The sequence below is a fragment of the Oncorhynchus clarkii genome, chromosome 21, assembly GCF_045791955.1.
Source record: "Oncorhynchus clarkii lewisi isolate Uvic-CL-2024 chromosome 21, UVic_Ocla_1.0, whole genome shotgun sequence".
Lineage (NCBI taxonomy): Eukaryota > Metazoa > Chordata > Actinopteri > Salmoniformes > Salmonidae > Oncorhynchus > Oncorhynchus clarkii.
The window spans coordinates 19,062,037-19,176,596 of record NC_092167.1 but is presented as its reverse complement, the minus strand read 5'-3'; the positions used below and the strand labels follow the sequence as shown (position 1 = coordinate 19,176,596).

Here is a 114,560-nt window from a genome sequence, read left to right as displayed (position 1 = left end):
TGTTATAGTAGAGGCCCCTAGACATTATCCTGGCTTCACTTATCCATCATGCAATTATACTGATTTGGCTCTATTTTTCATTTAGATCACACAACTTCTTAGTGTAGTTTCGTTAGGCACTAAATTGGTACTTCGTCTTTGTGAGTAAAAGTTTTGCCTTCTGAATGTGCACGTTTCACTTTCATCACTGGCTAGTCAGTAGCCATTTCATATCACCGTTCAGAGAGTATGTTCAACAATCTGTTTTTCCCCCCTCCCGCTGCGCCTGTGTGAGTAGTGGGCGGCGCGCATACCCAATCCCCCTCTCCATACCCAGCCAGTGTTGTACGTGAGAGAGTGGAGCCACTCCGTTGACTCCAAGCAGAGAGCGAAAGACAGGGAGGGAAGAGAGGCAGGAGGACCGGAGCGCCGACATCGTCGGTATGAATCAAGTGTAGCATCTTAGAATTTCAGATTGTTTTGCAACAATATTTTTTTTCGTTTAAAATTCCGTTTTGGCGCTGAATCGGAGACTATGGAACTGACTGTATCCAGGGTGCTGATTCCCATTGCGCAGCTCCTGGTTTCCTGCCAGATAGGTAAGGAAGAAGAATATTAATAGATTTTGAAAAGTTTCATGATTTATGTGTGATACGCATTATCACTGAGTGTGCACAGTGCATGTTTGTAACAGGCTACTTACTGTAGGCTCTATATTTGATGTTATAGTGTATTCACTCAACGATGCCATATTTGACACTGGCAAACAAATAAAGACAGGGAACATGGTGAACTTAAAATGTGCATCCCAAATGCAACTCCACCTGACACGTCTCAGGACTGTATATTTGGAGAAATTACACTGTTGATTTGTCATGAAGAGACTTTTAACCTTTGGAGAACTTCTTCGTTTTAATGGGAGCATTTCGCTTGATATGTCAAGCGCACTCATGTGTAGGCTGTTAACAGCATTTGGGCATGCCATTGAGAGCGCCTTTAACTGGTGAAGCCATTGAAACATGGCGTGAACACTGACAGTGGGGTTGGTTTCGTGGATGGATCTGCCATCTGCATTTTCCGTTTCTTCTAATCCCTTGGCTCAGTCTTTATCTGCGATCTAAAAGAAGCATCTAAGAGATGGACAGTTTTGTTGGCCGGTTTTATGGGAATTGGGAATTATGGGGAAAATTCTTTGGAGGGAAATGAAGGAGGGAGCACATCTCTAAGCCATCTGTTCCTCAGTATGCCAGGCCACCCTACAAGAGTAGGCTACCCCCCCCCCCCCCCCCCCCCCCCCCCCCCCCCCCCCCCCCCACACACTTACACACATACACACACACTGCATACGACACTCACACTGTCTCACAAATATGCACGTCCATCTGCATTCAAGACTATCACCAATTTGACTGTTTGGATACAATCAACACATTCACACCATGCCATATGATATATATATATATATACTGTAGACCACATTAAGGTAATTCGCCTAGATATGAACAGTGCAGAACAGTACATTAGGTACTCATTGTAAAGTCACTTCAGCTGTGGTGTGCCAGTGCCTCAGCTGGCAGAGCTGAGTGCAAGAGCACGGTCAGGGTCAAGTTTTGTGCATGGTTTGTGGGCATGGCTAGGGTTAGGGTCAAGTTTTCAGGGTTCAGTTTTCAATTCAGTCGGTTCAGAAAGTGGGACAATCCTCATAGGAAACAATGGATGATTGACTGAATTGAAAACGGAACTGACCCCAACCCTGATCAGGAGAGCCTGGGGAGAGTTCATAAGCATGAGCGTGGTAATGACATAATACTCATTGATCAGAGCCAGCAGCCCTATAGGGCAGGCTCTTTTTATTTCTCTCATGGACAGGGTTGGTGTACGTGAGAGGCTCTGAGAGCACACAGAGTATGTTAGTTACACCATCAGTGGGGCATCAGAATGGCTCTCATCCTGACACTGCTGTTGATCGGTGGATCATTGTGGATAATGTTGCCCTGTTATGTATATAAATGAGATGGCTGTAACACCCTCGATGGGCAGGGCAAGAGTGTCGTTCCACCTCAAATAAGCAGAAGCGTTTCGACACCCGCCATGTCAGATTGTTCTGAAATTGTTTATGCAGTTAGAAATAAATAAGATTCGAATTCCTGCACATTATTTTGTTGAAATATGGCTCAACGACTGATCACACGGCTACAGACCCAGGAACGGAAACGACTGCGAGTAGGAACACAGCACGAGACAAACATAACAGCAGCAGGACACACACTTCAGGTGTGCAGCTGTGGTTGGGAGAGAGTAACATCAGCAAAGGGGGTTAAGGATCCATCAAGGGAGGAAAAAGGTGCTTGGGAGAGCAGAGACAGGGACCTCGCATTGACCAGTACTTCTTGCGAAGCAGCCAGTCAAATCAGTCGAATGAAGCACAGCGACAGGACGCAAACCAAAGTTCGCAGAGCATCAGCACCCCTGTAACGGAGGAGGATAACACAAGCACAGAAATGCCAGTGGATGAACTCACCCAACCACAGAGACCTCTAAAAAGAGGAAAAGATCAAAGGGCACAGACCGAGTGTGAAGTGGCCCAAAAGCTGTTGAAAAGAGAGAGCGGGAAACAATCGACAACAACCTGACAAAAATCTTGGAACGACAGGTAGGAACAGCAGAGAAAAAGGTTGAAAGGATGGGAGACATTATCTACCACTACGGAGAAGAGCGCTTTGGAGTAAACGAAAGGAGAAGTGGCACGACACCACCCGCGCCAGCCAAATCTAGGAGGCAGCAGGAGATCGAGATACTTGTCAGAGAGAGAAGGCAGCTGAGAAAGCAGTGGAAGAAGGCCTCTGATGCAGAGAGTGAAGGTCTCATGCTACTCCGAGCAGACATCGAATGTCGGCTGGCAACCTTGCGAAGAGCGGAAAACTTAAGGAAACTTCGTAGGAAGAAGGAACACTCAAGAACAGGGTTCTATAAAAAAAAACTTTAAGTTTGTCAAAGACCTCTTCACAAAGGAAAGGTGCGGAATCCTAAAAACTCCAAAGCCCGAACTGGAAGAACACCTGGAAAAGGTCCACCAGGACACGAAAAGGCATGAGCAGATAATCATCCCACATGACATCCCACCTTTTCAACCACCAGAATTCAATCTGGACACTGACCCTCCAAAATGGAAGGAAGTAGAGAACGTTGTCCGACGAGCAAGAGCGGCCTCGGCTCCTGAGCCTAATGGAGTACCATACAAGCTCTACAATAAAACACCCCGGATGTTCTACACTTTCTTTGGAGGCTCATGAGGATAGTGTGGCAGAAGGACATAATACCAAAGGCATGGCGAAGGGCTGGTGGTGTGCTAATCCCGAAAGAGAAGGATGCGACAGACATCAGTCAATTCCGACCAATCTCCCTTCTCAACGTCGGGAAGAAGATCTTTTTCAGTATAATAGCACAGAGGCTGTCCACTTACCTGGAAAGGAACAAGTACAAGGATGAGTCCCAAAATTGACATCTTAACCCATTCTAAGAAATAAACCTCCCATGCCACTGTCAACATCACAGCAAATCTCATGTGAGTTCATACCATCTATTGGCACAATGGACAGTTTTTAACATCTCGTCCCGTGTTTTATGATTCTTATTCTCTGAGAAATTAAGCTAATTGATTACATCCAAATTTGCCCATTTAAATGTATAGGATTCATATAATATTCAAAGAAATATAGTACCTAACATCTGATTTGGACCAAACTTTTTTCTAACAATGAGTTAGACATGAGGAATCCAAGAAATTGTCTAAAGTCACCCACAGACCACACACTCCAACAACAAATATATAGTATCAGTTCTCTATGTCTGACAAGTACCATGAAGCTGCGGCTCTGAGTATTGCTTCCCGGCTCTGAGTAATGTATTCCCAGTTAATTTGATTATGTTTTTTCCCTCCCTGTTTAGAGAAACTATTAATGGATGTTGTTAGGTTTTACATCCCATCCTACATCCTGGTATTACTAAGTTCTGACCACTAGGTGGTGCTGTTCCTGCTTTTAGGTGATATTTGTTAAAGAATGACTGAATCCCCCTCAATGTTAAAGGGATAGTTCACCCAAATTACAAAATTACATATTGGTTTCCTTACCCTGTAAGCGGTCTATGGACAAGGTATGACAGCAATCCATGCTTTGGTTTTGTTGTCCACTGTTTCAAATGCTGAATTTGTAGCATTTGTGGCACAAATCCAATGCAAGTCAATGGTATCTATATTAGCAGATATGAAGCCTGAAAATGCATTGACTAACATTGACTTGCATTGGATTTGTGCCATAAATTCTAAAAAGTTAGCATTTGAAACATCACCATCTAATGGTCACAACCTGTTAGTGCCAGGATGTATTGTTGGATGGGACATAAACCTAACAACTTCAATTACTAATTTCTCTGAACAGGGAAAAAAAACATCAACAAATTCATTGACAATACATTACATAGTATGAAGAAACAGTACTCAGAACCGCAGCTCCATACTACTAGTCAGACATAGAGAATGGATACTGTATACATGTTGTTGGGGGTGTGATTGGCGTGGGATGTGGGGGGTCCGTGGGTGGCTTTTGAGAATTTCTTTGAATTTCTCATGTCTAACTCATTGTTTGAAAGAAGTTTGGTCCAAATCGGATGTTAGGTAGTAAATGTATTGAATATTGAATTTAATTTATTTGAATTTGGGTGAAATCATAATAGCTTAATTTCTCAGAGATCAAATAATATTTCAACAAAATAGTGTCGAAGAAATGCTCATTTTATCTGTTTCTAACTACAGAAACGATATCAGATTGATGTGACATGGTGGCTTGCTGAATGAATGGGAAGAATTGATCTTCCACACTGTTCTCTCCATGGGTGTGATTGGGATGTATGAAGTAACAGCATGCGATGGTGTACTCTTCGAAAAAAACGGTGCTATCTAGAACCTACAAGGTTTCTCTGGCTGTCCCCATAGGATAACCCTTTGAAGAACCCATTTTGGTTCCAGGTAGAACCCTTTTGGTTCCAAGTAGAAATCTTTTGGGTTCCATGTAGAACCCTTTCCACAGATGGTCCTGCATGGAACCTACAAGGGTTCTACCTGGAAACAAAAATGGTTATCCTATAGGACTGGGAATTGCCAGGGACCTCACGATACGATCGTATCACGATATATCACAATTCTATATGAATTGCGACTTGATACTGTGATTTCTATTGTGATTCAACATTCCAAACATATTGCTCACTGTATGTCTGCTACAGAGGAAAGACATAGAGCCATAATAAAAACGAGTTTTGATCAGTCGTGGATATAAAAGAGCTGAAAACATGTTGGCTCACCATTTAAAAAGAAGATTGAGGCCAAGCTATAGGAGGAGAAATACACACGTTTTGGCGCTGGCACAGCCGACTAGCGATAACTAATGTTAACTACCTAGCAACAAGTAAATCAATGTCATAGAATCATTATAATTGTCACGACTTCCACCGAAGTCGGTTCTTCTCCTTGTTTGGGCGGCGTTTGGCGGTCGTCGTCACCGGTCTTCTAGTCATCGTCGATCCACTTTTCATTTTCCATTTGTTTTGTCTTGTTTTCCTACACACCTGGTTCTCATTTCCCTCATTAAGTGTTGTGTATTTAACCCTCTGTTCCCCCCATGTCTTTGTGTGGAATTGTTTGTTGTAAGTGCTTGTGCACATTTGTTACTGGTGCGCCACGGGTTTTGTACCCATGTTGGTTTATTCTTTATGCCGTTGGTTTTGTATTAAACTGCTCCGGCTATTACCTGGTTCTGCTCTCCTGCGTCTGACTTCACTGCCACCAGTTACGCACCCCATTACAATAATATAGTCAACAATGATGTCACGATACTCTACTGTAGACATTTCCCCCTCCCTATCCCTATTCTCCCATGGGAACAGCTGAAGAACCATTTTGGAACCCTTTTTTTAAAAGTGTGGGTTGAGTTCTTTGCTGGTCAGTCAGACCTACGGAGTTGAATAGAATAGAATAGAATACAATCAAGTATCTCTTGGAACACATCTAACAGATGGTTGATGCTCTCTTTAACGAGCTGTAGCAGCAGCAGCCTGTGTGAGACCGTAACAGTTGTGGATGTGGTGAGGGTGGGTGAGCCTGGGTGAGCCTGCTGAGTACTGTTATGGGATCCAGCATCATTAATTAGGGTAGTTTACTCTGCTCTAAACCCACGGTGTATAGTTAATTGGCATTTGGCAGCATGTCCACTGCAGTTTCCTTTGAACCTCGGACAGAATGTACATGGAATAAAGCAAACAAAGCCCTAGACCAGAGCACTAGATAATGAAACATAATGAAAAGCCAGAAGGACTATTAAAAATAGAATAGGAGTCTTCTACTGAATAGACACCTGCTAGTGTTGCGGACACAAATGTGTCTGGGTCAAACCAGTAACCAATTCAACTGCAACCTGGGTGAGGCTCAATTACATTCAATCACGCCTGTAAATAATTACTGCTTATAAAACCTTTATTAACTGTGTATTATGATACTATTCATAACATGAGAAATTTGCCTGAATAAAGAAATCTCTTTGGAACTGTGAATTAAGAAGATCACACACACCTAATGCTATAGAACCAAAAGGGCTTCTTCCAATGAATGGTTCCATTTAGAACCCAGAACCCTTTCAAAACTCTTTCTTTCCCCCTAGCTCTGTAAATCATTTTCCTTATCAAGCAACATCACCTAAAGAGGCCTGTGATACAAGCAGATGATGCGTAACAGAGAAGCTATACATTAGCCATCAGGTTTGACCGGTTTACCACTGGGTGCTTATGACGTCCTGTGATCTACCATATCTGGTCATTAGTCCCATGTGTAGTTATGTCATCCTAATGCTACTTACGTAATGAGGAGAGAGAGAGCCCCCCTCTCCCTCTGTGCTGCGTACATAATGAGGAGAGAGAGAGAGACCCCCTCTACCTCTGTGCTGCGTACATAATGAGGAGAGAGAGAGCCCCCTCTCCCTCTGTGCTGCGTACATAATGAGGGGAGAGCCCCCCTCTCCCTTTGTGCTACGTACATAATGAGGAGAGCGCGAGCCCCCCTATCCCTCTGGACGATCAACCGATCGATGTCTCTAACGTTTGTGAAAAGACATCCACATGACCTCGCTCCATCTCTCTCTGTCAAATTAGATTTGTTGGCCCTTTCGGGGCCATTGCTTTTAAATGTTAAATGAGTTTAGACGAGAGTCAAATGTCAAAGAATCACTGATATGGTTTGTCTCCTCTTCGTATTGTAATGTCTGCCGTTTGGATTAGAGGAGAGAGACAGATGAATGTCGGCCTAATCTGCTGTACAGCTATCTGTCTAGCCCCAGAGACGGGAGTGTGTGTGTGTGGGTGGGTGTTCATGGGAACAAACATAGGGGCAGGATCTCACTTCTCGTACCATGTTTCTGTAAGTAGGCCTTTCTTCTGCGACAGAATCCATTGAGGACGTTGCATCCCCAAGTGTTCGTGCTGAGTCTCTCTTGTCTCTCTTCATGTTCACTCTCTCTTCTGATTTTTTTCCACATGATTATTCACCAGACTATAAATCTAACAGATGATGTCAATATCGCTACGCTCACTCACCCGGAAGACAGAAATCTGTAACAGTAGCCATGGTAACATGTAATATGGTAAACTACTAGAACAAAATGATCTGGGGGGAACTGCTTGCTCCCCAGACAGCGTGAATATGTTCAGTCGAATGTATGGGTGGAAATAAGAGTTAGCTACGCAGTACGCCCGAGGCACACATGTCTCAAGTTAAGATCCAACTCTGTAATAAGAACAGACGAGTTAGAGGTGATTTGGAACATGTGATGTGTCCACATCATTGACATCTCATCTGTCTCCCCTCCATGTCTCACTCAAGCACGGACGCATGGACGCACACACAGACACGTCACTGTCGAGGGCCAGTGTGTGTGTGGTGCTCCATAGTGCTCCATGTGGAAGATGAGATTAGAACTGTAGAACCGGACGGACCTTTACGCTGCAGCTCTGTCCCTCTGTGCTGCCAGCACAACAACGTCTTCATGGGAGTACGAATCTCTTGTTAAAAATATTTTTTCGAAAGCCATCATATGTGTCTCTCTTTGGGTGTCTAAAAAACACATATATAATTGGCTTTGTGGCTTATCTTACCACAAAGAGAAGTTACACTCAGATTTGGAGATAACTTTATATGATAATAATTGATCATATAAGCACTCATTTTGATTACGACTTCTTTTGATGTATCTCTGAAAGCAATATTATTGAATTATTCATGCCTATGCTTTATTTAAACCCTTTATTTGGTCTATTTTCAGTAAATGCATTTTATCAGCATGACATTCCTAGTCAACTGTAATGTAATTTATTCATAAGCATATTTAGCCTATACCACTAATCCACTTACTTTCTCTCTGAGCCATGTAGTCACAGTTATTAGAGCTAGCTCCATCCCAGTCGTGACTTTGATTGCGGCATATTGTCTACTTGGTCTTACTGCGAGTTGAAGTTCCCTTGTAATACGATGCCATATGGTTCTCAGTATACCCTGCAATATCCCAAGAGATATCAATAATGGAAACAATGAATTCATCATGTCTACAGCACCATGCCAGTGCCAGTCCATGGATTACTACCTTATTGTTCACCCGTACCCATAATGTTAACATGCACAGGAAAATCAATGGTGTACATTTAACTCTGAAAGTGTCAAATGTATACTATTATCAGTGAACATAGTCCCACTGTACTGGTGTAACAAGTGAACAAGTCCCACTGTACTGGAGTTAAAATAACACTTTTGAAAGTGTTAAAGATTTAGCTATGTTGCAGTGTTCCCCATTTAACTCTTAAAATGTCCAAAGGAACTCGAATGTGGCGTTTGCAGAACTCAGCTGTGGAGTAATATGCATCACCTACAGTGTAAAACATAATACTTGATTTAGAGTGAACTGGGCTCACTCTGCTTAGTGATGACGCTGTTACACTTCCTCAGTGTAAGAAATGAACACCTGTAGTGTTACAGTACATCATTTTGGGTCTTGTTTTAACACTGTATAGTGTAAAGCCTCATTTGCATATTTCCCAGGGTGCCTTTTCTTTTTGAGTAAATTGTACACCCATGGCTGTATTTGTTAGTGACAGAGGCATGGTGGTTGAATTATTTCCCGGTTTCAATTGGAATCCTGACATAGTTAGGATATCCAACAGTTGGAATGTTTATTCACCCACAACCTGCATTCAGAATGACAGTAAAGATTAAGAAACATAATAAACAAAACACTACATAAACCATTTAAACCGGTACAACCATTTCAGTAATGCGTGCAATAAATCTAACTAACTGATTGGATTAGTTTAGAAAAATGTATCGCGTAAAATTAATGAATCAATCAATGTACATGGAAAACACAAATATTAAAAACAATCCCCAAAAATATACCTGCAGTATAGCATGCATGGAGATATAGTAATGATGGGTGTGGTTTTAATGGACTGTTTTACTCCCCACAGTGTAAAACAATAACTCTCGTTATTAACACCAACACTTGGGTTTATTTTACACCACTGAGTGCTAATTTCACCCTTACAGAGTGAATGCAACTCCTGAATCAACAATAGAAAAGTTACACTGAAAAATCTACCCTGGACAATTTGCTGTGTGGCATCATCCCAGACAGGGCACTGGCTAGCTAAAGAGAGCTACAGTGGACGGTCCACAGGTCCACTCTTTCTTAGAACATCCTGAATCACCCTCATCCGCAGTGTAAATGTTTAGAAAGCAGTGGCAGCGGAGAGGGCGAGGGAGGAAGAGGAGGGCAGTGACACTAAAAGGCCAGAGAGAAAGAGATGCTCTGTTTTCTCTTCTCTCCCTCTTGACTTCAGGAAGTTGGTTTGGAGTTATAGCGTCAGCCTGACAAGAGCAAGGCTTGTCTGTGGCTGGGCAGTTTGTCACAAAGGACAGTGTTGTTTAAAGGAGAGAGACTTAAGAAGAGGAGACTTAATAAGAGGCAGTGGGAGATGGTGGGTCTTGGGGAATGAGATGACTGAGGCTGGGGGGGGGGGGAACCCAGGGAAAGCCGGTGGGAGAGGGGCTGCAGACTGCAGTGAAAGATGGAGGGGAACCTCAAGTGAGAGGTGGTTGGGGGGAGGGGGGGGGGGGGCGGGCAGTGAAAGATGGGGGAGTGTGTGTCCATGGCGATGGGAGAGGCAGCAGAGGATGTCAGTGTGGAAATCAGGGTGGCCAGACGCCACAGTACATTCTGCGGTTGTCAAGGAGTCCAGTGCTGATGCTCTCTGCATGCTGATGGAACTGATGGAAAACCTGTGATGCATCTCAATACTGTATGCCACTTCCTCTCCTTGTCTCCTTTACTTCAGGAAGCCACATTAGACTATTGAGATGCTTATATAACTCAGTGCTGTGATGCTGAGCAGATGAACACGGTGCATTTCACTGCACTCAGAGTGGGAGAACCGTCTGGTTCTAACATACACACACACGCAGGCAAACACACACGAACACACACACCATCCCCACTAACTAATATGGACAAAATCCTACATACCCAAGTAACAAATAAAGTGGGACTGAGCATTTATGTCATCATCAACCACACAACCCCAGTGGGGCTGACTGCAGTAAGTGCAGTCACTGTACCTGGCTCTAAAATGCTGTTTTTTGGTTATTAAGCTCTCTGTTCCTCTGTTTTCTCCAGCTCTCTGTGTTCTCTCCCCTCCCCGGGGGTGTCTCTCTCTGTGACTGATTTATTTATGAGTTCTTCTTCCACTATTTCAGACGGGAGGAGCTCGGAGGAAGGAGCTGAAACTTTGTGTTTATTATTTTAGGCCATCCCTCACCAGGGAACTCCCTGGCTAGCGGCTCACATTAATAACAGGCTTTTTCATGGGTTGTTTGTTCACAAATGCTGTGTTTCATGGAGAGTTTTGTGGAGGAGATAAGTAAAACCCTCTCCATCGGCAGTAAACTTAATCTCATTAAGCAGCATTTGGAGAAAAGCTACCCTGACAAAGCCTTCAGAGTGCAGGACCATAGGAGAGATTGATGGGCTCTTTTATGATTGACACTCATTCATGTCGGTGGATGCAGCAGAATCGGGGGAGGAGTAGTCGCAGAGGCACAGAATCTGTCACAGAAATGGAATGATACGGACAAACTCCCATGATGCATGAGCAGACCTTCCACAGGCCTATCACTGAGAACAGGACAGCTCTGTCCAGTGTCTTAAACCATTTTAGCGCCTATGACTCTGGTTTAAAACCCAGTTGTTCTCAACAGAAGGTGAAGTTAAACCTCTTAGCAAATGATCCTGTTTTAAATCAACACGAGAGTGTTACATTTAACACGGGTCCAGTGTCTATACGGGTCCACACTTATCAGTGTTAAATGAACTCACTGCTTAGTGTAAAGCCTTGGTTTTGGTTGAGACATGGTTGTTGCATTCATCCATGTTCAGTCCTGTGGCCTCAGCAAATATGTTATCATTCAATTCTTTAACACACTGCAACACATACTTATTTTTGAAGGGCCATGTTTCACCTTAATACAGTGGCCCGAAACTCATGGTTTACAGGCCACATCAGGCCTGCAAATCACATTATGCTGGCTTGTAAAGGGATGTGCAATTCCTTTTGGAATCAAGCCAGAGTGGGAATAACCAACATTTTACATTTTTATTCACCCACAACCTGCATTAAGAATGACTGCTGGGTTGGGAAGACTAAGATATGAGACTACATAAATCATCTAAACTGGAACAACCATTTCAGTAACGTGTGCAATAAGTCCGCTTATCAGATTGGATTCGTTTAGAAACATTTATGTTATTTATATTTGAGTAGCATAAGATTAATTAATCAATCAATTTACATGCAAAAACAGAGATAATGAAACAAACAATTCAAAATAAAATCTACCTGAATACAGCATGCTGGGAAATATGATATTAATGAGCGTGGTTTTGGTTTAACACATGGTTATTTGCACCAACACTGGGGGTCTTTTACACTAATGAGTGTTAATTTAACAATTACATAGTTAATTTAACACCTGAATCAACACTAGATAATGTTACACTGAAAAATCAACACTAGGTAAGATTTGCAGATTTTCTGTGCAGCAGCAGTGAACGAATACATTTCCCTCTTTCTGGACAGTTGTTCTAACCTCCAGCTGTTCCCCTATATTACCACCTACAGAAGTAGACCCTGAGGCTTCTAGGCTTCTAGGCCTCACGTTCCCACGGTTACCACATGTCACATGTCTGACCTCACTGCAATAGCTGGGCCATGACACATTCCCATAGGCCCTCTCTAAAACCGACACACATCATCATGCTATGGATGCATGTTGTTATACTGTACATACCGCTAAGTCCCCTTAGAACAATGCGGCATTTGACAGTGCTCAGAAGCTATATCCCCTGTTTAATTTGGGCCTAACCCTCTTTAATCTTCCAGTGGAAGACCTGCAAGTTAAACCTGCAAGGAGAGAACACATGCTACTAAATCACTAATTCACAAATGGCTTTCAGTCACAGCAGCTGTCATATGATGATGTCATGGGGTGTGGCAGGGAGGTATGTATGTCTTGCTCTATGTTCAACAGGTGCTCCCTAGAATGTTCTCAGTGTGTATTGATCACAGGAAAGAATAATGATGATCATTGGCATTTGGCATCGTGGATGCATTTCTGCTCTGCTAAAGCAGAACCCCCCCACTGCACAGACTCAGAGCTGGTGCCAGTTGTTCTGTCTCAGTGCCTCTTGTGTGGCGTGAGTAGCATATCATATCCTGTCCCCTCACAGACGGAGGATGTGTTCTATGATCCAGATACGTGATTTAACGACGCAGCAAACGGACCACAACCGTGGCCGTACGGTGAGTCCCTAGGGATAGTGAAGTGAACCAGATGCTCTGGGCGGCTGAGCGGCTCAGTGCTCGGCCAGAGTAAAGTGAGTCCTTCCTGTCTTTTAGTTTCAGTCTGAACCAGCTTTCATCTCTCTCAGGGGTCCACTAATCGGCTATTCATTAGCATGCCAGTAAGACTCTCCTCCGCTACAACAACACATTGTACAGTACAGTCACACACACACACACACACACACCCACGCACACACACACCCACGCACGCACACACACACCCACGCACGCGCACGCACGCACACACACACACGCACGTGCGCACACACACACACACACACACACACACTATCCATCCATCCATGGTTACAGTACAGTCACACACCCACGCACGCACACACGCATGCACACACGCGCACACACGCACACACACACACACACACACACACACACACACACACACACACACACCATCCATCCATGGTTATACACTGTTCTTACTCATTAGTAGAAGGCCAGGTCGGGGCCTCCCATGTTCTATCTAGAGTCTAGACCAGAGGGTTCAGGTTTGGCCTTTCTGTAATGACTGGCTCTATTGTAACAGATGCGCTTTTAGTTCCTGGCCATGGCAGGCAGGCGCCCACTCAGTCAATCTGATCTGGGGTTAAAAGAAGTGGTCAACACTCCGCGGCTAACTAATTCACTTTATGACAGTTAGGAGACCATATTAGCATGTAACCAAAGAAATAGTAACATTTGAGTGGGACTGTAACGTAGATTTAGGAGCGCCGTCATTAGAGCTGATAATGACAGAGATAAGATGGCGAAAAGGGCCAAATGAAAGGAAGAGGGAAGGAAGGAGAGAGAAGGGAGTGAGAGAGAGAGCCAAAGAGGTTTCAGGCCAGCTTGAGTTTGACGCGTTCGTGGTTGATATAGTCATATATCAGCCCCGTCGTTAGTGCTGAGGACTAAAAGAAGGAGAGAAAAGGAGAGAAAGAGGGAGGAAAGGAAGGAGGGAGAGAGAGAGCCGAGAGGTTGTAGCTAGCGTTGATAATGGGCTCATTAACATCACACTGTGAGGGATTTTAATCTAGTTTGCCTCTGGCTTCTCTCTGTGACACTGACTGAAGCAGGGCCAGGACACTGGGGCTCAGATGGATCTGTCACACGGGAGGGGGGGCTGTGTGTGTGTGGGTGTGGGTGTGTGTGTGTGTGTGTGTGTGTGTGTGTGTGTGTGTGTGTGTGTAGTGCAGCTCTTTCCTTTTCCAAGGCTGTTTCCCTCTAGAAGTAATAGCATACAGTTAGTATTGTGGCAGAAAACAGAGGTCAGTGGTACGTGGTAAAGACCTACAGTGGCATGCGAAAGTATTCACCCCCTTGGCATTTTTCCTATTTTGTTGCCTTACAACCTGGAATTAAAATAGATTTTTTTTTTTTGGGGGGGGGGTTGTATCATTTAATTTACACAACATGCCTACCACTTTGAAGATTTTATTTTAATTTTAATTTTTATAAAAACAATTTATTGAGAAACAAACAAGAAATTTGACCCAAAAAATTGAAAACTTGAGCATGCATAACTATTCACCCCCCCAAAGTCAATACTTTGTAGAGGCACCTTTTGCAGCAATTACAACTGCAAGTCTCTTGGGGTATGTCTCTATAAGCTTGGCACATCTAGCCACTGGGATTTTTGTCCATTCTTCAAGCCAACACTGCTCCAGCTCCTTCAAGTCGTCCTAGTCTCAAATCTCTGGAAGACTGAAACAGGTTTTCCTCAAGAATGTCCCTGTATTTAGCGCCATCCATCATTCCTTCAATTCTGACCAGTTTCCCAGTCCCTGCCGATGAAAAACATCCCCACAGCATGATGCTGCAACCACCATGCTTCACTGTGGGGATGGTGTTCTTGGGGTGATGAGAGGTGTTGGGTTTGTGCCAGACATAGCGTTTTCCTTGATGGCCAAAAAGCTTATTTAGTCTAGTCTAATTTTTGACTAATCTGACCAGAGTACCTTCTTCCATATGTTTGGGCAGTCTCCCACATGCCTTTTTGCGAACACCAAACGTGTTAGCTTGTTTTTTTCTGGCCACTCTTCCATAAAGCCCAGCTCTGTGGAGTGTATGGATTAAAGTGGTCCTATGGACAGATACTCCAATCTCCACTGTGGAGTTTGCAGCTCCTTCAGGGTTATCTTTGGTCTCTTTGTTGGCTCTCTGATTAATGCCCTCATTGCCTGGTCCGTGAGTTTTGGTGGGCAGCCCTCTCTTGGCAGGTTTGTTGTGGTGCCATATTCTTTCCATTTTTTAACAATGGATTTAATGATGCTTCGTGGGATGTTCAAAGTTTCAGATATTTTTTTATAACCCAACCCTGATCTGTACTTCTCCACAACTTTGTCCCTGACCTGTTTGGAGAGCTCCTTGGTCTTCATAGTGCTGCTTGCTTGGTGGTGCCCCTTGCTTAGTGGTGTTGCAGACTCTGGGGCCTTTCAGAACAAAGATCATGTGACAGATCATGTGACACTTAGATTGCACACTGGTGGACTTTATTTAACTAATTATGTGACTTCTGAAGGTAATTGGTTGCACCAGATCGTATTTAGGGGCTTCATAGCAAAGGGGGTGAATACATATGCATGCACCACTCTTCCGTTTAGTATTTTTTTGAATTTTTTGAAACAAGTAATTTTTTTGAATTTCACTTCACCAATTTGGACTATTTTGTGTATGTCCATTACATGAAATCCAATTAAAAATCTATTTAAATTACAGGTTATAAAGCAACAAAATAGGAAAAACGCCAAGCGAGGTGAATAATTTTGCAAGGCACTGTATCCTAGATCCTGTATACTATAGAATGGAGAGTATGTATTCATATCAATGACTGTTTCTTCAGTGGTGACAATGGGCACTCTCCCTTCATCCCCCGTCTTACTTTTTTACAGTATGGTAAAAACAATAGGATTATATGGAGCATTAGACCCACCATGTGACCACAACATAGGATAGAATCAGAGTTGGTCATCATGACCCTTAACCTCTGACTTAACATAACAACAGCACAAGTGGGTTAGTAACTAAGCGGTATCTCGGTAGATACAAGGCAATGTGAGTTAGGAGATTTCGAAGAAGTAAGCAAGCAAACAAATTCATTGATTTTCAACTGTTGGGAATACTTAGTATTTTTCTCGCTACAGATTTTGGATCATTTTTTTCACATTAACCAGTGGGCATCAATAAGCCTTAACCCTTAAAACAAGTGACCAGCAGTGAACAGTAACAGCAGCCCATGCAGTCAGAAACAGCAGGTGTCCTGTAAAGTAGAGGATGCCATCTGACACTGATTCCAGCTAATACTCTGGAGCTCCTTCTCTGAGTGACACACACACACGTGCACGTGCACGCGCACACACGCACACGCACACACATACACACACACACACACACACACACACACACACACACACACACACACACACACACACACACACACCAGGCTGCCAGCTATCTGTTTCCTTTCCTACATGGCACAGAGAGAGCTATTATCCTCGGACATTACCAGGTCAGAAAGAGCGTGTCCACTGGGTAACTTAGCTATTTGAAATGAAGAGGTTTGAGTGGCGGTAAGAGGAGGGCATAGGAAGAAGATTGTAGCACTAGTGTAAATGTCAGCAGTAGGTAAAGTATAGTGCTCTTAAAGTGTACTTTGATACGGATCATTAGGCTTCCATCCTGTTAAGATCTGTGGGATTAAATCCACTAGTGCTTAGTATCCTTCATTCGATCTACACAGCGACACTCTGATAGTGTAAAACAACCCAAATGCCTCTGTGTGTGTGTGTGTGTGTGTGTGAGAGAGAGAGAGAGATATGGAGAGAGATAATGTAATGAGAGTGAACGAGGGAGAAAGATGGAGGGGAAAGAGAAAGAGATATACAAAGAGGAGGAGGCAGAAATCCATTAGAGCAGTAGATGTGTGTATACTCTGTGCCATAGCAGGCACATTCACACATAAAGGCACACACACACACATACAGATTGAGCAGCCATTTTCTCTAGACCATTCATCTCTCTAAACACTGTTGTCTCTTTCGAATAATTACTTTGGACCTTTTGAACTCTACTGATGTCTCATCTCCTCCACAGTGTGTGTGTGTGTGTGTGTGTGTGTGTGTGTGTGTGTGTGTGTGTGTGCGTGCGTGCGTGTGCACAAGCGCGCGAGTGTGTGTGTGTGTTGTTCCCACACATCACCATATAGCCATTACCTTCTACTGTCTCTGTAGCAGATAGCTCGCTTCATCACTGTGTGCAATGGCGAGAACAACACAATCTCTCTGGGTGAGTCAATAAAGATGACCAGTCCTTCATCACGTTCCCGTTAGCCAAGCTGTTTACAGATAACTCTGAACTGCTGGATGAGAGAGGGATGAACGAGGGCTGAGAGGGGCTGGAACAGGCAGCACTGTGATGTGCATAGAAAGTGGGTGGAAAGTGACGCCAGCCAAAGGCTTGTGAACAGAGAAAGAGGGAGAAGGAGAGAGAGAAGTCCCCTCTATCTTGTGGCTCACCACTTTTATCGCCTTCCTCGCCCCTCTCTCCTGTGTCTCACCCCCTCTGTCTCCTGTGTCTCACCCCTCTCCATAGTACCCTTCTCTCTCCTGCCCTTGAGAAGAGAAGCAGCATTGAGAGCAACTCAACAAATGGCAGCTCAGTCATATCCCTATAGATAAACTAAGTGGCCGTGATGTGGCATCTGACACGAGAGAAATAGTATGTCATCATATGCAAGGTCATGCAGCAGGTGCTGGGGTCTCACATGACAGAGTGAGGCGTATCCTAACTCTCAATTTTCCCTTTCCTCTCTCTCTCTCTCTCTCTTCCTCTCTCTCTCTCTCTCTCTGTCTCTCTGTCTCTCTCCCCCTCTTTCTTATAGTGGCCTTGACAGAGGCGTACTTCAAGGCCCAGAGGAAATTCACAGACGACATCGACTGGTCCTACACAGGTTGGTAAAGTTGCATTAACAGTATGCATGCCGTGGGGTATTCAGGGTTGGAATTACAGGAGGGACTAAGGGGCTGAAATACCATTGTGAGCGTCGGTCACCCCCAAGAGACTTCGGTCACCCCCAAGAGACTTCAGTCACCCCCAAGAGACTTCGGTCACCCCCCAGAGACTTCGGGCACCCCCAAGAGACTTCGGTCACCCCCAAGAGACTTCGGTCACCCCCCAAGAGACTTCGGGCACCCCCAAGAGACTTCGGTCACCCCCCAAGAGACTTCGGTCACCCCCAAGAGACTTCGGTCACCCCCAAGAGACTTCGGGCACCCCCAAGAGACTTCGGGCACCCCCAAGAGACTTCGGGCACCCCCAAGAGACTTCGGTCACCCCCAAGAGACTTCGGGCACCCCCAAGAGACTTCGGGCACCCCCAAGAGACTTTGGGCACCCTCAAGAGTCAATGTATAATTCAAACCCTGCAGATATTTAGCTCTACTCTGCCTCTCAGTGACAGATCACAACATATGGTTTCAATAGTACCATACGCTACCTCAGCCCTGACTGGTGCACTAATGTTAAGCCTGCTCAACACGACCAGCACTGATGGTCTTTTCTCCACATCCTGACAGACATAGGGGATTAAGCTCAGTTATCCGAAGCCCTTACATGGAGTAATTGCTCCGTTAGTGAGATAGACCTGACTTGACTGGTCTCGCTTGGTCAAATCTAACTGTGTTCTGGTTTTAGGGAAATTGAGCGAGGGCGTTTAAATTGAGTTAAGGGCCATATATATATGATTTCCATCCTTCGTCCCAAATTGCTTGACTTAATTTCATTACACTCTCTCTGTCAATTTGCATTCGAATAAGAAACATTTCTGCTTGTTTGGTAATAAGCATTATACTTTGTATTTTCCACTCTGCTGCTCTGAAAGTTTAGGGCCCGTCACAACAAGCTGAGTCCCAGAGAGATGAGAGAGAGACTGCAGGGCTCAAGTGTGTGTTGTGTGTGTGTGTGTGTGCATGTGTGTTTGCATGTGTGTGCCTTTTTTGTGCTTGTGTGTATGTGCATGCATTGTGTGTGTGTGTGTGTGTGTGTGTGTGTGTGGAGCAGACTTGTTTACCAGCCCGTGCTATAATAGTAGTGAGTGTGCTGTAAGTATGGGTTACTGAGCCGTGAGAAAGAGAATTAACATGTGAAAGCGCACACCTCATTGTGAGGCACAGCGCGACGTATGGAGAAAGAGAAACGGGGAAAGACGGCAGAGAGAGAAAAGAGAGAGAAAGAATAGAGAAAAAAAGACCTATGGAGAGAGAGAACGTGAAGAGGAAGTGAGCGAGGAAAAAGGGAGATGAACCTTCTCTGACGTTAACATATGGTAGCTAGCTTTGAAGCTTTAATGCTGGTAGCCTTTACGGAATATGCAATCCTATTGGAACGTGCAGCAGCATTTGCTCAGAATGTTTTGGCTCAAGGTTACCTTTGAGATCCATTTGTATGATTTACACTAGACTGAACGTGAATTAGATTGTCAGGTTGGAGCACGAAATCTTCCCCTGAGTTGGAGCGCGAAATGTAATTTCTCTGTAAATATTTTACCGTCAAACACACAGTGTGAGATAAAGGATTTATCTTATCCTCTGTCTGTCTGTCGTCGTGCAGGCAGACTATCCCAATCACATAGATGATAACCTGATATTCTGTGCATACAGTTTATGTATTCATATTTGAGCATATGGCTTAGGACACAGATTTCGTGATATTTTTCAGACTTTGTATCCTTGCGTGCCCTGCTACTGTTTGTGTTTCCAAAGTTGATACAGTAAAAATCCACCGTACTCACCCCCCGTTAACCCCTCTCCCCCTCTCCCCGGGGGGTCCCTGTGATCCTCATGTCGCCCCCCACCACCCCCCGCGCGATTTCCCCCGCCTCCATCTGCCAGTGTGTGTGTGTAATCTCTATCCTCTGATAACCCCAGGCCCCAGTGTAGGCCACGCGAGACAGTGTCCCCAGCCACCACACCAGCCCATTTCCTGCATGTGTAAACCCTCTGATCTCCTTCTCATGGCTACAGGGCCTGTGTGTCCCTACACTACCCTCGCTCTCTGTCTGCTTATTTCTCCTTCTGCTGGGCTCTAACACAAGGGACAGAATAAATGATCCAGCTCTCTTCCCCATCAACATGTAACGGAGGTGGCTTGCGCGATGACTAACCTCGCCTGAGACCTGGAGACTTGTGTTAGCTCCCCCAAGCGAATGCTCAGCGGGCTAACACAGGACGGATCCAGTCTTACACAAACACACTGGCCGGCAGAATGCACATTCAGTACAGACTGCAGCCTCTACAGCAGCTTCTAACAGCTCTAATGGGCTGTTAACCACCACCTCATTGACTTACTCCAGCTCTGCTTACTTAGTCATACGGGCAGTCGTTAGTTAGTGTTGTTTCTGCTCCAGTTGTCTCCAGCCGTCTTCTCCACCCTCCTCTCCTAGAGCTGCTGAGTTTGGGGATGAGGTAAGGGTTGAGTTCCCCACCCACTCCCCTCTCCCTCTCTGGAGCTTGGGTTCGGGTTAGGCCCTGGGGTAATAGTGTAGTAGCTGGGGCTTAGGTACTAATGCAGCAGGACTCAGAGACCCAGGAAGAGATTTAGTCATGCTGGATGGTGATGTGTTTCAGGGCATCATTACACTGACTGGGGACCTCTAGTAGAGTTGACAGATGGACGAGTGGAGGAACAGTACCCCCTCCCCTCACACACAGAAACACACACACCCACACACAAACACACACACACACATACACAAAAGTATGGTGTGTTTGTTTAGCCAAATCCCAACATACATAATACATTCATTCACTTGCTTGAATCCACTCTCCTTGCTGCCCATGTCTTCTCACATTAAAGTGCAACAGCTAGAGTGAAGAATGTCATGCTGTATTCTACAAAATACAAGAAGTGGGCCTGATCCATCAGACAACCAATAACAGATGTTGTTTGTGGGATGTTGGAGGATGAATAACATGTACTTTTATCCTTATTATATGTCTTTCATCCTACAAAGCTCTTTGCAAAACAGAAAACAGAGAGAGTTGCCTGATAGTGATATGTTAAGTGATGATCTGTTATTCAAGTTGCATGTGTCTATAAAATGTCAGTGCTGCTCCACTGAGCCCTATTATAAGGGGATTATCCTTTTTGTGTGTGTGTGTGTGTGTGTGTGTGTGTGTGTGTGTGTGTGTGTGCGCATGTGTGCGCATGTGTGCGTGTGTGTGCGCGTGTGTGCGTGTGTGTGCGCATGTGTGTGTGTGTGTGCGCATGTGTGCGTGCGTGTGCGCGAGAGTCAGAAGTTGGCAGTCTTAGTCCCTTAAACCTTTTCAGAGAGACAGAACGCCACGTTTCTCCTCCTCTTCTATAAAGACTGACTCGCTAAAAGATCAGTCACTACATGTGTGTCAGACCTATGTCAGACAGACCATTAAACCATACTGTATGTGTGGTCACGTCCCAAATGACACCCCACTCCACCATATAGTCCACTACTTTTGACCCGAGCCACATAGTGTACTGGGATGTCAATCGTCTCTCATTTGAGGCTCGGTTTAAAAGTAGTGCAACGTAATGGGGAATTAGGGACATTTGAGACAGATCCTTTGTGTATGTTCCTGGAAAGACTGTCGGAAGCATGTTGCTCCTGGCACATAATTCTCTTCCAAACCTCTGCAGCTACTTGTTGCCATGGTAGCATCTTGTGAGCGTAGCAGTGTTGTGTCATGGCATTTATACCAGATGAGGCCCTCAGAACCACCTGTCACTTTCCTGCCAACATAGGAGAAGCACACACACACGCACACACACACACACACACACGCACACACACACACACACACACACACACACATGTTCAGGCACACAAGTCACACATGCAGGCATGCACAAACACACACACCAAATAAAGAGTCAACCTACGCACACACACACTCACACGCGCATGCACACTTGCACACCAAATTGACAGGCACACTCCTTGCTGTCACACAGACCATTGAAGTGGCACAGCCAGAAGCTACTCTCGTCTGTCACCAACGCAGTAAACTGTCGTTCAACTCACGATAGCAATACGGCTGAATTCAGAGGGGAAATGATTTGACCCCATAAATGGCTGTGAATGTCGGTCATGTAAACTCTTATCTTTAGCACCTGACCTCCTCCTTTGATGACTCTGTATTCATTCTACTGGGTTATTAGCCAGTAGAGTTATTATGAGGGAGGGAGGGAGAGAGAGAGAGAAGAGAGAAGGCTGCTGGGAAGACACTATCTCTCTCTCTCTCTCTCTCACACACTCGTTCACACACACTCGTTCACACACACAGCGAGATATTTATTATGAGGGGGAGGGGGGGATACAGTAGTTATTATGACACTGGGGAGAGGAAGAGGTGATAATCAAGTCTTCCCTCCTCTCCTCTCAGTGTGCAGCCTCAGCCTGGCCGTTCTCATGCTAATGTCTCTGAGCTCAGACAACAACAACAACAACCGACTCATTACTCTTTTCCAGCAACATGCTCCCCCCACTCTGCTCAGGGTCAACAGGCATCTCAAAGACTCAGCAGGGAATGTCAGAATACTCACAGTACAGTATACTGTGGATGTATGCTAGCATACCCTACATATGGGCCATTTGGTTTGCTGTATGGATGTACTTACTGTAAGCGCTGTAATGTATATGTATGTACTGTATGTACAGTTGTAGGATCTTAATTTGAGACAGTTTGCCACAGCAGGAAACGGTATGGTTTTGTACACCAGCTTCAATCTGCAGAAAGGACAATATATTTGGTTATGGAAAATATATTTCTCAGTGTTTTAGATTCTCTACACTATGCTAGCTTATTTTGTCACATAAACTATTCGAGTTTTAGCAACCAGGAAAACGGCAGAGCGACTTCTGCATAGTGCAACTTTAAACCTCAAATACACGACAAGTTTAAAAGTTCTCCCTCAACACGGTGATCAAATTAAGATACTAAATCTGTATGCCACCTGCCCAGTCATTTGTGACCAACTGTCAGGCCATCTGCTCTGTTAACTCCTCATCGGCTGGACTAGAGGGGGATGCAGTAGAGCTGATTCTGTATGTGCTGTGTGTAAACGCAGCTGGGGTTAAAGTTCACTTGAGAATTATGACGATTGGTCATTGCAGGACTTGTCGTCACAATGGATATTGAGGGATTATTTAAATGGCACATTTGATTGTTTTGCAGCAGGAAACAAATACTAAACGTGTTTATAGTCAACTGTAACTGACCTCTATAAAGTGTTTCCTCTCAAGCCGTTCTCCCTGCAGGGCTGTGTGGGAGTTGTTCAGCTACAATGACCTGTTTGCCATCTCATTCCCATCTTCGGTATTTGTGATCCATTGTAAAGATTCATCCTCTCTCTATGTTTGTCCTTCTCAGGCCAGTTGAACCAGAAGATCTGGGGTAAGAGGTACCCGGCATGCAACAATGCCCGTCAGTCACCCATTGACATCGACGAGACGTTCACCCAGGTCCGGGTGGAGTACCAGGGCCTGCAGCTGGAGGGCTGGGAGAAGAACACCCCAGAGACCACCACCATCAACAACGACGGCAACACAGGTACTGTACGGCATGAGCTGTTAAATATCCAACCCATGGTAGTAGAGTTCGGGTTGGCATTGTAGTGTGAGAAGGGTAATATTCATGGGTCGTGTTCAGTAGGCACAAAACGCCACATGGTTATTAAGTAGTAGTAGTAAGAACAGATTGTTTCCAGTGTCATATTAATCTTCATATACAGAGATAGTTATGAAAATATAACTCAATGTGAGCGATGGGTTTAGTGAGAGACAGAGACAGATAGGTGGAGAGAGCAAGAGACAGAGAGAGGTGAGAATAATTGGTCTGTCTTCCAGAGGAAATGAAATGACTCTTGGATATCATCTCTCCAGTATGTCTCCCTGTGGCTGTGTTATGAAAATGCTGCCTGTTGGGTAGTATTAATCTCTCTGTTCCAATACGCTGACAGAAAAGCAATTCACCAATAAAACCATCTCTTTGAAGCGTCCATTATGAGTCCATTGTGTGAGGATAGGGATCAGGCCAGGGAGACGGAGGAGGGCTGTTTTGTGTAGATGTGTAGATGTGTAGATGTGTAGATGTGTAGATGTGTTTCATATGGAAAAGGGTATTGTGGCTTCAGAAGACATTCTGGTTATATTTTAATTGTGACATTTAACTGTGCTGAACACGTTCTGTGTTTGTCATTTGAAACTAGACTGTGGCATGTACAAACGGCAAGGACCATTGTGTATGCTGTCATAGACCCGGTTATTAAAGTATGTGTTTTCCAAGCTCATCGCTGGTGGGTGGGAAGCCTCGGGAAGCCCAGGCTTCTCACGTAGCCGAGTGAACTAGACAGGCTCTGGAAGGCTGCCCACGCAAAGACTAGTGGGTGGGTAATGTGGTTGTGTGTGTGTGTGTGTGTGTTCCAGTGGTGCTAGGCCTGGACGGGGAGTACTATGTGAGTGGCGGTGGTCTGAGCACCAGGTTCAGGTTGGGGAGGATGACGTTCCACTGGGGCCGCTGCAACGCCTCCTCAGACGGATCAGAGCACAGCCTCAACGGACTCAAGTTCCCCCTGGAGGTGGCACATCGTCCAATCAATGAGTCAATCGGAGCAAATGACACCACACCACGCCCCTGCAGTGCACAGTATGACTACGCGCCACGATGAATAACGATCTCTACTCCCCCTCTCTCTGTCTCTCTTTGTCTTTCTCTCTCTCTCTCTCTCTCTCTCTTTCTCTGATCCAGATGCAGATCTTGTGTTATGAGTCAGGCCTGTACCAGTCTATAGACGATGCGGTGAGGGATGGAGGGAGGATCGCAGCGCTGGCTGTCCTGTTTGAGGTGGAGCTCTGAACCAATGTCCACACTGCATGCCACTTAGCGTGAATCAATGCATCCTAGATCGTACGCGAGCATGTTAGTATGTCAGCTCACTGTGATTTCTGCTCCACAGACCAGCCTAGATAACAATGACAACTACAACACCATCTTGGAAGGGGTCAACAGCGTCAACAGGTTCGGTATGCAGCTGCTCATTGTTCTACTCTATTTATTTGACTCTAAATTTGCGTTCTATTATTTATATTTCTATATTCGGCGGGTTCAGGAGTCCCAGTGACCTACTGAAAAGCAGGTGTGTCGATCACTCTCACCTATCACTCTCTGCCGTTCAGGTAAGACTGGGAAGGTTGAGCCCTTCTCTCTGCTGGCCCTGCTCCCTAACTCCACTGATAAATACTACACGTACAACGGTTCCCTCACCTTCCCGCCCTGCTCTGAGACGGTGGAGTGGATCGTCTTCAAACACACCGTGCCCATCTCTGAGACACAGGTGAGTGTCACACACACACATAAGCGTGGGGGTACACACACACACGTGATGATGTTATACGGTGAGGCAGTGTCATGATGAGGTCATACAGTGAGACAGCTTCCCAAGTGTGAGGAACAGAGAAGAGCAGGAGAACAGGAGTGTGCGTGTGGCCGGCAAAGCGAGGTGTGACGTGGGCATATGTACTCAGTGGGCACAGAGACACTCAAAGACACCACGAAAATAGAGCAGCACTCTCCCTGATTTCTGCCATGACAATTCTTTAAACACTCCATCATCAGACCTTACACACAAACACTCTCACACACACACACACACACACACACACACACACACACACACACACACACACACACACACACACACACACACAATATCAATATTTCACTACAGCAGCAGCAGTAGCAGTAGGAGCAGGAAGACACTGCAGAGACAACAACTCTCCCTCCACAGGGGAGGACCTTCCCATTTCCCCTCCACTTCCTGCTCTTTAAATCTCAGTTTGAACCGACCTGGAGCAGGACTGCTCTAGTTAACTCACACAGGGTCTCTGCCTGCCTCATCTATTCTCCATCATCCACTTTAGAGCAGAAAGTGTTTTTTCAACATTTAGGAAGGGAGAAGAAGTAGGGTAGTGGCCGAAACAAGCCGATGACCCTTAACCATTGAAGGTTAAAGGGCTACTTTGGTGAAGCACACGAAATATAAATGAATGCACATCTCTCACATCTCTCTCTCTCTCTCTCTCTCTCGCTCTCTCTCGCTCTCTCTCTCTCTTTCTCTCTCTCTCTCAATTTCCCTCTGTCTCTCCCGCTCTCTCTCCCTCTCAGCTGGAGGTGTTCTGTGAGGTGATGACCATGCAGCAGGCAGGCTATGTGATGCTGATGGACTACCTGCAGAACAACTTCAGGGAGCAGCAGCAGCAGTTCTTGGGCCAGGTCTTCTCCTCCTACACTGGAACAGAGGAGGTCCTCACTCCCAGTATGTGTCCGTAACTCTTCAACCTGAACCCTGACCTCTGACCCCTGACCCTCACACTCTTTCTACACAGGCACAGTTGAGGTCCTCACCCCCAGTTTGTACCTGTAGGCTATACCCTGAACCTAACCTCTAACCCTAGACCCCTAATCCTTACCTTCACCTTACAATGGCAAAGATGATCCTCACTCCTAGTACGTACCCTTAACTTATAACCCCTGACCTCTAAACCCTTACTATTAGCCCCTAACTCTAACTCTGGCCTTCACCTTTGTCATTTATGTTGTCATTTATAGTATGTACCTGTTCTACTTTAATGCCTGACCCCTGACCCTTATCTACCCGCTGACCCCAACACCTGACCCCTAGCCTTCCGCACCCACCCTACCTACCACATGCTGACCTTGCCCCTGGCTTCTCTCTTCTCCCATACTAGACCTCTGTAAAACCATAGCATGATTCCCACTCACACTGAGCTGTACTGTAACACTAACAGGCCAGACTGTGAAGTAGGAACTAGCGTCAAAAGCCCTTGTAACCAGCCACATGGGGAAGATCTCAAATGCAGACTCCTCGCGTCCTCTTTCCTCTCTACTCGTCTCCTTCTCAAAACCGATTGGATGGGAAAGCTAGAGGTCCCGCCCCTCGGACCTTCTCCTCCAATGGATTTTGAGGAGGCCAGGACGCGAGGAGTATGCAATTGAGATTCCCCTATATTTTCAGCATTGATGTTTTAGAGCCTACTCCCAAGGTCTTACGAGTGCAGCTCATCAAAAGAACTCTTCTCTCTCTCTCTCTCTGCCTTTTAAAAATACCCCAAATAAGCTCTCTGGGTTGCTAGGAAACCTGACTTTGTAATTCCCCCTCTTTCAGTGTAGCAATTTATTTGACATGTTCTCTTTTTTGAAATTGAAATATGTCTGTTCAGAAATGCAAAAAGCATAGATATCTATTCCCTTTATATATCTATACCCAAAATGTCTCCCTTTACCTCTTCCTTTCCCTCTTCCAGTGTTGCTCTAAGAGAGACATTGTTGTCTACCAACATGTTTTCCTTAGGAAAACTCAATCCCAATTTCTCATTGTCTCCCCAGTGTTGAAAATGGACATATTCCCTATCTGACCATGTTGATAACCAGACACAAACATATGTTATCATCAGAGATTATATTTGAATCTAACGTAATCTAACCTCATTCTTCTGTCTTCTCCAGTGTGCAGCTCGGAGCCTCAGAACATGCAGGCGGATGCCCAGAACGAAACTACCATCATGGTGATGTGGGAGCGCCCCCGTGTGGTGTATGACACCACCATCGACTGGTACTCTGTCACCTACCAGCGGCTGCAGGACCAGAACCAGCCCAAACACGAGTACCGCACCGACGGAGACCAGGACGTGGTAATACACCTGTCTACTTATCCATCTACTGTGGCATACCAGTCAGTGCTGGAAGTGACTACTTGCCTGTGGATCGTCTCTATCTCCCTCACTCTCTCTTTCTCTCTCTCTCTCTCTCGCTCCCTCTCTCTCTCTCTCTCTCCCTCTCTCTCTCTCTCTCTCTCTCGCGCTCTCTCCCTTTCTCTCTCGCTCTCCCACTTTCTCTCCATCTCTCGTACGTTCTCTCTCTCTCGTGATTGTTTTGTGTTGTTCCTGGAGGCTGTTGCCATAGTGATAACCAAAAGATACCTGTAAACCATCTGGCCAGAGGTTTACAATATACAATATAAATACGGCTGTGATTGTTTTTGTTGTGTGTGTGTGTGTGTGCGATGGTTTGTGTTCATCAGACCTAATGTGCCTTCTCACACAAATCGATAGCATTGCATGTAAGTCAGAAATCAACCTCATAATTGTTAAATAGGGTGAAAAAAGACAAGCAACTGACCGTCACTACTGTAATTGGCTGAGTGTGATTGGCTGATGTATTGATGAGTTGACCAACATATTATTTGATCAATCACCCTCTCTCAGGGGGCCATCATCCCCGGCCTCCTGTCCAACAGCAGCTATGTGGTCCAGGTGGTAGCTGTCTGCACCAATGGCCTGACGGGACGCTGGAGTGACCAGATTATAGTGGACATGCCCCAGGAGGACCCGGGTGAGACCAGCTATAGTCTCGGGCACCCACAAGCAAACATTTGAATGTTAAGGCTGTCACGAGAGACCAGATTCTAAAAGGGATTTTTAGTCCAGGAAAAGGTTGAATCTGTGTCCAGCGTGAGCCTATGCCACTCAGATTCATAGGAGAGAATAAAGAACTTAGGTTAACGGACTTTAAAGTTGAAAGTAAGTATGAAAGTTATCAAAATAGTTGTACTCATCGTGACAGTCTAATATATATATACCCACCCATTCTCTTTTCTCCAGAAATTGAGTCTGATCCAGACAACACAGAACCTGAGGATATATTGGAACCTGAGGATATATTGGAACCAGTAGACCAGGTCCCAGTAGACCAGAACCCAGTAGAAGAGAGCAGCACCAGAGAGGGTCGCCAGCAGATTTTCCCTGACCAGCCCTCCACCACTGCTGCCTCCCAGGTGAGCTCTGTGCCGGTACCACCAGGCACCAGAGATGACCAGAACCGGATCGACCAGGACCCTGTGAACCAGTCCAGAGTGGACAAACCCAAGAAGGACCAGACCAGGAAGGACAAGAAGAAGCAGCGTATCCCTCCGCACCGCCCCTTCACCAGCGCCTCCTCCAACGGCAAGAGCGCCATGTGGGTCACCATGGTGACCGACCAGCCGGGGTTCCTGATTCCCGTCTCCCGGACGAACAGCCCGCCGCCTGTCCGCCGGCCAATCACAGAGGAGGCCTCAGTGTCGCGGTCGCCTCAGCAGAAGCGGAACCAAAACCGTGGTTCCGCTGCCCAGAAACCTGACGTTTCCGGTATCGGCCTGCTACCCCCAGAGAGCGACATGTACACCCCTCCGGCGGGGGGCATGGTGGTCACTGATGTTTACTACGAGGACGTTGTCAACACCACTGCCTTAGAAACCGCGACTACGCCATCTAAAACAACACTGAAAAAACCCCTGGATGATAGAGTTCTCAGTCCTGTTACTGCCAGACCTAAAGTCACAATGAAAGGACATGGCGGGGGCTTTGTTTTGACGTCCAGGCTCTCTGATAACAGAGTTAGCGCAGTGACAAGGGCCACCCCTATTCAACAGACCCCGGTTTCTGTAACCTCAACCCCCTCTGTGCCCTGGATCAGATCCAGGACTTCAAGTCCCAGAAACTCCCTCTCCACGGCCTACGGCTCCTCCACTACCTCAGGCCTCGTTAAGGTCTTACAGCACACCACCCATCCCATAGTCACCGGTAAGAAACACCTGTGTGCCTTGCAGCCCTGCATGTGTGCTGTAAATGTCTGTGTGTGTACATATAAAAATATATTACACATGACCTTTATGCCTTTGCCTCTCCTCCTGTTGCCAAAACTTGGTACTGTATAGTGCACTCTTACATTGTTTGGTTGTGTGGTGGTTGTTTGAGGGTAGAATGATGGTTGTATGATGGTTGTTTGATGGTTTTATGAGGGCTGTTTGATGGTTGTATGATGGTTGTATGAAGGTTGTGTTTTGGTTGTGTGGCGTTTGTATGATGGTTGTGTGATGGTTGTTTGATGGTTGTGTGACCTGTACCTCTCTGCTTGGTCCATCTGCCTCTCTCCGCCTGCTGCGCTGTTGATAAGGGTGATATTGCTGCTTAGACCTGCGATGGTGATAATGATGGTGGTGAAAGGACTCGCGCTCTACTGGCTGGTGGTGGTTACGCTGGTGATGTGCTGCAACAGTCCAGCTCTTTGTGTCTGTCGACAGCGATCTACCCTTTTCAACTTCTCTCTCATCCTTTGGTTGCCCAGCGGTTCATACTGGGACACACTGGTACTTCAGAGATCCATGTCTCCTACCGGTACCCAGCGGTGGTGGGTATTCCTCTGCCAGTCTATCTTCTTTCCCTTGAATCATAAAGATTCACATCTTATGTCTCCTTCTGGGACTCTTTACCTGCCTTGCTGTGTGTGAGCTGGCTGCTCCTCCCTGACTCCAGTCTGCCCTCTGGTGGCTGCTTTGTATAACCGCTCAGACTCTGTGGTTGTTATGCTCCTCTCTGGTCGTCTGATTTAGTGTTGTTAAGTATTCTGTTTAGTGCTTATTTTTCACACTCAGTCTGACCAGACAGGCCTCTCTGTTCCAGTCAATACCAGCTTTCAGAGGGGGACTTGGGTTCAGCGGCCCACAGAACCTCTCAACTTTCCAGACCCATACCCCTCTGTCACCCACTCTGAGGAGGATTCTCTCACACCCTCCCAAGGGGGCTACACCCCCTTGCACCATTCTCTCAGCCATTCAGAAGAGACAGCAGCCCTCGGCCCGTCTGTCACCCCCTCCGAAAAAGACACCACCCTCTCCCCCTCTGTCTACCCCTCTGAAGAGGAGCCCAGGTCGGACAGACAGACGGTGACCTCTCCGGTTGGACAGACAGACATCAGTGGCTCAGGCTCTGGCCTCTATGGGGACGGGGTCAACCTAGGTCAGAACTGGCTGAGAGGGGCGACACTTTCCCCTGGGACAGACCTACGTTCACTCACACCGGCCTCTGCCATGGACCCAACAGAGGGAGAGACACAGGGAGAGAGCAGTGGTGACTTAGGGGGTCTTTCCTCCAGCTTCTACTTTGAGAGGGATACTGGTAGTGGTGTGTCCGAGGTGGACAGAGCAGGGGCCAATCCCCAGGGGTCTGTGGTGCTGGGGGAGGCTAGTGGGTCTGGAGATGGAGTGGTCCAAGTGGAGCCTGGTAACTCTGGTATAGAGCTGCATATCCCTTGTATAGATCTACGTGTCCCTGTTCTCCCTGACAGCAGGGCTGTGGAGGAGCTGAGGAAAGGTAACGTACACTCAGGAATCTCCAATCATGGTGGCGGGTTAGGTGATGTTATTCAGAGAGTGACATGAGATTGTCTTGTGTAGCAGAGGAAATATGATTATGGCATTTGTACTCATTGAGGTGGTAACAGATTTCCTACTGATTTAAATGAATAAAGGATGTTTGCGTGTGCATACGGGTCTGTAAATAATAACCAATTATTCCCCCTCCCCCCCCCCAGAGATCAATAACAGCAGCCATGAATCAAGGGTAGAAATGGTGGGAAGTGTTTCTGAAAGGGAGAGGAGGACAGTGGTCCCTCTGGCTGTGGTATCCACCCTCACCATTATCTGTCTACTGGTCCTGGTGGGCATCCTCATCTACTGGAGGTAGGATTAGCACACTGCACTGTTAGCCGTTTTGTAATTTATCAGTGACTTACTGTATAAACTGAATACAGTAGATACAGTACACCATACATTCCACAATAAAATACCGTACATTTGTTTTTCCAGCACACTGTAAGACCTTTCTATCATTTCAAGGGCACAGTATTTTACGGTATTAATTGTGGTGAAATATTGTGTGAGCAGAAGGAATCTCTGGGCTCATAGAGTTGATCAGGCTGTTGATTGTGGCCTGTGGAATGTTGTCCGACTCCTTCTCCATTGGCTGTGCAAAGTTATTGGATATTGGCGGAAACTGGAACACGCTGTCGTACATGTCGATCCGGAGCATCCCAAACATGCTCAATGGGGTGAAATATTTTCCCCAGCACAAGATGCACCTGTGTAATGATCATGCTGTTTAATCAGCTTATTGATATGCCACACCTGTCAGGTGGATGGATTATCTTGGCAAAGGAGAAATGCAAACTAACAGGGGTGTAAACAAATTTGTGCACAACATTTGAGAGAATGGGATCTTTTATTTCAGCTCATGAAACATGGGACCAACACTTTGCATGTTGCGTTTCTGTTTTTGTTCAGTGTATATATAGGCAACAGATCAGAGTAGAAGTGGGTCTTTTAATGGTTGAATATTTCACCATGTCCATTTGATTTGTTTTGCCCTGTAATCACGGACCGTTTGGAAGCCTTTGATTAGGACTCTAGAAGTGCAAGTGATATGAACACCTAGTTTTCATTAATATGCAAATGCCTACAGTCAACCTCCTCGCTCTAATCCCTTGTAATTACAGTAAAATACTGTATTTTTTATAGTTTAATAGTCCGTTTTACTGTATTGTACTGTGTTTCATTGCTCTGTCATCAAGTTACTCTAAATATCTCAGTATTGTATTGGCACTATCCAGAGATATATCATAAGATATCTTGTTGTAATTACAAGTAATGGAGAATCTTTTTACTTGCTATGACTGTGACTTTTTTTCTCAACCTCTCACTGACTGTAAGTTGCTAAGGACAAGATGGCCCGCTAAATGACCAAAATGTAAATGTTAAAATGAAAACTTGCAAATATGTTGCTGCATGGGTAATTCCAATAAAATACTGGGTAATTCCAAAAAATTACAGTCACATTTTTGGTACCGTAAAATGAATTACTGTCAAATGTATCACACTAGCTGTCCTCTAAAATAAATTACCGTAACTTACTGGCCAATTACAGGACATTTTTTACAGTGTATGTTTAGATAGTAATGTATTGTGTAGAACAGGTATGATTGTCTGCTCTGTAGAATTGGGAGTTGTGTCAGCTCTATTAATTATATTTCTATTTTCAACGTTTATTCAACAGAAACTGCTTCCAGACGGTTGACTTCTACACTGAAGACACCGCCTCACCCAAAGTCATCTCTGCTCTGTCTTCACCTCTGCTGCTCACCACAGGTAACGCACGCACGCACTCGCACACACACCACGCACACACACCTTCGTCCATTCATCCATTCCTGTCTGTGTTACCAGAAGAGCACGAGGCGCTGTCAGTGAAGCAGTTTGTGAAGCACGTGGCAGAGCTCCACCAGACCAACACCTTCTCCAAGGAGTTTGAGGTGAGAGAGACATCAGCCTGATACTACTGTATGTGCTATACATACCACTCTTAATGCTCCCCAGCAGTATTAACATCACCTAGACATAGTGTTGTAGTCGGGATTTGACCCTCACTGCTTACTAAAGCTGTAATTAATTCCTTTCTATAAAAGTCTATGTTAGTTCAGACTATAACTGAACTCAACACTACTGGAAACTGAGGCATCCTGTCTGGAAGGTGTCACTATCTGAAACAGAAACGTTTGTTTAAGGGCCAATGAGAATGGTTAGAGCCCCATTTTAGTTGTTGTCTGTAGATGTGTATTAGATGTCCCTATATATCTCAGTGTACCTGTTGTGGTTGTGGGTTAGCATGTTGAGGGTGTACTGTATGTTTGGGTGAGGGACTACATTACACTGTCTCTGTAGGTAACTGTACTCTAATAAACCCTGTACATAGCTATAGATACACAGAGTTCGGCAAACGTTGTAGACATTTCAGTGCCATGTTCACACCACCCATTCCAAGACAATGTTCCAATAGAATGTTAGGTGTCAACATGGCGTACAGTTTGCTAAACTGTGTGGATCAGTAGGTGACTCTGTCAATAGGCATGCCCACTACCTCCAGACACATACACACACACACACACACACAGAGCTGTTCCTCATGTCTGTGTATCTGCACTGACTGGTCACTGTGTGTCACCCCAACCCCTCATCGCTGTGCCTTCTGCATTCTCACCCCCTCCTCCCCACCACCCTTCCAACTCCCATTCTCACCCCCCGCCCCTCCTTCCTCCCCCTCCCATTAGATTGTGACAGAGTGTTATGAGGTAAGACTCCCTTTGTGTTAGATTAGATATGCGCACGGTGTCATCTCATCTTATCCTGATTCATCAGGACTTCCTGAATCTTTGATGTTTGACCTCAGAATCAGGAAGACCGTTTCTCTTTATCCTATCATTGGAATTGACTGATAGTGTTTTCTTTGTTGCATGGATCACATCTCTGAGTAGCTGTACTGTCTGCTGTCATGTATTTGAGTGTTTTCTTGTTTGTTGTGTTCTTCTTGCATGCTACCTTCTATTTGATAATTGGACTCCGGCCGGGTTGTGTGTGTTGGTTCGTAATGGCTCTGTGTGTGTGTGTGTGTGTGTGTGTGTGTGTGTGTGTGTGTGTGTGTGTGTGTGTGTGTGTGTGTGTGTGTGTGTGTGTGTGTGTGTGTGTGTGTGTGTGTGTGTGTGTGTGTGTGTGCGCGTGTGTGTGCGCGTGTATGTATTGGTCATGTCTCAGGGTTGTGTGACTGAGTGCCAGTGTGTGTTTCTCTGACAGGAGGTGCAGTCATGCAAGGTGGAGATGGGCATCACTACTGACAGCTCCAACCACCCAGACAACAAGAACAAGAACCGATACATCAACATCATGGCCTGTACGTCACTCACTCACTCACACACACAGACACAGACACACACACACACACATACAGACTATTCATTAACCCTCTTTGTTGGTCTAGATGACCACAGCAGAGTCAAACTACTGGAAGAGGGAAAAGGTGGAGACTACATCAATGCTAACTTTGTTGATGTAAGTAGCTCCTCTCCTAATCATTAATATCATCCATATCTATATCGAATACTAAACATGTACGTACACTATGTAAATGGTATTAGTATAGAAATACCGACTGAGGTGTAGTATGGAAGATTGACTGGATGATTGGTTGATTGATTGATCTGTGTGTGTGTGTGTGTGTGTGTGTGTGTGTGTGTGTGTGTGTGTGTGTGTGTCCCTGTCAGGGTTTTGAGCGTACAAGGGCCTACATCGCAGCCCAGGGGCCCCTGAAGTCTGGAACAGAGGACTTCTGGAGGATGGTGTGGCAGGAGAATGTTGGAGTCATCGTCATGATCACCAACCTGTTGGAGAAGGGGCGGGTCAGTTAGTCACACAGACAGACTGCAGGCTGGGGCACTGTGTTAAAGTGTCTATTTTTACACCGTTTAAACAGAAAACATTGGTTCAACAGGGAAGACAAATGGAACATATCTACGTTTGTGAAATGTTTATGTTACTTTTATATGACTGCTTTGACCATTGTGTGACTGAGGCTCTCGCCCTCTGTGATGTCAGAGGAAGTGTGACCAGTACTGGCCAATGGAGAACCAGGAGGAGTACGGTCATTTCCTGGTGACCCTAAAAGACACCAAGACCCTGGCTTACTATACCCTGAGGACCTTTACCCTCAGAGACAACTCACAAAAGGTACCTTCCTGGACACACACACACACCTTGAAGAAGATGCACTGCAGTGCACAGAGCTTGTAGTCTGTTTGACCCTGCCGGCTGTGTGTTGTACCTACAGGCTTCCCAGAGGGGACGCTGTGCTGAGAGGACGGTGGTCCAGTACCACTACACCCAGTGGCCTGACATGGGCGTGCCTGAATACACCCTGCCTGTCCTCTCCTTCATACGGGCCTCGACCCAGGCCAGGACTCAGGACATGGGCCCCGTCCTCGTACACTGCAGGTGGGCTGGGTGTGAAGGGGGGGGGGGACTTGGCAAAACTGTTGCTTGAGAAAAGGTTGAATAACACTATGCAGATCCAATGGCTTGGTGCAGGAGGTGGGTATCCAAGTATTCATTTCTGAAAAGGGAAGCGTCGTGTTGTGTTGGACTCTCTCACAAGTATGTCCTGTGTGTGTGTAGTGCTGGTGTGGGGAGGACAGGGACCTACATTGTGCTGGACAGCATGTTGCAACAGATCCAGGACCAGGGAACAGTCAACATACTGGGCTTCCTCAAACACGTCAGAACACAGAGGAACTACCTGGTACAGACGGAGGTAATGCACACACTTACAGGAACAGCGTTTCTCAAACTTGTCCTGGTGTGAACCAAGGGGTGCACATTTTGGTTTTTGCCCTAGCACTACACAGCCAACTCAAATAAGGAACTCATTATCCATTTTTTATTATTTTAATCAGCTGTTTAGTGCTAGGGCTAAAAGTAAACGTGCAGCCCTTGAGGTCCCCAGGAACGAGTTTGGGAAACACTGAATTAGGGTTAATTGCCTTGCTCAAGGGCACATTGATAGATGTTTCACCTAGTCAGCTTGGGGATTCAAACCGGCTACCTTTTGGTTACTGGCCCAACGCTCTTAACCGCTAGGCTACCAGACACCTTTATGCCATGCTTTGATATACACAGACCTGAAAATATTGTAAAGGTGGAAGCAACAAGGCTCTGCCCAATAGGCAAACTCTGAACATATAGGAGCTAGGAGAAGGGGCTAGAGGTTGAAATGCAACCGGGCCCAGCTCTGCTGTCAGTGATGCGAGTGAGAGGTCTCTCTCTGTGTTATGTCTCTCTGGTCCACAGGAGCAGTATGTGTTTATCCACGATGCCCTGGTGGAGGTGATGTGAGTGAGAGGTCTCTCTCTGTGTTATGTCTCTCTGGTCCACAGGAGCAGTATGTGTTTATCCACGATGCCCTGGTGGAGGCCATCGTCAGCAGGGACACTCTGGTGACCTCTGATCTGGTCCACTCCTACGTCTCGGACCTGCTGACCACTGGGCCCTCCGGCAGGACACGCATGGAGAGACAGTTCAAGGTCAGAACACACACACAGACCCAGATGTGGGTTTGTCACAAGTGGAACCCTACACCCTAGTGTGCTACTTTCAGGGCCCTGACTTGGGACCTGCTCAAACACATTGAGGATACGTCATCTCAACCTTCCTCCTTTCCTTGAAGTAATCAATGATCAGGCATGACTTGATTGGTGGATCAAGTATAGCGGGAGTGACGGTAATGTGTTGGTTATGTGGCTGATCTGGTAGTGTTATGGTAATGTTTACTGCTGTCGTGGTATAGCTGGTGAGTCAGCGCAGAGCCAGACAGGCTGACTACGCCGCTGCCCTGAGAGAAGGAAACGATGACAAAAACAGGACCTCCTCTCTCATGCCGGGTGAGTTGAAGTAGCCAAACACACACAACATGAAATGGTTGGTTAGAGACAGCCATTCGGTCGATACCAGGAAGAGGGTCTCCTTCATCTCTGTCTTACCCCAGCGGAGAAGAGAAATAGACAAAATAACATTTTGATTCAGAGTAATACAAAAATGGAATAGTTTATCTGGGCAAACCAGAAGTCTTTCAATAAATACATTCAAGCAATACTTTAGGACCACTTGAAAATAATAGATTGGGATGTGTGTTTCTGTGTGTGCTGCAGTGGAGAGGTCCAGAGTGTGTCTGTCATGTCCAGTGGAAGGAGAATCTTCAGACTACATCAACGCCTCCTATATCATGGTAAGAACAAGGTTGTCCATTTATAGAGCATTCACAGGGTCTTCATAAACACTACATACACTGTGTACAAAACATTAGGAACTGCTCTTTCCATGACATAGACTGACAAGGTGAATCCAGGTGAAAGCAATGATCCCTTATTGATGTCGCCTATTAAATCCACATCAATCAGTCTAGAGGAAGGGGAGAGGACCTGTTAAGAAAGGATGTTAAGCCTCGAGACAATTGAGACATGGATTGTGTATGTGTACCATTCAGAGGGTGAATGGACCAGACAAAATATGTAAGTGCCTTTGAAGAGGGTATGGTATTAGGTGCCAGGGGCACCGGTTTGAGTGTGTCAAGAACTGCAATGCTACTGGGTTTATCACGCTCAACCGTTCCCCTTGTTGATCAAGAACGGTCCACCACCCAAAGTATTGTACATCCAGCCAACTTGACACAACTGTCCCTGAGGATCGCTTTCGACACCTGATTTCGACACCATGCCCCGACGAATTGAGGCTGTTCTGAGGGCAAAAGGGGTGCAAAAGGTGTTCCCAATGTTTTGTACACTCATAAATCATGTAGAAGAAAAGTCATATGTGTGTTCCAGATTCATGTTGTTTATTTTGACTGCGTCTGTGCTGTGTTCCAGGGTTACCACAAGAGCAGGGAGTTTATCCTGACCCAGTCTCCTCTCCCCTCCACTGTCTCGGACTTCTGGAGAATGGTCTGGGACCACAACTCACAGCTCATCATCTCCCTGCCTGACACACACACAGCACAGGTAGCACTACACACACACACACACAGGTCAACAGTTTCACACCTATAACGCTGTCTCGATTGTGTCCTATCAGCGCGAGGGGGAGGAGTCGTGTGCGTATTGGCCCAGTAAGGATCAGCCAATCAGCTGTGAGGGTTTCATAGTGTCATTCTCTGGAGAGGACCACATGTGTCTGGCCAACGAGGAGAGACTGGTGGTCCACGACTTCTTACTGGAGGCCACACAGGTGAGATCCAACCACACACACTCACACGTGTACACTCGCACACGCACACACACACAGCCCAGCTAGCACATAACGTTCAGAGAACCATATGTTTCTTAGAGCTTGGTGAGAGAAATGGCTGACTTATGGTTATTTTGCATTCAACCTTTCCACAACTTTCTGGGAATGGCGCAGGATAGTTGCTTGCCTTTGAAACATTCTCGGCACATTTAAGGAACTTGACAAAAAAACATTATTTTCTTGGTATTTCATTACTTTAACAGAACATTTCCTAAAAGTTCAAACATGGTTACGTTTCATTTCAATGTTGGTTATGTTCTCCAACTGGTTTGGCATTGGGAATGTTCTCAGATAGTTGAGAGAACGTTAAGAAACAATTTCAGTACTTCAGCATAACGTTTCCTACAGGTTTCCTCGTGGTTCTATTTAAAAGTCATGTTCTCAAATTGTTCCAAGAACGTTAAGAAAACGTCCCATAAAAACAGAAGAAAGTGTTTGTAACGTTCAGAGAACTTTCTAAGAATGTTATTTAAAAATGTAAACATTCCTTTCTCAGCATCAACATAACTCTCTCTATCCTCTATCTTGTTAAGTGTGTTGGCCACGCCCACTAATTGTCCACATCTGATCTTAGTGAGTTCTTGTTTCACAGAGTGTTTATTGGTAGTCTTACGCAAATCTGCTTTGAAACAAAAGTATTTGTTGAAATGTATAACATTTTGAGTTTGCATCCCAATGTCCACTTTATATACATCACAGAAGACTGAAATGTAACAAAACTGTTTCACATAGAAACCAAATTTTTCTGTTTTTTTAAATAATGTTTATTAATTATGAAATTATGAAAAATATTATTAACATTCCACCCATTAGGCAACTAGCAGGTGATTTGGTTGACTGCAGGAAAGGGCTACTAAGGAAATGAATTTCCATGTGTCCTATCTGTGCTTGGAGTTCAAACATGTTTTGAACCCAAAATAATCTTGCAGTGTTATTAAAAGTCGTATTGAAACATTCAGTGAACATTTTTAAGGAAGTTGTTAAAAAACCTCCAAATACCCTATAATTTAATTTCTCAGAGGGTTAATCAAACCTTCCAGGGAAACATTCAAGGAACCAAAGTAAAACACTCTCAGAACCTCCCTGGCTGCAAACTAAAAATAAACATTCCCAGAACAGGCAACATTTTCACTTCTGTTCTCAGAACGTTTAAAAAACGTTCAATTTTACCGGTCAGAAAGCATATTGGCTTTGTTCCCACAACCAATGTGAAACCAAAAACATACGTTCCCACAACTTTCAAGGAACCAAATGTGCTAGCTGGGAGAGATCAAACTAGACACACACACACACACAAATGAGGACCACACACAAACGAGAACTACACATACACACACCCACACTCCTCACTCTCTCTTTCCCCAGGATAACTATGTCCTGGAGGTGCGTCAGTACATGTCCCCCTGCTGGCCCAACCCAGACAGCCCTGTCAGCGGCACCTTCCAGCTGCTCAACATTATCACAGAGGACAGCAGACAGAGAGAAGGAACCATAGTCGTGCATGACCGGTGAGTCACTGCTCTCCTCTGTTCCTCGAGTCTTCTCTGTTCCCTCTGTGTTCTCTGGGGTTGGGAGGTCAGCTGAGGGCCGGTAGGGTGCGAGGAGTCTTATTTGAAGAGTGTGTTAACTCACTGATGGGAACTGATTCACCATATAAAGTGCTTTTTGTTCCAGGAGTAGTTGGTTCCTTCTGTGTTTGAGACAAAGACTTGGGTGTTGTTTCTGTAATTGGTTCATAGCATATTTTCCCCTGTCTGTGTCTGTGTTAGGCTGGGTGGCTCGGTGGCGGGGCTGTTCTGTGCCCTCACCACCCTGGCACAGCAGCTGGAGCATCAGGGCTCTGTGGATGTGTACCAGGTGGCACGGATGACTAACCTCATGAGGCCTGGTGTCTTCAATGACATGGTATGTCCTGGAACAGCACACACACAACACAGAAACCCAGGGAACATAGCACAGCTCAAACATAGACACATACATACTCACACCAGGCTGATTATATAGACTAGACGTAACATAGTAAACGAAAATTTGGGACATTCAAATGAGTATGATTGTTACGTTTGGTATGGTTACGTAAGGCAGAAGGTTACTTAGGTAAAACAAAAGGACAGGTGTTGGTCGGGGTGGATGGGTGGTCGTTTAACGTGAACATCTATCAACCCTAAGGTTGCGTTTTCAAATCTCATCACAGACAACTTTAGCAACTTTGCAACTACTTTCTTCTTTTTTAGCTACTTTGCAACTACTTAGCATGTTAGCTAACCCTTACCCAAACCCTAAACTTAACACTTTAACCTAACTCCTAAACCTAACCTTAAACCTAACCATTTACCCCTAGCCTAGCTAATGTTGGCATTAGCCACCAAGCTAACGTTAGCCACAACTAATTGTAATTCGTAACATATCATGCGTATTGAAAATTCGTAACATATTGTACTAATTGCAATTTGTAACATATTGTACTAATTGCAATTTGTAACATATCATATGAATTGTAATTTGCTAACATGAGCTACAACAAATTGGAATTTGTAACATATCATACGTAAACACATTCGTAACATATCATATAAATTATAATTCATAACATATAATAAGAAATGGATTATGGACATCCACAAATTAATACATACCATACCAAACGGAACATATCACACTCATTTGGGTCTGACGGATTTTAGTTTACTATGTTACGCCTACCGCTGAGTCCAGGTTGCACACACATGCACACACGGTGCGCACACACCTTACACAAACAGCTCACATAGCTCACAAAGTTAGCCTACACTCACACCTGCACACCATACATAGTTAGCTCACTCACACACTGCTCACAAATAGCTCTCACACACCAGAGTGCGAATTACACCATGACATTCGGGGGGTCTCTATTGAGTGCATGCTCTTGCATTGGCCTAATAATAAAGACTTAATTTAAACAGTCAAATGAGTTAACTTTTAATGTGGCATGAACACAACTAGTCATGATATTTTCAACTGATCAAATTTTGTCAAACAAATAACTTCAAAAGTAGGCTACCTGTGCATGTTTGTCCACTCCAAAATATTTCCAGCACCAACAAGTATGTATGCCTTGTGACATCCAGCGATTGCCATTGATAAGGTCTACACTAATTGATGCGTCTTGCTGACAAATTAACCTTTTTTTGTAGCCTAAAATGTCAGGACACCCAAAATGAGGCTGAAACTGTCCTGGAAAAAACGTGATGGACAGCCTAACACACAACTTACAAGACTAGGCTATAATGTGTATTGACTATGAACTTCAAATAGGCCTACCGGTAGCCAGTGTGTACTTGTAAAAAAATAAATTAAAGGTGAGTAAACTCTGATTGCCGGTCGCGGTGAAAACAGTAACGCTCCCAATACTTTCAATGCATTTTTATGAAAAAGGTAGGTAAACTTGCATTTACCTTCCACTAAGCCTAAGCCATAAAAACAGCCCCAGACCATTATGCCTCCTGCACCAAACTTTACAGTTGGCACTATGCATTCTGGCAGGTATTCTCCTGGCATCCGCCGAACACAGATTCGTCCGTCGGACTGCCAGATGGTGAAGCGCCATCAAAACATTGAAGAATGGATAAATTTGCATTATTTAGAGACCTCCCCCCCAAAAATGTGGGGACTTTTGTTGCATTTAGGGGAGATAACATCTCATTCAGGGGAGCTGAGCCCTTTACTGACTCTGTCTTTCACCTCTCCACTCCTAGGAGCAGTACCAGTTCATGTACAGGGCCGTGTTGAGTCTGGTGGACAGCCAGGAAGACCAGAGGGCCCTACAGTCCCCTGAGACCAACGGTTCAGTTCTCCTGGGGGCCACCACTGCAGCAGAGAGCCTGGAGTCCCTCATGTAACCTCTCACACACAGAGACACATACACTCCAAGGAGCACCACACACTCTGGAAAATACACTGTGCTCTATGTCCTTCACTATCTCAATCATCCCGAGAGAGAATATTGCCTTTTTTTGTACCAGTCGTTTGCAACGTGAGCTAGCCACTAGTGGATTGTGATTAATAGGCTTAGCTGGCTACAAAATACATGAGATTACGCATCGTATTATCAGAATAAAACATACTGTTTGTCATGTATGACCACACGTTGCAACTGGCTGCTAGGGGCCGGTATTCTGTGCCTTTTGTAATTCATGTTGTACTTTAAAACTGTTTGATACTATGTCTTTGTGACTAATGCCAAATGTTCTGTACTCTTTTTTTTTTAAAGGTGATCACTGTCTTGCTTAAAGTTTGTTTAAGTTTTTGAGTTACTTGATTTAACTATCTATCCCTTTGAAACGTCTTATTTGTATGTAATTACTTAAAAGGGAAAAATATCCTTCCTATATTCTGTCATTCTATCTACTGTATGTTTCTTCTCGCTCTTGTGGATGACTTGTGTAAATACTGGTGTTAAACATGTAGAATAAGAGATGATCAGTTGGAAAGGTGAAATTATATAATATTATCTCATATTATGTAAATAATAATAATTGACCACTATCAAAAGGCCAAATGTATTTAAACATCTAGATTTGATATTTTACTATGAAGTTGGCTTTCTAGCCATTTACAAACATTACTGCTGTTTATTTTCATCCACTTTTTTCGGGGGGGGGGGGGGGGGGTATTACTGTGATAATTGAGTTCAAATATCGATAATGCTTATTTCTTATGTTTTGATCTTTTTTTAACATTATAAAGTTTGGACTATTCAGTAGTCATAAGATTACTATAAACAGCACTGTACATTTGAACAGATCCATGCTTTTATTTATACTATAATACAAGAGCATTGTGGGTAAAAGTTTGAGAAGGACCTGTACATTCTTGATGAAGAGAAATAAATAAACTAATCAAATCACTTTCACAATCTTGATCGTTAAACTGAGATTGAGTCGGAAATTATACTTGCATACAGCTATACTTGAATTATACATTACATATACATGTAGATGTACACAACACATATACATAAAGTGTATGTAGTGCATAATTGCCTTGAGAATATGCATGTCCGTCCCATAGGTATGTTAACATCATTATAATATAACACATCATTATTATTACATGGCCTATTCGTTTGTCACACACCCAGTGCACTTGACCCGGGTAAGATATGCCCAGTTCCAAACCAACCCCTACCCACTAGACACTAGTGTAGATACATGATGAATAAATACGATCTACTTTAAAGGAAACGTCCAATCAAAAACTATGATGTGGCAAGTGACACTTTGCTTCTTGAAAGCTGCTGACATGCAAACATTTTGGTATCAACAATGGACTAATGTAACAAACACCAAAAGAGAGTTTAAGTGCCTAAGGGGTAGGTGTCCATTTGGAATACAGCAAGAATCAAGGTTAAGCACATATTCCACCCACCCCTCCCTCCCTCCCTTCCCCCGTATATATGTACAAAGTCTAAATCAGATTTTCTTTTGTGCAATAATATAGAGTTATACAAATATAGGCATAAGAATAATCGGAAGCATTTTTTAAATTCCCTAGACTGATCTCTGGTTGAAAAATAGACGTTTAGTTTTCACTTCCCCCTTTTCTATCTACAGCACCACATGGGCTCATGTTTTTCAAGCTATAAGGTATGAAATGACCTGAAATTAATCAAAATGATTTAAAAAGAATACAATCTTGCTTTGGAAGATTAAGGCAAGTCGGACATTAAAAAAATATCTTATATTCAAGCACAGTTAGTATATTATATATACTGTATATATCTATATATATATTTTTTTTTCTTACATATATTCTCTATTTGTTTAGAAAGCAAGCATACCCCGAATCACAGTAGAGTAACGTCACAGGAAGTGTAGCTGGCTCTAAAGTGTGTGTGTGCGTGCGTGTGCGCGCGTGTCTTCCTCAGCTCAGGAGTGGTAGCTGGTTTGAGCATGTACTGCCTCCCCCCATACACCCCTCTTCTCGGCGTGCCCTCCCCTCCACCGCCTCCCTCTCTTTTCTCCTGTCATCTGCCTCATCCCTCTCTCGTGTGTCTGCGCCTCTTAGTTCCCCTGGGAACCCTGTAACGGAGAACAAGTTAAAGAGAGAAGAAAGGTTAGGTACAGTTCCAAGGGGCTGATATTGAAATGACCACCATGCAAGAGTCTTTTTAGGATATGTGTGTGTGTCCTCTCCTCACTGAGTTGGTTCTCTTGCGTTTCCAGCAGTCAGGGTTGAGTCTCTTCTGCTCGTCAGCCAGAGCCTTGGCCTCCATGGTGTACATCCTCCTCTCCTCTCCTCGCATCTTCTTCCACTTCTCTCCCAGGATCACACTGATCGCTCTGAGGGCAGCACACACACACACACACACACACAATAATGTGTTACATTCACTTGATTGATTAGTCCAGGGAATTTGGGGATTTTTTTGCACACACAAATGCGCACACACACACCTGTTGTCCTTCCCAGGGTACATCTGGGTGTACTCCAACCTGAACTTCTTTGCGAAAAGCATGAATGCATTCATTGGCCGCTTGCACTTTGTGGGCGAAGCCCCGCCGGCTGCTCCCGAGTCCTGCTGGCTCTTAATTGGCTTGTTGCGGTGTGTGACTTGGTCGGGGCTGACGGCGCCCCCGCCGGACTGGGAGGCCCTACGCTGCCGGGCCATGCTGCTCAGAACGTACACCGCCGACGAGTCCAGGGGAGTGAAGTCATAACTGGTGTGAACAACACAGGAACACAAAGAAGACTCACACACTGAGATCTGAGGGGCTTTAGCTCAGGGGGACTAACACAGTCTTGAGCCGCGGTTCAAATCCAGCGTGTCACACATGGTTTGTAAAGTACAGAATGGACACTACTGCCGCTATTGAACTAATGCTGAGGGGTTTCACCTCCTGAACGTGTCGAACACCAGGGAGTCGTCAGTGTGGACGGCATCTCTGTGTCCAGGAGGCAGACACACGTCTCCCACCATCACCTCATAGCACGGGATCCCATACTGCACCACGGTCAGACTGGGGTAGAACGACGACCAGCCTGCCACAAGAACACACACGCGTTAGAGAAACACACGTTACACACATACACCTTATACTTTACATACATTACACACACACCACCCACACACCCGGGCCTCCTACCTTTGTTTCTGACGTAGAACGGGTGGTCCAGCTGACACTCAGCGAACAGAAGACAATCCCCACAGGCACCTGGGTCAAAGGTCAGCTTGAGGATGGACTGCCCGAACGCCCGGCTCTCTGTGTGGGACACCAGCCTCAGGCCCTCACGACCATAGCCCTAAGGACAATACAAAACAGAGTTATTGATGGGGAACTTTACTCACAAGGGTCTCATAGGGAGATAGGAGATGATAGGAGACCATATTAAAGAATTTCAGTTAAACTGTATTACTCAGGAACTCATTAGTCCACTGAGCTTGTCATTATTGTACCTTCAGGGGATGTGATATTGCCTCTAAATGAGTATGTACTGTACCTTCAGGGGGCGGGTTATAGCCTCTGCCTCATCGTCTGAGTCTTCGTCTGACACCAGTTCCTCAGCATCCTGCCACTCCACACTAGAACCCTTATGGAACCGCAGACGAGTGCCTGAGGACACAGGAAGAAATGTATAGAAAATTGATTAATGGTCATTACACAACACGGTCAGGTATTCGGTCCCGGAAGTGATCACATAGACATATACAGTCAGTGCCCAGTTTATTAAGTACATCCTGAATTCTTCGGGCATGGATTCTACAAGGTGTCAGAAACTCTTGTACAATCCATGCCCAATTGGTATCAAGGGATCTAACGTGTACCAGGACAACACTCCCTACACCAGTACAACACCAGCCTGTACTGTTGACAACAGGCAGGATGTGTCCATCAACTCATGCTGCTTACGCTAAATCGAGCCAGACGCAACAGGAACTGGGATTCTTCGAGCCAGGCGTTTTTTTCCACTCCTCAGTTGTCCAGTATGATCACGTGCCCACTGGAGCCGCTTCTTCTTGTTTTTATCTGATAGTAGTGAAACCCGGTCTGTTTGCGTCTGTCTACCTGTTAGCTTGCAAGATTCTTGCCATTCTCCTTCAACCTCTCTCATCAACAAGCTGTTTTCGCCATCAGAGCTGCTGCTGACTGGATGTTTTTTGTTTGTCGCACCATTCTCTGTAAACCTTAGACACCGTCGTGCTTGAAAAGCCCAGGAGGGCGGCCGATTCTGAGATACTAACAGTGACGATCATGCCATGCTCAAAGTTGATATGGTCACTCGTTTTGCTCATTCTAACCGAATGCCTCGATATCTGTCTGCCTGCTTCATACAGCAAGCCACAGTCACATGACTCACTGTCTGTAGGGTCAATCCATTTTCATAAAAGGGGTGACGTAGCTAATAAACTAGCCGATAAGTGCATACAGTGCCTTGCGAAAGTATTCGGCCCCCTTGAACTTTGCGACCTTTTGCCACATTTCAGGCTTCAAACATAAAGATATAAAACTGTATTTTTTTGTGAAGAATCAACAACAAGTGGGACACAATCATGAAGTGGAACGACATTTATTGGATATTTCAAACTTTTTTAACAAATCAAAAACTGAAAAATTGGGCGTGCAAAATTATTCAGCCCCCTTAAGTTAATACTTTGTAGCGCCACCTTTTGCTGCGATTACAGCTGTAAGTCGCTTGGGGTATGTCTCTATCAGTTTTGCACATCAAGAGACTGAAATTTTTCCCATTCCTCCTTGCAAAACAGCTCGAGCTCAGTGAGGTTGGATGGAGAGCATTTGTGAACAGCAGTTTTCAGTTCTTTCCACAGATTCTCGATTGGATTCAGGTCTGGACTTTGACTTGGCCATTCTAACACCTGGATATGTTTATTTTTTAACTATTCCATTGTAGATTTTGCTTTATGTTTTGGATCATTGTCTTGTTGGAAGACAAATCTCCGTCCCAGTCTCAGGTCTTTTGCAGACTCCATCAGGTTTTCTTCCAGAATGGTCCTGTATTTGGCTCCATCCATCTTCCCATCAATTTTAACCATCTTCCCTGTCCCTGCTGAAGAAAAGCAGGCCCAAACCATGATGCTGCCACCACCATGTTTGACAGTGGGGATGGTGTGTTCAGGGTGATGAGCTGTGTTGCTTCTACGCCAAACATAACGTCTTGCATTGTTGCCAAAAAGTTCAATTTTGGTTTAATCTGACCAGAGCACCTTCTTCCACATGTTTGGTGTGTCTCCCAGGTGGCTTGTGGCAAACTTTAAACAACACTTTTTATGGATATCTTTAAGAAATGGCTTTCTTCTTGCCACTCTTCCATAAAGGCCAGATTTGTGCAATATACAACTGATTGTTGTCCTATGGACAGAGTCTCCCACCTCAGCTGTAGATCTCTGCAGTTCATCCAGAGTGATCATGGGCCTCTTGGCTGCATCTCTGATCAGTCTTCTCCTTGTATGAGCTGAAAGTTTAGAGGGACGGCCAGGTCTTGGTAGATTTGCAGTGGTCTGATACTCCTTCCATTTCAATATTATCGCTTGCACAGTGCTCCTTGGGATGTTTAAAGCTTGGGAAATCTTTTTGTATCCAAATCCGGCTTTAAACCTCTTCACAATAGTATCTCGGACCTGCCTGGTGTGTTCCTTGTTCTTCATGATGCTCTCTGCGCTTTTAACGGACCTCTGAGACTATCACAGTGCAGGTGCATTTATACGGAGACTTGATTACACACAGGTGGATTGTATTTATCATCATTAGTCATTTAGGTCAACATTGGATCATTCAGAGATCCTCACTGAACTTCTGGAGAGAGTTTTCTGCACTGAAAGTAAAGGGGCTGAATAATATTGCACGCCCAATTTTTCAGTTTTTGATTTGTTAGAAAAGTTTGAAATATCCAATAAATGTCGTTCCACTTCATGATTGTGTCCCACTTGTTGTTGATTCTTCACAAAAAAATACAGTTTTATATCTTTATGTTTGAAGCCTGAAATGTGGCAAAAGGTCGCAAAGTTCAAGGGGGCCGAAAACTTTCGCAAGGCACTGTATATATAGTATATCACAAAAGTGAGTACACCCCTCACATTTTTTGTAAATATTTGAGTATATCTTTTCATGTGACAACACTGAAGAAATTACACTTCGCTACAATGTAAAGTAGTGAGTGTACAGCTTGTATAACAGTGTAAATTTGCTGTCCCCTCAAAATAACTCAACACACAGCCATTCATGTCTAAACCGCTGGCAACAAAAGTGAGTACACCCCTCAGTGAAAATGTCCAAATTGGGCCTAATTAGCCATTTTCCCTCCCCGGTGTCATGTGACTCGTTAGTGTTACAAGGTCTCAGGTGTGAATGGGGAGCAGGTGTGTTAAATTTGGTGTCATCGCTCTCACACTCCCTCATACTGACTGGTCACTGGAAGTTCAACATGGCACCTCATGGCAAAGAACTCTCTGAGGATCTGAAAAAAATAATTGTTGCTCTACATAAAGATGGCCTGGGCTATAAGGAGATTGCCAAGACCCTGAAACTGAGGTGCAGCACGGTGGCCAAGACCATACAGCGGTTTGACTGGACAGGTTCCACTCAGAACAGGCCTCGCCATGGTCGACCAAAGAAGTTGAGTGCACGTGCATGATCCCCTCCCTTCGGAGACTGGGCCGCAGGGCAGTATTCCAACATGATAACAACCCCAAACACACCTCCAAGACGACCACTGCCTTGCTAAAGAAGCTGAGGGTAAAGGTGATGGACTGGCCAAGCATGTCTCCAGACCTAAACCCTATTGATCATCTGTGGGGCATCCTCAAACGGAAGGTGGAGCAGTGCAAGGTCTCTAACTTCCACCAGCTCCGTGATGTCGTCATGGAGGAGTGGAAGAGGACTCCAGTGGCAACCTGTGAAGCTCTGGTGAACTCCATGCCCAAGAGGGTTAAGGCAGTGCTGGAAAATTATGGTGGCCACACAAAATATTGACACTTTGGGCCCAAAATTTGGACATTTCCACTTAGGGGTGTACTCACTTTTGTTGCCAGCGGTTTAGACATTAATGGCTGTGTGTTGAGTTATTTTGAGGGGACAGCAAATTTACACTGTTAAACAAGCTGTACACTCACTACTTTACATTGTAGAAAAGTGTCATTTCTTCAGTGTTGTCACATGAAAAGATATACTCAAATATTTACAAAAATGTGAGGGGTGTACTCACTTTTGTAATATATATATGTGTGTACCTTTGAGGAAGCAGTGCCAAGCAGTAGGTGGCCAGGAGTGGTTCCAACCCATGTCCTCGTCATCAGACACAGAGGAGTGACAGGACACAGCAGACTCACACTCACTACTGACCTGTAGAGTGGAGAGAGATCAGAGGGAATTATCACCAAAGCAGAATCAGTTAGTTAGCTAGATAACTTTCACTCTCAAACAACTCCATATTTCTAATTCATGGGGAAAGACGATCCACTTAATATTCTCAGTAAAAGCAGTGCGTTTGCTGCACTGGTCCAGTGTTGCCACCAGTGCAGCATGAATGTAGTGTAGCATAACGTGCGCAGCGGTCTAAGGCACTGCATCTCGGTGCAAGAGGCGGCACTACAGTCCCTGGTTTGAATCCAGGCTGAATCACATCCGGCCGTGATTGGTAGTCCCAGAGGGCGGCGCACAATTGGCCCAGTCGTCTGGGTTTGGCCGGGGTAGGCCATCATTGTAAATAAGAATTTGTTCTTAACTGACATGCCTAGTTCTTAACTGACATACCTAAATAAAATAAATAAATAAATTACAGCTCTTACCCTGACTCGCCTGCTGCGCTCCCTGTGTTGGCCTCTAGAGGGCAGGCTGCTGGAGGTCAGGGGAGGCCGGGTGTGGGGAGGCCGTGCGTAGGAATGGAGGTTGCTACTGGTGCCAAAGATGTGGACGGGAGTTGACCTTGGGTATTCCAAAACGGACAGTTATGAAGTATTAAAACGGGAGCAGGTGTGTGTGTGTGTGTGTGTGTGTGTGTGTGTGTGTGTGTGTGTGTGTGTGTGTGTGGTACAGTAACAACCCTACCTAACGACCTGAGTGGAACCCTGTAGCAGGGGACTCTGGGGGCCTGTGGCGATGTGAGCTAGCTGTGTGAGCCAGTGTGTGTCCAGGGGCCCGGCCGTATGAGTCTGTGTGTGTCCGTCACGTTCCTGATGGGACACCCCTGCCCCCACTTGAAACACGGTGGGGGCTGTCTGGTCCTCCTCCACCTCCTCCAGTTCCGGGAGGTCATCTAAGGGGAAATTACAGAAATGTAATAACTAGGTTGATCAGAGTTCCTTTAAGGGGTTAAATATGTCAACAGAATAGCTAGAATGAACAGAGATCTAAAAGCATGATGTTTCACAGTAAATCAGGAATGATGTATTTGTATCACTCTGCTTAATGATGTACAAAAGGTGCTTTATAATTTAAAAATATGGTAATAATTTACCATAATATTTACCTGTATAAAGCATAGCCTACATTGCACATCTATAATCACATCATAATCATGACATTGGCTTATGATTACCGTATTCCATGTGGCTGTCACTGGTGGGGCATCCAGGGGAGGAGGGCAGCTGTTCTTCACACTGGAGCAGGACCAATCCCTGGTCTCTACCTGCCTCTGAACCTGGCCCTGGGATATCCAACATACTACTGCTGCTGCTCAGAGGACTCTTAATTTCCCACACCATGTTATAATGCTTCTTTAGGTCATCTGACTGGACACAAACACACAATCCATTCATTCATTCATTAACGTTTTATTAAAAATGTTATTGAATGTGAGCACAATAAAACTGTTATGTGTTACTAGGGTGACCACATTTAAAATACCCAAATGCGGGACAATAGGATGATTTTACGGGACTTTCGCGGGACAGTGTACCCTGGTGTATAACATTGGAAAGGGACGTTGAAGTGGGAAAAAAGGGGGTGCGATGAGGAAGGGAAGGATGAGGGGCTGGGGGATTTTTCTTATGCAGAACCAATTACGCCTATGCCATTTGTCAACATTTGTGTTGGAAATTGAGAGCAGTTATCACAAGAAAAAGTAACACTCATATAATTGTATAAACAACGTACCATCATAATGAGTCAAATTAGTGAGATAACTTTTCCATTCAATTTCGCAACAGCGTCATGTGATGCAGGCCTTGTTTATAAACGTTCCGGGCCTCGCGCATGCGCATTCGCGCTCATTCATTCAATACCGTGAAAAGGACGATAACTCACTCGCATAAGTTAAAATCACGAAAATATCTCACAAATAGTTATACACGGCATCGACAGCTAACTATATTACTGCCGGTTGATTTGGTTTACAACGAAATGATTACATAGTAATACACGATCCCATTGATTTGGAAAACGCAACCTAATTTGCCCAAGGCTTAGTCAAAACACAGAGGTGTCGAGTTGACAGAAAACACCGTTTAAAAATCGACAAGTATTGGACCTTGTGCTATATGCGGAAGCATAAAAGACAAAAACGTGTCACGTGGAGCAAATGTTAATATTTGTATACAATTAAATGAAAGAATGAAAGAGCCTATGCATTCGTCTCTTGCTCAAGCTGGTAAGAAAACTAAACGCCAACAATGAAATTTGTGTGCGATCTGACATGTCATTCGAAACTGAAGAAGGCAATCCCAACTTCGCTTTTTTCCTGTGCACCTTTAAGGTTCTGCTATTTATTTATTAATTTCGTTGACATAAACTCTGTCTACAGTATTTCTAATAAACTTTCTTTTGCAACTCACCAAAACAGTCGCCATCAAGTGAGAGATAAATATTATTCTTTTTCGCAAACATTATTGGTGGCTTCAGACGTCAATCTATGGCTTCTCTCTTGGTAATTGGTTATTCACTAAGTAAATACACCCTCATATTTGTTTGCGCTGTTCCTTTTGGCTGTAATCCATGTCCCTCATCTCTCAGAGATGGCTCTAATTGGACGACTTCGTGCAACTAGCTATTGTAGTTTTTATACTGTATGAGGTTTGGTAACAGTTTTGACTACAATGTCAAGGACTGGCAGACAAAGCCAGTCAAAAATAAAGGCACAGACTGTCTTTGATAAAAGGTTTGTAAACATGCATGCATTTGCTGTTTGCTTTTACCTGTGTGATATACACACCAGATACGTTTTTAAAAGGTTTTCCAACAGTAAAAAAATGCAAATGTTCAATTATTTATACAAAACCTAAGTTTATTGCAATGGAAATTCAAATAACAGTTAAGATACTGAAAATACTCAGGAAATTAGGCGTATTGTAACAATATAACAAGAAAAAGGGGGAAAACTGCAAAGCAAGTGTCGGTGTGGAAACTTTAAAAAAAGATTCAATGAAACAAACAACTGAACTCTGTTTTTACACACAGAACACAAACATTAACACCATGAAACAAGGAATGGCAGATACCTGTTTGTTGGCATAGGTAATTGTGTGCAGAGGTAGGCAAGATAAATCCTTTCAGTTGACTGATAAAACTGGTTTAGAGATTCACTTGCATTGAAGGTTGAACATCTATCTGACAAATGTATTGGCAGGTTAGAATAATGACATTTATGAAATCTCTGGTTCAAAAAGTCAAATACGGTACTAAGCTATTAAGGAGAGCAGTGCGTGAATGACAAAGACAACACATATTTTCTTTCTTAACAGACTGTACCAAAGACACTATGTACCAAACGTAGGTCTAGCAGCAATATGCAAAATGCTAAGAGAATTTCCCTATCTGATATTTCCCTTATGAAGACACCCTATGTTTGTTTCACCTGTTGGAAATATTGAGCTCAAAATCAGCTCTCCAAAACACCCACGGATACATCAAAAATCACATGGGAAAAGACACTGTGTCTAAGAAACATCCGCTGACAATTTATCAACAGCTTATAACACAATAACTAGTGAAAAAAAATGAAGTAAGCAACACAGTCCATGAACATGGCTAAACATGGCTCTGTTTAGACCAACTTCACATGGATTCATCAGGAAATACTGCCCTTTTTTGCTACAGAGCACCAAGTTGTGTCAATGTCCCATTTGATTTAACAAATATAATACGTTAGTTTGACAAATTATTGGCTATTAATTAATGCTCTTTACCAACTAGATCATAAATGCTTAACTCAGGACTACAGCACTATTAAACTTCAATTACAATATGCATTGTTCAATTTAATCAAAAATAAGTTGACAATTACAAGTGAAAGATACACTGAAATATACCACTAGCTCTATGTTGATTTCTTCCTCTGCAAAAACTGTTGTTTTCATAGGACATAAATTGTCCAGACTAAAATGTTACTCTAAAAAGTAGCTAATACACTTGGGAGATAAGAAACACCAAGTATAATCTAATTTCATTATGAATTCATATGCTTGTGGTAACATTTATAGGCAAACAACAACAACAAAAATAGCAACGTCTTTTTAAAGTGTTTTTCCGTGAGGGAAGGTTCAATGCTGGACAATAGATGACCCCAATGTTTCATTTTGAATCAAAAGCCGTAACGTAATTCATCTATTAGACAAACCTGATAGAAGTGTGTCTTCATATGTACCATTTGGATATAAGGCCAGGAATGAATCTGAAGGTTATTAACGAACACCACTATGTTCATGTATCATACAAAATACTAAAACTATACAAATGGGATTCATCTCATATGAAGTATGAGTTTGCAGTATGAACCAACCTCTAGATCAGTACCAGGAGTATTTGGCCCCTCGGGAGAGTCTAGGAGTCCCTTGTTATAAAAAACATCCCGTCTCAGCTGTCTTTGCCGAGTGTATTCTATCACGCCGTGTCGTTGTCGTGAATGCCAGTGTTACTTCCCAACAGCGCGGCCAGCTGCTCGTCGTAGCTGACGACGTTCCTCTTCATGATGTCCATGCAGGGGCCCAGCAGACGCTCAAACGCCTGCACGTCCATCACTAGAACACACAAACACACACACAAACAAAAACACAAGGACAGCCATATCAACTGCAGCTAACAAAGCAAGGCTATTGGATATCATCTAGACTAGAGAGCATGAGTATTGACAATGATACAATTCCTGGAGTGCAGTGCTCCTCCAGCTGATTGCAGTCTTTATCTACTTACCTAGACACTTGACGTTTCCTACAGCGTACGCTGAAGCAGCCCGGGGCTTGTTGGTAACCAGAGCCAGCTCTCCAAAGTACTGTCCCCTGGTGCACATGGCAATCTCCACCTCCTCTTCCACCCCTTCTCCCTCCTCCTTTTTCAACTGGGGGTGGCAGACAGTCAGACAACACAAGACATATAGTGCTTTCAATAGAACAAACTGTGCCATTGACATGCTCGGTAACGGTGCTTTCAGCTCATTTGAACCTGTTGACACTAACTCCAGACATATTAGCATGTCCATGACTGCGTATCAACGGTTTCAATAACGGTAGAGCATCCAGAAGCAAGCCTTACCTTGCTCGTATTCATTGTTATTCGTACTTGACCAGATTCTACTATGTAGAAACAGTTCGCTGTGGCCCCCTGGCAGAACAACAACAGTTAGTTAGTCATTTGAGTAGCACCTCTGACATTTTACATGGACTTTCTCCAAATACAGGGATAATGAGAGAGAGAATTACCTGAGCTATAATCTGTTCTCCATCAGTGTAGGTCTTGGAGGATAGAACATCCACCACACACATCCTCTCAGAGACCTGTCAGGACACGAGAGAACAGTAGTGGTAGCTGCTATAATGCTCTACAGATGGGAGATAAACACGTTTAGATGTACACTACCGGTCAAAAGTTGAGTCACTTAGAAATGTCCTTGTTTTTGAAAAGAAAAGCACTTTTTTGTCCATTAAAATAACATCAAATTGATCAGAAATACAGTCTAGACATTGTTAATGTTATAAATGACTATTGTCTAATGACTACGGATCAATTTGATGTTATTTTAATGGACAGAAAATGTGCTTTTCTTTTCAAAAACAAGGACATTTCTAAGTGACCCCAAACTTTTGAACGGTGTATACCATTATGCATTGTATATACTATAGAATGCAAAGTGTTAGGACTGTGCTACTAATGCATTATCAAGTGTCACTCAGTCAACATCCCTCTCTGAGATGTTCCAGTTTTGCGTGGAATAATCCCAAATTAGTAGTTCTGACTTGTTCTCTAGGAGCTGATTATTATTCACTCAACTAATGGTCATTTATTTGACAATCCCTTGAAAATGGCACGCAGTTGTCAATGGTTTTAGCGGTGCTGGGGGTCTCCTTGCCCCCCAGCAGGCAAATCGAACGCTCTGCACCTTACTGCACCTCACCTTACAGGCCCTCAAATCGGAGGGCCTGTTGTCCGGACCTCTGGCAGTCTCTATGGGGGTGCCACAGGGTTCAATCCTCGGGCCGACTCTCTTCTCTGTATACATCAATGATGTTGCTCTTGCTGCTGGTGATTCTCTGACACACATCTACGCAGACGACACCATTCTGTATAATTCTGGCCCATCTTTGGACACTGTGTTAACTAACCTCCAGACGAGCTTCAATGCCATACAACTCTCCTTCCGTGGCAACTGCTCTTAAATACAAGTAAAACTAAATGCATGCTATTCAACCGATCACTGCCCGCACCTGCTAACCCGTCCAGCATCCCTACTCTGGACAACTCTGACTTAGAATATGTGGACAACTACAAATACCTAGGCGTCTGGTTAGACTGTAAACTCTCCTTCCAGACCCACATTAAGCATCTCCAATCCAAAATTAAATCTAGAATTGGCTTCCTATATCGCAACAAAGCATCCTTCACTCATGCTGCCAAACATACCCTCGTAAAACTGACCATCCTACCGATCCTCGACTTCGATGATGTCATCTACAAAATAGCCTCCAACACTCTACTCAACAAACTGGATGCAGACTATCACAGTGCCATCCGTTTTGTCACCAAAGCCTCATACACTACCCACCATTGCGACCTGTACGCTCTCGTTGGTTGGCCCTCGCTTCATACTCGTTGCCAAACCCACTGGCTACAGGTTATCTATAAGTCTCTGCTAGGTAAAGCCCCGCCTAATCTCAGCTCACTGGTCACCATAGCAGCACCCACTCGTAGCACACGCTCGTCTTTCCTTCCAGTTCTCTGCTGCCAATGACTGGAATGAACTGTAAAAATCTCTGAAGCTGGTGTCGTAGCTGAATCAGAATTAGTTAGGTAACAATAGATAAATGTTTTATTTACTTTATACTTGTCATTAGAATGTCTTATTTTGGACTATACTGTTGGCAGTTGCATTTTCCTTTCTTCTCTAGGGAAAAGTCACTTGGGGCCCAGAGAGGGGAGAGGTCATGCTTGTCTTTTACATGTCTGGTAATATGCAGAATATCAGAAAGGGAGAAGTCAGAATTGAACAGTGTCTTCCAATGTGAATGTATCTGTTAAACCATGTGATGGGGAGATGTCGTGGAAAATTGCAAGATTATGTTATCGTGCTTGTAAGATTATTTTATCATCTTTGCATTGCATTAGAATATTGTGTGTGTGTGTGTGTTCCACTGAGGATGGGCCTCTATGAGATAGCACTGACAGAGGAGATTTACCATGTCTTTGGCCAATAAAGCCTAAAGAGCATCCCAGATAGTGAGGAAATGTCTTGGTACTATGAAGTACCACAAACGAGATTAGAATCTCGTTTTAGTGACCAAACTGAACGATAATTTCTAGCTAATGCTATCTGGCTATGGGATACTCCTCTCTCAAGTAAAAGTCCCTTTGTGATGTTCCTAAGATCTGTGGTTCATCATGTGAGTTGAGAGGGGTGTATCTTGGCTGTAAAAGATACTAAGTATTCTTTTGTAAGCAATCTCAGAATTCATTTATAGACACTGAATTGATCTGAGTCACAGGGCTATGGTGAAGCTCATATAATTAAAGATGAAGTTTAAATAACTCTGACTGGTGTGTGGTTTGCTCTCTCATCATTTGGTAATAGAGGAAATTGCCACGACACTGGAGACTCACATCTCCCTCACTAGCTTTAAGCACCAGCTGTCAGAGCAGCTCACAGATCACTGCACTTGTACATAGCCCATCTGTAAACAGCCCATCTATCTACCTACCTCATACTGTATTTATGTATCTTGCTCCTTTGCACCCCAGTATCTCTACTTGCACATTCATCTTCTGCACATCTACCATTCCAGTGTTTAATTGCTATATTGTAATTACTTCGCCACCATGGCCTATAGACTTTTTGTTTTCTTTTGTTCTACTGTATTATTGACTATGTTTTGCTTTGCTTTATCTTGGCCAGGTCGCAGTTGCAAATGAGAACTTGTTCTCAACTAGCCTACCTGGTTAAATAAAGGTGAAATAAAAATAAAAAAATAAACAGAGTTTTATTGATAACAACCTATAGAGATCACAGTTGTTACCTGTAGGGATGTGAGCAGGGGCAGTGACTCGATGAAAGCCTCGTACATCTTCCTCTTCTTGTGGTTGTTCTTTACTATGATCCTCCTGAACGTCAGTCGGTCCTAGAGTACATACAACATCACAGGCCTCAGATCATTTCAACCAAACACCACATTACATGGTTACTCCAGTAATTAAGTTGCTTCAACACTCATCTGGGGCCAGTTTCACCGTTTTGTCCCGTAATGGTTAAGATTATGATCTCAAGAGAGTAGGCTGATGCCTTCAGACAACCCAGGGAGTGTTGGCATGTTTTGCTTTAGGCATCACTTCTGTAATTCACTCCTCAATCTACTGGGGGGGGGGGGGGGGCATAGTCTACCATTCAAACCTACAGTACGTAACAGCCTACCTACACATCCTCTCATCCATTTCAGCTACAGGACAATCCACTGGTTCACCCTGAAGCCTTAAACCTACCATGCACCAGAGGGCTCCCACAGAGGTGGCGATGATGGTGGCAGCCCTGGGTGTGTTGTACATCAGGGCAAGCTCGCCAAAACTGCCCTGATTGTCATAGGAACCCACCACACGCTCCACTCTGTCTGCTTTCATCAGGATGTCAAAGGTCCCTCTGGGAAAGAAGGCAACATCATAATGATACATTCATTCATTGCATAAGTATTTATTATATGGGAAAATCTACTATCGCACCCAACTCTGGCCAATAGTAGTGCATAATACAGGAAATAGGATGCGATTTCAGACCCATCATCGCCAGTATCAGCAAAGCATCGCAGAGCAGGAGTGTTGACCTAGGATCTGGCCATAGAATAATATTCATCATGATCTAAAAGGCAAAACTGATGCTAGAACAGTCCTTCTACTCTGAGAAACTTTGTGGATATGGTCCCTGGGATCAAAAAGTGCTGCATAGACTGTCTCGTCTGTTTACAATGCCTTGATGAATCTGAAGTCCTACCTTTCAATAACATAGAAGTTGTCCCCATCGTCCTCCTGGTCTATAATGTGTTCGCCAGCCTCCACTGACATCTCAAACATTGCATCCAGTACCTGGGACATCTGCTCCTATTAACACAACCACAGAGATATTTCAGTGACACGGCACACAGCAGCATCCATATACAGTTTTTGTTGACTTTTCCTCAATGCATTTGTTTAACCTATAGTCTTTCCACCCCACTTCACTTTACCGGGTCTAGATTTTTGAACAGTAGAATGTCTTTGCAGGCCTCCTGTAGTCTGTGCCTCTGCTCGTCGGTTTTAGGATGGGTGATCTGGAAGAGAGCAGAGCAGAGCCATAATTAGCATGTATTATTATAGCTACTGTATCAGGTTCAAGTACAGAGTGCAGACAGTCATCTAATCTCCTTCCCTCCCTGTTTCACTCAGCATCTGACTTCTTATGCTGAAACGTTATTTTGTTCTTGATAAATACACAAACGTTCAACCTAAACCATCAACGATGGTTTGCAGTGGACCAGCGGCATCAAATCATTAGCTAACTTGAGGTTAAAGGTTAGAGGTCAACCCCATAGTGATGGAGGTTAAGTGATTTTACCCTGGGATCTTTGTCCTCCTCCTCCTCATCAGGGTTGAATGCTTCAGCACACACTGTGGAGAGGAGCAAGAGTCATCACATTACACTTGAGTGCCTCCTTCAGATTTCACTCAGGATACCAAGAGTGATTCCAACCACACCAAGGTGGTCACATAATCTGCAGTGTAATCAATTTCACACAGCATTGTTTAAGCCTGTCATGTCTCTATAGGTGAACAAGCTGAACTCTAGACTGCTCCTGATACTTGAGTATTGTGTGCATTGAAAACCCTCTGGCTAGCAGACAGACACTTGTGTGATCCTGCTACAGTACTATTAACATATGTGATAGTGATGACAGCAGCAATTGCTGCTCTGACTGGATCAATAGTCCCAGCCACTGAGAGGATATCATTATGCCCATCAAACACACACTTCAGATGTCATTTCCTGTCACTATGTCGAAAACAGTGGAAAAGTGGGTACTTCTGTGGATGCAACATACAAAGGACATAGCTAGAATATCAAACCTTCTTACCTGAAGATCTTCTCAAGAATCTGTTGATCACTGGAGCTAATAAAAAAAAGTTACATGAAGATGTGTATTTTACTATGATACAATGTTCTGGCTTGACATATAGAGAGAGTATTCTGATCTAAAATCACTGTTGATTGTTTTCAGCTAACGTTAGCTAGCTAACATGGAATGAATCAGCTAGCTAACGCTACTGATGCTCACACAGGTCAGGATAGTCACGGACACTTTCAGAACATTCTTTCCACTCCACTGCCGGCCAAAGTAAACAATGGGGGTTACTCGAGGTTTTGGGATGGTAGCTAGATGGCCATTTCCCTTTGAGATTAGAGTTCAATTGCCTTTTCTTGGCCTGGCATCTGTTACCCAGAAGTAAAGTTATCGCGAAAGCTGTCACTTCCCTCTGTCCACGAGGGATTCATGGTAAAATGGTCAGTAGCTAACGTCAGCTGGGCTGACTACAGTAACTAAAGCATCGTAGTAGCAAAACGTTAGCGAGCTTGACTTTCTCAGTGGCTGCCACCGTAACGTCGTTAGCTAGCTAGCTATCAAGGTTAGCAGCATCACACAGGCAGTACTGACTTTTCTAGCAGAACGGTGAGGTTAGCTACCTACGAATTCCTCCTCATCATCATCTTCCGAATCAAGTTGCATTGTCTCCTCGGCAAAATTGACCGATCTTCCACTGCTAACATTATCGCCAGGTCGACCGTTAGCCGAATCTCGGGCATTGTCAAAGGCGGATCCTCTCTGATTCTCCTTCAGTTGGATGAAATACTGCAAGGCAAAGTCCAGAATGTCTCCTGGCTGATTCCTCAACACTTCCACTGTAAAGCTTTGCAACAGCTCCGTCAATCCGTCTGGGATTTCAATACTCATTTCTAATCGGTCTTTGAAGAGTCAGGCAAATAATAAAAATACCGGTGGCTATTTTCTGAATCTAAAAAAAAATGATATTCCAGCTCAGGCTTGTAAGGGTTGACAGCTCACTTGAATAATACGTTCCCAAACACAGCCTTTTGCAACAAATGTTGTTGGCGTTATACCCATTCTCAATGTATGTTCATCTGTAGCTAGCTATAGCTTGCTAACTTAGCTACCGCCTTTTGATTAAATCTGAATGAAAATGGCAGTAACAATGCTAGCTAGCTAGCTCGCATCATTTTGCTGCTGGCTTCGGGAAACCCACGCATGTGACCCAGGTATCCATGACAACCAACCATCTAGAGATTGCGCACGCAGAATCATAGAAATAGAAGAGTGAGCAGATCAGTCACCACTCCATCTCAAAGGAGCATCGTTTTACCAGACAGAACAGAATGTTAAGAAACTCTGTGATTTTACCACTCAAAATTCACATCAGATGTACATTATTCCCAATATTTCGTCATGCATATTGACAGTCTAGCATAGTAGTTTCCTTTTTGCATAACAATTGTCCCATGTAGGCCTACACTGTGAACACTTATTGCACAAGGAGATTCCATTTTTAATTGATACCTAAATACAGCAACTGACCTCCATAGAAGTTAATTAATAAGAAAAAGGGAGAGTTGGGCAGAGTGTTTTCTCCTCCACAGTGGAGCAGAGAGGCGATGAAGGATAAAGTCTGTTCAGTCGCTGTAACAACATAATATAACCATTTAATCCAATCGGATTTATTAACATAGAAATTCATATGCAAAGACATACTACACAAGGAGATTACTTTTTCAAGAATTTAATACAATACTTTTGGATGAACAATGAAATAAAATCAAATATGAGTTCTCAGTCGTCACCCTCCTCCTCTTCTCTCTGACAGGTGTGTGAGGTATTAGCGTGTAGTACAGTGTCCACAGACACTAGACTCCTGAGACACTGTACAGCCAGGATCAGATGATACATACAGGACTCCACACCTGAACTAGAGCCAGAGCTTGACCAAACTGTCACCTCCTTTACCCCTGACCCAGATCCTGACCCAGACATAGACCCTGACCTAGTGTCAGCCTGGACCATATTAGAACCATCCACTACCAGAACAGCACTGTCTCCAGTGGGTCCGGAGAGTTACCATGGTTACGTATGCAGCTGAGAGTGTGTGCGAGAGCCTCAAGGTAGTGCCGAGGATTGTGGGAGTAGATATGTCTGGGCACACTCAGTAGGGCCTCTGCTAACATCCCCGAGGCGGCAGGAGTGTCCAAGTGTGACGGAGTGTGCATGTCTGTGTTTGACGGAGTGTGCGTGTCTGTGTTTGACGGAGTGTGCGTGTCTGTGTTTGACGGAGTGTGCGTGTCTGTGTTTGACGGAGTGTGCGTGTCTGTGTTTGACGGAGTGTGCGTGTCTGTGTTTGACGGAGTGTGCGTGTCTGTGTTTGACGGAGTGTGCGTGTCTGTGTTTGACGGAGGGTGTGGTGTAACAGGAAGTCAAAAGTCCTGCCCACGGAAATTACCCAACAAGGCTCCATCACGTCTGTGTGTGTGTGTCTGTGTGTGTGTAAGCAGTTCTTTCTGTAGCTCTAGTCCTGTGTTTGGGCCCCCAGGTAATAGTATGCAGCATGTGTAGAGCATCTCGTACAGCACATACACTCTGTTCCGCCAGGCCCTCTGTCTGTCCACACACAACCAGACTGTGGGGTCTGCCCCTGTCCTCTGCCTTAGGAAACCCCACATTGACGAACCTGGGAGAGAGAGAAAACCACATAATTAGCATAGTGTGTATGTGTGTGCGCGTGTGTAACTATCCTGTAACCATACCTGTGAGCTCCCAGCACCAGCGGCCGGCAGAAGGTCACCGTAGCAACATGTTCCTGTCCAATCACGGCCCAGTCTGAGACAGGCTGGGCTCCACTGAGCACAGAGAACAAGGTAAGGTTGTCTTCACACACACTCTAACACACACACACCGTACCTCCCCACTGCAGCCAGGAAGGCCTCCGACTGTCTGACTGATGAGAGGAGCAGAGACACTCCTAGATGCTGTAGGGTGACACACACACTGTCTAACCCCCGCCCTGATCTCACACACACACTTTCTATCCCTATATTAGCCCCACCCAGCTCCAGTACAGTTCCACCAATCTGTAGGCTGGGTTCCAGGCGTTCCGTCACCGCAAGGGTCCTGATTGGTCCATGGTCCCAGAATGGGAGGGGTGTAGATAAATCTGCATGTATGACCTGGCCCTCCAGCAGACTGGAACAGCCAATAGGAAGCCTGATACTGTTGTGTGCAGAGCAGGGAAGTGTTCATTTACGAAGTTGCCATGGCAACTCCAATGGGAGAGCAGCTCACAGTTCAGTTGGCTGATGATTTCCACATGAGTAGGGCTGATCCGGGTGTGAAGGAAAGCACTGAGTAGGTGGCACAGAGTGGGTGTATCTGTCTGTCCTGGGGTGTGTGTGTCTGAACGGGAGGAGCCAGGTGGAGCCACTCCAACAGTGATAACATCACTGAGCTCGTCCAATCCGAAGGCCAGCAGAGCTTCAGCCAAACGCTTGGCACCTTCCCGGGGGGATTTTCGGGTGTGTTTCTGTATCTCCCGTAGCAATGAGGCGAGCAGCAGGACGAAGGTCTGGGAGCCGTCTCCTGTCACCGAGCTGTGTCTCCTCACACACTCCACCACCATCCTACACACACACACACACACACACACACACACACACACACACACACACACACACACACACACACACACACAGAGATTGAGATTTCACAAAGTATTGTAAGTGTGAACGTGTGTGTGTGTGTGTGTGTGTGTGTCAGAGTATGTGGGCGGAGCTGGAGCGTGCCCAATTTGACTGGAGCATGGAGCGAGATTCCCAAAGGCTAGAGCATCGGCCTTCTCACCCGCTCCAATTTTGCTCCAATAGCACTCACTTCACGAGCTCTGGGCATTCCTGGCACAGCATGCATTTGTAGTCTACTTGTGTGCTGCTATAGCCCCTTACTTTAGCTACTGTCATGGTGTGCTAAATATTTTCGTAAAGAAACTGATAAAACACACAGGTGCAAAATCAAGGTGAATTACAAAGATGAGGACCAAGAGCAAGAGAGGGAGTGTGATGATGTAATGTCCACAACTAAAGAATCATTGCGGAATCTGAAATGACACATATCCTGAAAGCATGATGGTGTACTTATTACTACGTGCCCATGCTAAAAGAAAGGAATGAGGTGAGTAGCTAATTAAGTTTCATTGTAGCAAAGTATTTATACACAAAAAATCTGACCTCATAAAAGTTTCCTTCATTTTTGTTAGATTATCTATACAATAGGCCATGATTGATTTTAATATTCTAACTTTCAAGGCACTTTCCATTTTGATTGGGTTATTTGCCTAAAAACCTTTAGGCTTACCAATAGAAGAAAAAAATAACAACTCTGCATCCCTGCCCAGCTTGTCAAGAGTGGCCATAAGGGTGTTTAGCATCCCCAGTGGCTCTGCAAGCTTGGAGAGGATATTCTCCATTGCTGCCCTGCTCTAGAGGCACCATCACATGAGCCTGAAGCCACAGACCCTGGCCAAACACTGGTGTTTCTAAAAATGAATTCAAAGGAACTCTAGACTGAGCCTAATAAGGCATTGTTCATTTTAGTGTTTATTTAATTCTAAGTGTCACAGCTTATATGTGCAATTTAGACTATTATGATTTAATACAACAAACTGTTGTTAATATGCTGAGTGCTTAATGTCCCTGACTCCCTACCAGCTGTGTGTTGCACTCAAAAATGCTTCACAATGTATTTCTTTGTAGGCTATAGCCTTGAAACATTTTTAATATTGCATGAATAATTCATTTTCATTCCTTCTTAGGCTCCCTGTCTGGCTGCTGACCTATTTCGTGTTTATATGCTGTATAATATGACACGTTGTCTATTTGAAATTGAGCGCTTCTTACATTCACCTTTTCATGCTCATTAAAGTATTTTTCATTCAAACCATATGGTTTGGTTTCTATGCTTCAAAACCAAATAGTAGGTTCAGGTAGTCAAAAAAACCTGTTTGGTATTAAATTGTGATTTTAATGAATGGAGCGAATTTGGAGCTGCAGTTTTTTTCCTGAGAGCCAGAGCGGGTTTTAGTGGGGCTTTTTGTTCCACCCGCAGGGCTGTGAGGATGCGTTTTCCGTGGCGTGTCAACAGCGTTTGTCCCGTGTGAACAGCACCTGTACTCCATCAGGACCAAAGCTCCTCCGGATCACTGCCTCCAGGACACTCCGTACGGAGTCCAGCTGCAGACACTGAAGCTGCAACCGCATCCCCATCCAGGACACAGAGGCACAATTGAGTTGGCTCGAATTGGGTTAGCTGGTATTCACTGGCTTCAATGTCAATTGGATTGCTCTGGGCTTGCGCATAAACGCTTCGCGGGCGACATGGGGTGGTGCTGCACACATTTCATATGCATTTAAGTAGCTAGCTAGCCTACTTCGATACTGCGCGCCTAATCCTCAACCTCTTTCATCTTGATGAGTGAAATGTCATTTTATGGTAAAACTATACTGACTGCTTCCACGATGAAACACCCGAAATTCTGATATCTGGTTTATGTGAACTCACCCGGGTGTGGAAAAGCTTCCTTTGGTTTCCTAGAGACCTCTTCCTCTGACGAGGTTGGTGAGTCACTCAGTTTAACATTTGCATTTGCATGTCGACCTCTAGCGATGGGACATAATATATAACTATATTTCTCTATGATAAGGTTTATTATGGTATTGCCACCATCAGTCATGCAAGTCGGATGTTATATTAACAGATGATACAATCAGATGCAGTGCATTAGCAGAGGAACAGGAGTCAATATTTATGTATAACTCATAAACATATGGTAAGATCAGGCTTTGATCTTGAAAGTGCAAAAATAAGACTGTTACTGTATACAGTCCATGGTACAGTCAATGGGCAATGCATCGGAACAACTGGTTACATCATTGAGGAAGGGTTGACAAACTTTTAGATCCAGACTTTGGTCTCTGTCTATATCTCCCTCTCTCCTTATTTGGGCGTCCAATCAACATAGTAATCTTACCTAAAGTGGCTTACAATTATCACATATGTGGCCCATGTGGGATTTGAACCCATCCCTCTGGTGTTGCCAGCCCACTAAGCCATTGACACCATAAGGGGAGCACCCTAGGCTGAGCGTTTATCCACCCCCTGCTTGATGCCCAGCACCAGGTGTAGGAACCAGTTGAACTGCACGGTCCAGCCCTTGTCCCTGCAGATCTCTATTTGGTCCAGCAGGTGGCGCTGTGCCTCCTCCTCCGGCCGGCCCACAGTCAGCGCTTCGCGGATGTACTCGATGTCTTCTTTGCTGGTGAGCTGAGGCATGCCCGTCATCAGCATCATGGAGAACAGGATGACGAGGAGGTTGGTGTGATGCCTCAGAGCCAGGTAGGCCCGCACACACACATCCTGGAAGATCAATACTGTAGTTAAGAGTGTGTGTGAGTGTGTGTGTGTGGGTGTTTGCGTGCGAGCGAGTTTGTGTATATGTATTTTTACTGGTTGGACAACACGTTCATTTGAGTACCTGGAACTTCTGGAAATGTGGGCTGCTCTTCTTCCCTGATGTGCCCATGACATAGAGGAAGTCAGGGGTGAGGACGAAGGGAACCCTCTCCTTACTGATACCCAGGAAACTCTTATAGTTCCCCAGTATGTGGCCAAAGTCTATGTGGAACAGGTTACCTGAGGGCAGACATATCAAAGGGGGAAAATAATGTTATAGATAAACATCAGAAACAAATTTCTACATTCAGATGAACAGAAAATAACTTTCTATGGATTCATCCACATATATAGAATATTGTGGAATGTATTCCTAATGTTTTGGCAACCACTCAACGCCAAGTACTGTATTGTGTTTGTGCTATAGGGAGATGAGGAAGAGCTCTGGTACCAGATTCAGTGATCATGATGTTGTCGTTGTGTCTGTCTCCTACCCCCAGCACGTAGGTGGCCACACAGTACCCTCCACAGGAGAACACAAACCTCTCCACCGCCTGCTGGAACTACAGGGAGGAGAGGGAGAGAGAGACAGAGAGAGATACACAGAGAGAGAAAGACAGCGAAAGAGAGGGAGAGACAATGATGGCGAGTGAAGGGGAGAGACAGAGAGAGGGGAAGTGATGGAGACACAGAGTGGAGGAAATGAAGAGCATTCGTGAGCTGCCATTTCATACAACAAGCCCTGCTCGAGTATTTCCACAGACAACATTGGAGCGAACACAGTGACTCAAACCGTGTTTAATCTTTCTCTATTTATCTGCTAGCGCTGTGGTAGCTTCTGGGGTATACCTTCACCCTAAAGCTATGGTGACTCTGCTGCATGGGGATATTTCTAACAGGCCAATTCAAAAACAGACATAGTAGAGCTGAAAATGTGGAGTTGCTTCAGCCTACACAGCCTGAGTATACGTGAATAGTGCTGCAGACAAAGCCCTGGGTAACAGGAAATGTAGCAGGGGTGTTTCCTTCCTCCTTAGCGGTGCAGTTATATCCTCTACAGCTGAGACGCTGCAGCACCGTGGGAGTAACTATAGCCAGCTACCTTTTCCTCGCTCACACACTTGTCCCGCAGCCATTGGTTGAGGATCTCGTCCTTGAACGCTCCTGTGCTTCCCACAACGCTCTGCTGGATGTTGGCAATAGTGGTGGCATCTTTCACTATCTCAATCATCCCTAGAGAAAGAGAGAGAGAGAGAGAGAGAGAGAGAGAGAGAGAGAGAGAGAGAGAGAGAGAGAGAGAGAGAGAGAGAGAGAGAGAGAGAGAGAGAGAGAGAGAGAGAGAGAGAGAGAGAGAGAGAGAGAGAGAGAGAGAGAGAGAGAGAGAGAGAGAGAGAGAGAGAGAGAGAGAGAGAGAAAATAAGAGAATAGAGAACAATACTTATTTAATAAGAAATGGCATTTATATCTATAATTATTTATACACTATATATATTATATGTTATAATATATTATTATTAACACATCATGACCGTGTAAAGTTAGTTGACATATTGACCTATTTTATTCCCAGTAGAGATACATCCGTAGGGCAATAAGGACAAGTCCAAAGACTCTTCCTCCCATATGGACTCCATGATCAGCAGAATCTAAAAGGAGGAGCAATTCGTTGTCATGGAACATTTGGTGGACAGTTTTGCCTAACCCATTGAGAAAGCAGGCCCACATACCTGTAGAATGAGCATGTCCTGCCTGAGGTCATCCCCGTCCTTAAAGATGACCCCGATGGTGTCACTGGACAGCGTGGTGGGGTCAGCCCTCTTAAATTGCAGCCACAGCGGTCTCTTCTTAGAGGCCATCACCTTACACTGCTCTATCTGAAGAGAGGGACCCATGTTTACAGTCAAACACAGGAGAGAATGGAGGAGTAAGAATACAATTAGTGGAGGATACAGGAAATGATGGTGAAGAAAGGGATGGGGACAAGCGAGAAGAGACATGGAGGAAAATAAGAGGGGGGTAGAATAGAGATGGATAGGTATTATTCCACTCACCACCAGAGCACCAGCCCGTAGACCCGGGTCATAGGGTACTCTGAAGCTCTCTGGCAGCCCAGACGTCTGCAGGTTCTCCAGCTTCTGACGCAGCTGGAACACAACTGAACAGACCACCAGGATTCATATACGTATTCCTTTCTATATGATTTTATCTTGATCTCTTATACGAGGTACGTTGACCTGAGGCGACAGGCTCACCTTGTGCAGAAACATCATATTTCTCAGCAGACATGGCCTTGATCTCCCTGGTGACTTTCTGCAGGGCTTCTGTCATCTCCACCTGTTGATGATAACAAATTGGATTATTCTTTATTCAGATCCTCATTATCTGACACTTTAGCGACCTAGTCTTTTTAAATCTGTCTTTTCAATCCTCCAATCCTTTTGCGTACAGTATATATTTTATTGTGAGGTGTATTGAGATGTTTTAATAAAGTTGTATCTGAAGAAAGATGTGGGGAAGATCCACCTGACGTGCCGGCCTCAGCCCTCGGAGGAGGCCACACAGTACCAGTGGTACCTCAACTACCTGATTTGCTACGACGTCAAAGCCCTACAGTCACATTGTACGGAGGAGGAACTCCCCTCACCCACTCCTACTGTGTCCGATCACACATCACACCGTACTCTTGTTTACGGCTGGGGTTAAGGCTATTCACCCACCTGGCGTCTGAAATCCTGCAGCATGTCCTCTCCACAGCCTCGGAGGTAGGCTTCCAGCAGCACAGCGTACCTCTGCTGGTAGTGCATGGACTGGGCGATCTCACTCCTCAGGAACCAGAAAAGGAAATGTCCTATCCTCTTACTCCTGAGAGCTCTCTTCAACAGGAACCTGGCCAGGGCACTGTCATGGTACGGCTCAAACTTCACAGCCTGAAAAACACAGAGGAGCACACATATGCATTTTTCCTCTCAAAGTAAACACATAATAAATGCAAGCTAAATGTTTCAGTAAACTGTAATGCGACATTATAAAGTATCTTCCCGTTTGGGGATTTTTTCATACTCATACTGTTTTGCATGTTTAACTAAGGCCTCATTGTTGACAGTAGAGACGGCTTATTTGACTCTACACTGACGAATGACACATGTAAAACCACCCACAGGTGCTCCCTTCTGGGAAAACACCAGGTAAAAAGGAAGCCTTGTCTATAAAAGTTGTTCTTGTATTTTTTTCTAGTCAATGTATGAAACAACTATTTTGTTTTTATGTGTGCTTCAGAGACAGGTAGACCAACCACCTATGACTAGGGCTACTTAGTCTTTCTCGTCATGAATCTTGTTCTGGTGGCAGCTCTGCAGAGAGGTCACTATAGCTAGCACAGTCACAAAGTCATAAAATCTGATTTTAAACCTAACCTAACCTTAACCAAACTGCTAACCCTAATGAGTTACCTAACCTTAAATTAAGAACAAAAAAGCAAATGTTTGTTTTTATGAATTTATACAATATAGGCACTTTAGGTGAAATCGCTCTGGTGAAATCGCTCTGTTCTGCCTCCAGGACAAGAGTCATGACAATAAAATGTCAACTTGCATGACTAGGGCTGTGTAACGAAACTCGGTTCCTCTATGGCACAGACCGAATCTTGACAGAACCAAGACGGAAACACATCAGACATTTCTCTTCCAAATTTTGGTTCCATCAAGTCCGACTAACTCACCTGGACCAGCTGCAGCAGGTACCTGAGGACGTCGTCGTCCCCCAGGGTCTCTAGCTTGCGTACGGCCATGGAGCGGACGTGAGCGTCAGAGTAGTGGCAGTCTAACAGCTGCATGGCCAGGCCCACATCCAGCACACTACGGTCCCACACAGAGCTCCTCTCCAACAGCCTATGGGTGGCCAGGACAGCCTCCTGTCTACCCCACCGCACAGAGCCCAGCAGCTTGGGGTATGCCCTGGGAGGGGACAGTAGGGAGTTTTACAACATTTCAATAAAAAAATAAAAAATTGCACTGAATCATATTCACAGGAAGGTCTCTGTGATACTCTTCTAGAAAAACATATTTCAAATAAGAACAAGAAAGATGGAATTGGGATGAAACAAGTGCTTCTGTATTATAAGCTCAGATGACTTATTCAGTAATATAGTATTAGATGACCATGCCAGTCAGTCTTACCTGGGGTGACGCATACACTCCTCTCTAAAGTGCCACAGCAGCTCTTTGTCTTCTTGGCTGAGAGGGTGCAGTGGATCGGTCTCAACAATTGCCTCAAACTGCTTCCTCAGGTGGTTAGGCATCTCCCTTTGCCCCCTCTCCCCTCCCTCAGCCTCCCGACCCTCCCCCCCAGCCTCCTTGCCCTCCCTGCTCTTGGGCAGGGCCACTGGGTAGCAGTACTTGTCCAGCAGGATGGCTACGGCCATGGAGGAGGCCTTGTCTGGGTTGGTGGCTGAGGTCAGCTTGTCTGCATTGACGCTGCTGTTGTCCTCGGTCTTCTCAGGCATCTTCCACATGTGGAGGATGAACTCTCCCTGGCGCAGCAGCGAGCGGTGGTCCACCAGCAGCAGGTTGACGTAGTACAGCAGACGACTCTTAGTCTTATTACAATCATGGCTGCCGCTGCTACCTCCAACTGGGGATCCACCGTTGTCCTGGTAGGAGGAGGTGCCCTTAGAGATCTGGGTCTGGGCCTTCCCACAGGACACCTGGGGAGAGGAGAAAAGAGAATAGAGTTAAATTGCAATTCATTTAATTCAGTTGTGATTCATACTATATTCTCCAAATAATAGACTGGTATTCTACAAAAAAAATCCCAGAAATAATAGCATGATCACAACAAAGGTGTTGGCTAAAGCAAATATAGATACAGCTGCCAGACTAAACCAAAAAACATTATACGGTTTCCTAGTTTACCTGTAGGCTGAGGCGAGCCCCCTTGGGCAGGTCTCTGATGCGTATATTAAACTCCAGCCAGGCGTTCCACAGCACCTCCTCAGTGAAAGCCTTGGAGGAGGTCCTCTCCTGAGCCAGGAGCTGCTGGCCATGGAAGATACTGGCCTCCACATACACGATCAGCTCAGGGTTTCTCGGCAGGGCCGGGATGTCTATGCCCAGGACTTTAACCCTGAACTTCCTGTGACAGTCCCACAGAGAGATTGTGAAGACCCGCTCGTGGTCTTTCTCGTCGATCGTCAGCTGCTCATGGGTGCCTGTTGGAACAGAGGAATATGAATCATCTTAATCATCAAATAAATATTCCCCAAAGGAAAATCATGTGCTATAATATTGGTTATTGTGGCACAACTCTATGGCCTAGGGGAGTTTGTTAACTTTATGAAAAGCGCATATTGTAAAATGTAATCTATTGGTGAAATATTCTGATATGATTACTTTGGGAATATTGATGCTAGCTTACCTGCCACTCCAGTACAGTCATCCACCTGTGCCCAGTCCTCTTTCTGGACCAGGTCTTGACCTGGATTAGGAGCCGACTCCAGGACCAGATGGATCTCCTCTCCGTTCTTCAGACACTGTCGGACCCAGTGGAAGTCCCTGACCGGGTGGTTCCCATAGATATACTCTTCCCTGCCACACACCCTCAGGACATAGTCTGCCTCACACACATCCTCAGGAACTCCCAGCAGGGCCCTCTTATTGGAGATCTTCGTAAAGAAGGTCTGGAGCACCTGGACGGGCGTGTCGTCGATGGACACCTTGATGGTCTGGCTGGCCTTGTTCCTGTGAATGACCAGCAGGATGTGGCTGTTGGTCACCTAGAATAAAATATTATTCAATCTTTATTGATCCATGATACAGAGGCAACGGAAATTGTCTATTTTTTGCTGTCCCAGTACCCAGCTACATCACCCAATACAGAACAGGCTGGGAGCAGACAAGCAGCACAGGGTCGCCCACAGAGCTGCACCCCTGGAGCAGCCAGGTTAGGGGTTACATACCTTGGTGAGCAGGTACTCTGGGAGGTGCTTGGATGTGATCCAAGGGTCCATTGAGTAGAGTTTGGGGTCCCGGTCGGCCAGCTCTATCTTGCGGGGTGTGAGGAGCTTCCTCCTGGTGAACTCCAGCTCGTCATCGTGCACGTTGCTGACGTCGGTGACGTCGTAGCCAATCAGGTAGTTGAGGTACCTCTGGTACTGTGTGGACTCCTCAGAGGGCTGAGGCCGGCACGTCAGGTGGATCTTCCCCACATCTTTCTTTAGAGCTTTAGATTCAAATACAACTTTATGAAAACATCTCAATACACCTCACAATAAAATATATACAAAAAATGCAAGGGTATAAAAGAAAGATTTAAGACTAAAATCTTCTACCTTTCCAGTAGCGGATGCAGTCCAGCGTCTGAAACACCTGGTGCTTATCGTAGATCTCACACCAGTTGCCCTTCTTCTGGTAGAGCAGGATGCAGTGGTCAGGGGAGTACTTCTGATAGAACTCGGGGCACAGGTTGGTGGCTACTACCCTCAGCCACACCTGGGCTTTCACCTGCTCCACCGTCCAGTTCCCAGCCACCTCCAGGAGCAAGGTGTCCGGGCTGCGGCTACTCTTAGTGGTGGTGGGGAGGACAAACTCGATGGCTATCTGATCCATGGCCACGGAGAAGGTGGAGGTGAAGGCTTTCATCTTTCTTCTCCTCCTCCGGTTCTCTTCTCTAAGGACTACAGGTTGAGATTCTTCTTCATCGCTCACTTGCTGTTCCATAACACGAGTTATCTATTATCAATGAAGAATAAAATAGATTTGTTTAGATTAGAATAGATGGATTTGTAAGGGATGTTAAATGTAGCATGTATAATGATCTCATGTTGGTAAACTTAGCCAAAATAAGATGCTCTATCATGATATGTTATGCTTATACTAATTCTATTTTATTTTATGATGTTGCGTATCAAGCTTGTTCAACTTCTTCTTTCAGATCAACTTCTCTGCATAGGAAGTTGCAAAGCAGGAAGCAAGGAGAAGCACTGTCAGCAGTAACAATGTATCAACCCCATACAGTCATTGGTATAACTCATCAAAATATGATAATGTTGCAGTAAAATTGAGCAACCAGAATTTCGCAAAATTGTAAATTCCACCTTAGTCATTTCAGAACATATTTCAAAAAATGATTCAATGACAACTTGAAAATAAATTGACAAGTCTCCTACACCTGCCCACAAAAACAAACCTACAGTTTATAATAAAATCATACATTATATAAAAATATAAAAAATCATTGATGAAACTTCAATGTTACTGATAGTTTCCATGAGAAAATCCAGAGCCGTTAGTTTTCAAAAACAGAAAATAACGGTATTACCGATTACATGGGTCAGGGAAAGTCAATGAAGAAAACTTACCGCTCGGTAGGCCTAAACACACTCACGCCAGCAGAAATATGACACGGTGGCTCACTAGGCATTTGTAAATATTTGTACAATGGTCCCAGTTTCTCCTTAGTTCATGTTGAGTCCGTGGTACTAAAACTTTCTGTCTGCTATTCCATTCACCCCTCCCCGTGATGTGTGAAGCCGAGTCCCATGCAAGTCTACATGTTGCGCTCTTATTGGTCGCTCAGAGGCGCCATGACTGTAGTTTTGAGGGAACTGGACTACAGAAACCCACAGCCTAGTAATGCCATTATGATTAAGCAATTTACTTGTAAATTATCATTACTTTTACTATTACTGATTTTTGAAGCCGTTATGTTATCGTATCCATGCCAAGATTGATGGGTTTAAATTCAATTTTTATTGTCATATTCACTAAAAATTTTAGTGTCCATTAAAATAGCATCAAATTGATCAGAAATACAGTGTAGACATTGTTCATGTTGTAAATGACTATTGTAGCTGGAAACTGATTATTTGTTATGGAATATCTACATAGGCGTACATAGGCCCATTATCAGCAACCATCACTCCTGTGTTCCATTGGCACGTTGTGTTATCTAATCCAAGTTTATCATTTTAAATGGCCCCATTACAACAACAAAAATACGTAAATGCATGCAGTTTTGTCCTTGAAAATGTTAATTGAAACAATGTAGAATTCCATTCATTCTTATGGAGGACCGGGCCTACTTAGGAGGGCCAATATGGCCGACCGGTGGTTTCAAAGCCCTTATACTCGCCAATACAAAACATGGCCAAATCAATCCAAGGTTTATATACGTCATTGGTTACAACTGCTGTCAGTGAGGTTTGGGTTTGTTAAATAATAGCGCTCTCTTCTGGTTATGGTGGTTATCATTTCACCAACGTTTTAATGATTCCAGCAAAGACGGATGCAATTTCGAACAGGCCCATAGACTTCTATTGAAACAGAAACAAATTAAGGAGTGGGATGCATAGACTGTAAAAAATAGTGCGATGTCTCGCTTCCTTTTCCGTCTCTGATTTCAGAGATGTTACAACAATAATAGTGGCTCATGAGAAAAAATGTATTTCACAAATAATTAATTTTTCAGCGGTCTCATATTTGTATCTATACATTTGTATATGCAGTCATTTACATCTTAATTGTCATGGTATCTGCATTCTGCAACAACAAAAAATATATATTTTCAGTTACATATTTGCTAATTCCAATCATTTTCGCTCAATATATTGCAGTTCAAGGGTTGCTATAGGCCGCTGATCCTAGATCAGTCCTTTCGATTGAGAATTTTGGCATTGGTGTAAAGTACTTTAAAGTAGTTTTTTGGGGTATCTGTACTTTACTTTATTATTTCTATTTTTGACAACTTTTACTTGTACTCTTACTCCACTACATTCCTAAAGATAATATTGTACTTTTTATTCCATTCATTTTCCCTGACAACAGAAAGTACTCGTTACATTTTGAATGCTTAGCAGGACAGGAAAATGGTTACATTTTCGCACTTATCAAGAGAACACTTGGTCATCCCTACTGCCGCTGTACTGACGGACTCACTAAACACAAATTCATATTTTGTAAATAATGTGTGCCCCTGGCAATCCGTACATTTTAAAAACAAAAAATTGGTGCCTCTGCTTTGCCTAATATAAGGAATTTAAAATGATGTATACTTTTACTTTTGATACTTAAGTATATTTTTTCAATTGCATTAACTTTTGATACTTAAGTATATTTAAAACCAAATACTTTTAGACCTTTACTCAATGAGTATTTTACTGGTTGACTTTCACTTTTACTTGAGTAACTTTCTGTTAAGGTATCTTTACTTTCACTCAAGTATGACTTGTGCGTACTTTTTTTCACCACTGAATTTTGGCAAACCATAAATCTGCTTTTTTTTACACTACGTCATCGTCCGCGCTTGTGTGACGCGAGGCCCGCCTCCCTACCGCCCGCGTTATGCCCGCCCCCTCCGTCTCTTTACGGTCTCTTCCCCAGCGACGGAGCTAGGTTGAGTCCCCGGCACGGAGTAATAATACTGACACCCGCGACTGACTGAAACCAAGGGGAAGATGGAGCACAGAGACCCTCATTTCAACATATTGTTAGCTACGGATTCTTATAAGGTGAGTGGGCGACACCGGTATGTTAGTGCGATTTGTCTGCGTAGTCGTAGGTTCAGTGTGCGTGTAATTCTATCAGCCAAGGTGGTTGCATCCTCCAAGGCCATCACGCGTGCCTTGGTGGCTGTCTGTGTCAGATCGTTAGGCCAAATGGGGAGGAGAGAGGGGCAGGTAGAAAAGGTAGTACCAAATTTAGCCTATTTTCATCCTGGATAAATGACGGAATTGCCACCAGCGAATCTACGAAGATGCTCACCTTTGCGCAGCTAGCTGCGCTTGCAAGGCAGGCAGCTAATGAATGAGCAGAGGATATATTGGCTAAATATGTGTTGTGAATGGGAACGCTATAGCAGCTAATTGGAAAGGCGGTAGCTAACGCAGGCAAGTATTGAATGGAGCGGGTGATTTTTCTACCAAAACGTGGGAAGGCTAGCTTTTGCCAGATACGTAGCTAACAGTCCAGCGTCTATTGTGCTACTATCCATTTCCTTACTTTATAAAAAGCAATGGCAGATCCTGAAACAAAATCGAAACTTTGGTAAGCCTTTGGATACGCTCCAGGTCTTAGTGCAATCCTTTTTTGACCGTCGATGTTGTCAAAGACGGAGGTGGGATGAGTGCAATCAAATGAGAGATGCATGCTGTACGATTCGGTCTGTTTTTGACTGGGTTTTACATGTTATTTTATTTGAATGAAAAAAATCAGCTGTCTGCTAGGTAGGTAGGTATAGGTACAGATAGGTACACTTATATACCCTGCAAGCAAAATTATATAGATAAGACTGACTGCTTTTGTCAATAACAATACTACGAGAAATGTATTCATTTCTTTGTGGCCCCGTGTCCTGTCATCCAAACTGTCATATCAGCTGAATCTCTCACTCACAGGTCACAACACAATATTGCATAGTCTTATTTTATACAATTGTGGCACCACACTATTATATAAACATAGTGGAACTGCTATGTTTCCTCTTTACCAGAGGGACAAAAATAAAGGCTGCACAAAGCACATTAATCCTATTATATTTGATGAGCCAGTGTCAACTGTCAATCATTCTCCCTCCTGGTCAGTGCTGTGATGATGCTGTTTTCTGGACTGGTGTGTGTGTCGCGGGGGCATGAAACACCAGTCCTTTTGGGCTCAATGCTATACAGTGACTGGTAGGCATTTGGAACTATAGGGCCTGTTAGGATATAGAGAGAGCGGGTGGGAAACTAAAGGCAGGACACTGGCTACTGTGACTTATACACCATAACATGATGGAGGCTAATAAAGGGGTAATAAAGTAGGCCCTAAAGTCCCTAACCGCTGTCCTAAAACCATGGAGGAATATTGGATTATCAGAATGTTCTGTCTTTGCCAGGCAAAGCTTATGCAAACTGTTGTTTCACAACCCCCGGTCTGGTAAAATACCCCCCTAAAAATTGAGATTTGTGAACAGAATGGAGTCAAACAGCTCTGAACATTAGCTTTAATCTTGGTCAATTGTGCTTCACGGAAATATTTTATTTAGTCTTTCTCTCTGCTGTTTGTGGCCCTAAATTCAGAATTTAGAATAACATATCCTGTTGATTATTGTTGTCGTGTGTGTGCATTTAGACTGATCTGGTTGGCTCCATCCATCCATCTGTCGGAGCGGAGGTCATAGTGGACTGATTCCCAGACCAGCACTGATCTATGTAGGCACAGTTCTAGGATCGGCTAACCCATGGGGGGGGGGTTCGGTTACCGGTTAGTTCATGAGATCTTGTGGGGGGGCTAGTGAAGGATGGGACAGCATTGGTTAATAACCTAGGCCGAGTGACCTGTTGCGTAGGTTATGTCATTGTATGTGCAAGGCCAGTGCAGCCCAGAGGAAGGACGGGGCGAGGGTCAGAAGTAACACAGTTTTACAGTTGACTGAATTCCCGGAAAGTGAGAGAGAGATGGACGTATGTGTGAGTGCCCAGAGGCAAGGACACGGGACTGTGCCAGACAGATATTGCCGCTGTAGAGAGGCCAGTGTAATTATATGTACATAGTGGTCGTGGCTAATCAATAAAAGCATCGGCGGCAGATTTGCTCATTACTCTGTTTGCGTTATTTACTGTTCCATCTGCTCCACAGCCTGTCTCTGTCCCTCACTTTTTTTTAAAACCGCCCCCAATGTGCCCATCCTCTCTTTCTGTTCCACTTCTCTACACATACCTGGGTGTCCCAGGTGCACCTAGTGAGAGAGAGGGGGAGGGAGGGGGGGGGGGGGGGGGGGGGGGGGTGACGATGACGTAGCAGAAAGCTCTTGGTATCCCTCCAAATGACACGAATGCACTACATTTCACCAGAGCCAACCTGTGACCAATAGTGGGTCATTTGAGATACAGATTTTTGTTAGTACTTCCTCTAGCCTAACTCTGTGAGGAGTTGACTTGATCATGAATACATCATATCAGTCCATCACGTCAGTGATATCTAGTCGGCTCAGTAGGCTTCGAGCCCTAGACACCTCTGTGTGGGTGTGGAACAGAAACAGGCTGCGGATTGCTTTCAAAATGACTAATGAAGATCACGTTAGTCAATTGTCAGATGACAACACTTTGAGGGCTTTGGGAGGAGGTGTTCCTGTAATTGGATAGCGGATGGGAGCAATCATCCCTGTATCTGTCCAGTGTCCATCTGTCCTGTGTGGTACAGGCGCACAGACAGAGGGACCAGGGCCTGGTCACTCAGTCTTGTCATGGTCCAGCAGGCTGATATCTAGCACCTTAGAGTGGAGTGTGAGAACGTCCACTCAGTAAAGGGACACATTTTGGAGTGTTTATGTGGGAACAAATGGCAGCATAACCTTTCTTATGGCTCCGTGGTGTTCGAGGTATGAGGAAAAAAACAGCCAATTGCTTTCTCTGTGCGAACCTGTGCCACAACAACTTCCTGTTGCTGCATAGGAAAAGCCTGTGACGCTGCGACCAGCAACCTCCGGTTGTGAAAATTATAGTTAAACACTGCCAAGAGAATGTCATAAATATATCACTTCTAGGAAGGATACCTGAGGGCAACTAGCTATACAATCGGAAGCTGTGACATTTTATCCTGTAGTTAGGCTATTTAAACTGTTATTAAAGATGCACGGTCAAACCGTAGTATAATTTCAGCCAGTCATTTTGAAAGTAGTGCTCACAAGCCGTAAGTGGTCCCCGGAAAATGCGTACCACATCACAGATGTTGCGGATACTGCATGTGCGCCACGTCGTTGCGCTCGCTCTCTATCTCCGCTGTGTCCGCTGAGCCGTTGGGCCCGCCCTGCAACCTCGCTGGGCAACGCTGGGCAGGCCTTTTCTTAGCAGAAGTTCATTGGCTAGAACTGGATTTCCTAGGCTGGCACACGTGGGGGGGAAATGTCACACATGGGCAAATCCAGCCCAAAGCGGGAGGTTTAAAAAAATAAATACTAGTCACCAAAGTACCTTTCAATCTCTTTAACTGTCATTTTATAGCCTGAAGTTGTGATGTATTTTATCCATGTTGTCTCCTCCATCTTGGATCCAGGTGACACACTACAAGCAGTACCCTCCCAACACCAGTAAAGTGTACTCCTACTTCGAGTGCCGCGAGAAGAGAGCTGACCCGACCAAGAACAGAAAAGTCAAGTATGAGACGACGGTCTTCTACGGCCTGCAGTACATCACCAACAAATACTTAAAAGGTAAGGATTGTATTGATGTCCTCATAATGCAAAATATGACATCCAAGCCTTTTATGCATAGCTCCTCTATGAGTTAACATTCTCTACCAGGCCTTGCTACTAGTCTGCAGAGTTGGAGTGAACTGAGTGATGCTTCCTGTCTCTGCCAGCAGGAGAATCACTGTCATGTGATCAAGGCTAGCATATAATTGAATAGGTGCTCAGATGAATTCTACAGCATTGACCGGCAGCATCGGAGGATCTGTAGCATCTAGACTGAGCAGGGGAGAATCTCAGTTGCATTTCCTTGATTCTTCGCGTCCTCTCTCCACGCCTCCTCAAAACCCATTGAATGAGAAGTTCAGAGGTCCCTCCCCCAGGATCATCTTCCAATACTTTGAAAAGCAATCCTTCCTTTCTGCCTCACTTCGAATTTATGATAGATCAGTCCTCTCGCTTTCAAGATTTGACCTGAAGTGTGTGTGTTTGTCTGAATGTTCCTGTATTCTCCTTCTGGAAACTTCTGGTCCTCACAAGGATAGTAAAACCAAACACACAGACAAGAAAAAAATTATATTTTTGGCTAGGTTACGGTTGCAATTAAGGTTAGGTTTGAAGTTAAGTTTCGGATAAGGGTTAGGGAAAATAGAATTTTGAATGGGAATCAATTGTTTGGTCCCTACAAGGATTCAATGAGCTCTAAAAGTATTGGGATAGTGACGCATTTGTTGTTGTGTTGGCTCTGTACTCCAGTACTTTGGATTTGAAATGATACAATGAAATTACAGCACTGTTTGTACACAGTCCTCCCATTTTAGGGGACCAAAGGTATTGGGACAAATTCACTTATGTGTATTAAAGTAGTCAAAAGTTTAGTATGTGGTCCCATATTCCCGGCACGCAATGATGACATCACGCTTGTGACTCTACAACCTTGTTGGATGCATTTGCTGTTTGTTGTGGTTGTGTTTCAGATAATGTTGTGGCCAACAGAAATGAATGGTATATACTGTATTGTGTCATTTACAATAAATGTGGCTCCAAAATGACACTACATTATTTGCCGTTCATTTCTATTGGGCACAAAATCTGAAACGCAACCAAAACAAACAGCAAATGGATCCAAGGTTGTAGAGTCGCAAGCTTGATGTCTTCATTGTGTGCTAGGAATATGGGACCAAATACTAATCTTTTGATTACTTTTATATTCAATGGAATTTGAGAAGGAGTCGTGGAGAGAGGATACAAGGAATCAAGGAAATGCAATTGAGATTCTCCCCAGGATCACGTTCCAATACGGTTAAAAGGAATCCTTCCTTTTGATTGATCGAACGTCAGTGGTTAGGATTTCACTATCCAGTAATGTCCGGTCAGGGATTACTCCACGGTAGGAAGTAGGGAAAGAGGACGTCTTTTATTTTCACTGTATTTATACAGGGCCTAGACTACAGCTCCTCCTCTGGCCATCAGTTATTGTAAAGGGAGCTGAGAGGTTTAGCTAGATGTCGTACCTTGGGCAGCCTTGGCCTAGACACTGATCTAAGATCAGTTTCTCACTCCATACCCTAATGGTGCCTGCCCTAAGGTTAACGTTTTGTAGAAGGTTAAGCTGATCCTAGATCTGTTGTTTTGTTCTTCCGCACAGCATTAGAGAATGGAGCTCAAAGTGATTTCACGGCAGGCAGGGAGAGGTGCTGTAGAGAGCTTCAGGACTAGCGTGGACTGGAGACAAAGGAACATCTGCTCTTTGAGCCCCAGCAACACAAAGGGCAGCTGCAACTTGGGGCTACTAGCATTGATTCACTACAATGATACAGAGTTCTACTCGCAAGAAGTAACCTTGGAATAACATTTTCTAAACTTTAAGTTTTTATTTGTATTCAAATAACCTTTTGAAAATACCAGCCTTATTACTTTATTGCAACAAGAGGTCATATCAAGTGTGTCCGTGTGTGTCCGTGTCCCTAGCATGTCCTGCAGCAGGACAATGCCGCTCTGTAAGAGGGAGAGAGAAGCTCCTAATTTAATAGCACATGGATGGACTAGAGTTTGGGATTCCAATGCTTCTCTGTCGCCTCCTCCTCTCTCTCCTCCCACTTCTCTCACTCTTTTGCTCTCACAAACTGTCATATCTCTCTCTCTATCCTATACACCACTTGTTCACTGATGCTTCAACCATTTGAACCTCTTTCTTTTCTTTCCCTCCCTCCCTCCCTCCCTCCCTCCCTCCCTCCCTCCAGGGAAAGTGGTGACTCCAGAGAAGATCCAGGAAGCGAAGGAGGTGTACAGGGAACACTTCCAGGATGACGTCTTCAACGAGAAGGGCTGGAACTACATACTGGAGGTACACATTCACGTTTGTTTTTTACTACAGTGAGCTCCACAAGAATTGGGACAGGTTCGCTTCTGTACTCCAGCACTTTGGATTTTAAATTATACTATTTTCAGTCATATCGGGTGGACCGTTTAGAAATTGCATCACTTTTTGTTCATAGTCCCCCTATTTTAGGGGACCAAAAGTATTGGGACAAATTCACTTATGTGTATTAAAGTAGTCAAAAGTTTAGTATTTGGTCCCATATTCCTAGCACGCAATGATGACATCAAGCTTGTGACTCTACAACCTTGTTGGATGCATTTGCTGTTTGTTTTGGTTGTGTTTCTGATTTTTTTTTGTGCTCATTAGAAATGAATGGTAAATAATGTATTGTGTCATTTTGGAGTCACTTATCGTAAATAAGAATATCATATGTTTCTAAACACTTCTACATTAATGTGGATGTTACCATGATTACGGATAAGTAACCTCATCATTATTCACGATTCATTCAGGACTATCCGTAATCATGGTAGCATCCACATTAATGTAGAAGTGTTTAGAAAAATATAATTTTCTTATTTACAACAAGTGACTCCAAAATGACACAATACATTATTTACCATTCATTTTTATTGGGCACAAAATTATCTGAAACACAACCAAAACAAACAGGTGACTCAAGCTTTGAGTCACAAGCTTGATGTAGTCATTGCATGCTAGGAATATGGGACCAAATACAACATTTTGACTACTTTAATACAATTGTTTAGGGGGACTATGTAGAAAAAGGGATGTGATTTCATTGTATCAAATCCAAAGTGCCAAAGCAACAAATGTGTCACTCTCCCAATACTTTTGGAGCTCTTCCCTAACCCTTACGTATTTTTGGTGGAACATTTTGCTCACTGGGTTACTAGTGCTGATTAAGGTCATTTTAATTTGATTAGGGTCCTATCAAAACAAATTTCCCCCCATATAGAATTTTAAGATACTTGAAACATATTTTTATTTTACTAATATGGGCTTTAGGGTGAATGTTGTATGTTGTGTGTTAACTGCAATGGCTGGTGTAAAGGTTGTGTGTGTGTATTGCAGAAGTATGACGGCCACCTACCCATAGAGATCAAGGCGGTGCCGGAGGGAAGTGTGATCCCACGGGGTAACGTCCTCTTCACCGTGGAGAGCACCGACCCAGAATGCTACTGGCTCACCAACTGGGTGGAGGTGAGTGTCAGTGGGGGGCAGCAGGTAGGTTAGGTCTCTCCATCAATGTGACTGGATTGGGGCCTTCCTGTCTGTTCCAAATGAATCCTTAGAGTTAGTGTGGCTGTCTGAGATTGTGCCTGATCTAAAAATAAATTGTAATGTTTATTTAACTTCACTCCTCACTGACCAAGGCCCTGCCCCTAGAGCACACCACACAACATTGCCACAGTGACTCTGCACTTTTTAAAATTCACATGATGAGAGCCATCAGTCTCTATCTGTAAACCTCTTCCTCACGTATCCTGCCTCTGTCTGTCTAGCCTCGAGTGTTACTAGTTAGCTTCTCTGACTAGGATGGCTTCTATGGGTTCTGCATCACAAATGGCACCCTATTCTCTATATAGAGCACTTCTTTGACCAGAACCCTGAGAATAGGGTGCCGTTTGAGCTAGGTCAGCTAAGCCCCATCTCCACCTCTCAGTAGCCACTCTATGCAGAATCACTGATCTACAAATCATCTTGCCTCCCGGATGACTACTCATTTTGCAATCAAGATCAGTGAATCTGTGCGGTGTCTTTCTCAGACCGATCTCCGTGAACGTGCCGAGTAGTTCCACTGAAGAGCAGACCGTAGACTCGCTGGTCTGACACCATCACGTGAGCATATTAACACTGGTCACCAACCGGTCGATCGCCAAACATTTCTGTAGAAAAGCCAATGATAAAGCCTTGCGCTCCTTTAAAAAAAATAAAATAATGTTTTGTCTTGCACTGTTGGTGGTGATTGATTCAGAAGGGCAAGTAAAGTGTTCCCATTTTGAACTATTTAATTTGTCTGAAGAGAGAGCTAAATCAAGTGCGCCTACTGCGCATTTCATACGCTTTAAAACCATGTCCAAGAGAGAGACTCTCAAAGAATACAGCAAAGAGATGCTGTTTTTATGAGTAAGTTCATGTTTTAAGTTTTTATTCAACAATTGTACAAAACATATGACGCTCTTCTCCTTGCTTCCACACCCGCTACAACCAGCAATGAATGAGTAGCCAAGTATATCGATAGGCCTGTGTTTTTATTATTGGCAGCTCATCATGTCTATTTTAATATCATGGAACGCTATTCCACTAACTCTGGTCATAAGAACAACATTGGGTTTGTGCATGAATAATGCGGTGCGACTAGAGTTTCGCCATCAGGTGGAAGACGGTGTCCCCTTTCACTGGTCAGTCTCACCGGAGGGAGGGAGTAGAGACCGCGGGAGGTGGTTCCTCCCGCCACTGAAACTGACCATCTGATGCAGGTACCATCAGTCCAGTAAAATAAAAAAGCAAAATATTTCAATTTATGCTCAGCTGTGCCTCGTAAGTTAATAGTGCACAGATGTACGTTTTTTTTTTAAAGTCATGTTTTTGTTGTTCTTCTGAGCGGTAGATCTCGGCTTTTTGACTCAAAGGTTGGTGACTGCTCTATTAAACAGTATATTATGGTTTGGCTCTGGAAGTGTGTGGCTCTGTTATCCCCGTCCACACTACGGTGCTCAATGGCGCCCTCCTCAGTCTCCACCTGGCATTACTGCTGTAGATCACCACAGCGTCAGCGTCGCTGCATACAACCAGTCATATAGTAGGCCTGTATGGCTTCAGGTCCTTAAAGATAATTCATTTGTTTCTAGATTATTATGATCATTTTCACATATTGAGTTGAAGTTGTTGGAGCTGTGGCTGGCCACATCTTGTGGTAGCGTGTGAGCGCTCGGGCAACTCTGCAAGGTGTTTCTGACCATGTGGACCGTACACATGACCCTGCACACACACACACACACACGTACGCACACTCTCACGTACATGCACACTACACAGCTCTTAGAGGGAGAAATATGACTAAACACACACTCGGACATGGCGTGAGAATATTGACTCGCCCGTTCAACGATGACTGGACTGAGACAAAGACCCAGGCATCTCTAGCTGCCAGCGGGCCACGGCTAAGTAACTCTGTCCTGGGCTTGCCATGTGAGGAATCCTCCCATCGTACCCAGTGTTGACATGACCTCTCCCTGTCCCTTTGCCAGGGAATGTGGATCTAGCCCCTGAGCCTCCCAAACAGCCCACTTCCCCTTCCACATAGCAGTATAAAGGGTCTGTCAAGAGGGTTGGTTTTGGGTTCATGTTCCAGCTCACTACACTGTGATGGGGTGACTGGAGGGTGTGGATGGGGCTGTGGTGGGATCAGAGGGATATTTTGGGTTCATGGACAGGCACACTACAGTTCAAGAAAGATTGAGGAGGGAGGGAGCGGGATCAGAAATGAATGAATGAGAGGCAGGGAGAGAGATGGATGGAGGGATCAGAGAGGGAGGTAAGATTGATGGAGAGAGACGCCTCGAAAGCACAGAAAGTTGTGCTTCGAGAGCTCCAGACTTGGGCCCATTCTAGCATGGCAATCTACTAACCACCTCCCCTCTTCCTCCTCCCCTCCAGACCATCCTTGTCCAGGTCTGGTACCCTATCACCGTGGCGACCAACTCCAGGGAGCAGAAGAAGATTCTGGCCAAGTACCTGCTGGAGACCTCTGGCAACCTGGACAAGCTGGAGTACAAGCTGCACGACTTCGGCTACAGGGGAGTTTCCTCACAAGAGGTAGAGGAAGTGTGTGTGTGTGTGTGTGGAGGGAGGGAGGGGGGTTATATCCAGTGCATTCGTAAAGTATTCAGACCCCTTGACTTTTTCCACATTCTGTTACGTTACAGACTTGTTCTAAAATCTACACACAATACCCCATAACGACAAAGCGAAAACAGGTTTTCAGAAAAAAACAGATACCTTATTTACATTAGTATTCAGACCCTTTGCTATGAGACTCTCAATTGAGCTCAGGTGCATCCTGTTTCCATTGATCATCCTTGAGATATTTCTACAACTTGATTGAAGTCCTCCTGTGGTAAATTCAATTGATTGGACATGATTTTGAAAGACACACACCTGTCTATATAAGGCCCCACAGTTGACAGTGCATGTCAGAGCAAAAACCAAGCCATGAGGTCAAAGGAATTGTCCGTAGTACTCCGAGACAAGATTGCGTTGAGGCACAGATCTGGGTTAGGGTTTTTGCTTTGTCGTTATGGGTTATTGTGTGTAGATTGAGTTGAAAATTATATATATAATTTATTGATTGATAAGGCTGTAACGTAACAAAGTGGGAAAAGGGGTCTGAATACTTTCTGAATGCACCGTAGGTGTGTGTGTGACATTTGGCTCACCATCTCTCTTCCCCATTTCAGACGGCAGGTATCGGAGCCTCTGCCCACCTGGTGAACTTTAAGGGCACAGACACAGTGGCTGGCATCGGCGTGATTAAGAAGTACTACGGCACCAAAGACCCCGTGCCTGGCTTCTCTGTGCCCGCCGCGGAGCACAGGTAAAAACGTCAGGACACAAAGTGGCTTCACAGTTAACTTCTTACGGTATAGGGGACGGTTGCGTCCCACTTGGTCAAAAGCCAGAGAAAATGCAGCACGGCAAGTAATTAAAAAAATAAATAAAAATCAAACTTTCATTAAATCGCACATGTAAGATACTCGATTAAAGCTACACTCGTTGTGAATCCAGCCAACATGTCAGATTTTAAAAAGGCTTTTCGGCGAAAGCATAAGAAGCTATTATCTGATGATAGCACAACAGTAAACAAAGAGGGGGGCATATTTCAACCCTGCAGGCGCTACACAAAACGCATAAATAAAATATAAAACATGCCTTACCTTTGACGAGCTTCTTTTGTTGGCACTCCAATATGACCCATAAACATCACAATTGGTCCTTTTTGTTAGATTAATTCCGTCCACATATATCCAAAATGTCAATTTATTTGACGCGTTTGATCCAGAAAAAAGCAGCTTCCAAAATGCGCAGCGTCACTACAAAATATTTCAAAAGTTGCCTATAAACTTTGCCAAAATATTTCAAACTACTTTTGTAATACAACTTTAGGTATTTTTAAACGTTAATAATCAATCAAATTGAAGACGGGTCTATCTGTGTTCAGTACAGGAACACAACAAACCAAGCTACTTTTCACGTCTTGCGCAACTCTCAACAGTGTTACGCAGTTCCTAGATGGCCATACTTCTTCATTGCACAAATGAATAACCTCAACCAAATTCCAAAGACTGGTGACATCCAGTAGAAGCGGTTCCTAAGAAATATCGTTTGCCAACGAGAACTCACTGAACAGACAGAGACCTAAAAATAAAAAAATCTGAACGGTTAGTCCTCGGGGTTTTGCCTGCTACATAAGTTATGTTATACTCACATACATGATTCAAACAGTTTTAGAAACTTCAGAGTGTTTTCTATCCGAATCTACTAATAATATGCATATCTTATATTGTTGGCATGAGTAGCAGGAAGTTGAAATTGGGCACGCTATTTATCCAAAAGTGAAAATGCTGCCCCCTATACCTTAAGAAGTTAACACACTAACATCTCTTTCTTGGTCCCGAATCAATCAAATTACACTTGTATTGGCATTCTTAGCCCCAGATAGCAAGCAGGAGGGGATGGCTTTGATATCCAAATATCAATTGCTATGCTTGTATAGGCCATTGATAAAAGTACACACACACAGGAGATGTACAGTACATCTCTAGCTGAGTTGGCTGTACCACTTCTCCACTGCACCATTCATTTGCCCCGTTGGTTTCTGGGAGTTCGGTTCCAGAGGCCCTGGCCTGGTCACTGTGGTTACGGAATCACGACGGTCCGTTTTAGTTTCATCTTCCAGAGACACAGTCACATTCCTCTCCATATGATACACACAGTACTCTACCATCCCCCTCACTCTCTGGGTTCTCCAAGGTGGTAGATAGCAATGCATTTAGAGATACGCCCCTCATTTCTTTGCTAATAGATTTGATAGCATTAAATAAAGATCAAATTGTAAGTGAGGCAAGCGTAATGCACAGATCGATTCAGAAAGAAACTAAAAGGACATAGCTAGCTAGCTACAGTTCACTGTTGTTGACATGAGCTCCTGGAAGTCCAGTTTCTGCAACGTGTTGATAAGGATGCCCTCTAGTGGTGGTACTGCAGCTCCATGTGGAAGAGTTCATAGGGAGAGGGATACGTTGAGTTGTCTTCAGTAAATCTGATAACTTTTGTATTCTCCCTCTTTCTCTCCAGCACCATCACGGCGTGGGGGAAGGACCACGAGCGAGATGCCTTTGAGCACATCGTGAGGCAGTTCCCCAACGTGCCCGTGTCTATCGTCAGTGACAGCTATGACATCTACAACGCCTGTGAGAAGATCTGGGGAGAAGACCTGAGGAGCCTCATTGAGTCGCGCAGCGCTGACGCCCCACTGGTGGTCCGTCCCGACTCAGGGAACCCCCTGGATACCGTGCTGAAGGTAACACTATGCCTAGCTCGACCCTAAGTCAACCCCCTTAAGCCCCTCGTCGTCCGCCCGACTTGGGGAAGCCTGTGGGTAACGTACTGAAGGTAGGTCCCAATCAGGTCCTCTGAGAAAGTACTAACGCAATACTGAATATTATTGGGCAGATCCTAAATTGAGAAAGATGCACACGAATTCAACGTCCATGGTAATCTGCCATTTGATATAACTAAAATAATAATCCCATATGCCGTTTAGCAGACACATTTATAGTCATGCACGCCTACGTTTTATGTACAGGCGTTCCCAGGAATCGAACCCACTATCCTAGCGTTGCGAGTTCCATGCGCTACCAACTGAGCTACATGATTTGGGTGATATTTTGAGTTATGACCGGGCTTCAGTAGTTGAGATTGATCCGTATGGAAGCCCTCTCAGTCGATGCTGTATGTGCCTCACATACAGATTTTTAGCATTCTTGTTAAAAAAAAGAAACACGTGCTTCCTCCACTCAGGTGCTGGAGATCCTGGGGAAGAAGTTTATCCCTACGGAGAACTCCAAAGGCTACAAAGTTCTGCCGCCCTATATCAGAGTTATACAGGGGGACGGAGTGGACATCAACACCCTGCAAGAGGTACACACATGGACGGACACACACACACCACGGACACACAAACACACACACACAGTCAGTATTAACAGTGCATGTGTCTGTGTGTAGATCGTGGAGGGGATGAAGCAGCATCGGTGGAGCATTGAGAACATTGCCTTTGGCTCTGGAGGGGCTCTGCTGCAGAAACTGACCAGGGATCTGCTCAACTGCTCCTTTAAATGCAGCTACGTGGTCACCAACGGCCTGGGGGTGAGCAGAGCATTACACGCATGCACACACACCATCACACACACACACACACACACACACACATAGATACTGTATACTATATTACAGTGGGGTCTTAAATTATTGACACTTCTAATAAAGATTACCAGAAATGACTCTAAAATCAATAATTCAAATACTGAGCTAAATTGTATGTTAGAAAAATAGGGAAATTATTTTATGCTAATACAATTGCTCAGAGAAAGAGATCTTGTTTAACTAGTAAAGGTAGGGGTCAAAATGATTGACACCCTGTTTTCAATACCTCACCTTGCGAGAATAACGGCACTGAGAACACATTGGGAGGGATCTTAGACCATTCCTCTATACAGAACATTAGTTTGTTGAAAATCCCAAATTGTTTGCGTAGTCAACTTACACACAGCTCTGACACACACACTTATCCCACCAGACAGGCCACCAGGGGTCTTTTCACAGTCCCCAAATCCAGAACAAATTCAAGAAAGCGTACAGTATTATATAGATCCCTTATTACATGGAACTTCCTTCCATCTCATATTGCTCAAATAAACAGCAGACCTGGTTTCCAAAAACAGATAAAGCAACACCTCGCGGCACAACGCCTCTCCCCTATTTGACCTAGATAGTTTGTGTGTATTGATATGTAGGCTACGTGTGCCTTTTTAAAAATATATGTAGTTCTGTCCTTGAGCTGTTCTTGTCTAATGATGTTCTGTATTATGTCATTCTGTATTATGTTTCATGTTTTGTGTTGGACCCCAGGAAGAGTAGCTGCTGCTTTTGCAACAGCTAATGAGGATCCTAATAAAATACCAAATCCTTCCAGATCCTTGATATCCTTCGTCTGCGCTTAATAAGGACGAGCCATTTCAATTCAAACCACAGGTTTTCACTGGGTCCTGAGACTGAGATGGCCATTGCAAAAATGTTGATGAACAATTTCTTTGAGGGTTTTGGTGGGCGCTTGGGGTTATTGTTTTGCTGGAAGAGCCACTTGCTGCCAAGTTTCACCCACCTGGCAGAGGCAACCAGGTTTTTGGCAAAACCATATGCTAGTAGTTCATGATGCCGTTGACCTTTTAACAAGGGCCCCAGGACCAGTGGAAGCAATATAGCCCTGTAACATTAGAGATCCACCACCCTATTTTACAATGGGGTTTCTTTTCTGCTCATGCGTTCTCATTTCAACACCAAACCCACCACTGGTGTGCGTGACCAAAGAGCTCTATTTTTCATGTCATCTGACCAAAGCACCAGGTACAATCCACGTGGCAATGCAGTTTAGCAAACTTCAGGCGTTTTACATTTGTTGGATGAAAACAATCCGGCAGGTGGATGCACATCCTGCTAAAAGTTAATTATCAGTTAATTGTTCCGTTTTAATTCAGGCTTTTGTTCGTTTAGACCATACGCAGGTCATGAACATTTAAACCTGTGCGGCTGGTAAAGGTTTTGAGTATACCCTACAAAATAAATGATTGCTAATTCTGCAGCCTGTAGCCTATTCGATTCTGGGAGTTGTTTATTTAAGTTTCAATTAAACTATTTGATTATCGAAACAATATTGACTATGTCAGCTTATAGGCTTTCATTGGGTAAGAAGGCTAATTTAGAATACTTTTTTTTTTTTTTCCCTAAGCAGTATCAGTTGACAATGTGCCGCATCGCATTGTGAAAATAAGAAGATATCATTCTTAATTCATTGCATAGTTTCCTTTTTTTTATCCAAATGCGGAATAGACTTGCAGACAAATCAATTCGTACAGGAACGGGGAATAGCCTAATGGCCTATACTACTCTGGAGTCATAAAAACAATGAAATACATTATTATTTGTCCCGTTGCGGAGGAAAATCTGTCCTGGTGACGGGTATCGGTTGGGGCTCGGAATTGACGTGGCTGGCGAGGGCGGGTGCATCTCCAAAACAAACTGGCCCGTGCAGGACTCTTAACACAGACACACATCCTACCTCCACTGGAAGGAGAAGTGTAACTGTTTTAATATTTGGTGTCAGGTGAATGTGTTCAAGGACCCGGTGGCGGATCCGAACAAAAGGTCAAAGAAAGGTCGTCTGTCTCTGCACCGGACAGCGAGCGGGGACTTTGTCACTCTGGAGGAGGGCAAGGGAGACCTGGAGGAGTATGGCGTGGTGAGTTGAGTCCACATGTCATACTCCCACATCAATGCATTCCAATAGCCTTTGTAAATAAATGTTGTTTTAGTTATTGGGGTTTGTCAAATGTGACTTTTTATTTTTAGGTTAGTCAATTAGACACTTCACTGACGGTCATTTGTTCTTTTCCCTCTCGTCTCCCTCCAGGACCTGTTACACACAGTGTTTCAGAATGGGAAAATTGTCAAGACGTACACGTTCGATGACGTCAGAGACCATGCCAAGATAACGGACAGTGACCTCAAGGAGCTCCTCCACTGAGGGGCCACTGACCCCTGAACCCCTGACCTCCATCACCCCACCGGAGGCGGCACACTGCTAATGACGCCCCCCTTCCCTCAAACCCCACCCTCCCAGAAGCACTGTCCTCCATTGGAGAGGAGACACACACACACACACACACACACACGTCCAAACCTACACCTGAGTGAAGGCCAAGGGATAGAGAGAGTAGTGAGGGAGGGAGAGCAAGTGGAGTGAGTGAAACAAGTAAGTGATAAAGATTAAGGGAGTTGCGTGAGATAAATGAGAGCGAAAGAGAGATGGAGATAGAAGGAACACATTCACACTGACTATACCCTGTGTTGTGTGTACAGAGCTGTTTAAAGTCATTCATAATCTACTTAGTTAGCGTTGTCTTTTAGTGATGGATGGAAGGTTATCGTGGTATATAAATCATTTAAACTGCGGTTACGTTACAGTGTTTAAATGACCAAGTGTCGCTATACATTGATCACAGGAAAGGAGATATTGTTTCTACTGTGTTCATGAAAGTTCCCGAACTTTGTGTGGTTCTAGAACTGAGAGGTATATGTTTAATGTTCCTGAGTGGATGTTTGTGTGTGTGTGTGTGTACTGACAGTTTCTTCCTTTTAAAGGAACATTGTGTTCCTTTATGCAAATGAATTTGCTGATCACGGGAACACATACTCTACCTTTTTAAGTTGTTGGCCTTTTCTTTTTTTTTTATCTTTTTTTTTAATCTTTTTTTTTAATACGTTTTCCCCTGGGTCTTTAGAAGACACTACCCACACATGAGCAAGTCGCCATATAGAAGCCAGCTAATCATGTTGCTAAAACACTGTCTACAGAACTGCACGACACACTCTATGAAATGGCACCCTATTCCCTTTACCAGTAAAAAGTATTGCACTGAATAGGGTGTCATTTTGGACCCACACACAGAGTCAAATCTCTCTATTCGTGGCACCTTTTTATTTGTGTAAAAGTTATTTGTTACACATACATTTTTCTTTGCTTTGGAGAACAGTAAGGCATTTGTCGCTGATATTGAATTATGGGGAAAATTTCCGTAGAGCTTGATTTTGATACCATTGTGGTTGGTTCTTACCTCCAGAAATCATTTATTTTTTATGACAAAGGTAAATATTGCCAGATTATTTGCAGTAAATCTTCATATTTTCAAGGATGTGGCCAAACTGTCTTCTCACGTGTATATAACAACTGCATTATACTGCGAGAGGGCAGGGTAGGGAGAAATAGGGATATAATTATAATTTTTTTGTCTAATTCCCATTTTCTACCAATACAGAATCCTCCACACTGCTTGTTTGTTGTATGACAGGTGTTATGTCAGCTTTTAGCAAATGTTTGTTTGTGTGTAGAATAGTGTTAAATTCTGGTAACTTTCCCAGAAACCCCGATTGAAAAATTCCGGGAATCAGGAAGGAATACGCTCGGAATCCAGAATCCTCCAACCAAGATTTCATGATGACCAGGAATTTTACAATCCTGGTGTAGTCTTGTATGAATGCTGTTTAGAAAATAATACTTGTGAATTCTATTTTTGTTTTGTTATATGTTGGTTGTCCCAAATTGTTTCCCAAAACTGAACATATCTGATATTTTAAACTAACATCTGTTGCAATGTCTACATATTAAAAACACCATCCTGTCAATTTGAAATGTTTGATTTTAATTATTTAAATTGTTGTTGTTTTTTGTGTAGTTTACCCCCTTTTTCTCCCCAACTTCGTGATATCCAATTACGATCTTGTCTCATCGCTGCATCTCCCCCAACGGGCTCGGGAAACAACCGAAGTCACAAGGAGTCGCTAGAGCGCGATTGGCCAAGTAAAGCCCTCCCCTAACCTGGGCTCATTGTGCGCCTTCCTGTGGGACTCCCGCTTGTGACAGCCTGGGATCGAACCCGGGTCTGCAGTGACACCTCACTACAGACCACTGTGCCACTCGGGAGCCCCTTGATTTAAGATTTTGTTATACGAAGGAATCTATTCCCTTCTCTAGCTGCTTTCCGAACAGTATAGTATGGTTTCCTCAATGCACTAGCATTTCATTAAGTAATATTGATATCACATGTTGGAGAATTAAATAATTACAACTTATGTGTGAATCTTTGGATAAAAAATTTATTTATTGTGTTCTGTTCTCTATTTATTGGCGGGGATCCTCATGATTGAGTTCCATAGACATATATTCATTCATATATGTTTGTCATTGATAAAGTCAGTCATCTGCACCAATATGTTCCTCTGAGTAGTATTGTACATACTGTACAATTCAGTGGAGGCTCCTCGGAGTAAGGGGAGGACCATCCTCCGTGAATTTCAGAATGTTTTTAATTGTAAAACGTTTAAAAAAGTGATCCTTTTTAGAATAAACTATACAAAATATAATCATGTTACCAAATAACTGATTAAAACACTATTTTGCAAAGGTCTATAGTAGCCTCAACAGCACTCTGTGGGGTAGCACCATGGTGTAGCCGGAGGACAGCTAGCTTCCATCTTCCTGTGATGGACATTTTTATATTGTGAAAAGACAACCTTGAAAATGTTCATCTTGTCTTAGTGTCGTAAATAATCCTTGGTTCCTGCCTGTGCTTGGTAAAGATATGAGGGGGATCTCCTCCTTAGGACCATCTGTCAGAACGCCCAGAATATGTTTTTTAAGTTAAGATAGGAGACTGCCAGACATGTCGGAACCAACCCTATGACCTATGCCTATGTAACATGTCTATATCTAGTATATAAGGGATAACAGGACTGCCCTAAAGAAGAGTGCTATATATCGACATGTGTACTTGATGCATTGAGTTGATTGGAACTTCTCCAGCACGCTGATAATAATGATTCCTTTATGATTGACTTTGAGTGTTCCTGTGTAGAATTTCTACAGCTATTTGGTGTCACAAAAGGATGATGGATTCTGCCTGCGGAGCTTTCCAGTGGGGGTCTGCGAGGAAAACCGGTGGCACATTTTATGAAGAGTGAGGGAAATTCCAGTCTGACCAAAAGAGGACGAGACCCCCAGACCAGACCCTTACTGTGAGCTGCCCAGGAGGAGACACATCACCCACAAACAAACGAGGGACACGGCAACTGATTACAGTCAGTCAATTTTAAATGAATTTGTTTAAAAATCTAAAAGAATAAAACAAATTAAACTAAACAAAAATGGAGGAGGATAGTCCTGAGTCAAGTAATAGCACGATGTGAGTTGTGGATGTGGATGGGAGAGTTGTGAGTGTGGAGTTACTGAGTGAATGTGTGAAAGTGCATGTTATTCTATTTGTATCTGGCAAGACTATGGAGTCTATAGAGGCTATAGCATTTGACTATATAAACTATTGATACTATGGATGCTCTAGGGACTATAGATTCTATAGGGACTATGGATGCTCAGGGACTATAGATACTGTAGAGACTATAGAGGAACCATGGCAGTGATACATATGACAGAAAAAGGCTAGAGCTAGTCTTAGAGAGAAGACTAGACCAAGGGCAAGTAACGGTATCATGCCCCTCTGACAGCTGTCTGTAGGCATTTATAAGAGAAGTGTCTACCTGGTCTGCAGCCACTGATAATAGCACAAGGTGCTATTCTATATGTATAATGAAGATACATATGGTGCATAGGAAGTAACTACAGGAGAATCGTTGAAGATGCACATGGGGTAATAAGGGAAATTACTGAGTGTGTTTGGGATTAGTACTAAGTGGATGTGAAAGTTGTGTGATTGTGAGATATGACATATTAAGCTGATTGAAATTTGGATAATAAAATATAGAAATGTGGATATTAAGTTGATTGAAATTTGGATATTAAGCTGATTTGAAATTTGATAAGCAATTTTAGCTAATTTTAGCTATTAAGTAGAGCAGGGCTGCCCAACCCTCTTCCTGGACATCTACCGTCCTGTGGGTTTTCAGTAAAACCCTAATATAACAAACCTGATTCTACTAATTAGCTGCTCAACAAGACCTTATTAACTAGCAGAATCAGATTTGGGTTGGACTGAAAACCTACAGGACAGTAGATCTCCAGGAAGAGGGTTGGGCAGCCCTGAAGTAGAGTGTGAATGAGAACTGTCAGGGGACTAGCTCCAGTGAGTAAGATGACTGAATGGATACCCCAACCAGTTCTGTGTGAGCTGAGTTTTTAGAGCTATAACGTTATCTGTGGGTTCTGTCCACCACCTCTCATTGTCGGGGACTACTAATAATAGCACAAGTGTTATTGTTGTTTTATATGTATAGAGAACCATTGAAGATACATATGGTGTATAGGATGCGCACGGAGTGGTGTGTATGTGAATACCTAAGTATAGTTATATAGGGAAAAGTGAATGGAAAGATATGAAAGAAGATAGGACTATTCCTGAATATGCTGTTAAATAGAACACTAGAGTGAATATTTAAACCCCTGAATGAATAGAACACTGGTGTAGAGGAGGATTTTGTGATGTAACACACATGTATAATGGGTTACTAGAGCTAAAGTAAGATAATATTGAGTATAATGGTTTACTTAGAGATCTGATGAAATAACAATAGAAAAAACAATAATATACAACTTGCACACGTAGATGTACATAAGTGGTGTAAAAAACATTCTGAGAAATGTTCAGAGTGGTCCCTTTATGGATCATTTGTTCAATAAGGTTAAAGCATTGTACGGGACTTGACTTACCCGTAACCAATAAAACTATAAATGCTTATGAGATTTCCTCCACCCTGGTAATACATAAGGCTGTGGCGGTCACAAAAGGTTGTCAGCTGGTGATTGGCAAGCAAATAATATATACTCAATATACTCAGCAATTTACCGTTAATTAACATAAACACATTTAGCATCTCCTGGCTTTCACACATCGCCTCCAAGCCATTTTAAAAAGTCTAATAAATCCATGTAATATAGCCTACAACTTCACAATAAATCCATTATTTATTTTAGACAGATCTTAGACTGGCCTAAAATGATATGAAGAAAATGTTGTCTATTTCAGAAGAAAATAATAGCATACTCTGAGTTACACTAGTTCTCTTACCAGACTTGCTTATAATTCTGTGTCATTATTTTATATATTTTTTTATAGTATGAAGAATATAATTGAACAAAGCTGAATAAAATAGAAATATTGTCTCCAAACGATTTGAGGGAGTGCGCACATGCGACTGTTCTGTGTTGAGCGGTTAACAAAGAAATAGGTACTGCTATATGCTTAATTTAGTTATTAATGTAACTTTAGTTGGGCTATATGTTTGGGTTTTTAATACATTGTAAGGCTGAGATTCTAATTATGATTTGAAAAAAGTTGCTTGAAAGGCCTGAGCTCTGCGTTGTTTTTTTGCGCAGGCTGTACACTCTAAAAAGAAAAGGTTCCTGGAGTATCCTTTAGGGGTTCTTCAAATTGAAACTGTGGGGGAACCCCAACAATAACACTATTTTAGTTTTCAGTGTTTATTAAGATTTAACTGGCAAAGCAGAATAAAAAAACTCCTAGCAGAGCCCCAAGTCCAGTGTGTATGTCCTCTAGTGTGGTGATGTTGATGTTCTCCGTATCCATAGCCAGAATGATTTTCCAGTGCATGGTGATCAAACAGGTTTCCTGTTATATTCATCAGAGGTGTACGGGGATGAAGTCTTAATTCAAAAAATAGTAATTATACAGATGATTAACAAAACAAAACATGCACATGACAGTATTCATACCTTGGATTTTGTTCAGATACCTGCAGACACAGAAGTGAGCAGTTCAGTCATCTGCACCCAATACAGCTGGCCTTCATCATATTCTCATAGCATGTGATGTTCTTACCTTTTTGTTGATTGATATCCATTGAATTGTGTCCATTTTCTGTTTCATAAAACAATATAAATTTAGATCAATCAAGGGATAAACCTTACCTTAAACTGAGGAAATCCTCAGTTAAGTACCTGCACCTGCTATCCTTTCAAATCCAAACATTTCAGTTGGGCAGTTAGGTTCCGACAAGAACCCCCAACAACTAAGGAGGTTCATCAATGAATCCCACCTACTATGGGGTTCTTGGAAGAACCTTTTGGGGGCAATTTTCAGTGCCAAGAACACTAAGGTTCTTCAAAGAACTTTGAGGATCTTAGAAGAACCCTTGTTGAACCCCTATTTTTTTTAGAATGTACACACTCCAATAGTCTCTCATTCAGAATTTGACAAGCACTTGATAATGCCTCGAATTTCACGACTGCATCCCCTTTGTGGCTGTAATGCACCCTAAAAAAAATCCAGGCCTTTTGCGGCCCGGAGTGCTGCGTTGTGCCCTTCTCCCTGAGTGTGCTGCGCAATTGGAAGCCCTCTCACTCACATGGCTCTCTGTCACATGATAGGGCCTTTCTCACAGGTTACAAATGAAGACAGACACAACAGAGAAGCAACTGTGCGGTCCTTATCCAATTCCGAGGTGCATATTGGAAGAACTGTCCACATTTACTTTTCGTCAGCCAACAAGATGAGTAGGCCTAACGAACAGCAAAAGCATTAGCCTATTGCAGTCTACCTATGTCAGTCTACAAGTTTTTGAGAAGTTCCAATTATTATTACTCAATGCTATAGTTTGGCGTGGAACTGTGTCTAGAATAAGTAGATCCAAGTAAATATATTTTGTACCGAATATTGAGCTGATAAGCTAGCACCAACATTTTGAAGGTCCTAGCAGGTTTGTTAAACAACAGGTTTCATATTTTGACTAGTTTATGTCCCCGGGACAGTTTGTACAGAAATGTATTTCAATGCAACAGGTCAAAAGGTGCCTATTCCTGCCCACGATGCAGTAAACTCGAATAAGAGTAAGATTTTTTTTAGGACTGATTAAAGATATTTATTTTCTTTCATTAAGGACTCATGGAATGTCCACTACCAAGTTTTTTATATATGTTTGCAAATTGTTCAGTGTCTCTCCCTTTGAGGGGCTTCCTGAGGCAGTTGCCTTTAAGAGTACAGTTATTGAGACTGTGTACTGTGCAGTGTATAGGTGCCCGGATCCAGCTGTTGAGGGAGCTGCCAAATTAAGAAAGGCCTGGCCATTTTGTTTGTTTTTAACGCTACGATTTTTACCACACACGCCAGCACCCACAGACAACCCACCTTGATAAAAAGTGTACTGAAAAAACAATGTAAACCTGATACACAAAATGTTGAAATGTTCCAAATATCTTTAAATAATGTCTGAGGTACAGGAGAGAAAAACTCACTTAATGGGGTTGAATGACCTCTGACCTCTGTTCTAACTTCCTGGTGAGGCCTGATCACACTCACTAGAAAGACTAGAGATATTGGGTTAGATTTAAATGGGCTATGTAAACACTAGATAATTAGGAAGAAGTTTATAATTGATCAACAGTCCTGTGTGTGATTCGGAACAAGAGAATGAGATAGAGAGAGCACTGTCCCTGAATGAGGGAACCTGTCTCTAGACTATTCATTGAATTACCGTTTGGGATACAATTAAGTTAAGATGGAGTCGTCAAGGGTTGTAATTTTAATTTGATTTGTTATTTTGATTTAACATCCAGTGTTTATTTGGATACATGAATCATGATGTGAGTCATGTGTCAAAAGGGGAAGTTACCATTCCCCTGGGGCCCTTTGGTAAATATGCAAATAGATTTTCTTCGCATGCTGGAACCAACCCTATTAACTATGCCTATGTAACATGTTTATAACTAGTATATAAGGGATAACGGGACTGCCCCAAAGAAGAAAGCTCCTGATCGATATGTGTACCTGATGCATTTAGTTGGTTGGAACCTCTCCAGCACGCTGATAATAAAGAATGATTAATTTAAGATTGACTTTGAGTGTCCCTGTGTATAATTTCCACGACACTACATTGACTTCAGTACAAAAGATAGAAGTTCTGGTTCTCCCCCCCGTTCTGGTTCTCATGGTTCTCACCATCCTTCCATAGACTTACACAGTAATTATGACAAATTCCGGAGGACCCTCTCCAGCCTATCAGAGCTCTTGCATCATGACATGTTGTCCACCCAATCAAAGGATCAGATAATTAATCTAGTACTGAAAACATATGCTACAGCTAGCTAGCACTGCAGTGTACACAATGTGGAGAGTAGTTGACTTAAAGAGAGCAAGACAATAGCTGAACAGTTTTAAACAAATTAATTTCTTCCAAAATGAAGGAGAAGCAAGAGAGAATCTGACAGAGAGAATATCCTTTTTTTTTCAGTTTCACTTACTTAGCTAGCAAATGCAGCTAGCTAATTTAGCTTACTGTTTGCTAGCTGGATAGGACTTTCCAACACAGCACTGGAACTCTTCCAAGTCAAGTTAAGCTTTCGGTATTACTAATTTATTGCCACCGGGCCCACCGGTGTAACTGCTTACTGATGGTACGTCAACGTTACTGCATGATTGTAACATGTTTACTAACGCATTAGTTCTATTAGCTATGCTGACTATGACATTACTTTAGCTAATATGATGACAATGATGTAGGCTGTGTGTAGCGGTTTGGAAAGGTTTTTTCGCCTGGTCACATACAGCTGATGTGTTGTGCATTGAAGTTCACAAGGGAAGAGGTGAGAGGAGGAGAGCACTTAGACGTGAGAAGGAATACAACATGACTGCTATGAAAGTGAACTGTGTTTACGTGTGGTCGGGTGTATTCATTCCGCCGATTCTGTTGAAAAAGTTAATTTAACAGAACAAAAGGGGATACACATACCTAAATTTGTCCAATAAAAACTCTCCTCTGCAACTGTTGGACTAATGATAACACCCTATATCAGCTTGATGCAGTATTGAATGTCACTGTCTGTCCATGTGTCACTTGTCTGTCACCTCAAATGTGTCTCTTGACCTATGTGCACCTACAGTTGTAAACTTTCATTCATAGGCTAGGTTGTAGCAACCTCATGATGGGTATAGGGAAAATGTGAGTATCATGTAGTAGCCTAAACCTATCGCTGTTACATTGAACTGGGTGAATGGAATATGAATGAGTCATCCAATATGCTGTATTATAATTTTAAAATGTTTTTATTTAACTAGACAAGTCAGTTAAGAACAAATTCTTATTTACAATGATGGCCTACCCCGACTGGCAAAACCTCCCCTAACCCGGACGACACTGGGAAAATTGTGCGCCACCCTATGGGGCTAAGGCTATACTCATGGAAAAAAAACGTCCTCCCTGATATTGAACAGTACTGACCGTTACTGTTACAATTGAGGTCAGAATTCACCGCTATGGACATATAGATGACTCTACCTGCTTCTTTTGAACTGCCCGATACCCCATATTATGTGAAGGAATTTAAAGAATTATCAGTTTGGTTATTTTCTTTTCAGTTGAATGCATTCAGTTGTACAACTGACTAGGTATCCCCCTTCCCTTTCCAAGAGTAGCAGAAACTTGCAACAAGAGACCGAAAGATTTTTCCAAACAGAGACCGAAGGTTCAGCAGCTTAGTGGGAAAGACAGACATCATTTTTACAGTCATCTGCAGGCTTACACAGTGTCCTTTGGGATAAGAAATTCGAGACGCGCAGTTGAGAGAACCGTTACTTTCCATCGTTAGTCTATCAGTTGTTTAATCATTTTAGGATTTGTTAAGTAGACCTAATCCTAATTTATTTAAACTGCAACTATCTACCGAGAGAGTAAAAATTACTCTGTAAAGGCAAACTTTGACCGTTTTTCATATTTTTTTCTACTGTAGCCTCCGGTATTTGCGTAGAAGGGAGAGGCATCACCAAAACCGAGCGCACAAAGCTTTGCCCGCAGTACCACGTCATTCTGTCAAACTTATTGAAACGTGTTTTGTTACTTTCTGGCAACATATACTTAATTTTCATTCAGATAATATTTAGATAGGTGGGGAGTCGGGGGAGATGATGACAGGATTTCGACTGAACTTGGCGCCTCTCAAGGAACCGCTGGGATTCATCAAATTTGTAGAATGGGTAAGTAGGCGACACTGTCCAGAATCCTACTGGAGAAAATCTGCAGCTCAACAGTTCTAATAGCGGAGGGAGTTTTCACTCTAGTTCGGGGCTGTGGCCTGAGAAAATAAAATAGAAAATACTGTATATCACGCTTTTTTGCACTTCAATCATGTTGCATGTTGGAGCAAACCACACAAGCTTTCATCAGTTATTTATTAACTAATGTGTCACAGTTTTGTTTTATTTTGTCAGTCTCTTTTCTCCTGATTCTGCAATGACAAAATAATGATAGCCTACAGTATGACATTCATTCAACTCTCCATTTTAGCAAAGTCTGCGGTGGGAGGTGGCCGAGCTACATCTGTGTTTGTAAGACCATTAACATTAGACAACCCAAAAACCGGTATTCTCACATGTAGTGTCTGAACCTACAAACCCCGTACCAGTTTAAAAAAATGAATGGAAGTTTTGAGGTCGTTTGGGGGTTAAATATGTGTCCAAAAACCTCATATTTCATAAGCTTTCTTAGGCTGTATCTCCTAGATGTAGGACAGATACTTCAAAACCTTATTCCTTAAGATTTCTTTACTGTGTTTTTGCCTGGAATGTGTTATTCAATGCGTTTCTATGGGCTATAGTCGTAATGGTCAAATTGAATATTTTATCAAATCATTTTTTATATTTATTTTATACCTACAGGGGTCCTAAAATTCTAAATCAAATAGCTAAATTATCCATGGTATGACCATCTTAAAACAATTCCATTTGTTAGCTTAGTAAACCTCTCCCCAAGGCTTAGAGAGTTAATCAGAACTGAAGAGATGTGATCCAGTTTTCAGGCCAGGGTTTCATTCCTTCCACTTTCGAAACCATGTTGTCCTCAGAATCCATGATTTTGGAGAAAATGCATTAATCAAGTTTAACCGACTTGTCTGTGTCACGTTCTGACCTTTATTTCCTTTGTTTTGTCATTATTTAGTATGGTCAGGGCGTGAGTTGGGGTGGGCAGTCTATGTTTGTTTTTCTATGTTTTGGGTATTTCTATGTTTCGGCCTAGTATGGTTCTCAATCAGAGGCAGGTGTCATTAGTTGTCTCTGATTGAGAATCATACTTAGGTAGCCTGGGTTTCACTGTGTGTTTGTGGGTGATTGTTCCTGTCTCTGTGTTTTGCACCAGATAGGGCTGTTTTTGGTTTTCCACGTTTATTGTTTTGAAGTGTTCGTGTTTATCTTTTTTTATTAAACACGAATCAATATAACCACGCTGCGTATTGGTCCGCCTCTCCTTCACCACAAGAAAACCGTTAGTCTGCATAACTCAGTCAAATGAATCCTGTGTAGCTATGCAGGAGGAAATTAGGTTAAACATTTAGCTCTTCTCTCTCTCTCTCTCACTGTGCAAATCCTTCAAGATACAGGCTGCAGGCCAGACAGGCAGCAACACCCCAGTCATCTGACCATAGACTTCTACACAACAGGCTATTGTCTCTGTCTGTGCATTTGCAGTGCTCACTAGATATTAATTGCTGTGAGATGGCACAAATTTCTACAATGAGGTAGTCAGTCAACAGGAAGTTGTCACACTGTGAAATGAAAACATCTGCAGAAGGGCAAGAAAGAATGGAGGCACAGTCACACAGTAAGATTAAGTTCACCCTAGACACTGATCTCAGGTCAGTTGTGTGTTTCTTTGTCCTATTAGTTCCTATTAGAAAGGGTAAAGCTGATCCTAGCTCTGGGCTTAGGGGCAACTTGTACCCGAAACTGATTCATTCTGAAGGTGCAGTGTATTATTACACTCTAACTCCCTCTAGCCTACATCTAGAGAGAGAGAGTATCAACAGAGAACAACATAGCTTGCAGCAGAGAGAACGAAAAGAGGATCAAAACAGATCTTTATATAGACCGTTAGATCCTTCTTGTTCTTGGCAAGCTTACTGTTTGTCGGGTGTGATGCTGCATGCGTGCTATTCAATTCTTTCATTCCGTTTATCAAAACACCCCCCCCTGAGCTGGTCTACTACAGTATCTTACAGTATGTCCCCAGTGTAAGCAATGTTTCTCCATTCTCCCTGCTCAGCTAAAACAGTTGACCTGATATCTCTCTTTCTCTCAATCACTCTTTCTTTCTCTGTTTTAAACAGCTGACAGCCATATTTGCGTTTGGGAGCTGTGGGGGGTATTCTGGCACGAATATCGTGTCCCTCTTCTGCGGTGAAGGAAGGAACGAGACGCTGAATGTTACTTTTAGCTATCCCTTCAGGTGGGTGTCAGTCAGTCCTCTCTCTCTCTGTGTTACTGTGGTTGATACCCCATACAACTATTAGACCCTGCACAAAAAAAAAAAATATAATTTCATCTGTAGGAGGATGTTCATGGTGGAGGAAACAACTTGACCCCATGACCTCAACTGATCATTTCCTCCATTAAACTGAATGAGTGTTTTCTTGTGCAGTGTAAGGACTGGGGTTTATTCCAGGTGTAGTATGACACAAACAGGAAGTGACCTGTACAGTGAAGATGTATCAGGTTAAACTAGATGACACAAAGGATACTTTTTAATTGTCAATCCGAAAGATTTGCAGCTGAAATTTTGACAATATAAAGTCTCCATTCTATCCTCTTGTTATTGTCATTATATATCCCCTGGGAATAAGTACACTGATCAAAAATATAAATGCAACACGTCAAGTGTTGGTCCCATGTTTCATGAGCTGAAATAAAAGATCCCAGAAATGTTCTATATGCACAAAAAGCTTATTTCTCTCAAAGTTTGTGCACAAATTTGTTTGCATCCCTGTTAGTGAACATTTCTCCTTTTCCAAGATAATCCACACCTGACAGTTGTTGCATATCAAGAAGCTGATTAAACAGCATGATAATTACACAGGTGCACCTTGTGCTGGGGACAATAAAAGGCCACTCTAAAATGTGCAGTTATGTCACACAACACAATGCCACAGATGTCTCATGTTTTGAGGGAGCGTGCAATTGGCATACTGACTGCAGACTGTCCACCAGTGCTATTGCCAGATAATTTAATGTTAATTTCTCTATCATAAGCCGCCTCCAACGTCATGTTATAGAATTTGACAGTACGTCCAACCAGCCTCACAACTGCAGACCACATGTATGGCATTGTATGGGCGAGCGGTTTGCTGATGTCAACATTGTGAACAGGGTGCCCCATGGTGACGGTGGAGTTATTGTATGGTCAGGCATAAGCTACGGACAACGAACACAATTGCATTTATCGATGGCATTTTGAATGCACAGAGATCCGTGACAAGATCCTGAGGCCCATTGTCGTGCCATTCATCCGTCGCCATCACCTCATATTTCAGCAGTATAATGCACCGCCCCATTTCACAAGCATCTGTACAGAAGTTGAAAATGTCCCAGTTCTTCCATGGCCTGTATACTCATCAGACATGTCACCCATTGAGCATGTTTGGGATGCTCTGGATTGACGTGTACGACAGCGTGTTCCAGTTTCCGCCATATCCAGCAACTTCCCACTGCCATTGAAGAGGAGTGGGACAACAATCATCAGCCTGCGAAAGAGATGTGTCGCGCTGCATGAGGCAAATGGTGGTCACACCAGATACTGACTGGTTTTCTGATCCACGCCCATACCTTTTTTTTTTAAAGGTATCTGTGACCAACAGATGCATATCTGTATTCTCAGTCATGTGAAATCCATAGATTAGGGCCTAATTAATTTATTTCAATTGACTGATTTCCTAATGAACTGTAACTCAGTCAAATCTTTGAAATTGTTGCATGTTGCGTTTATATTTTTGTTCAGTATATTTACAGTGTGACACTGATCTCTTACTGAAATACCCTGGATAACTCTTGTTATATCACGTATAGATGTACACTGAAGTATAAAGCTGTGTTGTGTCCCCAGGTTAAACCTGGTTGCTCTACTGGAGGCCAACACCACTCTGTGTAACCACTCCGTGCCCGTCACCCACCTGGTGGGAGACTCCGCCTCCTCGGCCCAGTTCTTTGTGGGCGTGGCCATCATCTGCTTCCTGTACTCTATAGTGGCGTTGCTCGTCTACCTGGGCTACATGCACATGTACATCGACTCTGACTTCGGCCCTATGTTTGTGAGTACTGGGAAAGTAAAAGGACAAAACCTAGATTGAAATCCCCATATGTGACTTGACATTAATATGATTGATGTGATTTGATTTTGATTGAAATTATTTATTTAAGTGTAATACACCTACTTGTGCCCAGCCCACATGGGCTTACAAGACACTTCTAAACATAGTACCATTTTACTTGTACTCAAAACAAAATAACATTTGACAAATTATACACATACAATAACAAGTACAGCTACCATCTAGCCACACTACACAAACAGTACATTTCTCCTTCTCCTCTAGGCATTGTGAACAAACTGAGAAATCTCAAACACATCCTGTCTGAAACAAAAGTCAAGCCTCTGCTTGTCCCGTAACCAGAATACTTCAGGGTAATCATCAAAATGTTTACAGAAAATAACATCTAAGATCATCAAAGAACATCTGAGATCATTATACAGAGGGCAATAAAACACTAAATGGATTTTGTTTTCGATTTTCCCAAGATCACACATTAGGAAAATTCTCTTTTCTTCAGGCAATCTGTTAAGTCTGCCTGTCTCTATAGCCAGAGTGGAGGGTGCGGGATCTGACTTGTGCACAAACTGACCTTTGGTTTCTTGCTAGGTTCAGGTGGACATATGGTTCAGGGGTGTAGTTCTCTTTGATGAGAGTTTACGTTCTAAGCAGGGGTTGGAATCAAAATGAACAGAACCGTTATTGTTTTTTGTTCAGTCCCACTAGTCTCATTCTTGCTGACATCAAAAGTTTAAAAAAAATATTAATAGGAGACCGAATGCGATCGGAACACTTAACTCTTACAGAATTCCACGTAGACGGGGATATTAGAAATTTAATCAAAACCTATTGAAAGACAATTTGTTCTTAACTAAAGCAAAATAATTCATAATTTACTTTTTTTTGCACAACGATCTGTACAGCAGATCCCCTTATTGTATGCGACACTACTATAGAGGCACAAAATAGGTTAGAGGAAAAACAAAAAGAAATGGAGGTACTTATTCAAGAACGATTAAGTGTATTATATTACAAAAGTAAATCGAATTGGATGGGAAATGGTGAAAAATGCACAACATTTTTCTTGACTCTTCAACATAGGAATTCTACCAAAAATAATTTACAGAAACTCGTTACAAATGATGGAGTAATCCATGATTCACCAAATTATATTTTGAAAGAAGAAGCTAAATATTTTATGCATATGTTTTCTTTTGTATCCTCCATTTCCACTGAATGATGTTAACTGTAAGGATTTCTTTCCTAATAATACTAATAATGTAAAATTAACACATTTACAGAAAGACCTGTGTGAAGGCCAACTTACAGAAGAGGACATTTTGAGGAAATAAAATATTTTCAGTTTGGAAAAACACCAGGGCTTGACAGTATACCAGTAGAAGTATATAATACCTTTTTGATGTACTCAAATATCCATTATTAGCATGTTTTAATTACTCTAATACAAATGGTAGACTTTCAGGTACTCAACAGGAAGGTCTGATTTCATAACTTCTAAAACAGGACCCACATGGTAAGTATAAAGATCCAGTCCATTTAAGAAACTGGAGGCCTCTAACACTTCAATGTTGTGATGTGAAAATCCTGGTGAAATGCGTATCACATAGAATATAAAAGGTTTTACCAGATATTGTTCATCCTGATCAGACAGGTTTTTTACATTGACGATATATTGGAGATAATATACGACAATTACTTGAAACAATTGAACATTATGAAACATCAAAGATACCAGGCCTGGTCTTCATAGCAGATTTTGAAAAGGCGTTTGATAAAGTAAGACTAGAATTTCTATATAAATGCCTTCATTACTTTAATTTTGACGAATCTCTTACACAATTGGTTAAAGTTATGTACAGCAACCGCAGATGTAAAATAGTAAATAATGGATACTTCTCAGAAAGTATTGAGCTTTTAAGAGGAGTAAAGCAAGGCTGTCCGTTGTCTCCATATCTATCTATTATGGCCATTGAAATGCTAGCTATTAAAATTAGATCCAACAAGAACATCAAGGGGTTAGAAATCCTGGGGATGAAAACAAAAGTGTCAATGTATGTCGATGAATCTGGATCCCTGCACAGTCTCATTGAAGATCTTGATCACTTTTCTAGCTTCTCTGGATTAAAACCTAATTATGACATGTGTACCATATGTATGTATTGGATCGTTAAAAAATACAGTGTTTACACTACCTTGTAGTTTACCAATAAAATAGGTGGATGGTGAAGTAGACATGCCTGGTATTCAAATCTAAAAAAATATAAATGAATTTACCACAAATAATTTCAATAGAAAGTTAGCAAAAATAGATAAGATTCTGCAACTATGGAGAGGTAAATAGTTGTCTATTTATGGAAAAATCACATTAATTAACTCTTTGGTCCTATCAAAGTTTACTTACTTACTAATGGCATTGCCTACTCCAGATGACTCCGTTTTTTAAATCGTATGAGCAAAACATATTTCATTTTATTTGGAATGCTAAGCCAGAGAAAATTAAACGTGCATATTTATACAATGAATATGAGTTTGAAAGCCTAAAATTATAATATATTAAAGCTTTAAACCTCTCACTAAAAGCTCACCTCATACATAAATTATACTTAAACCCAAAATGGTTCTCCGGTAGATTATTAAAGAAAGGCTCATCCTTTGTTCAAAAATTGCCATTTTGCTTTCATACAAATTACAACTTCTCATATCCGACTGATTTTGTTTAAAGTATCGCCCTTTCTTAAACACGCCAAACAAAGCTGGTTACAATTTCAGTTTTATCCTCCAGAAAAGATAGAAAAAATATTACAACAAATGTTATGGTTAAACTCAAATATACTGATTAATAAAAAAAACATTCTTAATGGATTTTTAAAATATTTTTAATTATATTTGTTAGTGATATTATGAATAGGAACTTAGGCGGTATATGCAGTTACTGAAAATATATGGGAATATCTGTTCAATCAAAATGTACAACCAACTGATTGCTGTCACGCCCTGGCCATAGAGAGGCTTTTATTCTCTATTTTGTCTATTCCAGGCAGTGATTGTGGGCATTCTAGTTTCTTTATTTCTATGTTTTCTATTTCTTTGTTTTTTGCCGAGTGTGGTTCTCAATCAGAGGCATACAGAATCATACTTAGGCAGCCTTTTTCCCACCTGTGTTTTGCGGGTAGTTATTTTCTGTATAGTTTATTAGCCTTACAGAGCTGTTCGTTTTTTCACTTTGTTATTTTGTTTGAGTGTTTATTGATCAATAAAAATCATGAACACTTCCCACGCTGCGCTTTGGTCCGATCCTCATTCTGACGAGAGACGTAACAGAACTACCCACCACCAAAGGACCAAGCAGCTTGGCCAGGAGGAGCAGGGATCCTTGAACCGGGAGAAGAGTGAGTGGAGGACCTCATGGACATGGGAGGAGGTTATGGCAGGGGACAAGACCCTGCCATGGAAACAGGAGGAAACAGCAAGGGAGGAGCGGCAGCGATACCAGGAGTCACGGCAACAAGGCAAGCACGAGAGGCAGTCCCAAAAATGTTTTTTGGAGGGGGGCACACGGGGAGAGTGGCAGAGTCAGGGTTCAGACCTGAGCCAACTCCTCGTGCTTACCGTGGGGAGCGAGTGACCGGTCAAGCACCATGCTATCCGGGTCTGCGCACCATGCCTTCAGTGCGCATCCACAGCCCGGTGCGCTCTATGCAAGTTCCCCGCAGTGGCCGTGCTAGAGTGGGCATTCAGCCAGGACGGATTGTGCCGGCTCAGCGTTCCTGGCCTCCGGTGCGTCTCTTCGGCCCAGGTTATCCTGCACCAGCTCTACACACGGTGTCCCCGGTTCGCCAGCAAAGCCCAGTGCGACCTGTTCCAGCTCCCCACACTTGCCGGGCTAAGGGGGGTATCCAGCCAGGATGAGTTATGCAAGCTCTGCGCTCCAGACCTCCAGTGTGCCTCCACGGTCCAGTGTGTCCTGTGCTGGCTCTACGCACTATGCCTCCAGTGCGCCGTCATAGCCCAGTGCATCTTGTGCCAGCTCTCCACACTCACCGAGCTGGAGTGGGTATCCAGCCAGGACGTGTGAGCTCCACTCACTAGGCTGCCAGTACGTCTCCTCAGTCCGGTGAGACCTGTTCCGGCTCCATGTTCGAAGCCTCCAGTGATGATCCATGGCACAAAGCCTCCATTGATGATCCATGGCACGAAGCCTCCAGTGACGATCCATGGCACAAAGCCTCCAGTGATGATCCATGACACGAAGCCTCCAGTGATGATCCATGGCACAGACCCTCCAGGGATGATCCATGGCCCAGAGCCTGCAGTGAGCCTGCAGTGAGGATCCATGGCACGAAGCCTCCAGCATTGATCCGCGGTCCGGAGCCTCCAGCGACGGTCCCCGGTCCGGAGCCTGCAGCAATGGTCCCCGGTCCAGAGCCTGCAGCGAGGGTCTCCGGTGGTCTGGTTCCGTCGTCGATGATCTGCTGCCCAGTTCCTCCAGTGAAGGCCCATGCACCAGGGCCACCACCAAAGCAAAGGGATCTGCGGGTGAAGGGGGGTCTACGTCCCGCACCGGAGCCACCGCCGTGAAGAGATGCCCACCCGGACCATCCTCTTTAGAGTCAGGTTTTGCGGCCGCAGTCCGCACCTTCACACTTATTTTCCACCATAATTTGCAAATAGATTCATTAAAAATCCTACAATGTGATTTTCTGGATTTTTTTTTCTCATTTTGTCTGTCATAGTTGAAGTGTACCTATGATGAAAATTACAGGCCTCTCTCATATTTTTAAGTGGGAGAACTTGCACAATTGGTGGCTGACTAAATACTTTTTTGCCCCACTGTATATATTTAGCTCGACATTAAATTAATTCACCAACGAATAGAACAGCTTGCTATGGAGTGGGCAATCTACAGTATGTACATGCATTGAACAGACAAGTGCATTGTAGGGTGCGAGATGTGACTGAAACACCAGTCTCAATGTCAACAGTGAAGAGGCGAACCCTGGATGCTGGCCTTCTAGACAGAGTTCCTCTATCCCAGTGTGTGTGTTCTTTTGCCCATCTTAATCTTTTATTTTTATTGGCCAGTCTGAGACTGGTGTTTTGCAGGTACTATTTAATGAAGCTGCCAGTTGAGGACTTGTGAGGTGTCTGTTTCTCAAACTAGACACTCTAATGTAATTGTCCTGTTGCTCAGTTTTGCACCGGGGCCTCCCACTCCTCTTTCTATTCTGTCTCGAGATAGTTTGAGCTGTTCTGTGAAGGGAGTAGTTCACATCATAAATCTTGTGCAACACATAATTTCTCAGTGTTCTGAGATTTATGTGTTTGTTGTACATCGTCTCTGTCCAAAAAAACGCAATAAATAAATAGGCCTACATGTTTTAAGCCAATGTCTTGAGTTATTCATGCATATCTTCCAGTAGGATGTGAACAATTTATTTGGCATGGTCCTACAACTGTTTTTTTTTCTGTCTTTTTATTACTCCTCTGGTCATTGTCACGCCAACCAAGACATCACACATAGATCAGGCTACAATTGTATGCACTTCCTTATCCATTTTAAACCTTGCTGAAACAAAGTGGTTCCAACGAGGTCAAAGTAAGTGATGATGACTTCGGTTCCCTCTTCCCTCTCTTCCCCCAGGATTTTGGTCTGACGGCAGCGATTGCCTTCCTGTGGCTAGTGTGTTCCTCAGCATGGGCCAAGGGGCTGCAGAACGTGAAGGATGCCACCGGGACAGCGGGCATCACCTCCACACTGGCACTCTGCAAGGAGAGCGATGTGGCCTGCGAGGTCACTGACTTTGCCAACATGCGCACCCTCAATGTCTCTGTGGTGAGTAACTCAACCGTTCTTTTATCTTCTTATAGATGATGCTTGTTAATGAGAATGTATCAAGTTCACATTCACTTGAATTACATGATAATTACATAGATAAAAAAGAGATAAAATGTAGCGTTTTCCTTTAGTTTTTCTACACATCCAACAGAAATACTGTGTTTGCCATGCTCACTTATGTTTGACCATATGGTCTCACTCTGACTAAAGTGATCTCTGCCTCTCTCCTCTAGGTGTTTGGGTACCTGAATATGATCGTGTGGGCGGGCAACGCCTGGTTTGTGTACAAGGAGACCCGCTGGCATTCTCAGAAGTACACTGCCCAGCAGGGGGCTGGGGCCGGGTGTGGTCAACAAGTCCCTGCTGCTATCTAATACTCTACTGCACTTCCAGTGCACAAAATAGCCCTGACACACCCTAAGTACTCCTGTAGATCGGAGAGGATTGGATAGATACACTATAAGCTTTATGGTAATAGGCAGCTTCATCTTGCCTGCTGATTGTCTGGGTGGAAATGGGCCATATCTATACTGTGCCTTAATTATCAATATCTATGCTTTGTCGAATATATCTGTGCCTTCAATACCTATCCCAGTATTGGCCCATGCCTTTATGTGCCTTAGCATGCCAATGCTTCCTCTCCTCGTGCCTTCTCTAACCTCTAAACCGGTGCCTTCTCTTACCAGTAAACCCCACGAAGCCCTGGTACGTTCTCCTAAGCTGTGGTACAGACTCATTGACAGCCTTTGTGCACTTTGACCTGCAACTATCTTTGTGCTGGGCATTTCTGCCAAACCCTAATCTGGGATAGTTCAGATTCTTAAACAATGCGTCCTTTCACCTCACGGCCTAGAACTTGCCTCTTTTTTCCAAGTGTAGCAGTCTTGCTTCTGTCCCTCTCCTTGTCCCAACCTGGGCTCGAACCAGGGACCCTCTGAACACATCAACAACTGCCTCCCACGAAGCATCATTACCTATCGCTCCACAAAAGCTGAGGCCCTTGCAGAGCAAGGGAAACAACTACTCCAATGTCTCAGAGCGAGTGACGTCAACAATTGAAACGCTACTAGCGCGCACCGCTAACTAGCTAGCCATTTTACACCGTTTACACAAGGATGCATCTGTCCCTGAATGTACCGCTGGCCTTGTGCTTACTTAAATGTAACATTTTTTAAAACCATTTTTACGTTTGTTTCATTTGAAACTTAAGTAGGACTTTCCAATCTTGATCTTGTATCTTTCAATGTCATCTTCTGTTGAGAAGACCGATGTTTAAATATGTTCTTTAGTCCTCCATGTTTTTTCTACTTTGTATTATGCTGTTTGTTGAACCACAGCCACTAAGAAATTGTGCACTGTCTGTGCATGTGCTGGCTTTATGTTTTGAAATCTCCTGTTTTTTTTTATGATTGCTTAAACAATGTTTTCAATTATTATTTCTTGTCATTACCTTTGCATTTCTGATCTATTTTCTGTTATTACCTTTGATATAATAAAAGTGTAACTTGAAGTGCTTGTGTATGGAAGGCCAATGTTGAGTGTATGTGTGTTTGTAATGTCTGGTATACTGGTTATGCCGCTGTCTTCCTCTTGTAATCATTAGACCAACTTTAGCTTTATGGAGGACTTGTATGTATCTGCCCTGTTGTGGACAGAGACAGAGCTGTCCTTTCCAAAATATGCTAATAATGTTTTCTTTCTTTTTGAATAAAAACCAATGAATTTCCTAGTCTGTTTCCTTTTATCATATAAAATAGATTTGTCCCTTTCTCTCTCTGGTAATATTTACTTAATTGACAAGCCATACTGGGGAGGGTGCGGGAGATTTCTGACTCAAAGACTCCTGAAGACATAATGCAGCTTTTGTTTCATGATTTGTCCTGTGACCTCACTGTTTACTGTTTGTCTGGAGAACAAACAGGACATTATCTGGTAATGCTGCTCCAGTGTGTCTGAGCTGATCACTGACATCCTTAATGCATCATTCCTCCCTTCCTTAAAGTACTCATCTGACATGACTGGATCATTTTAATCTGTGTGATCATTGTTTAGACCTACCAGACTGTCTTTGAAAGTTACAATTACTTCCTGGAAGGGGAGGATGAAATTATGCAATATTATAGTAGCCTATTGGAACATGGCTCAAGTTTTCCACCCAGTGATGTCCTGCAGCTAGAGAACCACTGTTACATGCTCAGTCATGTGGTCTGTGGTATGCCAAACTGACACGTGCAGAAGGCATGGAGCCCTATTGGCTTTGGTTCCTGTTCCAAACCAGCCGACTATCACTGATCGATTACTACTGTTATTACAGTCTGTAAATATAACACAGGTTTGACCACTCAGCCACACATTTCTCCAACAATCACTTGCTGAATGTTGGATGGGTACTGACTATGGATATTTTCACAAACATCACCATACCAATGAGCCAATGTCGTAACCTACTGTCTGTCCATCATTGAATGGAGACGCTATTTCCAATTCCAACCACAAGAGGTCAATGCTGGGTCATTTTTTGTTGTTGTTGTGCCATGGAGCTGAAGAGCACTTGCAACAATTTATATAATTCCTATGCCAAATTTGTGATCAGCAAAAGTGACATTTTATATTATAACGTGTGTGGGCAGCAAAGGGTCTTTTGTTTGTGTAGTGCAAAAGTGTCCAACATTTTTGTCTGTAGTACAATTACTATTGACCGACTAGGATATTGCTGCTTCATAACGACTGCACGTTGCTGTACTGTATTATACTGTAATTTTACTCATATATTGGTC

The 114,560-nt window shown here is 43.7% G+C and overlaps 6 protein-coding genes and 1 pseudogene across 7 annotated transcripts; 3 read left to right on the top strand and 4 right to left on the bottom strand.

Annotated features, from left to right (window-relative positions):
- Positions 1 to 367: 367 nt before the first annotated feature.
- LOC139378695 (receptor-type tyrosine-protein phosphatase zeta-like) lies at positions 368 to 42,571 on the top strand. 2 transcript variants are annotated; one of them, XM_071121109.1, is made up of 29 exons: positions 368 to 578; positions 17,846 to 17,914; positions 23,369 to 23,548; positions 24,424 to 24,575; positions 24,746 to 24,841; positions 24,954 to 25,020; positions 25,174 to 25,331; positions 26,162 to 26,312; positions 27,524 to 27,708; positions 28,282 to 28,408; positions 28,678 to 29,637; positions 31,427 to 31,574; positions 32,944 to 33,035; positions 33,114 to 33,199; positions 33,995 to 34,015; positions 34,515 to 34,611; positions 34,699 to 34,769; positions 34,982 to 35,116; positions 35,313 to 35,444; positions 35,545 to 35,708; positions 35,889 to 36,024; positions 36,647 to 36,793; positions 37,057 to 37,150; positions 37,418 to 37,494; positions 38,132 to 38,263; positions 38,337 to 38,489; positions 39,915 to 40,057; positions 40,319 to 40,454; positions 42,287 to 42,571. In XM_071121109.1, exons 1-29 carry the CDS (start codon positions 515 to 517, stop codon positions 42,428 to 42,430), a joined length of 4,317 nt encoding a protein of 1,438 aa, XP_070977210.1. In that variant the 5' UTR covers positions 368 to 514; the 3' UTR covers positions 42,431 to 42,571. The 2 variants fall into 2 exon arrangements, with proteins under 2 accessions (XP_070977210.1, XP_070977211.1); XM_071121110.1 differs by lacking the exon at positions 33,995 to 34,015.
- Positions 42,572 to 43,981: 1,410 nt separating this feature from the next.
- LOC139378697 (HMG box-containing protein 1-like) lies at positions 43,982 to 52,357 on the bottom strand. The gene is made up of 11 exons (XM_071121112.1): positions 52,318 to 52,357; positions 51,084 to 51,276; positions 50,594 to 50,801; positions 50,335 to 50,470; positions 49,777 to 49,888; positions 46,032 to 46,144; positions 45,677 to 45,833; positions 45,428 to 45,572; positions 44,987 to 45,250; positions 44,731 to 44,872; positions 43,982 to 44,611 (listed from the first exon to the last, which is right to left on the bottom strand). Exons 1-11 carry the CDS (start codon positions 52,330 to 52,332, stop codon positions 44,594 to 44,596), a joined length of 1,503 nt encoding a protein of 500 aa, XP_070977213.1. The 5' UTR covers positions 52,333 to 52,357; the 3' UTR covers positions 43,982 to 44,593.
- A 391-nt stretch (positions 52,358 to 52,748) lies between these two features.
- Positions 52,749 to 61,274, bottom strand: LOC139379350 (cAMP-dependent protein kinase type II-beta regulatory subunit-like). Its single transcript, XM_071122159.1, has 11 exons — positions 60,669 to 61,274; positions 60,061 to 60,096; positions 59,544 to 59,596; positions 59,176 to 59,259; positions 58,944 to 59,050; positions 58,442 to 58,595; positions 57,982 to 58,083; positions 55,177 to 55,251; positions 55,010 to 55,078; positions 54,671 to 54,815; positions 52,749 to 54,498 (listed from the first exon to the last, which is right to left on the bottom strand). The coding sequence occupies exons 1-11, from the start codon at positions 60,934 to 60,936 to the stop codon at positions 54,362 to 54,364; spliced, it is 1,230 nt and encodes a 409-aa protein (XP_070978260.1). The 5' UTR covers positions 60,937 to 61,274; the 3' UTR covers positions 52,749 to 54,361.
- Positions 61,275 to 62,505: 1,231 nt separating this feature from the next.
- LOC139379160 (BBSome complex assembly protein BBS10-like) lies at positions 62,506 to 63,664 on the bottom strand (annotated as a pseudogene).
- Positions 63,665 to 65,725: 2,061 nt separating this feature from the next.
- On the bottom strand, positions 65,726 to 74,065 carry LOC139378693 (phosphatidylinositol 4,5-bisphosphate 3-kinase catalytic subunit gamma isoform-like). The gene is made up of 16 exons (XM_071121107.1): positions 73,844 to 74,065; positions 72,815 to 73,214; positions 72,443 to 72,705; positions 71,902 to 72,259; positions 71,400 to 71,695; positions 70,665 to 71,191; positions 70,208 to 70,442; positions 69,207 to 69,416; positions 68,742 to 68,823; positions 68,541 to 68,644; positions 68,217 to 68,363; positions 68,045 to 68,135; positions 67,592 to 67,722; positions 66,941 to 67,052; positions 66,572 to 66,729; positions 65,726 to 66,453 (listed from the first exon to the last, which is right to left on the bottom strand). Exons 2-16 carry the CDS (start codon positions 73,200 to 73,202, stop codon positions 66,172 to 66,174), a joined length of 3,384 nt encoding a protein of 1,127 aa, XP_070977208.1. The 5' UTR covers positions 73,203 to 73,214; positions 73,844 to 74,065; the 3' UTR covers positions 65,726 to 66,171.
- A 1,717-nt stretch (positions 74,066 to 75,782) lies between these two features.
- Positions 75,783 to 93,517, top strand: LOC139378694 (nicotinamide phosphoribosyltransferase-like). Its single transcript, XM_071121108.1, has 11 exons — positions 75,783 to 75,991; positions 79,515 to 79,671; positions 81,891 to 81,994; positions 83,066 to 83,194; positions 85,655 to 85,813; positions 86,455 to 86,591; positions 88,352 to 88,577; positions 89,078 to 89,197; positions 89,285 to 89,425; positions 91,440 to 91,574; positions 91,746 to 93,517. The coding sequence occupies exons 1-11, from the start codon at positions 75,938 to 75,940 to the stop codon at positions 91,857 to 91,859; spliced, it is 1,476 nt and encodes a 491-aa protein (XP_070977209.1). The 5' UTR covers positions 75,783 to 75,937; the 3' UTR covers positions 91,860 to 93,517.
- A 7,797-nt stretch (positions 93,518 to 101,314) lies between these two features.
- LOC139378692 (synaptophysin-like protein 1) lies at positions 101,315 to 113,513 on the top strand. Its single transcript, XM_071121105.1, has 5 exons — positions 101,315 to 101,826; positions 103,953 to 104,071; positions 105,722 to 105,926; positions 111,589 to 111,780; positions 112,017 to 113,513. Exons 1-5 carry the CDS (start codon positions 101,755 to 101,757, stop codon positions 112,155 to 112,157), a joined length of 729 nt encoding a protein of 242 aa, XP_070977206.1. The 5' UTR covers positions 101,315 to 101,754; the 3' UTR covers positions 112,158 to 113,513.
- The last annotated feature ends 1,047 nt before the right edge of the window (positions 113,514 to 114,560 follow it).

What these genes read in the sequence shown, in the direction of transcription:
- LOC139378694 (XM_071121108.1), top strand. Translation starts at nt 75,938, where the DNA reads ATGGAGCACAGAGACCCTCATTTCAACATATTGTTAGCTACGGATTCT. An exon ending in CACCAACAAATACTTAAAAG is followed by an intron (nt 79,672 to 81,890) that starts GTAAGGATTGTA and finishes CCCTCCCTCCAG; the next exon opens with GGAAAGTGGTGACTCCAGAG. An exon ending in TGGTCACCAACGGCCTGGGG is followed by an intron (nt 89,426 to 91,439) that starts GTGAGCAGAGCA and finishes ATTTGGTGTCAG; the next exon opens with GTGAATGTGTTCAAGGACCC.
- LOC139379350 (XM_071122159.1), bottom strand. Translation starts at nt 60,936, where the DNA reads ATGAGTATTGAAATCCCAGACGGATTGACGGAGCTGTTGCAAAGCTTT. An exon ending in AACTTCTATGTTATTGAAAG is followed by an intron (nt 58,596 to 58,943) that starts GTAGGACTTCAG and finishes CTTCTTTCCCAG; the next exon opens with AGGGACCTTTGACATCCTGA. An exon ending in GAGAACAGATTATAGCTCAG is followed by an intron (nt 55,079 to 55,176) that starts GTAATTCTCTCT and finishes TTGTTCTGCCAG; the next exon opens with GGGGCCACAGCGAACTGTTT.
- LOC139378695 (XM_071121109.1), top strand. Translation starts at nt 515, where the DNA reads ATGGAACTGACTGTATCCAGGGTGCTGATTCCCATTGCGCAGCTCCTG. An exon ending in CAACAACGACGGCAACACAG is followed by an intron (nt 23,549 to 24,423) that starts GTACTGTACGGC and finishes TGTGTGTTCCAG; the next exon opens with TGGTGCTAGGCCTGGACGGG. An exon ending in CCTTCTCCAAGGAGTTTGAG is followed by an intron (nt 33,200 to 33,994) that starts GTGAGAGAGACA and finishes CCCTCCCATTAG; the next exon opens with ATTGTGACAGAGTGTTATGA.
- LOC139378693 (XM_071121107.1), bottom strand. Translation starts at nt 73,202, where the DNA reads ATGGAACAGCAAGTGAGCGATGAAGAAGAATCTCAACCTGTAGTCCTT. An exon ending in TGACTGTACTGGAGTGGCAG is followed by an intron (nt 71,696 to 71,901) that starts GTAAGCTAGCAT and finishes CTGTTCCAACAG; the next exon opens with GCACCCATGAGCAGCTGACG. An exon ending in AGGACATGCTCATTCTACAG is followed by an intron (nt 68,136 to 68,216) that starts GTATGTGGGCCT and finishes TCCTCCTTTTAG; the next exon opens with ATTCTGCTGATCATGGAGTC.
- LOC139378692 (XM_071121105.1), top strand. Translation starts at nt 101,755, where the DNA reads ATGATGACAGGATTTCGACTGAACTTGGCGCCTCTCAAGGAACCGCTG. An exon ending in ACTTTTAGCTATCCCTTCAG is followed by an intron (nt 104,072 to 105,721) that starts GTGGGTGTCAGT and finishes TTGTGTCCCCAG; the next exon opens with GTTAAACCTGGTTGCTCTAC. An exon ending in CTGACTTCGGCCCTATGTTT is followed by an intron (nt 105,927 to 111,588) that starts GTGAGTACTGGG and finishes CTCTTCCCCCAG; the next exon opens with GATTTTGGTCTGACGGCAGC.
- LOC139378697 (XM_071121112.1), bottom strand. An exon ending in TTGGCACTGCTTCCTCAAAG is followed by an intron (nt 46,145 to 49,776) that starts GTACACACATAT and finishes CTGTGTCCTCAG; the next exon opens with GCACTCGTCTGCGGTTCCAT. An exon ending in CTATAACCCGCCCCCTGAAG is followed by an intron (nt 45,834 to 46,031) that starts GTACAGTACATA and finishes TATTGTCCTTAG; the next exon opens with GGCTATGGTCGTGAGGGCCT.